At 43.4% G+C, this 139,493-nt stretch overlaps 2 protein-coding genes across 3 annotated transcripts; both read left to right on the forward strand.

The window, feature by feature from the left end:
• The first annotated feature begins 3,178 nt into the window (after window positions 1–3,178).
• On the forward strand, window positions 3,179–51,106 carry Dpy19l2 (dpy-19 like 2). The gene is made up of 22 exons (XM_042695042.1): window positions 3,179–4,061; window positions 9,200–9,224; window positions 10,509–10,596; window positions 11,519–11,656; window positions 14,615–14,735; window positions 18,933–19,026; window positions 20,810–20,867; window positions 21,806–21,897; window positions 25,586–25,685; window positions 29,350–29,427; window positions 30,103–30,189; window positions 31,426–31,485; window positions 34,578–34,658; window positions 36,815–36,916; window positions 38,509–38,580; window positions 39,362–39,408; window positions 41,256–41,280; window positions 43,889–44,008; window positions 45,125–45,299; window positions 46,217–46,316; window positions 48,152–48,277; window positions 50,956–51,106. The coding sequence occupies exons 1-22, from the start codon at window positions 3,179–3,181 to the stop codon at window positions 51,104–51,106; spliced, it is 2,823 nt and encodes a 940-aa protein (XP_042550976.1).
• A 13,968-nt stretch (window positions 51,107–65,074) lies between these two features.
• Dpy19l1 (dpy-19 like C-mannosyltransferase 1) lies at window positions 65,075–119,323 on the forward strand. Of its 2 annotated transcripts, XM_042695094.1 has the most exons (23): window positions 65,075–65,354; window positions 70,674–70,698; window positions 71,268–71,355; window positions 73,397–73,534; window positions 74,886–75,006; window positions 75,593–75,686; window positions 84,323–84,380; window positions 89,404–89,495; window positions 94,088–94,187; window positions 94,851–94,928; window positions 98,267–98,353; window positions 99,994–100,053; window positions 100,512–100,592; window positions 106,411–106,512; window positions 108,907–108,978; window positions 109,574–109,623; window positions 112,739–112,763; window positions 113,363–113,482; window positions 114,865–115,039; window positions 115,757–115,856; window positions 116,858–116,983; window positions 118,490–118,647; window positions 118,678–119,323. In XM_042695094.1, exons 1-22 carry the CDS (start codon window positions 65,075–65,077, stop codon window positions 118,644–118,646), a joined length of 2,229 nt encoding a protein of 742 aa, XP_042551028.1. In that variant the 3' UTR covers window position 118,647; window positions 118,678–119,323. The 2 variants fall into 2 exon arrangements, with proteins under 2 accessions (XP_042551028.1, XP_042551027.1); XM_042695093.1 differs by having other exon boundaries at window positions 118,490–119,323.
• The last annotated feature ends 20,170 nt before the right edge of the window (window positions 119,324–139,493 follow it).

Consider the following 139,493-nt stretch of genomic DNA (forward strand, 5'->3'; position numbering starts at 1 on the left):
TGATAAAAAGAAATGTACAGGATGAGGAGGGAAGCTTATTGCTAGAGCACTTGCCCAGTGCAAGCACCCTAGGTTTAATTTCCAAAATGTGAAAAGACTAGGAGAAATCTTTTGTTACTGTAGTTTTTGTTTTTGTTTTGATGGTACTGGGGTTTAAAGTTAGAGCTTCATATTTGGTATGTAAGCACTCTACCACTTACGCTACACTACCTGGTTCCTGGCTAGATATAGAAGCCTATTATGATGATGATGATGATGATGATGATGATGATGATGATGATGATGATGATTGTTGTTGTTAGTCCTGGGGCTTGAACTCAGAGCCTGGGCACTATTCCTGAGATCTTTTTACTCAAGGATAGTGCTCTACTACTTTGAACCGCAGCGCCACTTCTGATTTTCTGTTGGTTAACTGGAAATAAGAGTCTCATGGACTTCTTGCTGCCCAGGCTGGCTTTGAACCATGACCTTTAGATCTCAGTCTCCTGAGTAGTTAGGATTATAGGGGTGAGCTGCTAGCACCCAACTTATATACATGCCCTTTAAATCTTTGCTATGCATAGACTTGCATATTTCTATGAAGTCAAAACATTGAAATTTGGTGCAAATATGATCAGAATCAAATACAACAAAATTATTATTTGGAAATCTAAGTATTGGCCACAGTGAATATTTTAATTATTTTTAAATGAAATATGCAGTGTACTTTTTTATTTGGGCTTACATTTTGAATTTCCCTTCATTTCATATTTAGTGAACTGATTCATTACAAGAACAGTGATTTGCTTTTTCTAAAAATAAATTTTTTTAGTTCTAATTTTTTGATTTATGGGATATTATTGCCACCTGCTGGTTATATTGTTTAATTTTTTAAAATTACTGTTTACTAAAATTCAAAGGGATATATATATATAGACATATATATATATATATATATATATATATATATATATATATATATATATATATATACCCATATATATATATATATCACTGGATCCAAAATCTTCATGCTAGAAAAATTATTTGCTGAACCATTTCAATTTTAAGAAGTTAACAACAAAAAGAAATAAAAATATGTTAGATTATATAATTATGTTGTGTTGTTTTTGTCATTTCACTGTAGAATGAAATATCAGACCTTCTGGTTTAAGTCACTATTTTTAGTTAGAATATAGCTAAATGTGACTCAAATGCTGCTCTAAATAATGAAATCGAAACAAGAAAGCATCTAAAAAGACAATCACAGTTGAGGTTCTGTTCCCCTGTGAATAGAATCAAATAATCAGATGTTGGTTTCCTTCATGCACAGACCTATTCTGCTTGAGAACAGAACATAAAGTGATTTAGGCAATTGCCTCAGTTTTCTCAATTAACTCATGAACCTAGAATGGAATTATTGTTTAACAACAAAATCAGCATATAATTTTCGACAGAGTATGTAGGTGAACTAAATATAATTGTAGATACATCTAAAATATAGATATATCAGAGCCTAGTAAAATACTCCATAGAGCCGGGCACTGGTGGCTCATACCTATAATCCTAGTTACTCAAGAGGCTGAGATTTGACGATTGTGGTTTAAAGGCAGCCTGGACAGGAAAGGCTTTAAGACTCTTCTAATTAATTACTGACAAAGCTGGAATTGATCCTGTGGCTCAAGAAGTAGAGTGCTATCCTTGAGCAAAAAAGAGCCTCAGGATCAGTGCCCAAGCCCAGAGTTCGAGCCCCAGGACTGACCTCCCCCGCCAAAAAAAGTCCATAGAACATTATTGCTTAATGCATTATTCCATTCAGTTATGGTAGGTGCAACATCACTCATTTTTCAGATGAGAAAATACTTTTCAGAGCAGCTAAATAGTTAGGGGTGTACTAGCTCATCCCACTGCTTATCTTGTTATGCACAAGACTTAGAACAGCTGCTGACACACAATTACCCCTTTCGTGTTTACTCTGTGTCTGATTAAAAAGTATATATCTGCTTCCTTTTACTTTGATATCATGTCATGACTATTTCCATGTGTCATTAAATATTCATTTAAATCGATGTTGTGTCTGTGTCCATAATTATGCACTGAATGGATCTTGTAGAACTTCAGTGCTTTCTGTTGAGGTCACTGTGGATGCTTCCCTGATAAAAGTAACAGCACAGTAAATACTCATATCACAGACTGGTTTTGTTTTGTTTTTGTTTTTTTTTATGAGGTTTTTTTTTTGAATGATTAAATGACTAGATTTGTGCTTGGAAGGGCTAGACCTCAGGTAAGGACCTGACTCAACAGGAAGTCAGAAAGAAAACAGAAGGAAAAAGAAACAAGTTGTCCCCAAAGAAAAGTATAAGAGGGGCTAGGAAGGTGGCTCATTAGTACAGTGTTTGCCTCACATGCAAGAGGCCCTGGGTTCGATTCCTCAGCACCACTTAAAAAGAAAAAGCCAAAAGTGGTGCTGTGGCTCAAGTGGTAGAGCACTAGCCTTGAGCTGAAGAGCTCAGGGACAGCGCTCAGGACTAGAGTTCAAGCCCCACGACCGACCAAAAAAAAAAAAAGTATAAGAACAAAATTAAATTAGTGATATAGAATTAATTGATACAGAGTTAAAATACTGATATTAAAAATAAGCTGTTTTGTTTCTTGATTTTGTGAATTCATTAAACAGGAAAAATTTGTCACCTGGGTGTGATGGTGAAATCCTGGGACAAAGGAGCTTGAGGCAGGGGAGCTGGAGTTCAAGGCTGGTCTGGGCTACTTAAGTAGTACTCAGTCTCAAGAAGTAAGTCCAGGGTGAAAATCGGGACGGAGGGCTTCGAAGTGAGTAAGGAGGGGGTTGAGGGCCCCGAGTGACCCCGCTGGAATGACCAGAATGGAAGGTCTGTGTTTTTGGGAAACAGTCATCACACTCAGTGTGCACTTGGGAAAATGGAACTGGGCAATCACAAGTAGGGTCAGAGGGTGTTGGTGGGGTGTGGGAGGTAACCATCACTGGACTATCCTCAAAGTCGGCACGTTGACTTGAAACCCCTTTGCGCAACTAAAGATAGTAAGGACAAAAGAAGGTAGATTATTACAGTCCATCAAGAGCACGCGAGCCAACCAGGGTGTTACCTGGGGAGGGAAGGGGAGCATTTCTGAATAGAGTTACATCCTGGAAGCCAACCTAGCCTCAGCCACGGTGGTTTTGATGGGGAGCTGGGATTTCGGGGTTCCATGGGGTCTGTTGTATAGCAGCTGGGGACTCCGAAGACCCCGTCGGTGCCGGCTACTGGGCACGCCAGGGATGCCCAAGACCCCGAGGCGGCCGCCCCTCCAGATGGCTGGGTGCCATCAAGGCCCCGGAGACGCCGGATGCGCGGTGCCCAACCCTTCCGGGGCTCAGGAATTCCGGGCCGCTCGGGGCTCAGGGTCTGTAGAGCGGATGGAGCAGCGCTGGCCCCCGACGGAAGACGGCGGCGTCTCCACCCCTGCGTCTGTCGGTCTGTCCGTGGCCGCGGCGGGGGACACGCGCGGGGCGGGGCGCGCGGGAGGAGCCTCCGCTGGACCACACGCCCGTCCGGCGTTTCGCGGTCGCCGTGACAACCGGGCATCCCGCAACGGCGGCGGGAACGAGTCGTTGAGGCTGCGGAGCGAGCCAGGACCTCGGAGGGCGTCCACCCGCCGGCACCCAGACGATGCGAAAATGGTGGGGCGGACGCGGAATAAACCCAGGGGCCCGGAGCCCGCCCTCCCCGCCCGCGCCGCGCCAGCCAAGCGCCGGCGCCCGGCCACCGGGGCCGGGGAGCCCGAGCTGGAGGAGGAGCCTCAGGCGCCGGGGCCCACGCCGGGGTACCCCCCGCAGCCCCTGCTCCCGGGCGGCGGCGGCGGAAACCTGCCCGGGGGCTCCCGCGACTACTCGCCACGCAGGATCCGCCATCTGAACGCGCAAAATTACGCGAACCTGGAAGCGGTGGCCAGGTCGGTCCTGCAGGGCCGTTTCCAGTTCCTGCACAGCTTCGCGGAGCAGTTCCGCCAGAAGATGCTCCGCCTGCAGACGCGGCGCTTCTCCAGCCGGACCACCTGGGGCATAGGTGAGCCTGCCTCCCACAGCCCCGCAGCCGCAGCCCCGGGCCCCAAGGATTGGAGGGGGTGTCTTCACTCTAAAAGGAGAGTCGCTTAGATCCGGTGTGTGGATTCCTGAGAACAAAAAAAGAAAAAGGAAAAAGGAAATAAGAGGAGATGGGAGCGCTGGACACTTCTTGGCAAAGATTCAGCCTCCTAAGTTCTTGTTTAAAATAGTTTTTTTTTTTTTTTGCAGTCTGCCAGCATCAGGGCAGTTATGTATTGTAGTTTCTAAAAACAATTGGTTTGCTTTTGGACAGGCATTTTAAATACAACAAAATAAAGGGTGTGTGTGTGTGTGTGTGTGTGTGTGTGTGTGTGTGTGTGTGTCTGTGTGTCTGTGTGTCTGTGTGTGTTGGTCATGGGGCTTGAACTCAGGCTGAGCACTGTTTTATTTTGGTTTTCCCTCAAGGCTAGTGCTTTACCACTCGAGCCACTGCACCACTTGCCGCCTTTTGGAGGTTAATTGGGGATGAGTTCCACAGGCTTTCTTCCCCAGGCTGGCTCTGAAACACCATCATCAGATCTCAGCCTCCTGACTACCTAGGATTACAGGTGTGAGCCATTAGGCCCAGCAGTGGGCCTAATGTTTTTGGGCCTTTTGTTTTTGTTTTTGTTTTTAAATAGAGGGTAGGAAGTGGAGATCTCCTTTGGAAACCAGTCTGGGCAAACCCTTTTTGAGATCCCCCTTCCCTCCAAGCCTCCATACCTCAGTCAATATGGTGATCAGTCCCTGTGGTCCCAGCTGCAGGGGGGCTTAAGTTGGAGGATCCCTGTAGGAAGCCAGTCTGAGCTAACACTGGGGATTCCAGGAAAGCAAAAAAAAGGTTAGGTTGTGGCTCAAGTGGTAGAGCACCTGCCTAATGTTAGGACCTGAGTTCAAATATCAATACGGTAGATAGATAGATAGATAGATGATTTTGATAGATGATTGGTGGATGAATAGTGATGGACGATAGATATGTTGAAATCAATATCAGAGGAGTAAGGTCACCTCATGCTGATACCCACTGGCTTCTGTCTCAATGTGGAGTGCTTATCTAACAATGAAGAATATTCTTTAAGCAATACTTGATTTTTTTCTTTCCCCTCTACAAGTCTCATGTGCTGTAGCATAACTTCAATGTAGTTGCTGTTTGTGTAAAACAAATGTTTGGCTTAATCCTTGGTCAGATTGGCACTAATGTAGACAGTTGATTTGTTGTGCAAATTATTGTAGTTTCCTGTCCACCATGTGCTCACTGACTTCTGATATCTAAGGAGGATGAGTCCCCACACTTAGGAGTGTTAACCAAACTTGATGAATAATTGGATTTTCTATTTTGATTTTATCAGTTGTCTGATTATGCCAACAGATCCAGCCACCTCCACAATCAACATGGGCTTTTGAAATACAAGGCATTGTTCCAAACTCAAGCTCCAGGGCACTGCTGCCTGGCACCTGGGCGGCACCTGGGTCCGGTGTTTCCGGAGCTGGGAAGAGGAAATTAATACTGAAGGATGGGAAGTGGTATCTGAGATCAGGGAAGATGGAATTTGGATTGTTACAAGGGGCTAATATTTAGATTTGAGGGGGCTGAAGGAAAGTATCCAAGGCCTGATAGAATTCCATGATCAAAGTCATGAAAATAAGATACCATGACATTAATGCATGGTCTGGCTGAGAGGCAAGGCAGGAGAAGAAGAGGAAGTAGGTGATGGTTGAGCAGCACCCCTCTTGGAGACCCTAATTCAAAGCAGAAGCAAGGCATTTAAACCTCTTTCTGGACGGAGGCACTGATTGATCCTTTTCTTTACCTTTTTTCCCCAATGAGATGAAATTGCTTAACCTAAGATTAACCATCTTAAACAATGCAGTGGCATTTGATAAGTCTGCATTGTTGGTGTTGAATGACTAAACTTGGAGAATGGTTTGAACAAAAGGGGCTTCACCGAAATAAATTCAGCAGTGTGTGTAACCAGAAAGACTGGAGATGGGCTGAGAAAAGGAAGCAGAAAGATCAGTTGGTAAAATGCTACTAGAATCCAGACTATAGCGGAGAGGAATGGAGAGGAGAAAGGTGAGTGCTGATAGAGCCAGACTGACAGGGTTAGGTAAGATGTGAGGTCGAAGTGGGAAGAGAGGAGGAGGGAGAAAGATGAAAGGCTATAGTTTATGGACATGAGATAATCTGGGTAGAAGGGAGTGATATTTCCAAAAGATACCAATGTGAAGAGAGAGAACTTGGGAAAACCTTTTTGAACTTTGTTTTAAGAGATGAGAGAAAAAGAAAGAACAAGGTAAGCATAGAAAATGGGAATCTTCAGAAGAACAGAATTGAGAGAGCATGGTGTGGCAGGAGAGAGAGGAAAGCCATCCAAGAATCACACCCAAAACTACCAGAAGACTTAAGTGTAAGGATGGAAGGGAGAACAGTGGTTCCAGTCACTCAAGGGCCGTGGATCATTTAAAACATTTATGGGAATTTCAACAAGAAATGGGCCAAGAATCTTGTTTGTTGAATGAGAGGAGGGAGGGAGGGAATGAGAAAAGGAGGGGAAGGAGGAAAAGAAAGAGGAAAAGAGAATCGGAGAGCTTGTGGGAGGCGCTGTGAGTTTTGGGAGAATGAGAGGCAGAAGGGAAGGATCAAGTGAGGTCTTGGATTTGGGGAAGGAGGAATTAAAGCACAACTCTGAGAAGCTAAATTTGGATGAGAGAAGCAAGAACTACTACATTGAGAAATGCTGAAATGGACATAAAAAGGTGGAGAGACTGAAGCATGGCCTTTGTTTCAGCCAAGTACAAGGCTGGGTCTCCTTTACAAGTAGGACAGGAGGGACAGGAGGCAGGAGGCAGGAGGTCAGCTAGCTGTAAGGGCTGTGGAGGGTGCTCTGTGTACTAGGGATCAGGGCATAGTTAGACTTCATCATTTTCAAGGGCAGTTGTGGGGAAGGGAGGTGTGAGCCAGGCAGGAAGATCCTCCAGGATCCTTTGGAAAGGTCGATGGATTGGCAGCATATTCCTTTTCTATTCATGTTCTCTTAAAAGTTGAGCACCAGTGGCTCATGCCTGCAATCCTAGCTACCTAGGAGGCTGGGATCTGAGGATCCTGGTTCAAAGCCAGATGGGACAGGGAAGTCTGTGAGACTCTTACCTCCAATGAACCACCAGAAAACCAGAAGTGGCACTGTGGCTCAAGGTGGTAGAGTGCAAGCTTTGAGCAGAAGAGCTCAGGGACAGTATCTGGGTCCTGAGTTCAAGCTTCATGACTGACCAAAAAAAAAAAGTTCCTTTAGGGAAATTTCCCAGTATACATGATTTTTTGAGAGACTTAAGGTATAAGAATACAGGATATAAATATGGTGGAACAGGACAAGCTCTATGTCTTAAAGATAATGAAGGTTTATTGTGTGTGAGGGTGTCTTTCAAATTGAGAGAGGTGGTGAGGTTTAGTTTCAGAGTGGTTCACATGCAGCAAATGTGTATTTTTTTTCTGTAGAGAGCCAATGAGTAGATATTTTATATTGTTCAGGAAATATGCAGGCTGTTTCATCTTCTTTTCCTTTTTCCTTTTTACAACCTTTTACAAGCACAACAACCATTTTCAGCTAGTGGACATTACAGAATGCAGACTTGGAAGACTACCTTTCCCAGCTTGGTACAAAGCAGCGATTTACACAGCAGTATTTTAAGTTGGCCAACATAGTAATACAAACCACAGACTGGAGGGCAGCGTTGGGAACTTCAACATTGCAGCTTTAACTTCCTTTAGTGAATTAATTTGCATTTGTTTTGGTAGCCAAACTGAGTGATCTTCAAAGTTTTTTTTTGGGGGGGTTCCAGTCGTGGCCCTCAGCTCTTCAGCTCAAGGCTAGTACTCTACCACTTGAGCCACAGCGCCACTTCTGGCTTTTTTCTTATGTGGTGCTGAGGAATCGAACCCAGGGCCTCGAGCATGCAAGGCAAGTGCTCTACCACTGAGCCACCTTCCCAACCCCTGGTCTTCAAAGTTTTAAAGCAGTTCATGTTGCTAGCTTATCAGATAACATGCTGAGTTTTGGACAAGCATAAGGAACACCATTACAAAACATTGGTGAGAAAGCAGAACTTCAGAAACAGTTAACTAAATTGACAATAAGGAAGATATTTGGAAAATTGTCAAAATAAGCTTTTTTCATTTTTAAAAGAACATTAGAAGTTAACCCCCAAACCGATAAAAATCCAATGAACATTCCTTGCAGGAGAGCCTGGAACCTCTGTAGGAAGTGGGACTTGAAAACATGCAAGTTTCTAGTCACCAGAGGGGCTGGAACACTGAATGGAAGCTCTTCAGAAAGCCCATACCCAGAGGACCGAGGCTACTGCACCCCTCTCAGAGTGAGCGGGGACTCTGCACCCTTTAGGGGTACCTCTGTCCAGGAGCTTGCAAGGAGCTAAGGTTTGCCTAGGGCACTGCTGGAGAGATGAACTTCTGCACTTAACCATCTTCAGAGGAGATGGGGAACACAGTGCTGCACAGTGGTTCCTGTGTTGCTAGAGACTTTCCTGAAAATATATGTCACACACATATGAATAGATAATAAAAGCTATAGAGAATAATACTGAGCTATTAGAAAAAGTTTGGAAGCCCCCATTTTGTCACTCTTTTTGTTAGTGGTGGTAGTGGTTGTCATGGAACTTGAATTCAGGTCCTGGGTGCTGTCTTTGAAGCATTTTGCTCAAGGCTCTACTACTTTGAGCCACAGCACCACTTCTGGCTTTCTGCTGGTTAATTGGAGATTAGAATCTTACATCCTTTCCTGCCTGGCCTGGCTTTGAGCCATGATCCTCAGATCTCAGCCTCCTGAGTGGCTAGGGTTACAGACATGAGCGGCCAGCACCTGGCTTTCATCACTTTATTTACAAACTATCTGGGGAGGCTAGCAGCCCCTCTCTTTGCTAAGTGTGAAATTTCCCTGTAGAGGCAAGCCTGCTTCTGAATTGTTTTCCTGCATGCATGTGGACGGATGTAGCCTCCTGTGCTGTGTCTGTGGGTAATGAATGCATTTGCAATGCTGCTTCTAAAAGGTACTTTCTAACAAGGCAGCTTTTGATGACTATTTCATTCTGCTCTTTTTTTTTTTCCAGCTGCTTTTGTGGGAGTTTTGCACTGGTAAGATTGCGTTTTATTTTTAAATGTGTTTTTAAAAGTTAGATTAAAACGTTACCACTGTTGGTTTCTTAGAACTGGCTATGTGCATATTTAAATATATCACTAGCTATTTCTAGTGAATGTTGCAGTTTATTTTATCTAAAACACTTTCATTTTGTAGTGATAGTATGCTATTAGTACATAAGTATGGGGACACAGTTTTAGTAATACCACCCAAGGAAAAAGCAGGTAGAAATGAAGATAAACTCTTTGTGGGACATGCATGCTGCCACATGCCTCTAATCTCAACACTTGTCCGGCAGGAGGCTGGGCAGTAGGATCGTAAGTTGGAGACTAGCTTGGTCTACAGAGTAAGACTCAATCTCACACACACAAACAAAACGAACAAGATTCTTTTGGCAGTGGGGAGGCAGAATTAAATGCTATTGAACCTTTCATTGTGCAGTCACTGGCACTTTGTTTACAAAACTGATGACAACTTACCTATAAGAATCATGTATAAAACAATAGTGTTCCTCTGGAATATCTTCATTTCTGCCTGAGCCAGGGGGGGTTTCTTCTCTTGGGATTTGTGCCATGTTGTGTTGTAGAAGTGCCCAGTTGGCCTTTGGGTTTGTGGGGAGGTTGTTCTGTGAGCCTGCATCCACCCTTGGGTTCCTAGTTAATAGGGAGAGTGCAACTTCAAGTCCCAGATAGGATTTGTAATTCAGTTCTGTGGGAAGGCACTACATAGCCAAGGGTACCATCACTGCTGGCCAGATGCGATTCTGTTCACCAGAATCTTCCTGCTCTCCTCACTTCACCTGTGGAGTTGCAGTCCTAAAATGCAGGTCTAGGGCTCCCTTCCTGTGTATTACCCATGTGTTCATGTGTTGCTCTGCTTTGAGCTAAAGTAATTCCACTTACTATTATTTTCCAGTGCTTTTGAACAGTAATATAAGGTATTTTCCCAACTGATTCTCTTTGGTTCAAAACACAGACCAGAGCCTGCCTGTGTTCTGACCTAGAGGCCTAGGAAAACAGAGATCAACACAGAAATTTTAGGTCCACAGCTAAGTTTGAAAACGGAGTCAGGGAATCTGAGATCTGTACTGCTATGAATTCTAAATGTCCCCAAACACGGAAGTGTGTAAGCAAATTCTAACATTGCCTCAATGTTTATTACACAATTAACTTTCTCCCATTTATGGCTTTCTGACTGTGCTTATCCAAAACTTAAATTGTTTAGTTACTGTTTTTGAAACCTCCTCTTATTGTAATGTGATATTTCATTTTCCCCCCCAGGATACATCTAGTAACACTTTTTGAAAATGACCGTCATTTTTCTCACCTCTCATCTTTGGAACGGGAGATGACTTTTCGCACTGAAATGGTTAGGTTTCTTCTAATGATTTACTTTGTGATTTGACAATAGCAAGACTGTAAAGTTGAAATTGAATAAAACTGGAATGGATTTGGGGGTGGGAATTATATGTACTTCCTGTCTCTATAAACTTACGAGAATGCTACACTGGGCTAATGTAGCTTTATTTTCACCTCTAAAGCCCTTAGATGGCTTGAAGAATTAGAGGGATCAATATCTGTATGGAATTTGAACATTATTTACAGGGGCGGAATAGTCAGTGTTAGGAAATAAACCAGGTAGTTGTGGCAGTCTGGGCTTTGGTGACAGATCATCAGATTCAGACAGCTGTCAGTCATCTTTGATTTCCACTTTCTTTCCTGCTGAATTAAGAGAGCTGATCTTGCAGAGAATAGTAAAAATGACGGCAGGTCCTGCCTGGAAAGAAGTGCTGGCACAAAAAGGATTGTTCTTCATTACTAAAACTTTCTAAGCTACTTACTGTTTCCCTAAATAAGCATCCTTACATCTGAGATCTCTTTTCATTTATGCATTGCCTTGGCTTCCTAAGCTGAAAGGAGACTCCTGCAGTGGAGTTGCTTTTCCAAATGAAACAAACCTTGAGGGAATGTTCCATCAGGCCCTCGCTTCATTTAGAAGAAGCTGCTAGTGTGTTAATTCTACCAAAAATTAAAGTAGCTGCATGAAGCAGGAGAGCATGCAGATTTCAAACCTTCAGAAAAGTTCATGCAACGGTGCAGTCATCACCCGACGAACATGCTTTCCTGAAGTCACATAATGCAATAGTAAGGGGTATTTGAGAGTCTTCGTGGTGACCTGGCTCCTCACTTCTTTTTCCCCAGAAGAATATGTTCTAAAAAGAGTATAGATGTGTCCATGGTTTACTTTCATTGATATTGTATGTCTTTTTCTCTCCCACTAAATAAAAAAGGGGCTTTATTATTCCTACTTCAAGACCATTATCGACGCCCCTTCATTTTTGGAAGGGCTGTGGATGATCATGAACGACAGGCTCACGGAATACCCTCTGGTCATCAACACAGTGAAACGCTTCCACCTTTATCCAGAGGTGAGTCACATCTGCACACCACCAACTCTCTGTGCAGACTACTCTTTATTTTTTTGTCAGATAAATATAAGAAGCCTAATGATGCTGAAGGAAAAAGAAGGGGACTTTAGGCTTAATGAGTTTAGATGTTTCCTAGAGTTAAGGGCAGGGCTCAAAATGTTAAAGCCCTAGAAACCATGCCCATGCAAACTCAAAACAAACAAACAAACCCAAAACAGCGACCAAAGGTGCTAGAGAAGATGAATGGGAAATATCCGTGAGTGCCAGGAAGGACTCTGCGTGGATGGGCACCATGACCTGGGAGTCATGCCACAAAAGTAGGGCTCATTGTTCATATGCCAGACACCCATGAATATCCTCCTACACATACCCTTCACAATGATGGATTTCTTGGGAGTCCGCAAATTCTAGAAGTTAAAAAACAAACAGGCAAATAAGCAATTCATTGTGGACAATAAACATCAATGCTGTGGGAACACTGCATCTGAATCCTTGGAATCCAGCAGGTTCATTAAAAGCTGCTGTCGATTGAAAAATACTGTGCCTTTTCTGCACACTTTTTATGACTTTCTGGCAATTATCTGTTGATTTGTTTTTAACTGTTTAACGTTATGGAAACAAGTTATTGACAAATGTGGGGAGCTGTATGAGCACCAGCTCAGTCTAAGTATGAAATGTTTTCATCAAGTCATGGAGTTTCTGTGCACTCCCTAAGGCCACTCTCGCTCTTCTCCATTGAACCAGCCTGACCTTTTTTTTTTTTTTCATGCCGATCTTATGATTGTGGATTCATTTCTAAATGCTACTGTTCCATTCATCTTCATGTATGACTTATGCCACCATCACACTTTCTTGATTCTCCCAGCTTTACGTCAAAATTTAAAGGAAAGGAGTTTTAAAACTTTGTATTTCCTTCTCAAAGCTGTAAGGACTGATACCCACAGAGGAACAGCTCCTGGGGGCTTGCTTGTCAATGGCAGATGCTGCACATCGCCACATTAAGCCAACAGGGAGAAAGTAGAAGGTTGAAATGAACTGCTGAAGGCTTGGCCTGGAAACAGAGGGGACAAGTCCAGAGGAAGCTTGCCCCCTGCTGGGGGAACAGCAGCTCCATTCACTCTCCGCGTACACTCAGGCAGACCCCAAGCCGTGTTCCTCCCAGAGGAGGAAGTTGATGAGAAGGCGTTGCTGCGGGAGAAGGCAGGCAGGGAACTGGTAGAATAAAGACGCAGCCTTGTGAAGGCATCCCTGCTCCCCTCAGGATGCAGAGGCCGCCTTGAGTAGACTCACAGCAGAATACAGTTAAAAGAGGTTGGTTATGCTTTTACAGCACGTTGTGCTTGCTAGGCAAGTCCCCTGCCAGTGAACTTCTAGCTATTCCCTAGCCCAGGGTAGGAGAGTTTTGAGGAGCTGCTTCCCCAGAGGGAAAACCCTAAACCAAGAGCTAAAGTCAATACAGATGAGAGGAATTTTCAGTCCCTGGTATTATAGCAACAACAAACACCAGCTGTAACAATCCCACCAAGGACAAACCTCAAAACCAACCCAGATCCTGGATTACCACAAACCCCAGCAGTAGGGGAGAAAAAGAACGTTTTCAGAAACTGAGGAATCCAAGATGGAGCTCACTGGTGGGTCCATGTATCTTGTTGCTGCTTCTGATGGCAAGCCACAGCTTTCATGTCCCATCCTCTGGGAAAGGAGGTCCCAGGACAGCAGGCAGAAGGGTCAGAGCCCAGCCCTGTGGGGAGCCCCAAGGGCCTTGGCATTGTTTGAGTTCCAAGTCTGCCTTCTTCACGCTGCCCTTCCGGGATCTTCTGCTGCATGGTGCAATTCAAAGGGTTTCAGTAGTACGTGGAGGGGCTGGTGTTCAAATGAGTGATTTCCTATGGGATTTATTCTACAATCTGCTGGGCATTTAAGATTGTGTTGTTCACGTTTCCAGTTTTTGGTTTCTTTTTGTGTCAACTCCTATAAGATTTTAGATGTGACTGGTGATCACGTCATTTGCTTAGTATTGTCTCCGCAAAGAAGACAGTGGCTATTTTCTGTACAAACTTTCTGAGCCCGAGCTTACTCCATAGAGCTACTATTCTGTTGTTGTTGAGTTTTGTTTTTTGTTTTTTCAAATTTCTTCTCATAGTTATCTCTGTGATTCAGTATAAGTTCAAAAATCAAAAAGACAAAAAGATAAGAATTGTGAATGATCTTGTTTCTTGTAGTTTAAACTTCAGTTTATATTGACTTCCTCTGCATTTATGTTTGTAATATTCTTTATTGCCCCTCTCTTTGAACTTTTACAATTGCATTTCAGATTAGGAAGCATTTCTTAATTAGCAGGGTACCAATGGCTCACACTTGTAATTCTAGCTACTCAGAAGGCTAAGATCTAAGGACTGGAGTTCAAAGCCAGCTAGGGCAAAAAAAAGTCAGGAAGACTCTATCTATAGCTAATTAGCACAAAGCTGAGTTAGAGGCATGCCCCAAGTGGTAGAACACCAGCTACAATCAAGAAAACCAAGCAAGAGTGGCAGGCCCTACTTTGAAGATTTAGGACCAATACACACACGTACACAAAAATACACACACAACACATACATACACATACACACATATACACACTGGTACAGAGCTGTTATTCTATTTCACCCCCATTTAAAAAATAATATACCTTGTATATTTTAATGCTGTAATAAATTGGAATTCTACATGAAATGTCATTATTTCTGTACTCATCTTTTCCCATGAATTACCATTGCCTTTTAATCACTTATTTTTTGCATTTGTACCATAGGACTGATGATTGTGTGTATTCTACCAGAGAGAAATGATAGCAATTAGAGTCCAAATTTGCAAGGCCAAACACAGTTATAATAGAATTGTATCTTGGAACAGTTGCTTTTGTGAAGATGACTTACTTTCCTTCGTTATGTTGTTTTTTGTTTTTATCTTTTGTAGGTGGTCATAGCGTACTGGTACCGAATTTTCATGGGGATAATGCACTTGCTTGGGATAGAAGCCAAGACCTGCTGGAATGTCACAAGGCTGGAACCCCTCAACGAAGTGATGAGCTGTGAAGGCATGTCCCCTCCCCCCATCCTGGGAGCATGGGGACAGGGTCACCAATGTCTCCTTCGGAGTCTTATCAGCAACACTGTAAACACCTGGAAGTGACCTATGCATTGAGTGTCCTCAGGGCCAAAGGCCTTGTCCTTAGTAATTCGAGTAGAAATTGGAATATGAATGCTAGTATGCTCCAGTGCCAGGCAGTGCTGAGTGGAAGTCAGTCTTCTGTTTCAAAATAAGCACAAAGTGTTTTGGGTGACTTCAGAGTATGAATTTTGGGGAGACACTGAACAGTCAACTATATACTTCTAGGAGCTAATGGTTTTAGTGATGCATACACACCAGTAATCAGATAGACAGAGATTTTACACTCATAGACAATCAGAGACTGCATTGGAAATATGGGTTTGCCACATGTTCACAGCTTGTGAATAATTTGAATCAAACCCTTCCTGTGTATCTTCTGCATTGATGTTTTTGTCAAAAAGCCACTTTTGGAATTATTTGAGAGTTTTCCAGGACATGACACTGTCAGTTCTCTTTAAGAAGTCTGAGGCTACCGTGGAAACTCATGTTCAAAGCTCCCTCTGTCTCCTTGCTCAACCTTTGCACAATTGTTTGTGCTTTATCTCTGCAGACTCTCCATTGTCAGTACCTTCTATCTACATTATCTTTTGTGTCAGTCCTGGGACTTGAACTCAGGGCCTGGGTACTGTCCCTAGTAGCCCTCTACCACCTGAGCCACAGCTCCATTTGTGGCTTTTTAGCGGTTAATTGGAGATAAGAGTCTCATGGGCTTTCATGCTCAGGCCAGCTTTGAACTGTGATCTTCACAACTCAGCCTCTTGCATAGCTAGGATTACTGGAGTAATCTATACCTATATCAACATTTTTATACTCTTGTTTATTTTCCCTACACTTCCACTGTTTTTTTTAAATATATAAATGCAAAACCAGTGTTCAAAGAAGATGTCTGAAGAACAATTACACTTTTTTTTTTCCAAGGCAAAGGAACAAACCAAATGCCTCAGAGATTGAGAGGCATTTCTGTAATCATTCACCTAGAAAGCATAACGTTTTCTAAAATGTTGAAAATGATCACCTTCAATAGCTCTATTTAGCAGGCTTCTGGCGAGTGAACAGTTTAGTGTTTTTGGCACTGGGATACAATGAGACAGATGAGGTGTTAAGCCGTATCCTCAGAGAGTTTGTACCTGGATGAGGGTCATTAGCCATTACGTGTGATTACATGTAATAAGGATGTTAGAGGTAGCCGTAGACATATTTCAAGAAGAACCAGCATATTCAAAAGTCCTGGGGTAAGAGAAAAATGAAAAGAGTAGACTTCATGGAACAGAAAGAGAAAAAAATTGGTGGGAAATAATGTAAGGTCAGATCACAGGGGCTGGTTCAAAACGAGAGCCCCAGGGTTGACACAGTGACACATGCTGTTTAGCAGCTGTTCAGAGAGGAGATTTGTCGGGGAAGCTGGCCGGTGCCAGACAGTGAAGAGTCCTGTGATCTTAGCGAGCATGTGTGGGAAAGTTACAGAGGTATTTGGGGAAGTAGAATGTTTAAGGGAGAAGAGGGTGAGAGAGGGACAATGTAACTCAGCTTGGTGTCTAGTTTGAGGATCTGGGTCCCTTTAAATGGTCAGAAGCATGAAAGGTGCCAGGTTCGAGCCCCGACATTTCACTGTGAGTGTTTTAGTCGGAAATATGTAGGAGAGCTCCAAAGCAAACACTACCTGGGTTTAGGGATAGGAAGAAAGTTCCGGGCTGAGCAGTCGTGGATCCATCTTTATACAGAGAATAACTGTGAGCTGTGGATGCTGGAGACATAAGGAGAACACACAGATAGAAAAGGTTACAATGGCCAAGGTGGTCTTGTGTTGAAGAAGGGCACATTAGACCAGAGAAGTCATCAGAACACACAGTGGGGCTGAAGAAGCAGGCCCAAGTCACCAAGCCCAGCCTGCACATCTGGGCTCCAATCATTTGCATCCAAGGGACTTTGACAGATTACTTATTTCCTATGTTCTGTTCCTCCACCATAAAATATTTCATGCCAATTGATCTCATAAATTTTATCTGAGAATGACATGAAGTGATTACTACAAGACCCACATAGGAAGGATCATACATAGAAGCAGAATCTCATGAATGGAATCAAAAGCTGTGTATGCATACAAGCAGATCAAACAGCCAGAGCCACTCAGGTAGACAGAGGCACCGCCTTCAGAGCAAGGACCATGTGATATTCATCCAGGAGTCCTGAAAAGATAACATGAATGCAGTGGGTGTTGTCTGGGACCTCAGTAAGCAACAGTTCCAGACACTAGACAATAGTAACAGCTTCTAATCCAATGAGAAGCTCCCACAGCTCATTAGAGTGTAAAAATACTTTATTAAGAGACACATAAGTGGACCTAAATATACATGGCAGGGATCAAGGGGGTGGGTCAGCCGCTGACCCATCCCCACCTTAGTATTTGCGAGGCCTTGGGTTCAATGCCCCAGAACTGCAAAGCAAAAACAAAACAAAAATCAAACTGAAATAAAACAAAGCTCCCTCCCCCTCATACATACACACACACACACACACACACACACACCTCTAAGAAAGTTAGGGGGCTGGGAAGGTGGCTCAGTGGTAGAGCACTTGCCTTGCATGCCTGAGGCCCTGGGTTCGATTTCTCAGCGCCACATAAGCAAAAAGAAAAAAAAAATGAAAGTGGCACTTGGCTCAAGTGGTAGAGCGCTAGCCTTGAGCTGAAGAGCTGAGGGACAGAGCCCAGGCCCAGAATTCAGGCCCCACGACCGGACCAAAAAAATTTAAAAAAAGAAAGATGAAGATAGTTACAGGTATTAAAAGACAGCAGCATAGAATTCCATATATATATATATATATATATATAATGGAATATATATTTGTGTCACATATATATTTGTCACATATATATATGTCACATATATATATATATATATATATATATATATATGTCACATTTTCTTGATCCATGCATCTTCTGAGGGGCATCTGAGTTAGTTCCATATCTTAGCTATGGTAAATAATGCTACAATAAACATAGTTGTGCTGGTAGCTTTAGTATGGTCTTGTTTGTGATCATTTGGGTAAATGCCCAAAAGTGGATTGCTGAGTCATAGAGGAGCTCTATGTGGAGTCTCTTGAGGAACCTCCACACTACTTTCCAAAGTGGTTGAACAAGTTTACACTCCCACCAACAATGCAGTAAGGTTCCCTTCTGTCCACATCCCCTCCAGCATCTGTTGTTATTAGAGTTCTTGATTCTAGCCATTCTAACTGGGGTGAGGTGGAATCTCAATGTTGTTTTGATTTGCATTTCTTTTATGGATAGAGAAGCTGAGCATTTCTTCATGTGTCTATTGGCCATATTCTTATTTCCTCTTCAGAGAAGTCTCTCTTTAAGTTTTTAGTCCATTAATGACATCATCCCATTTGTAAGGAAATGGAAAGACTTGGAAAAAATCATATTAAGTGAAGTAAGCCAGGCCCAAAGAAACATAGGTCCCATGGTTTCACTTACTTGCAATAACTAATATACATCTAGGATAATCTTAGCAGATGAGCAGAATAGCCCAATAGCTACGTACATATGACTATATAAGATGATGCTAAGGGAAATGAACTCGAAGACATGGACACAAGAGGTTTTTCTTTGTTGTTGTTTTTAATATACTATGTGTTTTTTTTGTTTCTTTTGTATGTTATTCCTCCTATGTTATATCCTCTGTTATTACTGTATTTTATTTTGGTACCCTGATATTATATATACGCTTATTTGAATTAGGGAAGGGAAGGGGAACAACAGAATGGTGAGACAAAGGACAAGGGGAGAACCAATGCAACAGCGATATACACAAGACAGTATGCTGGAAACGATCTGTACAACTTGGGGGAGGGTAGGGAGGAGGGAAAATAGGAAAAAATTGAGGGAAGGGGTAACAAGGTTGACAAGAAATGTACTCATTACCTTACTTATGTAACTGAAACCCCTCTGTACATCACCTTGACAATAAAAAAGGGAAAATATTTAAACAAACAATAAGAAAGGCAGCAGCAATCAGAAAGGCAACTGTTCTTGACTCCCAGGCACTAAAATAGGCATGCCCGTGGTTTTGTAGGCATATGTTTGCTAACTACTGAATAACCTGTGTCTTTCTTAAAGGTCTGGGAGACCCTGCTTGCTTTTATGTTGGTGTGATTTTTATCTTAAATGGATTGATGATGGGACTGTTCTTCATATATGGCGCGTACCTCAGGTAAGCTCCTAATAGAGTGAGCTTGGAGAGGCTGGCTGATGCTTGTTGATCAGTTAGAGAAGACTAATGATGAATTGACTCATAGTAGTAACGTTTGTAGAACTATTTGATTATTTCTCCCCAAAGGCTTAACTAATATGATGTAGCCAGAGAACTGAGCTGCTGCTAAAAAGCAAGCCAGCAAGCAAACAAAAAACAATATCTTAAGCAGGGCACTGGTGGCTCATGCCTGTAATCCTAACTACTAAGGAGACTGAGATCTGAGGATCACGGTTCAAAGCCAGCTGGGTAACAAAGTCTGTGAGACTCTTATCTCTAATAAACCACCAGCAAATCAGAAGTGGTGCGGTGGCTCAAGTGGTAGAGTGCTAGCCTTGAGCTGAAGAGCTGAGGGACAGCGCCCAGGCCCAGAATTCAAGCCTCATGACTAACAAAAAAATCCAAAACAACAACAACAACAACAACAACAACAAAAACAGTATCTTAAGAGCAGCCCCACCACCTTTATCCTTGTAGTGATATTATTTCAAAATTAAGATTTTTTTGTAAAAACAAAGATTTTAATGAGACTACCTGTAGTTCATATGTCAAATTATATTAATATATAATATAATGTTCACATATATGAATATTTCAGTCATTTTAGGCATTCTAAATTACTGATAGACCTGTTAGACTTCTACCTTCATCTCCTAGTTACTCTAAATGCAGTTTCAAAAGACAAAATTCTTTGGGCCTGGGAAGGTGGCTCAGTGGTAGAGCGCTTGCCTTGCATGCATGAGGCCCTGGGTTCGATTCCTCAGCACCACATAAGCAAAAAGAAAAAAGCCAGAAATGGTGCTGTGGCTCAAGTGGTAGAGCGCTAGCCTTGAGCTGAAGAGCTAAGGGACAGCGCCCAAGCCCAGAGTTCAGGCCCCACGACCGGACCCCCCCAAAAAAGACAAATTCTGACTACTGTGGGTTTATTCAAAGAACGCAACACACACTCTGAAATGGCAGAGTTTAAATTCCTGTGAATAACTTACATATTTTATTTAAAAAATATATTAGATATAATGAATTATAAATGTACATAATAAAACATGCTAGATATAATATAACTGAGGTTACATTATACCCACACTGTCTGCTTGTATTTTTTGTTTTAATTGTGAAAATACTGTACAGAGGAGTTACAATTACATGGGCAAGATAATGAGTACATTTCTTATCAAGCATTGTAGCCTCTTCCTTTCCCCCTTCCCATCCCTTCCATCCTCTCCCCGCCCCCCACCCGATCCCCTCTCCCCCTGCCCACCAAAGTTGTAAAGTTCGTTTTCAACATAACGACTTGTACATCTCATTGTTGCAATGGATCCACCTGGATCCCTATTTAAACAATTTGTTTTTCCCCTTCCCCTCCACAAATTATACCCACATCAAATACAGTGAAAGCAGGGGTTATAGCGTGGCCGGGGGGGGGGGGGGGGCGGGCATACAAAGCAACAAAGAAATAATCTTATAAATGTGTTAGGAAGAATCGCATGAAAGAAAAAAAACCATTTGAATACATATCTTAGGGTTCATTTCCCTAACATCAACTTTATCTGACCTTTTCCGCTTGACTCAGACATATTCTGCTTGTATTTTTAAGACTAAAATACCAACTACATGGGAAGTATTTATTAGTATATGGCTTATGCCATGTTTTAAGTACAGAAAACTATAAATTTTAATTTCTGAGATGCTTTTGTGAAAAACTCACTGTATTTTCTGCAACTTACAATTTCTTTCTCTTCTCCAGTGGGACTCAGTTGGGTGGCATTGTTACAGTACTGTGCTACTTTTTCAACCATGGAGAGGTATGTTTTCTAGAGAATAATGTTTTAAGAAACAGGCTGTGTAGAAAGAAAGAAATATAATCAAATGGCATATAGTTACATAATACTGGTGACTTGACAATATTTTAAAGAACCTTCTGTTATTTAAAAAAAAAAAAGCCTATATTTCAGTTGTGTTGATCTAAAGCTTTAAATCACCAGAGCTTAAAAGAGATGAAAGGCTTTGTTTGGGGTCAATATAAACACAGACAGGGAAACACTGTAGTCAGGAGCCTTCTCCATAGGCTGTACCCACCTCCTTTCCTCCCGGCCTCTTGGAAGTTTCAAATTAGGAAAATGGAGGAGAGTAAGGTTGCGTTTGTTACTGGCATCCAGTCCCTGTACCATGAAGGTGAATTTCTCACTTGACATCTGTCTGCCTCTGCAACCTCAGCTTAAAAAAAAATACTTATGTGTGAAAATATTGCAATGAAACCTCTTTGCACAATAAATATATGCCAATAAAAAGAGGAAAAATAGATATACTGAATTTAGTGTGTGTGTGTGTGTATGTGTGTGTGTGTGTGTGTGTGTGTGTGCGTGTGTGTGCTGGCCCTGGGGCTTGAACTCAGGGCCTGGGTGCTGTCCCTGAGCTTTTTTTCCCTCAAGGCTAGTGCTCTACCATTTGAGCCACAGTGCCACTTGTGGCTCTTTTGTTGGTTAGTTGGAGGTAAGAGTCTCACGGAATTTGGGCTGGATCATTCTCTATTTGATGACCATGTCCCCAAACTAAGCAATCTCCAAACACAGATGCTCTGCTGGGCATCATGTTTAGAATGGGATGAGCCCAGAGCACTTGGCCCTGGCTAGTTCGTATGTTTAAGGCAATCCTATGTTAGCTGATTGGGGGAAGCTGGATAACGGGAACCCCTGGTTTTTCAAGGAGTAACATTTGTTGTGAACTGTTTTCCTAATTTCAGGCCACCCGGGTCATGTGGACGCCCCCGCTCCGGGAAAGCTTCTCTTATCCATTTCTTGTACTTCAGATGTATATTTTAACTAGAATTCTCAGGTAATTTTCAGCCATATAACAAAGCTTTGACCTACTGACTTATAACTACTAAATGTAGACTTAAAAAATGCTATTTGCAGAATAGATGAAGTGTAGAGTTAAGAAGATAGTCTAAAAGTTACTCTTATAAAAATTGATGTCCACTGAAGTGTCTAATAACAGTAATATGTTTTACAAATCAGAACGTGTATCCTTCTATTGTTTGCAGGGAGGAGAGGTTCTGAGAAACAATCACATTATTTTTCAAAGCTTAGGTACTCTGACTGATGGATTTCCCAACTTTGGTTTCGATGGAAAAAAACCACAGTTCTCCTCTGTGTGTCATGAAGGGCTCTGTGTGCAGTAAATCTAGAAATGCTGGGTTAGATACAGAATGGATGCATATATATATGTATAATATATTTGTGATTGATAGGCATTTTATACGTATTATATATATGTGCTTCTACACATCTCACGGGATTGTTTCTCTTGGACACTGTTTGGGATTGTTTTTGTATGCATTTTGGAAATTTAACAGGTCAGAGAAACAAAATGAAACAAGTGGCAGAACACTTTAAATAACTGTTTTGCAGAAATAACTCTCAAGGAATGTTTGTGAGTTCCATCACCGAGGAAAAATGACCTATATCTTCTCCACATTCCCAGGAAGCCTTATATACTTCATGTTCTAATTACTCAGTAGATTCTACCTTACATGAAGATGATTTGTGTGCACATTTCCTTCCTTCCTTCCTTCCTTCCTTCCTTCCTTCCTTCCTTCCTTCCTTCCTTCCTTCCTTCCCTTTCTTTCCTTTCCTTTCCTTCCCTCTAACTGTAAATTTGTGGATTATACATATATATATACAAACGTCTCTGCCACATTTATGTTTAAAATTCTCCCTAGACCCGATACGGTGGTGCCAACCTGCATTCCCAATAGACAGAGACAAGGGGATTGAGAGTTCAAGGCCAGCTTGGGTTATGTAGTGAGGCTGCATTTTTTTTTAAAGTACTGCCACTGGAAGCAGGAACCAAGCCACACTTGTCTCTGGAGCCTCAGAGCACGTGCATATCCTATGATGACTGAATGGAGGGGAGGAGGGCACCTAGGGCTGGTGGCTGGCGGTGAATCTCAAGGTTGCATGGGATGAAATGTCCCCCTGGGAGGACTGAGGAGTGTGACTGGGATGCCATTTGCTGTCCTCTGTATCTTAGTCAAAAGTCACTGTTTGCTGAAATATAAGATTACCACATGACTAGTGAATATTTTTGTGATATTACTAGACAATTTGAACATCTGCATTTTTGCTTCAGAAAACGTAACTACTCTTATACAGTCTTTGTCAAAAACCAAATAGAAGCTTTTCAAAAGGAGCAGTTATTGGTCCATTATTTGCACAAAAGGTTTGCATAATGTAAGTTAAAGATACTAGGTCTAACATGAAGAAATGTTCAACATCACTAGCCATAAAAGAAATGCAAATCAAAACAACATTGAGATATCACCTCACTCCAGTGAGAACGGCAAAAATCAAGAACTCTAACAACAACAGATGCTGGAGGGGATGTGGACAGAAAGGAACCTTAATTCATTGTTGGTGGGAATGTAAACTTGTTCAACCACTTTGGAAAGCAGTATGGAGGTTCCTCAAAAGACTCCACATAGAGCTCCCCTATGACCCAGCAATCCCACTTTTGGGCATTTACCCTAATGTTTACAAACAAGACCACACTAAAGCTACCAGCACAACTATGTTTATTGCAGCATTATTTACCATAGCTAAGATATGGAACCAACCCAGATGCCCCTCAGTAGATGAATGGATCAAGAAAATGTGGTATATATACACAATGGAATTCTATGCCTCCATCAGAAAGAATGACATTGCCCCATTTGTTAGGAAATGGAAAAACTTGGAAAAAATTATATTAAGTGAAGTAAGCCAGGCCCAAAGAAACGTAGGTCCCATGGTTTCCCTTATTTGTAATATCTAGTATATGTATGAGTCAAGCGGAAAAGGTCAGATAATGTGATGTCAGGAAAATGAACCCTTAGATGTGTATTTTAATGTTTTTTTCTTTCATGCATGTGTTTCTAACACATTTATAAGATTATCTCTTTGTTGCTTTGTATGTCCCTCCCCCACAGTATAACCCTTGCTTTCACTATATTTGATGTCAGTATAACTTGTGGAGGAGATGGGGAAAAACCAGTTGTTTAAGGATACAGGTGGACCTGTTGCAACAATGAGAAGTACAAGTTGTCATGTCCAAAACGAACTTTACAATGTTGGTGGGGGGGGGGGGGGGCTGGGGGGAGGGAGGAAGGAGAAGGATTGGGATTAGGGGGGGAGGGGGGAGGCTGGGAAGGGATGTGAAGGATAAACAAAGGAGGAGGCTGCAATGCTTGGTAAGAAATGTACACATTATCCTGCCCATGTAACTGTAACTCCTCTGTACAGTATGTTCACAAATAAAATTAAATTAAATTAAAAAAAAAAAAAAAAAAAGAAAAAACAAAAAAAAAAAAAAAAAAAAAAAAAAAAAAAAAAGATACTAGGTCTAATTAGGTAGCTGATAGAGAGAACACCACTCGATATTCAGACAGGAAAAGAAGTTTATTGTTTTACCGAGCTGCTGTCCCACCATGCATGGTGGAGACCACCTGGCTGAAAAGGGGCGAGCGGAGGGCTGACTTGAGTTGAAGTAGGGAAGGGATGGAGAGAAGGTGTGGCCAGGTGAGGGAAGGTGTGGCCACACTGGATGTGGATGTGACCTCAGGATCTGGGACCCTAGCTTGGCCTGATGGGAGGTATGACCTGGGCAGCCCAGGATGTGATGTGGGAGGAGAGGGAGATTACTGTCTCCAGGTGTGCCAGTTACCTAGGTGACACAGGTTCTGGGCAGAGGCTTGGCCAAGAGGAGAGAGGAGTCTGTCTTGCCTTCCCAGGGCAGACCTTACAGTTTTCATTTCTTTCTTTCTTGTCTTTTCTTTTTAAAGATACTAAACTCTCCTGTGGTGACAGGCATTGCTTACCAACAATGTTGCAGACTCTAACCTTCATCAGTAGTAACACAACTGTATTCCAGAATTGCCTTCTAATTGGTTGCTTTAGAATGTTTTCCTTAATTATTTGCCTGTTACCCTATTCTCCCTGTTTTCAGAAACATAAAAGTGGTAGGTTGGGGCTGGGAAGGTGGCTCAGTGGTAGAGTGCTTGCCTTGCATGCCTGAGGCCCTGGGTTTGATTCCTCAGCACTACATAAACAAAAAGAAAAAAGCCGGAAGTGGTGCTGTGGCTCAAGTGGTAGAGTGCTAGCCTTGAGCTGAAGAGCTGAGGGACAGCGCCCAGGCCCAGAGTTCAGGCCCCATGACCGGACCAAAAAAAAAAAAAAAGTGATAGGTGACCGAAAACTGCTGCTCTGCAGACAGGAGGAACTTTGAGGCCATAGTGCTCAAGTCTTACATTTTTAATGGCATACAGATTTACAGGGAAAGAAACTTTTGCACTGAAAATGGGTAATGCAGGTTTTTTTTTAATGGCCCAGATATCTGCAATTCTTTTCAATGAAGCCATTTTCAGAGCTCATTATATTTTCTTTGTGTTGGGTCAAAGGCCATTTTGTCCTTTTGTAAGAATTCTGCATTGCTGGGAGATGGCCCACCTTCATAGCAGAACTGGCTGGTGCCTTTTCTCTCCATGCAGGTCCTCGTTGGGTCAAGAGAAGTATTACCTCGCTCTCTGCCTGGCCAATACCGCCTTCATGCTCCCCTGGCAGTTTGCCCAGTTCATACTTTTCACACAGGTAAGATGGCTTTATGCTCAGTTAAGTAGCCGTAGGGGGGGTGTGAAAAACCTCCCAGTGGATCTGTGCATATCTCTTTTAGTTCTGTAAGTTACTCCCTCAAACATGCTCACACAGCAAGGTGTACACAGTTGTCATGCATTCCTTTTATTCTTTTTTTTTCTGTCAGTTGTGGGGCCAGAACTCTGGGTCTGGGTGCTGTTTCTCAGCTCTTCAATCAAGGCGAGCGCTCTACTAAATTGAGCCACAGCACCACTTCCAGCTTTTTCTGCTTATGTGGTGCTGAGGAATCAAACCCAGGGCCTCATGCATGCAAGGCAAGCACTGTACCACTGAGCCACATTCCCAGCCCATTCCTTTCATTCTTATGACATGTTGCTACGTAATGCTATTGTTGCTTTTGGCTGTGGTGGAATAGTGGTAGGATCTTTTGTTTGTTTGTTTTTGTTGGTCGTGGGGCTTGAACTCTGGGCCTGGGCACTGTCCCTCAGCTCTTCAGCTCAAGGCTAGTGTACTTGAGCCACAGTGCCACTTCTGGTTTTCTGAGTTGTTTATTGGAGATAAGAGTCTCATGGACGTTCCTGCCCGGGCTGGCTTTGAACCGAGATCCTCAGATCTGAGCCTCCTGAGTAGCTAGGATTACAGGCGTGAGCCACCTGCTGTTTTGGGGTTTTGATGGGGTTGGTGTTTTTAGCGTTCACATTTTTTGTGTCTTTTCCTTTTAGGTATATCTTTGGTAAGTTGTGCATAATTAGTCTTTTAGAAAAGGGTAATTATCTATTACCGCCTTTTAATTGGGTCATTCAGCCCAGTTGATGTCATGACTGATATGCAAAGCGAAACTATTGGTATTACTAGGAAATCACCATGAGTAATGATGCCAGTAATTAGCATTCTCCTACCTGGGCAGTTGTCTTCCATTCTGGTCCTTCCGCAGACCTTTCCTGTGCCATTGCAAACCTCGATGTCTTCAAGCTCTTTGCTCTGCCGATGGATTTCCAGTGGGCAGAGGGGCCTTACACAGCCTGGGTCTGATGAAATATAAGATTACCAAGTGCCTGTTGAATGCTTTGTGATGTTACTAGGCAATAGACATAAAGTCCCTTAAGTTATGCAAACTTGGAGCGCCATCTTCCTTCCAGGCTGCTTGGAGGGCATTGCAGGGTCTGCACATCGGCTACAGCCTATCTGGGCATGGGTGCACTACTCTGTGCAACAACTTCCTTCCACCAGTTCCTAGGGGGAGATGCTGGGGAATGAAGCAAGTGACAGAAAAGTTTGGCTGCTGTCCCTCTGCCCCATGCTCACCCTCCAAGGAGCTATGTGCTTCCTCCTCCTTCCCAGCAGGAGTCCTCCCACAGAACCGGATCAAATCTCACTGCTGTGTTGAGCATGGTTCCCTTCTTCACCCCGCCCCCCATTCGACCCTGAGTTTCAGGATTGCCCTGCTCTAAGCTCTGTCTGAGTACAGTTTACTCCTTTCTCTTAGAGGTTGAAGTAGTCTGACTGCCTACATTTTTTTCCTCTTCATGTCCTCATCTGAGCTTGTCTTTTCCTAAAGCCAGTGGAGATGGTCCACCAGGACACAGGAAAGACACAGGAAGGTGTCTGCAATTTGCCCTCCCTCCTTAGATATTTCCTTCTCTCCCTTTATCCCCTTCCCTTCTCTCCCTCCTTCTCTCCCTCCCGCCCTCCAAGATCCAGACTTGAACTTGGTATCTGATGCTTTCGCTTATTGGCTACTACTTGACCAACTGAGCCACACATCCACATCTAACCTCCTCTCCTGACGTTTCTTTACTATGCTTTTGTTTTTGTTTTGAGACACGTTCTCTTTAAATAGCCCAGGTTGGCTTTGCCCTCAAAACTCTTTGCCTCAGTTTCCCAGTGCTGGGACTTACAGGCACACTTCCTGGTTCTTATTCTCTTTAAACCTCACAAATCACATCATTATTTTTATTTTTTGTCAGTTGTGGGGCCTGAGCTCTGGGCCTGGGCACTGTTCCTGTGCTCTTCAGCTCAAAGTGAGAGCTCTACCACGGGAGCCACAGCGCCACTTCTGGTTTTCTAGTGGTTGATTGGCGATAAGAGTCTTACGGCTTTTCCTGCCCGGGCTGGCTTTGAACTGTGATCCTCAGATCTCAGCCTCGTGACTAGCTAGGATTATAGGCTTGAGCTATCCTTGCCCGCCACATCTTTATTCTTTAAGACAGGAAACTTGGTTAGGTTTCACATGTTTCTTCTTCCGTTAATTTTTGTATCCTTCCTGGGTCTGTTTCCACATGGGATTTTATGTCCAGAGAATGCCCACCACCTATTAGCGTTTTCCTTTTGCGTAGAACTGATGGTGACAGGGGCTGGGAAGATGGCTCAGTGGTAGAGCGCTTGCCTTGCATGCCTGAGGCCCTGGGTTCAATTCCTCAGCACCACATAAGTAAAATGAAAGTAAAATGAAAAAAGTTGGGGGGCTGGGAAGGTGGCTCAGTGGTAGAGCGCTTGCCTTGCAATGCATGAGGCCCTGGGTTCGATTCCCCAGCACCACATAAGCAAAAAGAAAAAAGCCGGAAGTGGTGCTGTGGCTCAAGTGGTAGAGTGCTAGCCTTGAGCTGAAGAGCTGAGGGACAGTGCCCAGGCCCAGAGTTCAGGCCCCAAGACCGGACCCCCCCCCCCCCAAAAAAAAAAAAGAACTGATGGTGACAGTTTTGCTTGTTTTTTACTTGAGTCCTTCATCTTTGAAAGATACGCTCTCTAGGCGTGTAATTCAAGGTTAGATGAAATTCGCATTTGTTTATCTTGGTGTTGTGCAAATGTCGACCCACTATCCTCTCCCCCCTCTCTCATGAGAGGTTCATTAAACATGTCATCATTATTATTTTGAAGACATTTTTTCCCTACCTTCCCACACCTTCCATCCTCATCCCCCACTGAGCACCTTCAACATATCTTGCATCCATTTTATTTGTTACAATCACTTAACCAATATTGATTTCTTATTTCAATTCATGCTGTGTGGTGCAGGCTTATGTGTTTTGACAAATACACAGAGGAATGAACCCACCACCGTTGTCCTGTTCAGAACAGTTCTTTTGGAATCCCACCGTGTGATACAGAATATTGTCTATGACCCACAGTCGCAGCCTGTGAACTTGTGTGTTTTTTGTTTGTTTTGATAAACTGTGACGGAATTGTCAGAGGACAGTTCAGCTTGGCAACAATGAAGTTCCTCTGTCTTTCCAGTTCTTTTGTTGAATCTTCAATTGTCTGGTCACAGTTTGCTCGTCCCTTCCCTTTTGAAGCCATTATGGTCCTTCCAGTCCTTGATGACTGAATGTGTCAAGACAACTGCTTGCCTTCCGGGCCTCTCAGCCTCCTGCCCACCACAGGTAGCTGCCTCAAGGGGAGCTGGCAGTTCTGGGAGAGAAGGAAATCAGATGTCAAGTCCATCCCCGGGTCTGTCTTCCTCAGCTCTATTCATCTTATTAACAATTTCAGACAGCTGTGTTTTTCTGTATTAAATATTTCCTAGAACCTAGAGCGTTCTCAGTGGGACAACTGGTTCAAATTCCTCTCGTTAGAGATATAATCAGGATCATAATATAAAATGGCATACAAGTTTAAAAAATATTTTTCCACATTTTCACTTGCACATTTCTTTAAATTTCAGATAGCCTCATTATTTCCCATGTATGTGGTCGGATACATTGAGCCAAGCAAATTCCAGAAGATCATTTATGTGAACATGGTAACATTTAAAAAAAATTATAAGTGACATGTTAGAATAAATTCTCAGAGTCTGTCAAACACAACTAACTATTTTCCGGGGCACTTTCTGGGATGGTAGCAATGACATGGTTGTGACAGTGTTTAGAAAGGAAAGTGGACACATACAATTTGCACGTTATACTTTCAATGGCACTGCCGGTGTATTGTACTCCTTAAAGCCTTAATGTTTTTTTTTTATTTCTGTATCCTATTATTGTCACTGGTTTTGAAACTGCCTTTCTCCCTTACTGTCAGAGATTTTTTTAAAAACACTTTTGCATGAGTGTGACACTATGCAACTAAAATTTTATAGTGTTGCTTCTTTTTTGGGTTTTAGTCAAAGTGAAGTTCGGCAAGCTCATATTTGTAACTAAGTCCTTCTCATGTTATTCCATCATTGAAACTACAGAAATAACAGAGTTCGAGAAAAATCTTCCTTTATATTTTTGCAAGTTAACAGATGGGGAGGGAAGGGCGAATTCTACTCTGTGGAATAAATGATCTTGAACTTTAATACCTGGCAGTGAGTTAGAGTTCTATGATGTACATTTGTCTTCTCTGCACACCTGTGTGTTGAGATACAGCTTCATTCTCCTTGCATGTACTGTATGGGCACGTCACAATTACTGAGCATGTTTTATATTTCCTTTCTCAGGTTTCAGTTGTCCTCTGCTTCATTTTGATGTTTGGAAATCCAATGTACTTAACTTCTTATTATTCCTCATCTCTGCTGATGACATGGGTGAGTGCGTGTTGAACTCAGGAAGTGTCCCTTGTAAACCTGTCCAGTAGCAGGTTTATCTGCCTGATGGAAGTGTAGAAGCATAAATAGGAACCTTCTTCTGGTTATCGTTTGTGTGAAACCCTTCCCCAAACACGGCTTTCTCTCTGCCTTGCCACTGAAAAATAGCATAATATAGTTCAACATTTTTAAGGTAGTATCGTAGTTAATATTTTAAAAAATAATCACGAGGAAATTCGACTTACCTGAAAAAAAAAAAGCGTACTATAATCATGACTTATTTTCTAGTAAACCACTCTTGTGGGCTATTTAGCACATCCTGGTGACACAACTATTGTCCCAAACAATATTGTCAAATCCCTTTCCAGACTCTGGTCCTTTCTTTTAATGTATTCCCCCTGTGGGTGCTTCGTCTCTCAAGTTTGGATTTGATCTTTGGGAAATGAGCAAATGCTTATAAAATAAAATAGAGGGCAGGCCTGGGCAATCCAGATCTTGATCAAAACATGCGACGTTGCCAAAGGATTGATTTCCTGGCACCTGGGACTGAATGGTCTCTGGTTGCCATTTCCAAAGTGCATTTCCAAGCTGCTTCCAGCAGTGCTAGAATAACGAAAGCAAGTACAGCACTTCTGTACCTTCCTCTCACCAATGACCCTCACCTGGCCAGGTTACTCACCTTAGTCAAGTGGGGACTGAGCCAGGCTGAGAACTGCTTCTCACACCCTAGATTCTGCACTAGATCCCCGTGGTGAGAGGTGCTGCCACCTGCTGGCCACCAGTGGAATCACTAGGTGCTACTCAGGTTATGGCGTGGTTGTTTCCTCCTCTTCCTTTTTAATCTAACAATGATAACCCTTTTCACCTTCCCTCTCACACACAACAAAAACCTCACACATGTTCGTCTCCATGCTGCGTTCTTTTCCATGCCGTGTCACTTTCAGAGTGACAAGGTGGGACCCCCACATTCTCTGCCTCCTCAGAGAAGTTATCTGGGTAACATGCCCAGTGTGACTCGGAAAGTACTGAATGAAGTAAGAGGTGAGGTTTTCATGCACCACGCATTTAGCTCTCACTTCCAAGAAACTCACCATGGCCCAAATTTGACAAGTTCACCAATGAAGGATGAAAATGGCTGGAGTTTATATGGAAGGGTATGGCGCTGTAATTTTTATCATACGTTGATTTCATATGTCATAATATGTGTTAATTTTGTTTTTTAAAAATGTATTTCAGGCAATTATACTAAAGAGAAGCAAAATTCAAAGGATGGGAGTGTCTGAACTCAACTTTTGGGTGAGGTTCAGTGTATTTAACACAATACTTTATTAACAAGTGTTAATTAAAACATTTCCATGCACGCACATAATGTACCTAGATGGTACACACCCCTCCTCTGTCTTATCTCCTTCCCTTCCCTTCCCTCTCCCACATCCTTAGTGGTCCTCATACTTTCATGTCCTTTTCCCTCTAAATTCCATAACTATGAGAGAACAGTGATTCTTGTCTTTAGAAGACTTTCTTCTTCATTTGTTTTGTTTTGATCTCTCCTCTCCTCCCCTCCTCTTCCCTCCCCTCTCCTCCTCTTTTTTCTTTCTTTTTTCTTTTTTCCTTCCTTCCTTCCTTCCTTCCTTTCTTTCTTTCTTTCCTTCTTTCTTTCTTTCTCTTTTTCTGTATTTTTTCTCTCCCTTTCTTTCTGTACCATGGTGTTGAAATCAAGACCTCACACACACTAGGCAAGTCCCCTACCACTTGTGTCATCCCCCAAGTTCTTTTGCTTTTAGATTTTTGGAAAGAGTCTCACATCCTCCTTCTATGGGAGCCTCCAGATTAGCTGAGATCACAGACCTCCACCATCAGGCCCCAAAGCTTTTGTTTGATGATTGCTCTTCTGAATGGTATGAGACAGAATCTCAGTGTGGTTTTGAACTGCATGTCCCTGATGGCTAAAGATGGTGAACATTTTTTTCATGTGTTTATTTTCTGTTTTTGCTTCTTCTTTTGAGAACTATCCATTTAGTTCATTTGCTCATTCATCAAGTGGATTGTTGATTCTTTTGGTGTTTGAGTTTTGGGGGTTCTTTATATAGTCTAGAAATTATCCCTCTGTTGGATGTATATTAGGTGCAGATTTATTTCCCAGTTCTGCAGCACCATTTGTTGAAGAGGCTGCCTTATATTCCAGTGCATATTTTTGTCTCTCTTGGCAAGAATCAGACAGCTGTAGCTGCCTGGGCTTGTTTCTGGTGTTTAATTCTATCCCACTGGTCTACAAGTCAGTGTCTGTGTCAGTACCGTTTTGCCTTTTCTTTGCTCTTTCTGGAGATGCATCCAGCATTGTGCCTCAGGATTGCTTTGGCTTTTGGGGTTTTCATAATGTACACACTGGCAGCCACCAAGGCCATCTGTTCATGGACGTCTATGCAGTGGCCCCAGTGGGGATGGATGGATCGTCAGGCTCACTGACATTAGGGCAGCCAAGATAATCTCTCTGCTTCACAACTCTGGTGTTCCCACCCTCCAACGAATGACAAGAGGATGGAGAAGTAGCTTCTTCCATGGACAGCCAAGGTGAGGACCGAGAAGAAGCCATCAGGTAAATTCAACTGACCAGAATGGCGTGACGCTGATCCTGAAGACTAAATTGTCATCGTCACAACCATACTGAAAAGAAGGCTAGGATTGCTCCACCAAACAATGAGGGGACCCTCTGCTGGACTAGAACCCATAGCCTCTACTCCAATACCCAGAATGAACCGGGCTCAGTAGAAAACCACTGGTCACAATAAGAGTGAGGAAAATAAGTTAAACAAGGAAAGGTGATTGACGGATGTCAGCAGTGAGATGAATAAAATGGTGGTATTTTTTGAAGACTACAGTCTTTTCACTAATTCCTTAAATCATATATAATTTATGGAATATGATGTGATAATTCAAGACATGCATACAGTGTTATCAGGGTAGTTAGCATTGTTTGATTAGCGTGTACTTGTATGAATTTCTGGGGTAGAATGAACTTTCAGTATGTGTATATAGTATATGCCGAGCAAATCCAGATAATCAACATTTTTATCTCCGTACTACCTTGTGCTTTATTCAGGTTTTGTTTCTGCACAAGAGATCTCTTCTGCTTTCTGAGCTTCTCCCTCTCCCTCTCTCTTCCTCTCTATATGTCTGTATGTCTCTCTTTCTCTCTCTCTCTCCAGTCAGAGATTATCTTTTGACATTGTTTGCATCTCACTTTTGCTTCTCACTGCCCCTGCTGGATGCCTAACTTCCCCTTGCAGCCTCCTCTGCCATTTACTAGGTCTTGGCCAGGGGGCACTATTCTGTCTCTCCTCCATCTTTTCTTTCTAGGAAGAATGCTTTCCTGAGCTTCATGTCTTTTATCCACGCCATTTTTAACTCAAGGTGCTGGAAAGTCCATTCCCAGTCACCCAAGGCTTCAGAGAAAGTTCAGTGTTGAGTCAATCACTCCCTTCTCTTTGTGCTGTGGAGGTCTCCCCTCATTCTCCAGAAAGGCTTAGATGAGGAACTTGCTCTCCGACGCTGTTGTTGTTTTCTACTTGCAGCAACTGTGAAGTTCATAGTTGTCTGTCTTCTGCTTCTGCTAGTCTAGTCGGGTGACATGTGTGGGGCTTTGAGTTTAGATGGCTGCCATTTTCCCAAGGCTTTCCAGGAGTCTATGTGTGCTTAAGGCAAGGGGAGTCAAAACATGAACAACCACAAACACATGAGCACCTCCTTGTCAGTTTTAGTGCGTAATTCTCTTTTAGGAAAGAGAAAATTCTCTTTTGTAAAGAAGAGTTTTGGAAATGGAGGTATGACTCAAGTGGTAGAGCCATGAGCTTACATGACAGTGCCCAGGCTCAGAGTTCAAGCCCTAGTACTAGCCCATGCACAAGTGCGTGAGCGCATGCATGTGCACACGTGTGGGCACACACGCTCACACACACATATACTCACACACATACACACACACACACACACATATACTCGCACACATACACACGACAAAATTTTCAAATTATTTTTCTATTCTTAAAGAGGGACTCATGAATTGTCTTTCTACAAAAGTAGTAGAAGTTTTAATGTTGTAAATAAACATATAATCCCTATCCATTGCAGATTGAAAAGAAATAACTTTCTACAATGTCCTTTGGACTCTATAATATATAGGCTCTCCTGTTACGCATTTTATAGCAGTGTCATCAATTTCACTTATTTCCTGAACAACAGAACTTTCTACAGCAGCATCCTTTCCTCTGAGCCCAGCATCCATACTTAACACCGCTTGTAGGAGTAAACTCTATATCATGTTATGTACCACTGAACATTTTAGTTGTTTACTGTCATTTTTAACTCTGGGCTTCCATTTTGTTTTCTAGCTTGTTCAAGGCGGCTGTTGGTGGTGTGGAACCATCATTCTGAAATTTCTGACATCTAAAGTCTTTGGTGTCTCAGACCATGTAAGTTCTTCCCAGTTACACAAAAAGCTGCCAAAAGCATGGATTAAAAATCTCAAAAATGCTCATCTCTTCATTCAACAGAGGTTTCCATTTCTTTGTTGTTCCTGTCCACTTGGTTACAAGCATGGGCCAATGCATTCAGCTTGCCCTCTATAGAGACAGAATCTTAGGGACTTTTCTGCCTAAAGTCTCAATCCTCCTATTCTCAGCCTCCTAATTAGCTAAGATTATAAATTGGAGACACTAGTGTCTGGCTAGAGGCTTCCATTTCTTCAAGGTCCCAAGCTAGTTAGTGATCATGATAAAACCTGAAGTGATGTTTTCACCTCTAGAATGAAAAGTGTCCATGAACGCTTGATATTTGAGGGGAAGAAAATATTATTCCTAGTGCTTTCTTTAGTACTTAATGTTTCAAGTAAATTACAGTCATTTGTTTCAATGATAATTTCTCAATTTATTGTGGATATTAACATATTAGCACTTCATACTCAGCTTTCAAATAAAAACACTTAAACATCTCAATATCATTCTATTTACTTATAATTGTAGACTAAAATTAAGGTGTGATTTGATATTTGGAAGACTTACTATATAAGAAGAAAATATTAGAAGTCTCTGTTCTCACTTCCTAGAAAACATGTGGCTTTTCTGTTTGTTTTATGCTAATGTCTTATATAGTGGCTGTGGGCAAGGCCGAACTTCTTACTTAATTAACTAGCTAGGGATGAAAAGCACTGCATGAATTTACATTTGGTTCTAGCATTTTATGTTGAAATATAGGCATTTGTGAGTATATTGTACAATAATGTAGTAAGAAGTTTACTAAATAGTGCCATCCAATCACAGCTTTGTCTAATACAGAAACTGTCAACTTTATCACAGGATTATAGGATGCCCTCAGCAACATCAAGCGGTGGCCTTTCCAACAAAAATGTAGGGTACTGATGGCTCACACCTGTAATCCTAGATACTCAGGAGGCTGAGATCTGAGGATTGCCATTCAAAACCAGCCAGGCAGGAAAAAGTCCATGGAGCTCTTATCTCCAATTAGCCACCAGAAAAATAGAAGTGACACTGTGGCTCAAAGTGGTAGAGTACAAGCCTTGGGTGAAAAACCTCAGGGACAACACCCAGGCCTTGAGCTCAAGCCCCATGATGGACAATTTTTTTTTAATGTAGGCAGGTTCACTTCAATGTCAGCTCCCATTTGCTATTTATTGCTAGCTAAGAGTGACTAGTGGCTTGTTGTGCTGAGTGTATTCATTGTTATTCTCTAGTATGCTGGATCCATTTTTCTTCCTTTCTTTTTATTCTTACCTTTTACTTTTGTAGACTATTTTATGAGAAACTATTTTTCAGATCTTCTAAGTTATTTATTTGTCCACGGAGTTGGTCTGTGATTTTGTGATTTTTCTTCCTGAATTGGTCAATATTGTCACCCAACTCTTTACAAACTTAAAATAATAGTTTACTTGCCAAGTATCTTGGTGGGGGGGCGGGCGTGGAGGGAGCCTAGCTCTCTGAAAATACAATGGAAATAATTATCTCCCTGACAGCAGGCAGTAAGAAAATAGAAGTAGAAAAATGGAATGTCCACTTTGAGTGTGGCTGGTGGTGTGAATTTTTCAGGCCATGGAGATAAATAAGGGAAGGTGGATTATTGTGTGCCATTGTGTCCTTAAATGTGTGTCTGAGACGTGGCCAGAAGAAAGACAGTCAGCACAGGAGTCTTGGTGGACCTGATGATATGGGGAAAGTTTGTGTATGATTTGCAGTGTGTGATGGGAGGTGAGACAGAATGGGCTGGCTTCCAGGAGGAGAATGATCCAGTGATGAAATCTCATGATGAAATACCAGTCATTTCACTCCAGCCAGTGTCTACTCTGGTTTTATCATTTTCTCTGCTTAGTTTTCCAGCCTACTTTTGCTGTTTTTTTTCTTTTGGTGTGTCCCTTCGTTTTTTTTTTTTTTGTTTGTTTGTTTGTTTGTTTTATGTCAGCTCAGAGAAAATCTGGTTCGCTGCATGTTGGTTTGCTTTTGAGACGTGTCTGTGTAACTTTGGGTTGACCTGCTGTGTTTTTTACTCTGACAGCAAATTAGTTCTCATTGATCACAGTCATAGCTGCAACCTGAATTTTTTCTTCCTTTACATCCAGATTCGCCTGAGCGACCTGATAGCTGCCAGAATCTTAAGGTACACAGACTTTGACACCTTGATCTACACCTGCGCTCCTGAGTTTGACTTCATGGAACGGGCGGTATGGATGTTTGTGTTCTTTGGTGTGATTTTTCCTTCCTCTTCTGCAGCTGTGATGAGGTTGTGCGCCTTCCTTTTACTTTAAACATGAACCCTTTTGTTTTTAAACAGAAATACCAAACTTGTTTCTTATTTCATTTATTTTTATTTTATTTTATTTTTATTTATTTATTTATTTATTTTTGGGTCTGGTCGTGGGGCCTGAATTCTGGGCCTGGGCACTGTCCCTCAGCTCTTCAGCTCAAGGCTAGTGCTCTACCACTGGAGCCACAGCGCCACTTCCGGCTTTTTTCTTTTTGCTTATGTGGTGCTGAGGAATCGAACCCAGGGCCTCATGCATGCAAGGCAAGTGCTCTACCACTGAGCCACCTTCCCAGCCCCTTATTTCATTTTTTAAAAAATCATAACATGCTTGCTTCCTTTCCATACTTTATCGGCAAAATCAGTAACTATTAGCCCCTGAGGTTCCTACCTTAAACTATCCCAGCTGGTGGTTAAAGCAAACAACATGAAACAGAAAACATGGCTGGCACGCTGGACAACAACCCAGACACTCACTGCAGGACAGAACAGCTGTGTGCAATCCTTCAGGCCTCGTTCAAGAAAAGCAAAATCCAAATTCTTAGTTCAATTTTAAAGACATTCAGTCTTATTGCATTGAATAGGTTTCTCAGGGTATTACCAAGCAAGGTATATTGGTACTGAGTCCTAGTGAATACATGGAGCTTGACTTTCGTCATCCTTTAAAAAATGCTCAAGTCGTGAGGGAGGGTCTTGCCCTCCCTTAGGAAGGATCATGAGGTGGAGAACAGGAAGGTAATTTGTTTGTTTGCAGAGGAATTGAAACAAAGCTTCAAAGATTTGCCTCAGAACACCCGGAGACCAATGACTCATAGCACTCTCCATCCAGGGCTCCTATCTCTATCTAAGACTTAGACTGTCCTTCATAGAAAATGAGAAAGTGGTCAGTGGCCCAGGCCTACTCAGACACTAATGTAATAGTGAAAGTTTGCCTGTTCTTATTCATCCATCCCACCATTCAGTCATTCTGTCCTTTATTTGTTTGGAAAGTATACTTGACCAGAAATTACCTGTCACTGAAAATGGTTTGTTCTTGCTATTTAAGGGACGTATAATTTATTGACATAGCAAATCTCTCCCGGCCCCAGTAGTTGATGTGAAGATTCTTTATCTGATAGTACTGATTACATAGTGGTACTTTCACTTATTACTCTGGCTCACTTCCTTCCTCCCTGGCCCTGCTTTTACTCATGAATAGAATGCAGTGTTTCAACACAGAAAATGACCATGTGGAGCTCACTGGTTAGTAGAAACGATACATGTTAAAATGATGTAGTATTATAAAACTAAAGACAGAGTTAAAAATAATGGACACAGCTAACTTTAGGCTTTCTAGTTTTTATTATTGAATTTTAAAAGTTCATTTTGTAATTTTAAAAAATATTTAGATTGTGGAAATTAAGGAATCCATAGTCTGCTAAGAATATCAAAGTGGTGCTCACCAGGGATGGCTTGTACTCATGCAGTGCACAGATCAGTAATGGCTCTTGTGAATAACTTGCTGTATTTCAGACTCCCCTGAGGTACACGAAGACATTACTGCTCCCAATTATTTTGGTGGTTACCTACTTTATCTTAAAAAAGGTATTTAAATTGTTATCAGTTGCTTTGGGGATTAAGATAAAGATTGTAACATTTTCTGATTGCTCAGCATTCCTTTTTATTTTTAGGATGAAGAGTTTATCTGAAAAATTTCATCTAGTCTACCTTTATCATCTAGTATTATCCTTGTTCTAAAGAAAGGACCGTTATTAAAAGAGCTTGTGTTTACTATTTCAAAGGATTTAGTCAGTCATCCACTAGATAGGAAGAGGGAAATTCACTTTGAGGTTTTCTAGACAAATAAAACGTGTACACTTCTGTCTTGGACAATTCTGGGGGACCCACATGTGCAAACACCAAGCAACCACCCAAAAAACAAGAATTCCGATTGTGGCAGTTGAGAGGACAGGCAGAAGAGCAGAGGGTCAACATTAGCAATTTCCAATATGAAACACAGTCAAAGAGGCCTTGATCTATTTAGCTTAGATGGGGAATTTGTACAGCTATTAAAATTTCTTTCTACACAACCACTTGTTTTTACAGAAGAAAAAAAACAGTATCAAGCAATGATCTTTAACATTTTAGTGTCATATTTTCTTGGTCTGAGAGTTGTTTTCCTAACAGTATATTTAAGTTGGCTTACCTAGAGAAAGACAGAAGGAAGGGAGGGAGGGAGGGAGAGAAGAAGGGAGGGAGGGAGGGAGACCTCATGCTAACATTTAAAAAGTGCCTGTCTAATGTGAGGTGTTTGTATTACATTAATAAGATCATTTAAAATAGCAGCATTCCTTAAAAATGCTTCATGCTTTAATTCTGTTTGCAGACTATCCGTGACGTTTTGTGGGTTTTATCAACAAACAGTTACCAAAGGTAATTATACTACATAGTTTTAAAAATATATCACTAATCATTCAATGACCTACGGAAATATTAAATTTTCAAATGAGTGTACATTGAACTTCAATATTGTGATTACAATAGAAGATAGGAACCCAATTTAGATGTTTCTTTTTTAAAACAAGACTATTTTTCACATGTATCCTTTATGTATTTAAACTTTTAGAGACCCTCACATTTGTGAAATAGCTCAAAGTTTGGCTGATAAAATAAGATGGTTCAGTGGGGTGTGACAGCTTGGTGCTAGCCATAGTAGGCCTGGCACCTACAAACCCAGCATCTGGGAAGCCAGATGTCTTCATGGGATACTGGGAAGGGAGCTCCAGCTCCACATACTATAGTTCTTGAATTCAAACGAGGATGGATGAGGCTCATTTAAGTAACATTAGGAATCGCTACAAATTAAAATCAGTAGATGTATTTTATTTTTATTTTGGCCATGCTATTTTTTTTAAAAAAAACTTTCAGAAAAGATATTATTTGTTTTTCTGAATACTCATAACATTTTTTCTACATTCATTGTTCAGAACTATTTGTTGCCTTCCATTCTTTTTACCCATTTCAGTAAGATGATTAGAATCAAAGCGTAAACTTTCCCCATCAGAATATAGCCTGGCGCAGAGGTAAGTCACCACAGGCCTCAGGAAGTAAGCAATGTAGCAAAAATCTCCTCCCCCTTCCCGTGAAAGCATCCTCTCAAATCCCACTTTATATTTGTAGACAGGACATTTGATTTTACAACAGTTTCTGATTTAAAGAAAAATTATGAAGATCCTGAGCCTTGTACTTAGGGCTTATATTTTTGAGGCTGTGTGACGGCCAGAAAAGCTAATTAGGACATAAGAACATTCGTGGAAATCAACTCCCTGGAATAAAAGGGGTAATAGATTACCCTAAATTGGTCTTGTCAGATCGGGGCCAGGAGAGGTGTTGGTGCGTTGAGGGTATGGAGAGGGGACTGAGTGGGGGTGCATGGCATCTGAAGGTATGTGAGAGAGTGAATTCTTCCCTCAGGGGCATGGATGTGAACACGTGTGTGTGAGCATGTGTGAGAGCGTGTGTGCGTGCGTGCATGTGTGTGTGTGTGTGTGTGTGTGTGTGTGTGTGTGTGTTGGGAAGAGGAGTGCTTTCAACCACAAGGAGAATAGGCATTTGCCGCAATCATTGAGAGAAAACAGTCCCAGAAGTTGGGGTTGCTTGTAGCCTCCCCGGTATCTGCTGGACAAGGAGCTGATGTTTGTGTCCTTGTGTGTGGTCAGTGGAGAGAACAAGGAGAGAAAGATGATTTTCTTATTATGCCTCACCATGTTACGTTTGCTTGACCATTGTAAACGATCATCTTAGTATTCCCTGTTTACGATCATGGATGACCACCATGCCCTAAACTCTACTAGTATCTGTGGATGCTTCCACTAAGGTGAGCGTTTGTCCCGGGAGCCAGTGCTGTGTAGGGGAGTGAGCCTCCTCCAGTGCTGCGGTCTTTTCACACTGATGGAGTTTCTACTTCACAGAATATGTGCAGTGGGGCTGTGGGTCACGAGGCGTGAGCATGAGGTGTGAACTCAGTTGAATGTGGACAGATCGTCGGAAGGAGAGGCTGTTGTTAACATAACGATATGTATTTTCATTTACCTTCAATATGATCCCTGTCAATTTTGTCTTTTAAACGACTACCACTTTTAGTGGCGCTGTCTGCTCCTAAAGTAGTTTAGTAAGAATCACATTTCGACAATCTTAAGAACAGATCAATGAAGCTACATGTGTGCAGACATGTCACAGTGGACATTCAGTAAGGAGAGAATATTTGTGTTTTATTCCAGAAAACAGCTCCTGGAACATGGTGAGGTAAAGTCTCCTCTTACTCTCTTGTAGACTTGATTGTTAAATCTGAATCCTGAATCCAGTTCATATCCATTGTGCTTGGATTGTCCAGCACTGTGGGAGGGGTCATTTTGCTCATCCATCTCCCTACCTTGGGCTCCTACCATTGAGCAGTAATGAGCTCAATGAAAGCCAATTTGGAAAGTGCAGAGACTTTACCATTTGGAAATAACCCATTCACTTTTTCATTTCATGTTTTTTAAAAATATATATTTTGTTGTAAAAATACTGTACAGAGGAGTTACAGTTACCTGAGTAAGGTAATGAGTAAATTTCCTATCGAGCATTGTTACCTCCACCTTTGTTTCCCCCCTACCATCCCTTCCCTCTCCTCTTCACCTCTTCCTCCCTCCCCATCCCCCAAAGTTGTAAAGTTCATTTTCAACATAGTGTCTTGTACATCTTATTGTTACAATAGGTCAACCTGTATCCTTGTTTCAGTCATTTCCTGTTTTCTTACTTCATTTTTCCCTATGCCCCATTCATGATAACATGTGACATTTTTATGTATTTTACAGAGCCAGTATTGTGTATGTATAGTTTTTATATTGGAAAACTTCCCCTGCTACTAAACAATCTCTTAACTTGCAAATTCAATGATCCCATGCTTGTGGAAAGCAGTGATTTGTTATTTCTTCCTTGTGTTGGTCACTATGTTTTGCCATTAAAAAATATACAACAACAAAGGACAGCCACCCATTTTGTCATATCATTGCCAAATGACTCCATGTTCTAGACCATATATATGGTAGATATATGCACACAACAGAGAGAAGCCAGGGATAGGAACAGAATAAGTGGGAACAGCCCACACTGAGCAAAAGGAAAGAAATGTAAACATCACCTGATGTGGAAAAATAACTTGTAATGTCAAAGCTCATAGAATTCACAAACTGTATAGACATGATAATGACAATTTGCCTTGTGAAAGTTAAAATGTGTTTGTGACTCTAACTATCACTATTCCACAATACTGTGAAATACGTGAAATTCATGTAATCACCTAATCTCAATTAAAGGAAAAAAGAGAGAGAAGGGATGGGTTAAGAGAGATGGGAGACAATGTTGCCAGACACTTTGTACTCATATACTGTTTTGTAAAATGGGAACTTCTTTGTACAACTACTTAAAGATAATTAAAAAAGAAAAAATATATATAACAGTCACACACACAAAATATACATTAGTAATTCTGACACACAGTTAGATATTAAATTCCTTATGTTTTGATTATTTTCTTAGTTAAATTCCTAGACTGGAAGCTGAAATGAATTGGCTTTTTGCTAGGCCCTGGGTAAATATTTGAAAATTTCAGAAACATATCAATTTATTATTTTTGTTTTTGTTTTATCTCATCCTAGTGTTCAGCATTAACTTAATATTTGTCAAATTCATAAATGAAAATAATTATCTTTAACATTTGGCTAGATTGACCATTAGTAATTTAGAGCATTAAAAGAATCTGGCTGCCATGAACTTGTGGTTGCTTTGTTTCCCCACATCCACTGTCCATTTCCCCAAGAAGTTGATAGCATAAATATGTCAGTTGGAAGTTTTGTCAGAAACCTTTGCTCAGGAGAACCCCTACCCTGGTCAAAACAGGTTATCCTACTAGTTAATGCATGTATTTTCTTTATTTTACTACTTAAAAAATAATCTAGCTCATGGGAGTGATGGCACATGCCTGTCATTCTAGCTAGTGAAGGAAGCATGGAATAAGAGGATCGCAGTTCCAGTACAGGCCCACGCAAAAAACAAGACCCTATGTCAAAATGGCTAGTGCAAAAAAATTAGTGGGGATCTGAGTCAAGTGGGCAGAGCACCTGTCTAGGAAGCATAAACCCTAGGTCCATAAAAAATAGCAAACAAAAACCCTGGTTTAGCTGGGTGCCAGTGGCTCACACCTGTAATCCTAGCTACTCAGGAGGCTGAGATCTGAGCATCACAGTTCAAAGCCAGCCCAGGCAGGAAAGTGCGTGAGACTCTTATCTCTGATAAACCACCAGAAAACCAGAAGTGATGCTGTGGTAGTAGAGCGCTCTCCTTGAGCTGAAGAGCGCAGGTACAGCGCCTAAGCCCAGAGTTCAAGCCCCACAATGGATCAAAAAAACCCAAAACGCTGGTTTAGGTGCCATTGTGGTTTCTGTTGTTGGCTGAACACACACTTGTGAGGCTTTATGTATTTTCTTGGTCCCTGTGCCTCCTCTCACTCTGTATAAACCCTTGATCAAAGGCCTCTTTCAATGAAGACCTCATTTCCCACCTGCTCCAGGCACACCCTTCGCGAGATTTTTGAGCCCTTCACTCCCATCCACTGTATTCTCTGCCATGGACTGTGAGTCTGTCTGTCCTCACTAAATACAGTCACAGGCAGGCTTCCCCACAGCAGAAACCACTCAAGTGTTGGCCCTGAAGCACCCAGAACAGAATAAAATAAACTCTGTGTGAGTGAACAAATGAGCGATCTTAGACTTAGGTGAGAAGATTTCAGTCTGATGAATAAGAAGAGTTCTGATGCGCCGTGTGTGTGTTTACTGCGTGGGAAGTGACGGCTCTGCCCTGTTGTTTGCAGCTGGTTTTTCACACCTTGCAGCTGTTGGCATTCACAGCCCTGGCCGTTCTCATCATGAGGCTGAAGCTCTTCTTGACGCCCCACATGTGTGTGATGGCCTCCCTGATCTGTTCCAAAAGGGTAAGGCACCCTTGCATGGGCCTACCCCACAGTGTCAGCCGGGGCGGGTCCCAACCAAACATAAGAACACAGCCACCTCAGGTTACCGATTCTAAATAATTTCCAGGTGTGTTAATGACTCCCCCTAAAGTGAAGAGAGTGACTTCTGGTGGCTGGAAATGTTAGCCTGGATTGCCACCACCATGTCTGGGACAGGCAGTGATGAGGCTGGCCTCTTCTTTGCTAGCATAGGATGCACAAACAGAGCCTCCTGTCAGCACAGGGTTCCTGTACAGAGCCCCCAGAGCACCCTAAGCCTGCCCCCCACTGAGTGGGATGGCTGCAGTTAACAAAGCTAGTAGGGCTCTGCGTGGCTCAGAGGATCCCTGAGATCAATTGTGGGCTCCCTTCAGCATCTTCAATGCAAAACATCCAGATAAGTCAGTGAGAATTTTGCCACTTTTAGAAAAACCTTAGTGACGATCCATGATTGGAGTTTTGGCTGAAAAACATTCTAAGACCCTGTTTTCCTGAGAGGAATATACGTGTCAAGATGGATTTAAGATGCTCATAAAATGCAGTCAATGTTTTGTGATTTGGTTCAAAATTGTAATTTTGCTAATTTTAACCCATGGTTGGAAATCAGTACTGGAAGATCAAATATTCTGTTCTTAATTATCTCTGTCTCTCTCTGTCTCTGTCTCTTTGTCTCTGTCTCTGTCTCTGTCTCTCTCTCTCTCTCTCTCTCTTCCCTGAGCTTTTTTAGCTTAAGCCTAATGCTCTACCACTTCTGGCTTTTTGGTGTGTAATTGGAGATAACAGTCACCAACTTTCCTGCCCAGGCTGGCTTTGAACCACAATCCTCCAATCTCCGTCACCTAAGTAGTTAGGCTTACAGGGGTGAGCTGCCAGCACCCCATTTGGCCTTAATTCTTAATTGAGAGGAGAGCAAGATCCTGGCACCAGCAGTTTCAACACATGTATTGTTTTGAAGCAAAGGGCAATGATAATTTGGTGTATTTGTGAATCAGTACTGAAGGGTCATCCACTTTGACAGACTGTAAGGGTGGGAATTCCCTCTGGCCCTATAGCAATCTTCATGTAAGAATGATAAATAAATGGTTTTTTTCATTTCAGCTCTTTGGCTGGATTTTTTACAGAGTTAATTTTGAGAACATTGTCTTTGGCATTCTAACTGTCATGTCGTTACAAGGCTGCACAAACCTCCATAACCAGTGGAGCATAATAGGAGAATTCACAAATTTGCCCCAGGAAGAACTTATACAATGGATCAAATACAACACCAGGCCAGGTAGGTTAGCTGTGGAGCTCTGTAGAGCTGGCTTTGCACACACAGCTAGCATTCCATACATTTGTGAGTGTGTGTGTGCCTGCATGTGTATGTGAATATGAGTGTTTGTGTATGTGTGTTTGTGTGTGCATGTGAGTATATGTGTATTTGTATGTATGGGTGTGTATGTGTGCATACATACACTCACCAACTTATTGACAGTAGTTTGTTGTTGTTGTTGTGGCTTGAATTCAGGGCCTTGCACTTTCTCCTCTGGTATTCTACCACTTAAGCCATGCTTCCATTCCAGCAGTTAGTTGGCTAATTGGAGATGGTGTCTTGCAGAATTTTCTGCCAGGGCTGGCTTCAAACTCTAGTCCACCTTTCTAAGTAGCTTGGATTCCAGATCTGAGCCGCTGGCACTCAGCATCAGCATTTTGACTTTACAGTGGTGTAGAAGCAACAGACATTCGTGGGAGCTGTGCTTCCAATTTTGAATTGTGATCCTTTGCCAGGAACCTGTGATGGCTCTTCTGAGATTCGTGGCAGCGGTGGGCACTTCAGTTCCTGGCCAAGCCCCACCCCCACCCACCCCCATCTCAGAATAGTGGGCTGCCAGGGTGACTTAGTTACCAGGGCAGGATGGTTGGAGGCCACGTTCAGGTCTGAATAATGCACCCATGTTTATGATCAGCTTTATTGAGATGATTAAACTGATTATAATCTCCACAATGACATAAACAGTCACCTTCCAAGAGACAAACCAGCACCTGCAACAGGCCGAAAGACCACATGCTTACTTCCAGTTACTCCTGTAGTGTAAATGTTATTATTTCAATGGGCCTCATCTGCCCTAATTTGAATTCAAGCTTGGTGGGTGGGAGGAGCTGAGGCTTTCTTTTCATCATCTTAAGAGGACATGGACCCTTGTTTTCCAGATGCTGTGTTTGCAGGTGCCATGCCCACAATGGCCAGCATCAAGCTGTCCACACTTCACCCCATTGTGAACCACCCTCACTACGAGGACGCAGACCTGAGGTGGGCAGGGGAGGGTGTGGTGGTCCCATACCAGGATGCAGACTGGGGGTGGGCAGGTGTGTGTGTGTGGCAGCCTCACCCACTCATTACTCACCACTGCTTCCTAGGGATGGGGCATTGGTACACCCAAACACATGCAAGCATGCCACATTCCAATCCTCATAGCCAATCACCCATAAGTGACGATGTGTCCCTGTCTCCTCTGAAGCAGGATTAATAAACCTCTAAAAACTGAAAATACCAAAAGCTAGTTTCTTCAATGAAAAGCATTTCATACATGTATATATATGTATATATATGCAATATACATACAATATACAATATATGCAATATATATGTATGTATATTGCATATATATACATATATATATGCAAGGCAAGCGCTCTACCACTGAGCCACCTTCCCAGCCCCTATATATGCTTATATCTACATGAGTATCTATATGCATGCACCATGTATGCATGGTGTGTGTATGAGAGAGCCACTACTCTTAAAGAACATGAATTTTCCATATTGCATGCTTTTATGAAAACCAGTGTTGTTGTTGTTTGTTTGTTTTTGTTGGTTGTGGGGCCTGAACTCTGGGCCTGGGCGCTGTCCCTCAGCTCTTCAGCTCAAGGTTAGTGCCCTACCACTTGAGCCATAGCGCCACTTCTGGCCTTTTCTGCTTAAGTGGTGCTGAGGAATTAAACCCAGGGCCGCATGCATGGGAGGCAAGCACTCTACCACTGAGCCAACTTCCCAGCCTTTCAGTGGTGTTTTATTAGCTGATTGTGCGCACTGTCAGCCATAGAAGCCTACAAGTTTGCTTTCCCTACATGTCTGGCTTTATAAATTATTTTGATCCATCTAGTGTCAAGATAATCATTTCTTATTAATGGACTTTTGTCCTGTTGTTAGAAACAAAATTTAAAAGTATCTAAAATTTTGGATCTAGTTGAGTGATTGGCATGCCATATACTTACAATCTTAACAATTTTAATGCACAAATGGTAATATGCTCAAAAATTAAAAAAAAAATCCAACATAGAATTCCAAGCTATCTGTTACACCATATTTTGGTGAGCATCCTTGTTTCTCAAGAAGCTATAAGGTACTTTTTCTATTCATTTTATTTGATAGCCTTGGCCTTTGAACTTAGGGCCTGGATGCAGTCCCTGAGCGTCTTTTGCTCAAGGCTTAATACTCTATCACTTGAGCCAGAGCACCACTTCCAGTTTTTTTCTGAGTAGTTATATTGGAGATAAGAGTTTCATGGCCTTTCCTGCCCTGGCTGGCTTTGAACTGCTATCCTCAGATCTCAGCCTCCTAAATAGCTAGGATTATAGGCATGAGCCACCGGCCCTGGGCTTTTTTATTTTTTTTAAACTTCAACAGTCCCTTAGACACCCACTGTCTATATATAATTTGCTTATATATATATATATGCTTATATATATTGGGTTGTTTTGGATCACCTGTTTTGTGAGGTAGGTAGGTGAAGTTACCTTCTGAAATCTATGCTTTCGCTACACTCAACCTCTACAACTATCCTGGGAGCAGATTCATTGTTTGGTGTGATATGTGGAACAAATTCCATATCCTGTGCTGTTCTGCTCCCCAATACACTTCCAGACAAGCCAGAAGTGAAAAACGTAAACTACTGTAGGTCTCAGTGCACTCAAAATACAAGTAGGAATGAGGAAACTACTATCTCACAAGTAATTTATGTTATTTTGGGATCATATATGTTGATAGTCCAGCGAGGGTTGAAATCTGAGCTTGGTAGCAAATTTTATGCATTCAATTTTTCATTACTTTTAAAGTCTGTTTACAATTGTTGTTTATATTTAAAGGGCTCGAACAAAAACAGTTTATTCTGCATATAGTCGAAAGTCTGCCAAAGAAGTGAGAGATAAATTGTCAGAATTGCATGTGAACTATTATGTGTTAGAAGAAGCATGGTGTGTTGTGCGAACTAAGTGAGTAATCATTCTCTACCATGGGAAATGGAATACTGGAAAACCACGTGTTTCTCTTTATTATAGTAGTTCTAGTCCTTAAGACTTTCTATTTTAGAGAAAAAATATATGAAAATTTTACCCTGGTATTTCTGTTAAAATCATTTAAACCAAGTAAAGATGTATCATCATGAAAGTAGGTGTAATTTCAAAACAGTGTGACATCTATTAGTATTTTGACTTCTGATTTAAGGTCTTTTCATTAATTTTTTTTCACGAACTCATAAAAACCTGTCCATGTACAGAGATAGTGACTCACACCTGTAATTTTAGCTACTAAGGAGATTGTTAGGCCTAAGAGTTTGTGAGACTCCTCAACAGAAAAGTTGGGCACAATGTTAAGGGCCTGCTGACCCAGACTCAGTCAAAATATAAATGGGAGGATGAATGTCCAGGCCAGCCCGGGAGCTAGGGGATGCAAGATATCATCTCCAAAATAACGAGAGTTGAAAGGACTGAAGATGTGGCTTAAATGGTAGAGCATCTGAGTAGCAAGCATGAGATGCAGAGTTCAAACCTTAGTACTGGAAAAAAAAAAAGTTAACAGGGTCACATGACACTTTGGTACTTGTGTACATGGAGAAATGTTTAAGTCAGAGACAACTGCAGATTTGGTTCCCTGGTGCAAGAGCCACGAGAAATTGAAAAGCAGAATTAAAAAGAACACATTGCAGAACCACTGCAGTGTATTACCTACAGTTCAGGCAAAAATGACGAGATGTGCAAAATATACTAGCCCAGTATTACTAATGCTGTGAAGAGAGAGGGAGTTTGTAGACACTGACTTGAGCAGGTCCAGGTCTGGATGTTGGGTTTAGCAGCCAAAGATTATAAATAAACATACCCACGGGAATAAGAAGAACATTGCTATAATGTTCCAAGAACTAAGGGACAAGGCCATGGTGAGCAGTAAAGACATGGAGTTCCAGCAGAGAAAGAGAATCAATTGGAATAATTGAAATAAAAGGAATAATTGAAATGAAAATTCTTTAAATATGCAGACAACCAATTATAGGTGAAAACGGGGAAAATAAGTGAATTTAAAGGTAGATTAAAACAGCAACAACAACAACACAGCCTATTCAAAGAAAAAAGGTGAAAAGGGCTGAAGAAAAATTGCAATGATTCTAGGACCAGCCTTAAGTCATCCAGTACACCAAAACTTCTAATACTATAAGGAATTGAAAGAAAAGAAAAGAAAAATGGAAGTGTGGGTCAGATACGTCTCAAGGTTGCTAAAAGCTATTGGTGAATGATCCACTAAAGTGGAATGGATGTGCCCAGAGAGAAAGAGTAACAAACACCACAATCAAAGTGGTGAGAGGAAAGATAAAGTGGAAAGGTGGAAATAGCAAAGAGTCCTGAATTGCACCTGGCTACTCACTGGCGGTATTGGAAATCCACAGACTTTGGAATGCTGAGTGTATGTGGGGGGGGGGGGGGGAGACCCAAACTGAGCTGGAGGCATGGTCCAGGTGGTAGAGCACCCACCTTTCCCTGAGTCCAGCTTGTGTACGGTGTTTTGGAGAGTGGAGGAGGCAAGCAGAGCACTGAGAGCTGTGCTGGACCTGGAGAACTGAATAACCTGACCTTTATTGCATTATATCTCAGTGAAGATGGAACAATTAGAACCCATTTTTTGGTGACTCTCTGCTAGGCAGTGTCTCCTTTGGCCCAATTGGGGAGACACCCAAAAGAAGAAAGCAGGCAAGCAAGCAAGCTTGGCATGAGAATCTGCTTTTGCTCCATCAGACTATATATTTTTATGCTAATTCAAGGCAATTTATACTCAGAAATAGGGTATCCATCAGGAATTCAATGAGCTTTGCTTTTAATTCATCTCCTTCAACTACAAATATGTTTTATATTTAGATGGCAACAGTGCTTGGGAAATACATTTATTTGTATTTCATCTTGAGAGCAAACTTTCAGTGAATGCATATTAACTCTTAATGATGAGGACAAGGCACTTCCTTTGGCTAAGTGGGGTATGAAAATACTGCGAACACAATTTCATTTCATTTTTACATCTACATATGAACTTGATTCTTGAAATGATGCTTTAAAATTTTTTATTTATTAAATAAACGAGTCCCTGGAAATTTAGAAGTCAGCTTATAAATTATGTATATGAATGTGTCTTTTAATTTTGTTTTTGAGTTAGCATACATAAATAATACAAAGAGATTTTATTGTGATTTTCCATGTGTGCTTGCAGTGTACTTTGAACAAATTTACCCTTCTCACCATCTTCTTTCCAAGTAGTGTTTAGTGGGTCTTCAATACACACACATATAATTTATATATGTAAATGTACATAGATGCACGAGTGTATACACATATATGCATATGTATAATGTATATATAATAATATACATATACATATATTTGAATGGTGTGTATGTGTGCCAGTCCTAGGACTAGCTAGAGCCAGTGGTAGGCTATATCTCTACCACTTGAGCCATAGTTCCACTTCCAACTTTGTGGTTAATTGGAGATGCGTCTCACAGACCTTTTTTGCCCAGGCTGGCTTCAGACCTCAGCCTTCTCAGTAGCTAGGATTATGGGCATGAGCCACTGATACCTAGCTCTGAATGTGCTTTATTTAAATGAACATATCTCTGTCCGCTTGCGTTCAGGCCTGGGTGTAGCATGCTTGAGATCTGGGATGTGGAGGACCCGTCCAACGCAGCCAAGCCTCCCTTGTGCAGCCTCCTGCTGAAGGACTCCAGGCCCTACTTCACCACTGTGTTCCAGAACAGCATGTACAGAGTGCTGAAGGTCAACTGAAGGACAGCTGGGCTGCCCTGGCTCTGGGGTGTGAAGAAGTGGGTCAACAGCTAGCATTTTGGCCTTATTTTCATGACTAGAAATCACAAGCTTTAATAAGAGACATTTAAGAGAATATAATAAAATGATTTAAAGTTGTTCTGATTACATTAAACATGGTAAGCTCACTTCATTGTTTGGCACTAAAGGTCAGTCTTATGAAGCTTGTTGTACAAGTAATCATTTCATGCTGCAAAACAAATGTGCCTTTTAAAAGTTTTAACGAGACCTGTATGGGAAAGAACAATGGAATTGAACAAATCAGGGGAATATAATTCCTTTCAATCCAACTCAGTGAATTGCTGTAGTTTTTCTCTAGTTCAGAGAAGCCCTTTGGTCCCCATAAACAGAAGAATGCAGAATGTGAATGCTCTAAGACGGATCCTTATTACAAACCCTCTATCTCTGTCTACCAGGAGTCTGATCAAGAAGTTATCCTTACCAGCTTACCCCACCTCCCCACCTTGCCCCCCAGAAAGCTCTTCAATAGCTTTTAATAATTTCTTGAAGTGTTTTTTAAAAAAAAAAAAAAACGACTAACTTGCTTTGTAATGCTTTGAATCTCTTGAAATTTGTCTACCCAACCAGATAATTTTCCCAACCTAAGCTCCACAAGAATGAATCTGTCTTTAGAATCCTGTGGTTTGGTGTCCCTTGACTTTCCAGGTAGAATGAAATTTCTAGGGTCTCTAACCAAAATTTGAAGTTAAACATAATCAGAAAAGAAAATCTAGTTACATGAATCCAAGAAGAATTTTGGGGTCCAGAGCTATAATTTATTCATCATGATGGTCTGTGGCTCTCTTAACACAATCTTTATTCCCACTCCCATTTTTTTTTTTTGTAAGATGTTTTCAAGTCTTGCTTTATTTTTAGTTTTTCATGAGGAAGGTCATTTTTAGAAACTGCCTCTTCCAATAAAACCAACCCATCGACAACATTTTGAAAAATTGGTAAATAGTTGTCTTAAAGATGGAATTGCTAACTGTCAAGTAACATTCTGTTTGTATGCCTGACAAATAGTAAATAGGACAGATGTGTAATATTTGATTGTGTTTCTACTCTTAAGTTAGTCATTTTGGGATCTTTTTACTTACACATTCCTGATTCTTGGCCCTTTTCATTTGTTAAAACAAAATGACTTAATTCCATAAGTTGGTTTATACACAGTAGTTAGATAATCATATACAGAAAAAAAATTGTTTTTCAGCTTGTATAGCTGTAAAATACTTTAACTCAGGACACAAAACGGCAAAGAAAGCATGTCATATTCTATTTATTTTTTTTAGCATTTTCAATTATTTATTTTGCTGTAAGTGTAAAGCAGAAAACAACAAACACCTAAAATTTGTGAAAATGAAAGCAATACATTCTGGATGATGTATTTATAGGGAATATTTTAATATCCATAGCAAAATTCAACGAAGAGACAAACTATGACTACTGAAATGTGCCGTACTCACATGTTTTTATGTGCATTTTTGCTATTTTCCTGTACTGTGTATATTAAATAATTTTAAAACTACTTGAAGAACCTGCCGTTTTCTGTCTTCTCTCACTCTGCCAAGCATCCATGTTGCCATTGAAAGAACTCTGATGTGAAGGCAGAAATCCTGAATTGCTGGACTTAGGAGCCAGCTTTGATTTTTCCTAGCTCTTGAATGCCGTTCTGCAGTCTGGCAGAGGAGGCCCTGCCCTGTGATGGAGAGAGCAGAGGCCACTTTCCAGTTGTGGGGAGGACACCTTCTGCGCGTGTTTGACCACGGAGCTTTGAGGGCTTTATGCCTATGAGCCTTGACTCTCCCTATCCATGCCTAGTGCTTGTGGGGCTTGGGGATCGGTGATCAGGTGATCGGTGATCTCAACAAATTCTAGTTCCTTCCCCTTCGCCCTCTCTGGTCCACTAAACAGCCCTGGAGTAGTACCGCACCCCACAATGAGGTCGGCTAATCTTGGGGTTCTGTGTAGCTGTGTTTATCTGGTGTCACAAACTGGAATACTAGACATCAGCTTTCTTTTATCTAAATTAAGCAATTACTTTCTTTTACTGAATGGACATTATTATTATTTTTATCCTTTTGAAGGATGAAGACCATGCCTGAATTCAGTGGCATCTTTACCCCCATGCAAGGAAGCATTTCCCCCTGATTTCCCATAACCCCGATGTGCCTGTCACTGTGAAACCATGGGCAGAGGTTGCAGGCCAGGAGGCAGTGATCACCCCTCGGCTGTGGGTAGAGGATGCGTGGCTGCAGTCAATACTATGTGTGCTCTCTCGCACAGCCAGTGGACACAACACCCCTCCCCGCCCTGAGTGAGGCAAGTTTTATGGCCCACACCATGGTTTGAACTCAGGACCTTCTCTGCCTTACTTGGCTGGTACTCTACCACTTAAGCCAGGCCAGCAGCCTGGGTTTTTGCTGACTCTTTTAGAAATGAAGTCTTCTAGACTCTTCTGCCTGGGCTGGCTTGGAGGCAGCTTGGTCTGTTCCACAGCCTGGATACCATGTCAAGCATTTGTCCACATTGTATTTGCAGTCAAGGTACCAGATCTGCCTCACAGTCCAAATGCTCTCCTCACTCAGCTCTGCCTCCCTTTCCCCACCCCCTCTGAGCATTTCACAGCTGTCACCTATCCTAGCCTGTCCCCAACAGGATATGTCTGTCCTTCCTCATGGCTCCAGGTTTAGCGTACTGGGGTGGAAAAATATCCACTGAGAGCAGCAAAGGCTGAGCTCAAACCTTCGAGGCACAGAACAGCCCAGAACCCAACATACCACATTCTCCCTACTACCCCAGCCAGTGCAGCTACTTTTAAGTATCTCCCAGCTGTATTCTAACCACTTTATGATACAGTGATCATAGCCTAGATTATCCCTCCAATTTAACTTAATGATTTGCTGCGCTGTAATTTAAATCAGAGAGGGGGGAAAAATAGGTAATGGTGCAGTTCTTCCTGTGTGTTCTTAGTGCCATCTGCTGGTTTTGGTACATTACAACACGTCATGAAATTCCCTGCAGGAATACCAGGGTGCTGGCTTGCAAGTGCTTTAATACAAATACTTGAATAGAAACTTCACGCTTCAGGGGACTGTAGTGGACTCAGTGGGTTACAGTACCATTCGTGGCTCTTCTGCCCCTCACCCTGCATCTCTACCCTTTCCTCAGGCTACCACCCTGCTCCAGTCCCCTGGGAAGGTCCTGACTCTTCCTCAGGATTGCAAACACTCCCACTGTCACTGTTGCCCCCTGAGAACCAAGGAAAAATCCCCTTTGCCTTGGTTGTTTTCCAGGTAGAGTTTTAATGTCAAGAGGCATGCCTGTACCATGATCTTCCTCCTTCCCCTTCTTCCTGCTTCTCTTCTTCCTCCTCCTCCTCCTCCTCTTCCTCCTCCTCCTCCTCCTCCTCCTCCTTTTCCTCCTCCTTCTCTTCATTTTCCTGGACCCCTTCCTCTTCTTTATCTCTGTTCTTCTTCCTTCTCCTCATCATCCTCTTCTTCCTACTCCCCTTTTTCTTCTTCCTCTTTGTCATCTTCCCTTTCTTTTTTTTGCCCCTTTCTTCTTCCTCGCCTTCACCTTCTCCTCCCTCTTTTTTTCTGTGCAGAAATGGCTTGAATAAAAGAAAAGACAAAATTATAAATTTAACTAATTCTTTAAGTGAGTCTGATTTCATGGCATGCAAAAATAAGCTAGCTCATATATCTATATATCTATAGTCATCTATCTATAGCTACATTAGTGAAAAAGATATTTAATAGAAACAATAAGTATCAGTTGCTTTAATTCATGAAACATGAAAATGATCATTTAACTCATGTGCAGCACTGGCAAAGCTTGGCAGGTATCTGTGTAGTACATCCCTTCAACATGGCCCTGGAGCTCTGCACCCCTGAGCTCATTATTACGAGTACAAATGACTTCTTAAACAATTCTCTGCTTTCTTACCATTCTCTTTGGAAGAAGCAGGTGAAAGTTTAGAATTTTAACAAGGCTTGTTTATACCTTAGGACAGAAGGGAAATAGGCGCCCAGAACACACATTTTCCTGCCCCTTGGAGACCAGCTGAATGGGAGTCCTGGGCTAGGGTGTAATTTATGGGAACAGAGCTATAATCTGCAGGCTTTGCAACACTGCCTGTGCTGAGTTCCAAACACAGCCATCAAACTCATTAGAGAAGAACTGGCAAGCAAGCCAAAGCAGGCAGCTGGCTTGGTGCTACCTCTGGATGCCAAAGCCACCTGTAACCAGCATGGTGTCCTGGTCTTGTTGAGCCAAGAGCCAAGACCTGGAAGCCTGCTATGGTGAGGCACAGTGGGGAGGTACTGATGCCTCAGGGAATGGTGCCAGGGCAGGAAACCCAGGCTGGCAAACCTTGTGCCTCTGAGGTAGACTTTGGGAATCTTGGGATAATTAGCACATTTTAAAGTCCAGGTCGATCCTCTGAAATGTAATCAGAAGCACATGTTGCTGTTTGAAAATGGAAGTTCTCGCCTATCATTCCTTCTCTTTAGTGAAATCTCAGAACACATATTTTAGGTGGGAATAGAATTGGGGAAAAGCACATGAGAATCAAGAAAGGATTACAGACATAATGTCTAGGCATGTCAATATTATGTAATCTTTTTAAATCTATAATGCTCATATACATTGAATACAAACAATTTAAGGCTTAGTGTCTGTGGACCAGGGCTACACTAGGACTCTATGAAAAAAATTATTCATATGAATGGAAAAAGCAAATAACTGGGGATGGATTGGTGGAAGATTGAAGGCAGGAAGGAATTGGTGGTGAAAATCTAGCAATTACAGCTAATCCTTCTCAAACGAAATCCAAGTTACATAGCACCTCATTCTAATCAGAGTATCACAGTTGACTTTTTGAGCTGAGAACACTTGTTTACTTCATTCCTTCACAGACCCCTGAGTGATGATCAAAGTCACAACAGCAGCTCACCCGGAAAGTCCAAAGTACCAAAATGCCCCAGTGGAAGTACCAGGATGATTTGGGAAAAGCTGGGCCTGTCATTTGTGCTCACAGAGGCTGATCTGACTCAGAGTTTAGTTGCTTCCTGACAAGTGTCCTGTGACCTTGGCCATTTGTCTGTGACCTTGGCCATCAGCCAGGGCCCTCAAGCTTCTCTCTACAACAGAACTGCAATCCCAGCATGCATTTGCTTGATCCCTTGCTCCTTGATTCGGCCCATTTGTCCAGAAAGACTGTAAGATGGGAGATCTGATGATGTCTCCTTTTCAGTGTGCTCCTCTGGCCTTCTCTAGCATAGGTATTGATTTGTCACACTGGCAGGCACTAGTACCTTGGTGTCACAACCCCAGGGTGTTGCGTTGAGCTGTCATTGGTGGTGAACGCCCTTTGATTCCAACATTAGAATTCCAAATCTTGCTAAGGGTAGCTTTAGCAGTGAAGCAACTAAAAGCCAATGCCCATGAAATGCCACCCTCTGTTGCCTGAGCGCATTTGTGCACAGTAGGTTGGGTTCCCACAGCTTCTATTTTCAAAGAACCAGTTTTGGGCTTTAAAGGGAAATACATTTGGGGGTGTCTGTTAAGAACTTCCCACCTCATCAGAGAATGTCAAGAGCAAGGTTGAGCGGTCCTTCTAGGTCAACCTCTCTGGAGCCCTGTGACCTTGAACGAGGTCCTTAACCTTTCTGTGTCCTTCCTCTTATACATTGGGAGCAATGAATTCTGCACTGTTGGTAATGCAGTATAAGACTAGTTTTGTAGGACATGTTATTTGCAGGGTTGGTGCTGCCTGCCCCTTTCTCTGTTTGCTCTGGAGTTTTGTTTTGTTTTTTGTTTTTCAAATTGGACTTCTTGTCTTTGGGCTCAGAGAATAAATGTATCATTAACTGTGCTGAATGCCACTCTTACATAATCACATGGGCTGCCGAAGCCTGCATTTCTTTTGTCTGCATATACTTTAAATTCTTTGGGGCTCTTCTTTGGCTGGATCCTTAAATATGTCTTGAGCTCCAGTAACTCTGGGAAAAATGGGAGAAAACACAAGCGCTTTGCTCCAAAATTTTACGTAATGCTCTTCCCTGGCTCTCTGACCTGAACCTTGATTTCCTTTGCCCTTCTACATGCAATATTTGCAGGCTGTTTCTGACTAGCAGGAGAGGGGAGGTTCATTGCTTAGATCCCCCAAGCTGTAGCCAATTTGAGCCTGAACAGAAGGGAGGAGCTAGAGTCCAGAAGGTTTGAAGTTCAAGACTGCTTTCCAACCAGTACTACATGTATCCTGGGTCCTGCGGGCTAAATTAGCATTTATAACCTAGTCCAAGGATGGGAAGCTATAAAAAGGAGGTTCAAATAGAGACTGCAACCAGGGACAAAGCCCCGGCTCTTGATTGTGAAGGCCTCTGCTGAGTGCTCACTTGTGATGTCCTGACATCTAGTCAGGAGGCTGCACACACTTACACAAGGTTGTGTGTTGTCCAAAAGTGTGTGCTGGAAGCTGGGTCTCAGAGTAGGGATGTCAAGAAGTAGTGGAATCTTTAAGCCTTGGGGCCTGCTAAGTAAGAGGAGATGGGTCACAGGGGGTGGTGTCCTAGGGGGAAAAACTCACAATGTCATTTCTCATCTCCAAAATGTGTTTGCCCTCTCCCTATGTCTTCTCTCCACTGTCCAGGCAGCTCCTGTTAGCTGGGGCTCTTGGTTCTTCTCAACTCTCCATAGCCTTTCGTCCTCAACAATCTTATCCAACTCAATGGTTTCTGAGGTGCGTGCATTTATCAGAAATCATCACCAAAGGAGTTCAGTACACCTGAAGTTGCAACGAGGTAAAATAACGTCTTGAACATTTGTGTTTCACTGGCTGAGCAGCAGTTTCATTTCCTGATGTCTTCATCTCTCTCTGCATGCCTTCTGCTGGAAAAGTTGTTTTTGTTTGTTTTGTTTTGGTTTTGTGTCAGTCCTGGGGCTTTAAGACTCAGGGCCTGGGTATTGTCCCTGAGTGCTTTTTGTTTTTTCCTCTCAAGACCAGTATTCTACCACTTGAGCCACAACTTTTTAGTGGTTAATCAGAGAGAAGAGTTTCATGGATTTTCCTGCCCAGGCTGATTTTGAACTGCAATCCTCAGATCTCAGTCTCCTGAGTACCTAGAATTATAGGCGAAGGCCACCAGCACCTGGCTTGGCTGGAAAAGGTTTAAGGATGCTCAACCATTGCTCTGATTGGCCAGGATGGCTCTCAAGGCCTTCATTTCTCCTCTCTGTGCTCTGTGTTCCTGTGTTGCATCAGATAAATCGCAGCAAATTCTTCAAACAGTCTACCTCCCATGAAGAAAATAATGCAGCTTAAAGTCTGAGACCAATACTGAAGAGATTGCTTGTGTCCCGTAGGCCACTTCCCAGAGCCCCTGTTGTGTTTATTCTATCATGGACAATGAGCAAAGCAGAGCTTAGATCTCTATGGAACTTTCAGCGTCAGGATAAGCTGCCAGAGGAATCACAGATTAGTCAGTGTCAGCCAACAAGATTATTTTCAGTCCACCTGTGACTAAATCTGATTGTGCTAACCATTTGGACCAATGATTGTTTAGTGGAGTTAATATGTTTAGGTTAAAACAGAGGCCCAACTTGATTCCCTGACTTTCACACTGAATATGTGAGAATTAAGAGAAATAGAGTCAAGGAGCCCACTGGCCCTAAAGTATCATTAAAACCATCATAATACTTGACCCAGCTGCCACCATCCAACATGTCCCCATTCATTCTTAAAACATGGGAAAGAGGCCCATAGATTATGCTGTTCTATTAATGCCACCGTTTTCCTCCTTTGTCCACTCTACCAAAGAAGCAAACCCTTTGCATCTGTTCCCGAATCCTATCACTGACTTAGTGACAATGGGAGCTGCATCTCAGTTCCTTTCCAGACTCTCCAGACTGGATGGACTCAGTACAGGGGTACAGGGAGCACCCTGCTAACTGCTAGGAATCGAATACGATGCAATGTCTCACAGACAAGGTGGAGGAGAGTGTGATTTCACTGAGCTTTGTTCCACAGCTCATGTGGAGCAGCCTCGACACCTGCAGTCACAATGCTGGTCATCTGAGCCCCAAATTCAGCAGCTGGACCAAGCCAGTGAGTTATCTCCCCAAAAGCCGCATGCTCCTTCACCATGATCTGTTACCATGGACAAGACATGCAACTGCATGGAGCCACCCATTCCAGCCCCAGGACATTGGCGTCTGGGGCCATCTTGGGATGGTGATGTATCATCTCCTGACTTTCCCCTCCATTTAGTTAACTGAGAATAAGACCAGATTCCTGATAAGAGGTTAGGTGAATTGACTGCCTGCTTGGTAAGCAAAAGAAGTAAATCTGAACTTCTTAGTTTTTATACCTGCAAGATCATTCTGAAATTATTGAATTCTAAAAGGTACAGTGAATACTTTGAAAGATTAGACTTAAACCAAGCCCAATACAGACTGTGCATTAGAGTTCTGCCAAATGAGAGATGATTCACTTACGTATTCAACAAATGTGTCATATGTATTGTGTTAAGTCAGCTTAGTATGATTATTAAAAAATACCTGAGATAACGAGCTTCATAAAAGCAAAGGTTTATTCAGGCTCAGTTCTTGTGATTGCTTTTAGACCTGGAGTGAGATGGCATCATGGCAGGTGCACGTGGAGGAACCAAACTTCCCTCATCTCCTCCTAGGAAGTCACTTCCTTGACTGTCAGAAATAGGTCACTGAAGGTGGGTGGACAGGAAGAAAGCATTCAAAGAGACCAGGTAGGTGATGCTGCTGAAGGTCATGGTGGATTATTGCATGAGGATGGAAGGAGAAGACAGAACTACTGGATTCTATGATCGATTGAATGTGGGGAGTAAGAGAGAAGAAATAGTGAGTTCTGGATTAAGCCTCAATCCTCAGGTCTCAGCCTCCTGAGTGACCATGGATAGAGGCTTAAAGTGAGGTAACTCTCTGAGCTTCTCAAGAACATTATTGGTGCATGAATAGTTTAAATTAGGAGGCTAGCTACAAGAAAGACCAAAGATAAAATTTGAAGAACAGTCAAGTAGTAATTTACATGTCTTCTAGACAGTCTAAAGGAATACATTGTAAGGACACAATGACAAGTTAATGCTGGTTCTGTGTTGCCTTTGTCCCAATTTTAGGTTTCTGGGAAGTGTGTAGCAAATGCTGAGCCAAGACCCCAACACAATCTAGAACCCAGCCTTGGAATATGTCTCCAAATCAGAGATCCAGTGACTGGCTCAAGGGAACAAGAAGTAAAAGTCACATCTCACATGTGTCTGCTGCTCTGAGGGCAGGAGAACAAGCTAGAGGAAAAAGGGAGCATTTGAAATAAAAAATGGAGCCCCGAGCCCCAGAATGCCAGTAGAATCATCCATCGTGGTTTTCCTCTGACCAAAATTTCTATTTTTGTGGTCTGAATGTTTTCCTGATTCCTATTCTTTCATATTGCTATGTGTTAGGTTTCAGAATTTATTTAGCTTACTCTGATTTTTCCTTTCCTTTCCTTCCTTCCTTTCTCTTTCATGCCACAGCTGAGCTTGAACTTAGGACCTCACCCTTTTGCTTAGCTTTTTTTTTTCCTCACTGGCACTCTACCTCTTGAGCCACATTTCCAGTTGCAGATTAATTGGGCATAAGAGCCTTGAGGACTTTTCTTCCCTGGTGGACCTTGAACCATGATCCTCTCATCCTTAGCCTCCCAGGTAGCTAGGATTACAAGTGTAAGCCACTGGTGCCTGGCTTGAGTCATTGTTTCTTCTGTCCTTGGAATCTGTCTCCGCCAATGTAGTCATAATGTCCCATTAGAAATTATCTTTGTGGTTTATTTGGAAATCCCTGAATGAAAAGTATCTGGAAGATGGAGGGTTGATTGAAGGGTTGATGGAGGGAAGATTGAAGGGTTGATCCCCACCCTGTTTTCCCAGGTACATGCAGACATCAGGCAAGCCACCAAAGACACATGCAGACTGCCTGATGCAGGCAGGATACTCTACTTATGCCTGGCTGTAAGCATTCCATTGTGGGCCCAACTGAAAAGCCCCCCACCTCCCTAGACCTAAAGGCTTTTTCATTAACCTCTGCCTACTTGCTCAAAGCTCATAAAACCCCATTCCTGAGTCCAGGTCTTGGCACAGTCTCCAAGCTAGAGGGAAGACTGTGCCACTGGCTGGTATGTCTCAGTCCTCACTGGTGGCAGATCGAGTCCAGCCTGTTTCCTTCCTTTCTCCTCCATTTTCCTAACAAGTATAATGCTTAAATTTATTATAACCTTGGATCAACTCATGAGCTTTTCAAAATGCAGTTTTGAGCTTGATTTTTTTTTTAACATCCACCACTATGTGGCAGACACTGTCCTGAGAATACACATAGCTGAACTGCATCTTCTGCTCTCTTAGATTCCATAAAGATAAAATGAAATCAGGTATGTGAGCTGCCAGGACTCTCCTACTTCCATTCTCCCTGTGTGTGGAGGGGCGAGGAGGGAACCTGTGTCCAGGGCTCTTCTCTCTGGGCTTGATGACATGTGGTGGACATTATTTTGTAAAGCACCTGGGGGATGCAGGGAACCTTAGTGAGGGGCCAAAGGCTTAGACTGTTGAGAAGCTGGGAGCCCGGGAGTCCTCAGATCATAGTTCTGCTTTGATTTTTACCTGCCCTCAGTGATCCTTAGCTGCCTTGGTCTCATAGCCCATCACGGGTCATTAGCTGCAGGCTCCACACACAGCACTTCCTGTCCTCACCTCTGTCTATCTGTCTGTCTATCTTTTTAGTGGTATTAAGTTATCTAGGCTCTCTACTCCTTACCACACTCCAGCCCTTTTGCCTTGGTTAACTTTTAGAGAGTCTCACCTGTCTGAGCTGGTCTAGACTCTATCCACACTTTCCACATGACTGGGACGACAGGTTTGTACCATTGCATTCAAGGGCAGGAGAACATTTTATGCCCCAGCCAGCTTAGTACTGTTATCTGCCTCTTCCTTCAATCTCAGCATTCCATTAACTGGGAAGACAAGTGTATGAACACCCTGTTGTCCAGATATTGCTTGAGATGGGGGTCTCAGGTGCTTTTTTTGTTTGCCTAGGTTGGTGTGGAATGGCCATTTTTTTCTCCCCTTCCTAAATAGCTAGGATTATAGGCGGGAGCCAACAGTGCCACTTCCCTTCCCCACTTCCTTGCGGTCATTCACTGCTGAATACTTCCTGAGAAATTCCTTACTTCCATTCAGACAATTACTTTTTCTGGCGCTATTACTTTAATGAATGTTACATACATTGTCTTAGTTATGTTTCACAAACTTGTGTGAGAAAGACGATTCTATTATTCTTAATTTTAGGGATGAGGAAATTGAGATTCAAAATTTAGTATACCTCAGCCACAGAGCAGGGTTAGTATGGATCAATGCTAGGTTTAGAACTTGGGCCTAAAATGATCACTTCTCTTTCTCTTTCATTTTTATTTAGGTTGTGTCTTGCTAGGTAGGGCTGACCTCAAACTCATGATCTTCTTTCCTCAGCTTCCAGAGTACTGAGATTACAAGCATGTATCACCAAAGCATCTCTTAAAAGTTATGTCTTGATAGCTGGGTGCTGGTGGCTCATGCCTGTAATCCTGCCTACTCAGAGGCTGAGATATGAGGCGCTAGGTTCAGAGCCAGACCTGGGCTTATCTCCAATTAACCATCAAAAAAGCCGGAAGTGGAGCTGTGACTCAAGCAGTAGAGCTCTAGCCTTAAGCAAAACCAAAACTCAGGGACATCACCTAGGCCCTGAATTTAAGCCCCAGGCCTGGCTGGCACACACACACACACACACACACACAATCATTCTGTTACTTCTTCTTCATTTTTTTTTTTTTTTTTGTCAGTCCCTGGGCTTGAACTCAGGTTCTGGGCACTGTCCCTGAGTTTCTTTTGTTCAAGGTTAGCACTCTACCACTTGAGCCACAATGCCACTTCTGGCTTTTTCTGTGCATGTTGTACTGAGGAATTGAACCCAGGGCTTCACGCATCCTATCCTAGCACTCTACCACTAAGCCACATTCCCAGCCAGTTATTTCCATTATCTCTACAAGACCTTGAATATTAACCTGACAGGTGATGAATTCAGCATTAATCTCAGAGGGTTAATAGAATGTATCTCATACCCTTCATCAGAGGTTTAAGCCTTCTGCATGGCTTTTCCAATCATTCTTTTAAAAAGTGTTCAAGCTGGGTGCCTGTGGTTCACACCTGTAATTCTTGCCAGCCTGGTCACAAAAGTCTGTGAGAGTCTTATCTTTAATTAACCAGCAAAAGGTAGAGGTGTGGGTCAAGTGGTAGAACACCAAGCTGTGGCCAAAACGCCAAGCTAGAGCTCTAGGCTCTAAATTCTAGCCCCGTACTTGTGTGTATGCACTGCGTCCAGTAATAGTAGGCACCTAAACATCCAAATTCACGAAACTGACAAAGCACCAGGAATTTTTTTTTAATGAGTATGGAAAGTCTTTCCTCTAACCAAGGAATACATTGCTTTAAAAGAAGCCTCAATCAACGAAGGCTGGGATTAGCGAAGAAGTCACTAGGCAAAGAACTAGGGGGAAGCAAGCCACAGTCCCAGAGAAGCGTTTGGGATCCCATGGAGGTCAGCTGAGATCTTGGCTTTCAAAACGGAGACAACTTTTTGGGACAGGAAATGAACCTTTCAGTGGTGTTGTAAGCCACCAGGCTCCAGGGCTTTCTGTAAATAATGCCTGGTGACTAGGACCAGGTTAGCTGGAAATGGGGGCTGTCGTGGGCTTCATTTCCTCCTGCACTGTGCGGTGTGAGGGGAAAATCCCGCATCCTAGGGTGAACCTTCCCTGTGTTCTAAGCAAGGCCTGGCCAGTGACACCATCGGAATGTGCCTGCTGGGGAACCTGGCTGCCCTGTCCCCGGTCCACAGCCAAGGGAGCGGCGGCGCGGGGCTGAGCTTGTCCCGGGTGAGAACTTGGATGGGAGCAGCGCGGTGGTGATCACGCCTGCGATCCTAGCTACTCAGGAGGCTGGTATTTGAGGACTGGGGTTCGAAGCCAGCCCGGGCAGCACAGTCCATGAGACCTCACCTCCAATTAACCACCAAAACGCCGCAAGTGGAGCTGTGGCGTTAAGCAAAAGAGCTGAGGGACAGGGCCGAGTTCGAGCCCAAGGAGCAGCGCGCGCACGCGCACGCGAGGGCGCGCACACACAACTCGGATCGGTGCCCCGGGCAGGGACAGCGATCCCCTTTTCACCCGGTCACTCGCTCAGGGCGGGCGGCCCAGGCTGGGGCCGCTACTTCGCCCCAAGCTGGAGGAGGGAGGAGAGGGGAGGGAGGTGAACAAGAGGAGAGGGGAGGGAGGAAGAGGAAGGATGAAGGCAAGAGGGGGTTTGCGGAGTTGGGCCCCGCCCGCGCCCGAAGCCCGCGCGTGCGCGGTGGCCGCCTAAAGCGCGCGCCGGGCGGGGAGGGGAGAAAGGCGGGGGGCGGTGGTGGGAGGGAGAGGGCGTGGCCTCATCACTCGCAGGCGGGGGTAGGAGGAAGGGGCGTGGCCTCTGCGCTCGCAGGGTGGAGGGAGGAGGAAGGGGCGGGACCTCGCCGCTCGCAGGCAGGGGAGGAGGAAGGGACCCGGCCTGGCCGTTCGCAGGGTGGAGGAAGGAGGAAGGGGCGGGGCCTCGCCGCTCGCAGGGCGCCCCGCCCCCGCCCCCCGGCGTTCCGCGGTCGCCCTGACAACCGGAGCGGCGGCAACGGCGGCTGGCGCGCGGGAGTCCGGCGCCGCCTCCCGGCCGCCCCGCCGAGCCGGCAGCCTCCGCCCGGCCTCGGCGATCTCCCCGCCCCCGGCCCGCGCGGAGGGACGGCCCAGCTCTCGGCGGCTCGCGGGTCGCCGTCCGGGCGCGCGCAGCCAGAGGGCGCGACTATGCCAAGATGGTCCTGCAGGCACGGAGCAGGCACCGGGAGGCCGCCAAGCCGCCCCAGGCGCCGCCGCCGCCGCTGAGGGGGGCTCCGGACGCCGGGGAGCCGGGGCCGGGGCGCGCGCCGCCGTCCCCCGGGCGCAGGGGCGCGGCGGGCCGGAGGGGGCCCCGCGCGGAGCCCGGCGCGCCGCCCGCGGGGGGCGGCCTCGGGGGGCGCCTGGCGGCCGGGCTGCGCGGGGCGCTGGGCCTGCGGCGCGCGGGGCGCGGCCGGACCTGGAGCACGCTCGTGCTGGGTGAGCAGCGCCGCGGGACGGGGCTCGGGGCCCGCGCACGCCGTCCGCCCCCTTGCCTCCCCTGCCCTCCCTCCCTTAGCCTCCCCCCCTCCCGTCCGTCCCGGTCCCCGTCCCAGTCCCCCGCCACTTCGCGCCCCGTCCGACTTTCTTCCCGGGACGTCCCCAGCTCCGTCTCCCTCCCCCCCCCCCCAACCCGCCTCGTTTCCGCTCTCCGGTTCCCCTCTCCGCCGCTGGCTGCCTAGGCTTGGGGGAAAGAATGGTCCTGAGTCCACCGGTGCTCGGTCCGGCCGCGCCGAGCCGCCGCTGACCGCCCGCCGCGCCGGCCGGGTCCGGCCGCCGGCCACACGGCCCCGCCGAGCCGCCCAGCTCACCGCCGGGCCGCGCGCAGGGCGCCGGCTGCGCGGCCCCGGTCCTCCAAAGTTGCCAAACTTGTCAAGTCCCGGGGCTGCTGCCCTTGGCCCAACCACCGCCGCCGGTGGCGCCTGGAGATCGCCCTGGACCAGTCACTTTCCGGGTTCTGCCGGGCTCGGGACGTCCTCGCCACCTTCTCCTCTCTCTTCTCCCTCCCTCTCCCCCCACACGCCACTCCCCCCACATGGCCGGCCTGGGGTGTGCGACACCGAAAGTTGTAGCCAGGGTACTTAGGACCGACTTCTGGCTTCCTTTGTTAGCTGACCGCGTCCCAGCGTGGGGAGTTGTGGCCGTTTGGGTGAGTGGCCTAGTTGTGCTAAGTCCACCCCAACCACGCGCCCGCCCTGCCTCGCGCGGAGATTGCCTTGAGGGGCTTTGGTCCCGGAACGAGTTCATTTGTAACGGGTCCTTCCTTCTCCATCTTTCGGACATCCCCCCGGCGGACTTGAAGTTCCCTTAGGCCCCGAGTTCAGGCAGGCACAGCGCCGGCGGCCAGCTAGGGAGGGAGGTCGCGGCCCCTGCTGGAAGCCGCTGGACTCCAAAGGCCGGGAACTGGTGCCCTCAGGCTGGGTCCTAGTGCCTCCGGGACTGGGGGGATTGCCCCGGGAAAGGGGGGGGCTTTCCTTCTGTAGAAAAACGGAGTCGATTTACGCTTCCTGGGCCCCCTCCAGCGGCGAGCCGGCAGACCCACCGTTTGCTGCTTGAGTTCTCTGGGAGGCAGCACAAGACCAGGGATGAGGCCCAGCGGAGAAGGCTCGGCCTCGGAGCCATGCAGGGTGGTTTATATCTCAGGCTTCTTCCTTCCTTTCCTCCTAGCGTGGCCCGGTGGTCCTTTGCACTGACGAGTTTTAGTTGCCATTATAAAAGCAAAGGTGTAATCCTGATTTGAGATCTCAGCCCAGAGTGGCTACTGTGACTAGTGACTGTGCTTTAGATTGCTTCCCTGAGTGACAGTACCGGTCCAAGAATAACAATAGGGTGTCCGTTACCTTTTTGGCGTATTTTTCTTGTAACTGCATTTCCTTTGAATTTGCTTCTGTCAGTGGACACACATGTGGATTTAGCCATGTCCATACCGAGGTAGGATTCTGTGGCAGGTGGCACTTGGCTTGCTTGTCTCTTCTTTGGTATAGTGGTGAGAGTGGTCATCAGATGTAAGGAGGGTGGATGAACTTTCAGCCATGAGCTGGAGAATTCCTGCCCTAGCTGACCATCTATGGTGAGGACACAGGATATCTCACAACTGGTCCTAGGTGCTTGTTCATCCCTGGGCCTGTCCCCCTGTAGGACCTGTTCCTTCCCCACCCCGTGCTTTTCAGAGCATCCAAGGAGACAAGGCTTTTTCCCTTTTTCCCCTGTGGGAGTGAGGGCGAGGTGAGAGGTGAGCCAATACAGCATCCTGCCTCCTGGGTGGAGTGCTAAAGTGTATGTATGTGTGTGTTTGAATTTAATTAAGCCTGCTAGGTAGGTATTCTACTACTTAAGTACCGCCTCAGTCCTTTTTGCTTTCAGTAGTTTTTAAATAGGGTTTTACTATTTCCTGGGCTGGCCTGGACCATGACAGGCACACACCAGCACACACAGCTTTGTATTGATTGAGAAGGAATCTTTCAAATTTAATTTTTAAATTTAGATTGCTCAAGTTGGTCTGGAACTATAGGCCTTCTGATATCAGTCTCTGGAGTAGGTAGGATTTTAGGCATGAGCCACTGCACCTGACTAGAAGCAGTTATTTCCAAGTGTTACACACTGTCTGAAGTTCTTTTCCACATGTGCTGGTCACTGGTAAATCACTTACCAAGGTGACCCTTTCCACTGCTGGGCAGTGAGAAGCATTGTTATAAAGGCTATTCTTACACTCGGACATTATTTAAGGGGAACATTTACAAAGAGAGTTTCTTGAACTGCCTATTTTTAGACATTCCAACACAGGTACTCCCTGTGGTCTGCCAGAGGTGGCAGTGGTGTAGAAAGAGCATGGACAGTTTCTCAAACTTTGTGACTACCGCCCACAGTAAACAGTACAGCCTCTCCTGCTTTAGTACCTGGGCATCTGTGTCCTCACCTGTGTGTCTGTGTTCCAGCAGGCAGCACATTTAATAAGGGGCTCTTTGCAGAAGTGTGAGCAGGTGTGAGGAACCCCCAAGTGATATGGAAGCACCCCAGGATTTGCTGCCATGCCCTTGTCTGCACTGCAGAGAAGGCATGTATGGGAGCAAGGTCATCCAAGAACTGCCTCAGATCAGTCTTCTGAGTAACCAGGATTACAGGCATGAGCCGCTAGTACTGGCTTGGATGAATGTATGTGTACTGTATGTGTTCATGCCTCTTAAATGTTAGTGACGTTGACATTTCATAGAGACTACAAACCCATGTATTTGTTTGCCAGTGGCTGGGCTCACTCCAGCATGCGTATAGGGAGTGGGGATAGTTTTCCTGTGTCTCGGTACTAGTGGAAAGGTCTTTGATGCCACGGAGCTTTCCTGAGCAGGGTTCAGATGAATGGCTCACGTTCTCCAGTACCCTGGGTGAGGGTTGAGATCAAAGGTAAGGTCTCTTGGCATTATCAGTCTGTTAGGTTGGGAGTTCTAGATCTAAAATCTTTCAGTAGTCAAAAGTCCTGGTGATATGAAGGCAACCTGTAACATTGGGAGGGGCCCTGGAGGGATGATGCCTGAGCACCGTGTGGGAGCATTCGCTTCCTCCATTGCTTATGGCTAACCTGTCAGTCTTTGTTTTGTCTTTGCATAAGTGATTTTTGTGTGTGTTGGTGTTGGGGCTTGAATTCAGAGCCTGGATGATGTACCTTAGGTACTTTGCTCAAAGCTGGCACTCTACCACTTGAGCTACAGCTCCATTTCCAGCTTTTTGCTGGTTAATTGTAGAGAAGAGTCTCACAGACTTTCCTGCCCAGGCTGGCTTTGAACGGTGACCCTCAGATTTCAGCTTCTGGAGTGTCTAGGATTACGGTTGTGCAATACCAGCAGCCAGCCAGAAATAATTTTTGAAAACTACAGATTCTGAATTTTAAAAATTGGGTTGGCTGATTTCTTGGCAATGGTATAAAAAGAATAAAAGAGTAACTAAATGTCACATTTTTCTTAATCATTTAAATTAAACAATAAGCAAGGGAGGTTTGCAGTTGGGAGGGACGTCTTAGTCCTGAGATTGGAGTGGTTTATGAGGACATGAGCATGTTAGTGCATGCATGTATATCTTTTTCCCTCCATTGAGTGGACATAGCTTCCACACTTTCCAGGCATGTATTATTTTGGTTGTATATTTATCTGACTATTTGTTTTTAAAGCACAGACATTGCTTTCTTTTCCCAGTGAGGAGACATTACTTTATGAAAGTTATTGATGTGTGATACTCTTTGATTTAGAGTCATTTGTGTTCACAGTAAATAAGGCTGAGACTTAAAAGAATTAGAATTTATTGCTTTTAAAGCATGTTGGGTAATTGTATTGTGGCCTACTTTAATACTTGTACATAAATTTTTACATTTTTCTTACTCCTTACCTTCCTCTCTGGAAGCCTGGTTGTAGTCTATATGGGGTGCAGGCTCCTGTGCTCTGCCACTTTCCTGTTCACTTTGTCCTTGATGTGTGGCAATTTCTGAGGCATCTCCCTGTGCATCTGTGGGCTCTTTGGTGAACTGTAGTTAACAGTTATGCTTGATCTCAGACAGGAAGTGGGACTCTTTCCACACGTGACCTCGTCTGACAAGAGAGAAAGGGCCTCAATCTTCCTCCACAGGAGTCCTAGGTCATTGCTGCTTAGAACCAGAAAATGCTGTTAGAAGATGTTAGCACCATGAGAATGAAGAGTTTCTCATTTTTCTCTTAACTGTTGTAAAGTACTATTTTGCTCAATGACAGATTTTTGCAGGAGATTCCCATTCAGTGAAGTAAACCAGTTTCATGTAGACTTGTGAATTCTAAGTAATCCTGCTTCTTGGTTTGAAGCCTAAGATCTTTGTTAGGAAACTGAGTTCATTCCTCCCTCACCCTCCTGCTGATTACCAATTCTGGTGGGGTTGGGGGTGGGGCCAGGGGGTGACCCCTTCCCTGTGTCCCAGGTCTGCCTGTCAATCTGCCCCTGGGCTCTGTCTCTGGGGACCTGGGGTCCAGGCTGGGCCAGGCTGGGGATCCCAGTGGAGCACTGTCGTAAAGAGCACCAATGTTGTTGTAACTAGAAGCCTGTAGTCAGGTGCAGCTTGTGCTCGAGGAAACTTAACTGTGTACTCAGTAGTGCAGTGTTCCATGGGATGGATGGTGAGATCAGTGATTTTTTTTTTTATTGTAAAAATTTAAGTAAAAAGTAGTATTTTCTTTCTACTTCTAGTCCTGTGGCATAAGCCACCAAATGATTTTTACTTGGTGTTGCTTCCAGTCTTCCCCTTCTAATGGCTCCTGTATGGTGTTTGGCAAATAAGAAGTCACTGATATTTTGTTGAGTGAGTATGAAGTTGCTGCTCCGTGTCTGCCCCGCCTGTGCTAGGTACTTGTTTCTAAACCCAGTGTCCTGTCGGTGGCTCACGCCTGTAATCCTAGCTATTCAGGAGACAGATCTGAGGATTGCGGTGCAAAGCCAGCCTGGGCTGGGAAAGTTCGTAAGACTCGTATCTCCAATTAACCACCAGAAAACCAGAGGTGGCACTGTGGCTCAAGTGGTAGAGCGTTAGCCTTGAGCTGAAGAGCTGAGGGACAGCCCCCAGGCCCAGAATTAAAGCCCCATGACTGACAAACCAAAACCAAAACCAAAAGAACAAAACACCCAGTGTCCTCCCAGGCTGTCACTTCAGCCCAGTGCTCCACTTTGGCATGCTTGTCTGTGGAGAGGCCTCTGTAAGGTGGGCATATTTCTTGATGCAGAATACTAACTTAAATTTCTGTTTTCTTACAGCTGCCTTTGCAGCCGTGTTGCACTGGTGAGATGATTTTTAAAAAAATGTATTTTGTTTATGTGTTTAAAATTTCCCATAGCTCTTACCCATCTGTTTGAAGAATGAGTGTGTATGACATGTAACATAATTGTCTGGAAAAGTAGTTTAATTGATATATCAGGGTCAGAATGATATAATTTTTTAATAAAAAAGATATTCATTATTAAAGAGGCTATATTTGATACTCTTAATTTGCTTAACATTAATATAGTATACATGTTGAGAGGAAGATTAATTTTTTTAATCTTCTGGATAGACATGAATTTCATTAAACAGGCATTTCTGAAATGGTAACTCAATGACATTTACAATTTAATTTATATTTTATTATATCCACTCACTCTATCATTGCTCTGGTGCATTTTAATTTTAAAATTGGAATGTGTTTTCTTCTGAAGAGAAGTTTTAGTAGGAATGCTAAGACATAATGGGTGGAGAGCATACAGATACCCTTGTGTTTTACTTCTGTTGCAAAGTTATCTGCCCATTTCTACATTTACTTTTGCTTTTAAAGTTGCATTCATAAGTTGATTTGCTATTGTGATTTTTTCCAGGTGTCATATAACACACCTCTTTGAAAATGACCGTCATTTTTCTCACCTCTCAACACTGGAACGGGAGATGGCTTTTCGCACTGAAATGGTTAGTTTTCATGTGGTATTTAATTGTAGCATGAAGGGATTTTTTTCTTTCTTTCTGTTTTTGAGGAGAGTCTTGCTGTATAGCTGAGGCTGGCCTCCAAATCGGTACTCTCCAGAAGGGTGGAACCATACATGTGTATCAACATATCCAGCAGGGGAATCCAAGATGTTTAAAGGCTTTGTCATGGACATTTTCACAGGGTTTTTCCAAAGTAAAAGGAGTAGACAATTCTCCTCTACCTTCTTTCAGCTGAACACTGACAACCACACTCTTCCTCAGCCCTGTGGTCATCACATGTTGAAGGAAATCGGGATGTTACAAGACAGACTTTGGTTCACCACAATACCATTGTCATACTTACAACCACCAGTATATATCTCAATATTATCAGATACAAATCAGTGTTTAAGTGACCTGATTGCCACATCAAAAAGTTGATGTGTCAAATCAGGATCTGGTATCATCATGCTGCATTAACTTGACATATCGCTTAACTTGTTTAGTCTGAAAATACCTGTTCTGCCATTTATTCATGAAGAATCTAGTGATTTGTGTCTTCTACAATTAGCCAGAGTAATTCACATTGTTTATTATGTTCTTCTGCCTTGAAAACTGATGGATTCAGTTCCCGATAGCTGCAGATTTTACTTCCTTAGCAGGAACACTTGCACTTTTGGTGGTGGCATTGCCAGGAGCCACTGTCCTGCTTTCGGAAAGGTTGGTTTGAGCCATGGCTTTAGGAATAGTTTTGTCAGTCCTCCTTGGAGTCCAACCATCTAGGCTAGCTGCCTTGGCAGGATTGCCAGACGGTGATTATGTGTTCTGTTACTTTTTCTGCACTTATTGACTAATTCTATAAAGAACTCCCCTAGTAATTGTTTAGTTTTTCTCCAAGGCACACTTCTTATGGAAAGACAGGAAATACTTCTTTCTTTTCATTTGCCACTTGTCAGAAAAATGACCAGATCCTCTGGCATCTTGTAGTCAGAACCACTGGAATTGCTTCTGTTGTTACTCCCTGGTAATTGAATGGCTTTTCCATCCTGTTGTAGTGGCACAAGTTCCCTGGTTGGTACTGCCTTGGGTGCTAGCTCACTAATATTCCTGCAGTCACCTTGCTTTCCAGCCCTGTGGAATGCATCCTTTCCAGACCCTGCACAGTCAGTATCCCAGGACCCTTAACATCCTTCAGAGCATATCTGTGGGTTAATTTAGGCCCCATGATTTAGTTGCTCCACAGTCTAAGTTATCGCTGCTGGACTGGCCATTGTGCCTAGTCCTCTTTAGTGAACAGAATTAGGTAAATTGTTTTTCAGAGAAAATGAATCCTCTGTTTATACAGTAAGCCCACCTTAGTATTAGACTTTTGCCCTTGTCACTTTTTAGGCAGGAGGGAGAGCGTTGGGCAGGGTATTCAGTGGCCCTGGTAGCCCTTGCCACATAGCACATCAAACTCAACTAGAGCTGACCCACAGCTGATCTGCCGTGATGGAAAGTGATCTGAACAATTACATTGGGAATGAAATGTGTGCAGGCCAGTGTATAGCCTTCTTGACACTGAAGAGTGTTGTATGTAAATCTGGAGGAAAAATGACAGAGGCCATTTTGGGTTAAGAGGGAGCAGCTTTTGGCTTGGGACATGTTCCTGATAACTGGAACATCTTAGCTCCATAATAAATCACTTTGTTATGAGGTAGGTTTTCCTTACACATTAGTGTGGATTATATAATTTTCTTAGATGAAATACATGACACTGAGTTTTATATATGTACATATTTGAGTGTTGAAACTGTTTTTGAAGCTCTTTTGCATTTAATTATTTCAGTTAAAATGAGGCTATTCTCAAATACATATTTTTTTGCAACATAAGAATTTATCAGTGATCACAGCCTATGAAATTAACTGTAGCTATTACTTGCTTGAGTGCCTTGGGTTTTTTTTTATTTTAATTTTTTTAATTTTTACAGTGTCTGTAAATATTTCTTCATCTAAAAACCTAACCGTACATAGCTGTGTTGTAACTGGAGTGGCCTTGTTTCAGGGCCTGTATTACTCCTACTTCAAGACCATCGTGGAGGCGCCCTCCTTTCTGAATGGGGTTTGGATGGTTATGAATGACAGACTCACTGAGTTCCCCCTTGTCATTAACACGTTGAAAAGGTTCAACCTTTACCCTGAGGTAGGCCACTTTGCCAGTGGTGATTTTTTTCTGTCACTTTTTATAAACTTCTTTGTATATTAAATGCTGAGTCTGAGTCTACATTGTAATTCAACCATCCTTCCCTCCTTCCCTACTTTTCCTCCCTCCCTCCCTTCCTCCCTTCCTTCCCTCCCCCCCCCCCCCCCCCCCCGTTCTCTTTCTCATTTTTTTTCCCAAAGAAAATTGTGTCTGGGAGGAATATGGAAGGTCACTGTGATTGTGGGAATTTCAGGGGACTGTGTGGGAATCATGATTGTGGTGGTGGTGAGTGGTGGCAGGGCTGGACTGGGTGTACAGCTTGGAGGGGAAATGGCCCTCCTAGGAAGTCAGGGAGGAACATGGAGAGAGCAGTCACTTTTTGGCTTTTTGATTCCTGCCCTGACTTTGTTTTTACACATCCTAAACATTCTCCAGGGCCTTGATGAAATGGGTAGCTAGGCAGTGGCCCTGTGACTTACTTCTTCTCTGTCCCCTTCATGGCCTGCTATGGCACTGCAGTCCTCTGGCTGTGCCTATCTGGGCCTCTGCTTGGCGCTGCCCCTGTGGGCCCTCATTCATTTCCCACCCAGGAAGTGGAGTCCCCCTTCTATGTTCCCTAGGCCAAATGGATAACCAGGATGTACACCTTCTCATGAAAGTATCATGCTGAGTACTTTTTGTGAGCATATCCAAAGTGACTTTATATGTGGAACAGGAGGTGTGTAGTTTTCTATAGTCTTCTGTTTTTGAAGGCTATTTATAATATCATTTGGGTGCTGGTGGCCTAGGAGTCTGAGATCTAAGAATTGAGGCTCAAAACCAGCCCTGAGCAAACAAAACTGAGTACTTACCTCCAATTAACCAGCAAAAAACCAGAACTGGACCTACAGCTTAAGTGGTAGATCACCAGCAAAAAAGCCTAGCAAGAATGTTAGTTCAAGCCCCAGTACCAGGGTGCATATGCACACATGTACACACATACACACAGTTTCTAACCCTCTTCCTGTGCCATCTCTGTGTCACTGCATCATTCTTTTTTTTTCTGGGTCCGGTCGTGGGGCCTGAACTCTGGGCCTGGGCGCTGTCCCTCAGCTCTTCAGCTCAAGGCTAGCGCTCTACCACTTGAGTCACAGCGCCACTTCCGGCTTTTTTTCTTTTTGCTTGTATGGTGCTGAGGAATCGAACCAGGGCCTCAGGCATGTAAGGCAAGCGCTCTACCACTGAGCCACCTTCCCAGCCCACACTGCATCATTCTTAATGTTTGCACTGATCTGCCATTGCTCTGTAGTCCACCTTTTATGGAAATTGTGCTAGGTTCTACCTTATAGTATCTTTGTTTTCTTATAAATAGGTCATCTTGGCCAGCTGGTACCGAATTTATACCAAAGTCATGGATTTGATTGGTATTCAAACTAAGATCTGTTGGACAGTCACCCGAGGAGAAGGCCTGAGTCCCATCGAGAGCTGTGAAGGTAATATCCTCAGTCCTATGCTGTAGCATATCTCACTCTGCTTCAGTGATATGAACAACATTGTATTATGCTTATAGTTTTGGCAAGTCAGAAATCTGGGCAGCTACAAGGCTCATTTGTCTCTGTGATTTGAAGGCCTCTTCCAGGAAGATCTGCCTCGCTGGGCAGAGGGGGCTGAACCAGAGGCCACTTTACTCATTTTGTCCCTGAGGTTGAACTCAGATAGGACTGTCAGTTGGTGCAGCTCATGAGGCTTTTCCTTGGGTATTGGGTTTTGAGTAACTATCAGGCTGTGCAAATATGGATGAGGACTGTGCTGGGTGTGGCTAATGCCTTTCACAGAAGGCTCTTGGTTTTGCTTCTGCTTTGTGCTGTTGCTTTATAAGTAGACTCAGAACAGGCCTAGACTCCATGCAGCTACCCTCCTCTCCTCAGCTCTCTGCACAGTGTCCTGCCTTCATATGCCAACCAAGGCAGCCATTTGATTTATCTAACAACCATTTTCCAACTAGATTCCGTTTAATATGAATTGCTAGACACATAAAGACATTTGTGGCTAGAACATATGTTTTGTTTATTTTTAAAGGATTGGGAGATCCTGCTTGCTTTTATGTTGCTGTAATTTTTATTTTAAATGGACTAATGATGGCCTTATTCTTCATATATGGCACATATTTAAGGTAAGCATATTTTAGTACATATTTATGATATACCATAATAATAGAAACAGTTCATACTTAATAGCCATTAATAATTTAATGTTCTATTTTACAACACTAATCCTCAAATATCTACTTGTAGTTATAAAATTATTTTGCATTTGCCTAATTTTTAACCCACTTAAGATGGTTTTAGAGGCTTAAATATAGCATATGGTGAGGTTATTTATATAAGTTTTAGCTGTTTGTTGGTATGTGGGCATAACCATTATGCATTATTTTCATGAAGACATAAGGGAAAACCACTTATTGCCAAATGATATTAATGGTATTAATGGTTCTTATCTTTCTAACATCAAGGAAGTCTATTCTATATTAGTACTTATGTGACCTATTTACTTTACTGTTCAGCATTCCTAACACTGAAATGGACATCTTAAAGGCCTTATGTTTTTTTGTTGACAATTTATCACACTGCCTTTGTTGTACTTCCTGATGCCTGGTAGTTCAGATGTAAGGGCATCTGGATTTGGTTTTCAAGTTGGGATAAGGTGAAAGTTTGAATTTGCCCTTCCCCCATATCTTCTGTGTCATGGCACACAAGTTTCTCAAGAATCTGTTGTTGGTAGCTCAGAGTTGTGATACATAGCAGTTACTCTGTAAATGCTTCTCACCTAAGGAAGTGATCCAAGTAAAATACATCTTCATGTAGATTTAAAGATACTTTGATGCCAATATTTCTGACTTGAGTATAAGAAAGCTCTTTTAATTATTAAATTGAGAGAATAAAGTGAAAATGCCAACTTTGAAAGGTGATGTGGAAAGGTCTCTTTATGCAACTAGACACATAGAAGCACCTATTTACCCTCTGGAGAAGGCCAGACCTGCCTTGGGGGACAAGTTCTTTTGTTGAGGACTGCCATTGTTTGGGAGATTAGATTTCAAGTAACTGAAATTAAATCATGAAATAAAGTATCACTGCGAGACTGCTAACCTAGTTATGCTACTTTTTAACTGAAAGAATCTCTAAATACTTACCAAGTAATCCACACTGAGTCTAGGACTGGTATGGGGAACTTTGGCTTGCTGTCAGTATTGTCTATGTGTGCGTAATTGTGTAATCTCATTTCTTACTGTAGTTGTTGTGCTAAAAGAAGTATGCAATTAGGTCAGGTACACATGGTATTCATATATGGAAATAGTAGTGAAAGTTTTTTGTAGAATTAGTGTGTGCTAATAGACAGTTTTGAAATCTACTGTTTGAATGGCAAGAGGGAGCATGTAGGTCTTTATTACTGGCTGTCCAGACTCTGCTCCCTGCATCAGGGCCACTGGGCACAGCTGGCTTTAACTGGCAGCTGCTGCTATGGCCCCTTCTTGCTGCCTGCATCATAGCATGTGTCTTTATTTTCCCTACTCTACCTTTGTAGTTGGTGGGCTTTTTCTGAACCCCAAATAATCTCTAGCCCTATCCAAAGGCGGCTCTGATGAAAGTGGAAAAGCAGATTCAGTTTCTCCTAATGTAGCTCCTGTTGTACAAAATACACAAGACATCAATGACCACAGGTCATTGACAGGGGAATTCTCTCCACCGCAGCCTGCTACTCTATCTGCACTGGATACTAGTTGTGTCCCCTCAAGTCCATCCTGACACTACCCACCTGGAGATGGTGTTAGATGCCCCAAGTGGAGGGCTCAGACTCACAAGACTCCCCCAGTGCCAGTCCCAAGCCCCAAGTGGCCAGCCCTGTGCGTCAGACTCCCTGTGGCTATAATGAGAGTCCCCAAGACCTCCTTTTGGGGTTTATCAGGCTGCTCACAAACCTCCATGAAACCTGCTTATGTCCACCAATTTATTTTATGATGTGACAAACGATGCAGGTCAGAGAGATGTGGGAGAGGCCTGAGGTTGGTGTGGAGCAGCCCTTCCCTCTTCCATTGAACTGCTTCCAGAAACCTCTCTGTGGGTGTTCTCTCCATAGGTATCGATTCATCCATCACTGGCCATTGATGAACCATTTAGCCATGAGCCCCTCTTCCCTCCCTGGAGATGATGAAAAGTCCCAACCTTGTAACTGCTTCATCTTTCCTGTGACCAGTCCCCAGCCTGAAGTCACCTTGGGGCTGCCAGCCACCAACCAGCTCATTAGAGTATAAAAGACTTGTCACTTTGGAGATGACACAGTATCACAGCACCTTCCCAGCACTCCCAGCAGAGCGTGGACGTGTGGGATATTGTGGGGTGCGTTTTCCAGAAGCTCTGCCTCTTCCCTTGGTCTCTGGGGGCAGAGTGGGCAGTGGTGCTAGTATGCAGCTCCTGGTGCGTGTATTATTCCTGCTTAGAGTTTCAGGCAAATAGACCTGGGAGAGAGGTGCCAGGTCAGGAATGTGAACTGTGAAGAGCATGACTGTGCATCAGCATTCCTCTGCCTCTGTGCCTGCCAGGCCTCACTTCTGCACAGGCTGTCCCCAGTGAGCCTGCAGGTGGGCCTGGACCTCATGTAGGGCTTTAATCAGGAGCTCAACACCTTAGGACATCCATTGGCAATCATAAGTCAGTCCAGTTAGTGGGAATGTGGTGTGGACAGTAGAAGTACCAGCCACAGCAGGACAGCCTCAGGCTCTGACTTCTCCACTGTGCATCTGGCTTTGAGAAGGAGCTTTGAGAGGGAACGTAAGGCTCCTGGTTTATGTGAGCAGTCAGCATGTGGGGGCTGAGGTAAGATGAAGGGGAGAATGTGGCCCAGGCTTCCTCACATGGGGACCTTAGCTGTGATAACTACATGGTGTGTACCGTCTGTCTGAGATGGCATCCACTGCCTATGATAACATGAACTTTCTGTCTGCAGTGGTGCGCACTGTCACTGTCTGCGGTAGTGTGCATTGTCTGTGATAGTTTTGCACTGTCTGCAGTGATGTATACTGCCTGTCTACGATGGCATGCACTATGATGGTGTCCATTGTCTATGTGCAATAGTGTGCACTATCTGCAATGGTGTGCACATCTGTCTGATGTTATACACTCTGATGGCATGCACATCTGTGCAATGACATGCATGCAAGTCTGTCTGCAGTGATTTGCACTGTCTGTAGTGGTGTGCATGTTTGTCTGCAATGGCAGGCACTTATGTCCTTGATGGTGTACACTGTCTGAGATGGCATGGACAGCTTTCTGTGATGGTGTTCATGTTTGTGATGGCATGCACATCTGTCTGGTGTGCACTGTCTACGATAGCATGAATGTCTATGATGGCATACACATCTGTCTGTGATGTTGTGCACTGTCTGTGATGGTGCACATATCTTTGATGGCATGCACATCTGTCTGTGGTGTGCACTGTGCGATGGCATGAATGTCTATGATAGCATACACATCTGTCTGCAGTGGTGTGTATGTCTGTGATGGGGTGCATGTCAGATGGCATGCACATCTGTCTGTGACAGTGTGCACTGTCTGCAATGGCATGCATATTCATGATGGCATGTACATCTGTCTGTGATGGTGTGCACTGTCTGCAATGGTATGCATGTCTGATGTCAGACAGATGTGCACTGTGCAATGGCATGTACATCTGTGCAATGGAGTGTATGTCTGGCATGCACATCTGTCTGATGGCATGCATGTCTGATGGTATGTACATCTCTCTGATGGCATGCATGTCTGGTATGCACATCTGTTTGCAATGGTGTGTATATATGAGGGCGTGCACATGTGTCTGAGATGGCATGTACTATCTGTGATGGTGGGCACTGCCTGCAATGGCGTACATGTCTGTGTGCAAAGGTGTATACATCTATACTCTTGATGTCTTCCTTCATGTATCAATCAACTTCCATTGCTGTGACAAAATACCTGAGAGAAGCAACTTGCAAGGATGAAGGACTTTAAGTCTTTGCCTCACAGATTCAGACAGGTAGGGTTGCTGGCTTTGCCTCTTCAGGCCTGTGGCTGGACAGAAAAATCTGGAGGAGATTTTGGTGGAGCGAAGCTGCTCCTCATGGTGGTCAGGTCTACAGCCAGTACTCCCAGGGCACACCCTCAACAACTTGACTTCCTTCTACCAGTACCCAACACCTCTTTCAGCACCACTCTCTGGTGGGCAAACTGTGGGCAGCACAGGACTTTGGGGATGTTAGAATCCAGACCCTGACAGCATCCCACTGGCTTTCCTTCACTGCCACTTTGTCTTGCTTAGTCCTCTTTCTTGGTGTACTTTCTTACTTTAGATTATTTCTAGTAATTTTTGAGAGCGGTTAACAAGAGATATGTACTTATATAGCTTTGTTTATTTGAAAATGTTTTCATTTTGTCTTGATCTTTGGTTATAGGGATGAATTATGGATTCTAGACAGAAACCGTTGCCTGAGTAAAGAAATTGCTTTTTTTCTAGCTGTGGTTTCTAACTTCTAGGTCAGATCTTTCTTGGTTAATTAACATTCCTAGGCTGTGATGATTGAGACCAAAGAAGAGAAAATAAGTTGTAACGAAATGTTGTATAGGGTAATAATGGGCTCAGAGTGGGAGATTAAAGGAGAATTGTTGCGAAGCTGTCAGTAGGGAAGGAGGGAGAAGGTCTATGTGAATTTAGGAGACACCATCTTGTGCGAATGGTTGCCAAACGGCTGGAAGAATGTCTGCCTTTAGAAAGTATTTTTTTGAAGTGAATGGATAAAATACTTTATCATGAACTTGTGTACATTTCTTGCTGCTTGTCCTGGTGGCCACTCTGCTTTTGCCCCCTTTTTTGAACAAACATTTACTCTTGCCTGTCTCTACTCAGTTCTCTCTTGCTTTATGGCATCTGTTCAGAAAGCCTGGCCATCTGCAGCTGTACTAGTCTGCAGAAGGTGCTTTTTTTTCCACATGTGGACCGAGCCAGCCCTAAGATGATGTCTTCATCTTCTGCCGTCTGTGCTTCTCTTACGAGCGTTGGTCACAGGAGGCTTACAGTGGCTCCTTCACAATAGACAGTATTTAACATTGGTCTTATTTCTGGCTGTGTTACTGAAGGGCCTGAAAGTTGGATATGTCCATCCGCCCCCTTTTCATTTGGCTAAATGCTCTTTTTCTCTGTCCCCCGTCATCTTAGCCAAGGCACCCATGAAGGCACTCTGCGTCTCAGGCTTAGCTGTGAAACAGAAAAGAACCACTTTCATTATCAAGTGCTCACTTGATAATACGAGGTGTCCAACCTTTTTTAAAAAATATATTTTTATTGTGAAAATACTGTACAGAGGGGTTACAATTACATGGGTAAGATAATGAGCACATTTCCTATCAAGCATTGTAGCCTCCTGCTTTGTTTCCCCTTCCCATCCCTTCATATCCTCCCCCACTTCCATCCCCCCCCCCCACCAAAGTTGTAAAGTTCGTTTTTCGACATAAGGGGTGTCCAACCTTTTTAAAGAAAAAATTTAATTTAAAGAAAAGTCAAGCACTTACTGTTTATATGGGCTGAATTTTTGACTAACAACATGCTTTAAATAGACTGAATTGTACCATCTCCAACTTTTCCAGCTATGTGTTTTCCTGAATGTTCTATTAACTTGGCCTGTTAGCATATCTTTAATCAAACCCATTTGGTCTAACAGTTGCATATGAATATTTAAAAGATAAGTATTTCTGTTTAGTATGCATAAATTGATGGAAGATACTGGTTGAAAATATTGATATATTTTTTTTTTCTCCAAGACCTGCTCCTTGTTCTGTCTTTGGTATTTAGCGAAGGACAGGAGCACTCAGGCTGTGTTCTGTCCTGACGCTGAAGTACATGTAGACACTATTACTTCTTCAGAGCACCTCTGGAGCTGGCTTTGCTTGTGTCGGGGGGACACCCCAGCTTTGTCTCACCAGGCTCCCCTCGGCTCCCCCACCCCACCTGGTGGGGGAACCCTTTTGCACACTGTAGCCATGTCATTGTCCTTGTTTCTGTAGCAGCACAGCTGTGCACAGAGTTGGGGTGAGAGGAAGGACAGTGAAAAGGGGCTGCATGGAGGGACAGCAAGGCTGGATTGTGAGAAGCATTTTGGACACTTTGCCATGGGTAGCTTTGAGTCTGAGGAATGGGCAGCCAGTGCAGTGTGTGTGAATAGTGGTAGTGTGGTTGGATTCTTTTATTTTTCATGGTGTTGAGCATGCTGTATAGTAGGGGTGGCCTAGAGAAAGGCGAGGCCTTGCAGAGGCTGTTGCAGGCCTCCAAGTGGAGTGGGGGAGGAGGGCACTTAGCCTCCCATGGAGGAAGCAGACTCTAGGAAGGTCTGAGATGATTCCAGTGGGGACAGGGAGTGTTTGGACTGGAGCCATGCAGCAGTTAGTCCTTAGCCTCCCTAGAACCCAGCAGCATGGAGGCTTGGTAGAGCAGCAGTTCCCTGACCTTTGCTGCAGAGAGCATAGGTGACATCAGGGGAGTTTGACAGCAGTGTTCTGAAATAGTGTTTGGTGTCTGCTGCAGACTGAGGATCATGGCAGCTGCCATGAATTGGAAAGTTCACGATCTAGTAGGCTAAAGCTCCTTAGTACTGGTGGGTGGTGGGATAGGTGTTTATTTGTTGCTGGTAACAGACTGGAGAGGATCTAATGGAGAACTATTTCCACCCTTCTTGATTCTCATTTCCTATCCATATCTCTATTTTTTTGTCCCCTTCCTGGAGTGCACTAATGATTCCATTTCATGGCTTCAGTGACCCCTCCCCATCAGCAAATCCCTTCTCTTCTGTAGAAGGAATGTTTTGATTATATGTATTGATTAGGAATAATTATTACTAATTAGAGAAATAATAAGATTCAGAGAGCTGTGAACAGCATACTCTCCTTGAAGCTGGGCACCCTTGGCTTAGGCCTATAATCCTACTTACTTAAGAGACTGAGATCTGAAGATCATGGTTCAAAGCCAGCCTGGGCAGACAAATTAGAGATTTTATCTCCAATTATTTATCCCAAAACTAGAAGTAGATCTGTGGCTCAAGTGGTAGAACACTAGCCTTGAGAAAAAAGTTCAAGGATAGTAACCAGGTCCTTAGTGTAAGCCCCAGGAGTAGTATGCATGCACATGCACGCACACACACGTGTGCATGCATGGGTGTGCATGAGCGCATGCACACACACATGTTCCATAGGTTTATAGAGAAAGATTTGGAAGGATAGACATATGGAGAGACACCACTGTCTCTTATGGGTACCCAGGATTGGAGAGGGCAAGAAGCAAGAAATCATGATTCAGAGGAAATTTTGTACTTTTTGTTTTGGCAGAAAAAATTTCAAACTATTAAATTTTGTTTTTTTAGCAACATTTAACTGTATTTTAACCCTTCTAATGTTGAGTCAGTGTGCTGCAGCTTTTCTATTGATGCAGATGTTGGGAGCCTGTCCCCGGAGCCTGCTATCCACACTGCTTCCTTTCTGCCTCTTTATCTGCTCTCTTCTTCTATGTTCTGCACTCGTCACTATTCCTTTGCTATTCCTCTGTTACCCATTCAGGCTGATAATGGGCAGAATGAAATTAGGCACTCCTACAGTTAGAGACCCAATTAATCTCAGTCAGTCCCTTACCCTCGAGAGGCTCAGAAACCCTCTTGTCCTTCTATATGCCTCCTTCTAGGTCAGGTGTGTGCCAGACCCTAGGCCTGCAGGCCTTTACTGCTGTCTCTTTCTCATAACAGCAGATGGCTGTGCTGCTTGCTCTGTAGGGGAAGTGGAAACTCCACAAATTCCCATGCAGTCTGGGGCTGCTGGGGGTCCCAGCCCTGCCTGTCTCCTGCAGGTTGGGAGAGGGGACATGTGCTGACCACATTCATGCATCTCCAAGAGTAAGAGTCAAGGCCTGTGATGGCCTCTCCCTCATTCCCTCTTAGCTCTGACCTCTGCTGGATAGAAAGAAGGGTTTGAACAGAATAATAAAAAAGCAGCATGAGCTAAACTGAGCCAGAAGATCTCAAGGGTGAAGATGAGGGAAGTGATGGTTTGGCCTTAATTCCTCTACCCAAGCTGGTAAGGGGCAGGAGCAAATGGTGGATTCTGCTGTGGTGGGTTCTTAGCCATAGTGGCCAGCCTGGTTGTCACTTGGATATTTGTAACCAACTGAGGTTGTAGAATTTTACCTGTACACCAGTATATGCTGGTGTGTGTATGTGCTGTTCCTGGAAAACTGCAGAAATAGAGCCCAGGGACAGGTGGGAGTAGTGGAACAAGTCTAATGTGCTTGTATGATTGTGTGTTTCTGAGAGAAGACAGTGTTGGCTTCCCACTCTTCCTAGTGTCTATCTTATGGAGCCCTTGTCTCTGCTTTCTCCATCCTTTCCTAATAGCAACAGGTATCCCAGGAAAAGAATTTGTGTAAAGTGGTAGAACACAGATAAATGCGTGGCACTAAAGAAAAAAGAGAAAGAAACAGCCGGTGTGTGATGTGCAGTAATGTGACTGGAGAATCCTCCATTCCTTCAGTCTGTTGTGCAGTAAAAGATGATTGGTAAAGGATGAAATGTGTTTGTCTAGTGATACTTTGAAGGAAGGAAACTGTTGTGTAAATCAGCACAGGAAGTTGTAGCATGGCAGAACTGGTTGTTGCTAGTAGAAACTGCGATCATGTGCATTTATTTTACTTTTAAGGACTGACCCTTCATCTCTGTTACTGAGTTACTTTTCTTTTCCTCTTTTCCAGTGGCAGCCGGTTAGGAGGCCTGGTTACTGTGTTGTGCTTCTTTTTCAATCATGGAGAGGTAGGTAGTGAACAAAATTGCCTTCAGAATCACCCCTGGATGATTTCTTCTTTAAACTTAATTTCTCTCTACTTGCTAAGAAAGCACTCTACCACTTGAGCCTGCCTCCAGCCCCCATTTGCTTTTATTACTTTCAGGGTAGGGTTTGCTTTGTGCTGACTGTTTGGACTGTGATCCTCCTGATGTGCTTCCCCATGCCTCTAGGGGTGACAGGCTTGTACCAGTGTCCCAGTACCCTTTCCCTGTAGCTGGAACAACAGCTGTGTGCCATCATGCTCAGCCACTGGTTGAAATGGAGTCTTAAATTCCATACCCAGCCTGCCTTCTGCTGCAGTCCTCTGATCTCTGCCTCCCAAGTATCTAAGATTACAGGCCTGAGCCACCACACCCATTCTTACTCTTTTGATCCAAAGTTTAAATTATGGTGTTCACTTTAATTTCATTTTAATGTGTTATGTTATGTGGGATTTAGTTCTCACTGATCCGAAGAAATAGTGTTTAAAGGGACTTTCACATAGTTCCAGAACCATGAAAGCTCATGTTTCAGGCATAACATACCTTTTCAGTGTATCCTGTTATCCTTTCAATTTACCTTTGTCCTGTGGCTTTCTAGAGAGAACAGCATTGTGATGTGTGTAGCCCTGCTTCCGGCTGCCTGGCTGGATCCTGCCTTTGCTGAAGTACCATGTGTGAGAGCACTGTCTTTTGCTCTCAGCATAGTTTCCTGTGTGTAAATGGGTATCTCACAGGACCCTATGAGATGACTTTAGATACAACTAAATTCCTGCATGCAGTGTGCCTAGAACAGTGTTTGGAGCAAGATAAGTAACTAGAATTGTTAGCTTGACTTATTATTCTTATTTGTTATAGATATTACTAATAGTTTAGTTCAAGTTAAATTCTAACCTAAATGCAAAGTGCCAATGAATTTCTTCTGAATTGATCATAGTTGGCAATAAATGTCTAGTAACATCTCTCTTGTGACTTTTTCAGGAGGAAAAGGAAAAAGTCACTTTGTATAAAGTGACTCATGTTCTTCATTGAGAGTCTTTAATGTTTGGTTTTGTACATGTTACAAATCTCTTAGTGAATAATCACACACAAATTTCATTTGGCATAACTGATAGACTGTTTTAGTCTGTAAGTTACTAGTGGATCCTCGCACATGCACTTGGAATTTAGAGTCACAGGAATGTAAGCTCTGGCCTGGTAGATGACACTGCCTCACAGTGTTGGCAACAGCACAACTGTTTATTGGTGCAGTGAGCCAAGGAAAGTCTGTGGATGCACATTGTGTGGTGCACATCAGAACATTCTGTAGCACAGACTGTGAGCACGACTGAGGAAATGGGAAGTAGCTGTGGAATAATGGAAGAAGGGAACATTGTATGTTAGCAGTAAGATGTTGGAGGAAGGCGATGTTTGGCCATTTTGGAGCCAAGAGAGTTAGAAAGACCACTCACTGTCATGCACAAAGGCCCACTGTGTTACTCCCCCGTTCTCTGGGGCTGCTTATAATTTCTTAGATTTTTGACGCTCATTTATATGAGCACCATTTCTTTTCATTTTCTGACAGTGGGATTCAGATGATTCTGTTGTTGTTTTCGGCCGATTTTCTTTTCATAGTTTTCAGGTGGTTTATTTAAACACAATATTCATTACTTTCTTAGGAAAAGGTAACTAAATGTTACAATGTTACAGTGACAATTTTAGTCTTATTGAAATAGCCAAATTACTGTATTTATATGTATTGAGCTTCAGAAGGTGGAACACTGGCATTTTTGTGTAAGGACATGCATTAGCGTAAGAGCATCGTCAGTTTGGGGTAAGATACTAGTGACAACTCATAATTGAAAGTTTGTAGATTTTCGCATATGCTTTGTCTTTCAGATGAGATTTTTCAGACCCTATTTCTTTTGAATTGTGAATCTGTGGCCTAAACAATACGGCATTTGGAAGAGGAGCAGGCACTCATGCCCTCTGTTCCTGTGGCTAGTGGCAAATGTTGCGCTCTGTACTCTACATTTCTGTTGCTTATCAATTGGTACTGTGTGAGTGAAATATTTATGTGCCCCAGATTGTGACTACCTATTTTTAAGTTCTATATTGACCGCTTTTCCCTATATTGTATCTAAGATAATATGTAATATAGTTTTCAAATTTTCCTTTTCCCTTCCACATGGTTTTGCAAGAGAAAGCTTTGGCCTTGACGAAGGTACTGTGAAAATGTAGCATAGATAGACAAAATCAAATTATTTAAAACAAAAATAGAAGGACTTCAAATCTGAAACTTGAAAATGCAGTAGTGGGCTATTAGTTGTCATAGTAATGTCATAGTGGTACTTTGGTTGTCATAGCAATGGTCAGTCATACTGAGTCACATGTTAGTAATAGAAATCTACAGGTGTCCTCATGGACTGAGACTCCATTAGAAGTTCTTGTTAAGATGGAAGTTGATGGTTTTTGCTGCCTTTTCTTTGTTATCAGATCTCCTCCTTTCCTTGCTGTAACATCAGATGTTGAAGCATGGATAGTGCTGCAGGACTTGCACTGTGCTGATGGACAAATGTCTATTGAGTACATAGAAAACTGAGGAAGGGGGAAGTGTAACAGGAAGGGGAGGAGAAAGAGGACGGGAAGGAAGGGAGGAAAGAAGGCTTTCTCTATTTCTTTTTCCTCCAGTATTTTACTGAAAGAAATTTAAAATGTACCAAATCGTAGGTGTGCTTTGTTGTTTACCAGCTTTAACATTTTGCCACACTTGGTTGTTTTCTGTCTCATACACCTGTGCACATGCTCTTGTACTTTGGACTTGGTGACATCCCTTGTATTGCTCAGTAGGTTGCTGAGATCCAAGGACATCAACCAACCTGCAACATCTCAGCATTTAACACTAGCTGTTAGACAGTATCTTCATATAGTCTGTATTCTAATTTCCAGTTATCCCAGTAAGTTCCTTTTTGGTTTTGTTTTGGGTCAAGTTATCACTTTATCCTGAACATTGTAAAGACAGCATAGACATTTTTGAGGGGTCCAGGCCTGTTGTTTACTACAGGTCCTTCTCTGTAGCCATTCTCATCCTCCAGACGGGGTCAGCGGGTCTGACCTCTCCTGTGACTGGTTCTGCTGCTTGGGGCCTTGCATAAATGGAATCATTCTTTCTCTTGACATTGTTTTATGAGTGCTCATTTCAGGGTTACCTCCACTAGCAAAGTACAACCACATGGGTTTCTTTTATATCCTCGTCAGCATTTATTTGGCAGTCAAATGTGGCAGTGTCTGCTCATGGTCTCACTTTGATTTCTCCTGATGATGTAGGCCACTTTTGGTGTTTTTTTTTTTTTTTTTTTTTTTTGGGTCATGGGGCCTGAACTCTGTGCCTGGGCACTGTACCTCAGCTCTTCAGCTCAAGGCTAGCGCTCTACCACTTGAGCCACCACGCCACTTCTGGCTTTTTTCTTTTTGCTTATGTGGTGCTGAGGAATTGAACCCAGGGCCTCAGGCATGCAAGGCAAATGTTCTACCACTGGGCCACCTTCCCAGCCCCTATAAGCCACTTTTGTATTGCTTATCTGCTTTACATTTTAATGGTGGGAAGTGCCTACTGACATCCTTGCCCATTGCCCATTGAAGAGAATTCAAAATCTTTGGTCCATGGGGCTCTGATTTGTGCAGTTCTGTGCTGGGTATCTTTTGCGAAGGTCTTTGTATGGCTGTAGCTGCCTTCTTGGGTTTTATTTTGCTTGTTTGTTGTTTGTTTGATGGACAGAAGCTTTTATCAGTGTTTAGTCCTTTTTGAGTCCTGATTTAAAAATCTGCCAACCACAAAACATAACGATCATCTCTTAAGTTCTCCTCTAGAAGTTTAATTGGCCTAGCTTTTGTGTGTCTGTCTGTGATCTGTCTAGACTTTTGTGTTTAGTCTGAAGTCAACTCAAGAGTCACCTTCACTTTCCCAGTATGGGTGTCCAGTTAACCCAATACCATTTCTTGAAAAGTCAGTGGTAGTTTGGTTATAGATAGGATGATGGTATATGTCTTGACTTTGTGTCTGGCCTCTCAGTTCTGGGTTTGTCTATATAAGTCTGTATCATACTTTCTTGAATGTCATAGCTTCCTAAGTTTGATGTCTTATACTGTGAGTCTCCAGTCTTCTTTAGCATCATCAGAGCTGTTCCAGGTCCTTTGTGCTTCCATAAGTGTAGAATCAGCTGTCTCTACTGCTTTGTCCTGCTGGGATTTTAAATGTGATTGCTTTGAATCCCTAAGTCAGCTTAAGGAAAATTGACATCCTCAATCTATCAAATCAACTCTTCTAATCCCTTACACATAGATATAGCTCTTCATTTGTTTCAGGCTACTTCAGTTCTTCTCAGAAATGCTTTGTGTACTTTCATGCCTTCGTTAGAGTAATTCTAATAGACCTTGTTTGTTCATTCTTGATTCCTTTGATATATTCCTTCAACCTTTCAGTGCTTTCTTTGTGGCACAGTGTGTCCCAAAGTTGCCTTGTACTTTCTTGTCTCCAGGTACTGACCCAGTTGTTTTCCAAGCCATGGGTCCTATTAATGGGAAATGGTATTTAGAGACCCCAGCCTGGGCAATAACTTCCAATTCCTTAGACATGAATCATTTCTGTGTTCTGGAATCTTTGACTAGTTATGCTGAAATAGATTGTGGATTGTTATAACCTGTCCTGCTGCTGGCAGTCGTTGCAAAGGAAATGGCTTGTTTGTTACACAGGAGATACCTGCACTCCCATGCTCACTGCAGCACAGTTTGTACTGGGTGTGGCTCATGGAGGAGTCTATGGGCAGAGCTTGGTCCTGTGAGCCTTCTTCAGCCATGTTCTTGCTTCCCCTTTTCCGTGTTTTGCTGGTGGTAGAAAGTCCAGTAATGTGGTTTTGATACCCACCGGTGTGGGGAAAGCCCCCCTCGTTGTGCTTACAAGCAGCAGCTTGCACTTGCACTTCTCACTCAGCAGACACTGCAAGTGCATCACACTCTCAATGTTCCTTTTCAGTGCACCCGGGTCATGTGGACGCCCCCTCTCCGCGAAAGCTTCTCCTACCCATTCCTGGTTCTCCAGATGTTGCTTGTGACTCATATTCTCAGGTAACTGGGACCTGGGGTGTTAGGTTATGTTTTGCCTGAAGTAGATTCAACTACAATTTCTTGTTTAGGTTATATAAAGGAAAGGGTGGTGAGTCTGATCATGGTGTCTGCAAGCATATGTGGCTATGACAGAATGAAACCCTCATGTACAACTCAAAGATGCTAATAAAAACTAAAATTTAAATGTCAGCATAATAAGTTAAGATGATCTTGTATACTGTGTTAGTAAAGTTATTTTACAAGTACAGCCTAAAACCACTTAGTAGAAAAAAGGTCTGTGCCTGCCCTTGGGCCTCCTTCCTCAGTATCCATGGTGACTACGGAAGGAGATTAAGTTGACTTTAGTTCCACATCTCTACTTTCCCAAGTCTTTCTGTTACCATTGCCGCCTCTTACAGACAATGGATGGAAGGTGTGCTAGACTTGAATCTTTTAAGATATAGTTTTATGGAGCAGATGTTCCAGAGCCATTATACTCAGGTGCAGTCACAGGTAATTTACCTTTCTATATTTGTTTAGCATCCCTGAGACGCAAAGCAGGGATAGAATTCTTGCTGGAAACTCAGGGCTGGGTTAGACCTTGGGCAGTTGGCCTTTAGCTAGACTCAAACATAGAGGGGCTCAGAACAGTTCCCCTTCCTACTGACAAGTACTGAATTTGATATGTTACCTTAGTACAGAGGGTAAAATAAAACAAAATTGAGCCCTTGAGAAAAATAGAGCATGGGGTAGGGAGAGCATGGGAAGGGATGGGAAGGGGAAACAAAGGAGGAGGCTACAATGCTTGATAAGAAATGTACTCATTATCTTGCCCATGTAATTGTAATCCCTCTGTACGGTATTTTCACAATAAAAATAAAAAAAATAAAAAAGAATAAAGTACTGCTCTAAACAAAAAAAAAAAAAAAGAAAAGAAAAGAAAAATAGAGCAATGCATGTTAAAAATTGGAAGCTTACCTTGTCCTGAGGCCATGATGTAGTGTGCTGAATTTGGAAGAACTGTTGAGGTCTGTTATGCAATGCAAGCCATGTCCCTCTCTCAGAGGACCTTAGCCCTGCATGGCTCAGTCTCCCGAGTCATGAGCCCTACCTTTCTGAGGACCTCAGCCCTACGTGGCTCAGTCAGATCTTTACACAACCTTTCACAGGTGGCATGGGTGGTAGCTTTTGCATTGAGAGGTTTTAAAGTCCTTCCAACTCCAGCCCTATTGCTGTCCATACATCCTCTATTCTAAGACTCCAAGCTCCTCTTCCATCTTCCCATAAGGTGAGCCTCTGAATCACCTTTGGTTCTGCCCTTTGGTGTTGGAGCTCCTTGAGAGATAGTTTCTTTTTGGACATTGCTTCCAGAAATGTTGTACCAAAAAGGCCTGTAGCCCGGTGCCAGTGGCTCATACCTGTAATCCTAGCTACTCAGGTCGCTGAGATCTGAGGATCACAGTTCAAAGCCAGTCTGGGCAGGAAAGTCTGTGAGACACTTATCTCCAATAAACCACCAGAAAACCGGAAGTGGTGCTGTGGCTAAGATGGTAGAGTGTTAGCTTTGAGCTGAAGAGCAGAGGGACAGCACCTAGGCCAAGAGGTCAAGCCCCATGACTGACAAAAAAAAAGCCTGGATTCACCTGCAGACACTGCTTTTCTGCATCTTTGCTTTCCAGCTCAGCTTTTTTCTCCAGTGTGGTGTAGCTACTAAACTGTTTCTCTTTTCCCTCTGCTCCCTGAGAGTAAACTTTTAATTTTCCTCTCACTGTTTCTCTGATCTGACCTGGGAGCTGTGGGGATTGCTGCTCTAGTTGCTGAGCTCTGCCTCCTTTAACCCACATGGACTGCTGGAAGGCTGTTAGCTGAACTTACTTCCATGTAGTTCTGTAAGTCAGAGGTATTACCAGGCTCTCTTCCTGGGGAGAGAACCTCTCCTTTCTCAGCTTCCAGCCGCCGCTTGCATTTCTTGGCTCATGTGTCCTTCCATCAGGACAGCCAGTGATGGTCATCCTGTCAGTCCACTGTCTCCCCTGCTGTTCCTCCTCCACTTTGCATCTTTGTGACTATCTTGATTGCTCCCAGCGACAGTCTGGAGTCTCTCTTCTTTAGGCAGGATGTCCTTAGTGACATCAACCCCATCTGCACCACACTTTCCTGTGCCTCGCCACATAGTGCACTTAGCAGTTCAACTGCCTAGCTGGGAGAGATATCTTTGGGAGCCATTGTTCTCCACACAACGAGTGCTCAGTCTCAGACCTCTAGGTTTTCTGTTGGTCTCCTTCCAGCTGCCTCTGGTGCTGGTTCCCTCAGCCTCCTAGGTCATTGTCACAGCTGCACCCGCCTACTCGCCTTGTTCTTGGCTGAAAAGTTTCATTGTCTTTACTCTCTCTAGGGTTTTCTCACCATTGCTGGATCTAATCCTTCTCTTGATTCCTTACCACATTCACAATCACCTTACCACTTCTTGCAGGTACTGCAAGGTTGTATTCCTTTTGGCAAGCTCCCTTCTTGCCAGGATGGCTACTGCTGTGGTCACTGTCCTTGGTCCTTAGGCATGGGGATGGTTTCCATTTTGTTGAAAGTGACAGCTGTGCTCCCAAGCTCAGTCTGTATAGCTGGGCAGCCACCTCTGTCTTTTTAGGACTTATACAGACTTCCTGCCTTTCCGCTAGGGTGTCACAGCCTCTCCTGGGGTCCTCACCATCAGCTTCTGGCTCCTTTGCTTTGTGTGTGTGTGTGTGGGGGGGCGTGTTGTGGGGCTTGAACTCTAGGCCTGGGTGCTGTCCCTCAGCTCTTCTGCTCAAGGCAGGTGCTCTACCACTTGAGCCACAGCGTCACTCCCTGTTTTCTGGTGGTTTATTGGAGATAAGAGTCTCATAGACTTCCTACCTGGGCTGGCTTTGAACCGTGTTCCTCAGATCTCAGCCTCCTGAATAATTAGGATTACAGGCATGAGCCACTGGTGCCCAGCTACTTCTGGCTCCTTTGGAAGAGCAACCATTTCTTTGTTCAGGGTTTCCTGTGGTGATCACCTTATAATTTTAAAGGAAGCAGAGATGAGTGGCTCAGGTCAGCCAAAGCACAGTCACTGGAGAGTGAAATGCTGAGAAAACAGTTAGTTGTGAAAACAGAAGGACCGTCCCATCCTAACTTTATAAATAAGACCGCCACTTATCCTAACCATTTGTAAATAAGGTTAGCAGTACATTTTGTTTAAAAAGTTTGCTTTGTGCATTATTGAATTCTACGTATTTTTAAAGATTCAATTTAATATGAGCCCTGAATTGTCTGATAACATAGCCTTCGTTTTCTTGTTCTTGGAACTATACATGTTCTCTGTCTATGACTGTGGTCATGGTGTGCATGTTCCTTGCCTGTGACTTGGGTCATGGTATATGTGTTCCTTGTCTGTCTGTGTCTTGGGTTGCAGTGTGTATGTTCCTTGGCTGTGACTTGGGTCATGGTATGCTTGTTCCTTTCCTGTCTGTGTCTTGGATTGTAGTGTGTATGTTTCTTGTCTGTGACTTAGACCGTGGTATGTGTATTCCTTGCCTCTCTTGTGTCTTAGGTTGAGGTGTGTGTGTGTATCTTGTCTGTTGCTTGAGTCATGGTATGTGTATTCCTGGTCTGTGTCTTGGGTTGAGGTGTGTGTGTGTATCTTTTCTGTTGCTTGAGTCATGGTATGTATGTTCCTAGTCTGTCTGTTTCTTGGGTCACAGTGTGTATGTTTCTTGTCTGTGACTTGGGTCACGGTGTGTATGTTCTTTGTCTGTCTGTTTCTTGGGTCACAGTGTATATATTTCTTGACTGTGGGTCATGATGTTCCCTGTCTGTGTCTTGGGTCATATTGTTTTGTTCCTTGTCTATGTCTTGTTCATGGCCTGTGACTCGGGAACGTACATGGTGTGCGTGTTCCCTGTCTTGTGTCATGTTGTGTGTGCTCCTTGTCTGTATCTTGTTTATAGTGTGTATGTTCCTTGTCTGTGACTTGGGACATACCTGGTGTGTATGTTCCCTGTCTTGTGTCTTGGGTCATGGTGTGTGTGTTCCCTGTCTTGTGTCACGTTGTGTGTGTTCCTTGTCTGTATCTTGTTTATGGTGTGTATGTTCCTTGTCTGTGACTTGGGACATACATGGTGTGTATGTTCCCTGTCTTGTGTCTTGGGTCAAGGTGTGTATGTTCTTTGTCTATCTTTGTCTTGAGTCACAGCATACTGTCACAGCATCACAGTGTCCTGTATGTGGCAGGTGTGGTGGTGCTCACCTTTAATTCAGCACCCAGGAGCTTTGGGAGTTTGAGACCAGCATGGGCTGGCTACATAGCGAAACCCTGTCATGACAACAATGACAACCAAACAAAGGGCTCACTGGATTATAACTTAAAATTACTCATTGGCTAACCTGGCCAGGCTTCCAGTTATACAGAAATAATGGATATTTACTTCACATAGAAAATTGAGATTGAGTGTCAGGAGGTATAATTCTGACCCACTGGTTCCTTTTATGTTCAGGGAGTTAGAACCACATCGTGTAAGACTCGTAATTTGCAGTTTGGAGCATGTTAGGCCATATTGTGGTTAAGTTTACTGATAGTTATTTTATCTTTCAAGGGCTACGAAGCTTTACCGAGGAAGCCTGATTGCGCTCTGCATATCCAATGTGTTCTTCATGCTTCCATGGCAGTTTGCTCAGTTTGTACTTCTTACTCAGGTACCATGTTTATGCTCTTACATTGACTTAGCACAGTGGTTTTGATGATGTGAACTCAGTTGTATAATATTGTCACAGAAATAGTATATGTAGAATTACAAAACTTTTGCTTAATGCTTTTAAGAGAAGTTAGAGCAGCAAATGTGTGAGATTCATTATTAATGAATATTACTTATTTACTAGGAGCAGGTATTGAACTCAGATTTTAATTTCTTTGCTATTTATTGTTAATAGGCTTGGAGGATATGGAGGGCTGCAACTTTTAAATAAATGTTTCTCTTAAGTAAACTGTATTTCTTTTATGGATTTCTTTGTGTTTAGTCCTTGAGGTAAAAACCCTTAGGTCCAACTCTCTCTTGTAGTATTCCAGTTAATGGAATGATAGCTATGTGTCTGTTGATGTCAACCAAACAACACTAGTGGAGCCTGGTGCGGTGGCCAGCACACAGGAACGAGTGTATTTTCACAGTCACATAGAGCCTAGTGCATATGGGAGGAGGAAGTCAGCCAGGATTTGTTACCTTTGTGTACATTTGTCAGATAAAAGGAAAACTAAAGCTTGCTTTCTGTGTAAGTCATTCCAGTAAAGATAATCTTTATTCTTACAGATACTTGTTTAGTATGTGATTTTTATTTTTAACATACTTTCTCTTTAAATTTCAGATTGCATCCTTATTTGCAGTGCATGTTGTGGGGTACATTGATGTAGTTAAACTACGGAAGATCATTTATATACACATGGTAATTCTTTTATCTTTTGCTTTCCGCTTGATCTGATTTTAAGCTCCCAATCAAACTAGCTGTATAGAATTACAGTTAGTTTCACAGTGGATAAGTGTCATTTCAGCACTGTATGCTGTCAGTTGACTTTGTTTTATAGGTCCCACAGAATATTTTAGTTTGGTCTTTTTATCTGATTGAGGCTGTGCCCCCTTTTGAGTTTTTGGTTAGACATTCATAAAAGTGAAGCACAATGTGCTGGGTTTTGCATCTGTGGCCATCTGCTCACATGAAGTGAAGGATTGCTCACAGGCATCTCCTGCCCACATGTGGGACCCACAGGGACTAGAACCAGAGACCAGCAGTCATGTGGCTGAGCTGTAGTAGAGCTGGGAGCAGGCAAGACAAGCCTAGCGATCAGTGTCTGCACAGTGTCAGTCACATAGCAATGAAGATGGCAAGGACTAAAGAAAGAAGAAGAAACAAGTCTAGTAGGGCCTGTCAGGAGCCCACATGAGGGTAGAAGACTGAGGTGGAAGGTGGGAGTGGGCAGAGTAGGGGGACAGGGAACTAGCTACTGGAGATTACAGAGGAGTGTGTGTGTGGGTTTGCTGGAACGGCCTTGTGGGCTGGTTGGTTGATGTTGATGAATGTTTGTCTCTTAGAAACACTTGTTTTCTTTCTGTCATTAACTCTTTAATATAAATTAGGTGGTTTCTTTTCCTAGTAATCTTAGTGCTATTATAATATGCCATTATTAGTTGTTTTTATTTACTTTTTTTTTTTTTAGATTTTTTTTTTTTTTTTTTTTGCCAGTCTTGAGGCTTGAACTCAGGGCACTGTCCCTGAGCTGCTTTTGCTTAAGGCTAGCACTCTACCACTTGCGCCACAGTGCCATTTCTGACTTTTTCAGTTTATGTGGTACTGAGGAATTGAACTCAGGGCTTCATGCATGCTAGGTAAACACTCTACCACTAAGCCACATTCCCAGCCCCATTATTAGTTTTTATTCTCCGGTAGTTGATTGATGTAAAAGCACATTTAAGTGTAGAGAGATTATGAACAAACTCATGTATCATCCACCCAGGACATGCTGTTTTAGTTGTTTGTTGGGTTTTTTGTTTTGTTTTGAATCTCTTAAGAATGGGATTGCATTCTTGATGTCTTTCTTAGCATGTTTGTAATTTGTGGATAGAAAAGTCATTGGCATTTGTATTTGATTTTGTATCCTGCTATTTTGCTGAAAGTGTTGAGATCTAGAGGTGTGGAATCTAAGATCTTTTATATATAGCATCATATTATCTGCAAATAGTGAAAATTTGACTTCTTCCTTTCCTACTTGTATCCCTTCTATTTTTTCTCTTGCCTTATTGCCCTGGGTAAGAATTCAAACACAATGTACAGTGATATTGGAGAGTAGGGACCCCTATCCTCTTCTTGACAGTAGAGGAGTTGCTTTCAGTTTTCCTTATCCATTGTAATGTCAGCTTGGTTTATTCTAACAGCTTTTGTTATGTTGAGGTATGATCCTTCTGTTTCTGCTTTCTCTAGAGCTTTTATTATGATAGAATGTTGAATTTTGTCAAGGGCTTTACCTTTCTCTGTTGAAATGACCATGTGGTTTTTATACTTGATTATTGTACTATATTACCTGTATTGATTTGTGTGCATTGAACCCTCCTCTTGCATTCCTAAAATGAAACCAGTTTAATCATGCAGTATGCTTTTTTTTTTTTTTTTTTTGGGTCTGGTCGTGGGGCCCGAACTCTGGGCCTGGGCACTGTCCCTCAGCTCTTCAGCTCAAGGCTAGTGCTCTACCACTTGAGCCGCAGCACCACTTCCGGCTTTTTTCTTTTTGCTTATGTGGTGCTGAGGAATCGAACCCAGGGCCTCAGGCATGCAAGGCAAGCGCTCTACCACTGAGCCAACTTCCCAACCCCTTGTAAGGCTTTTATTGAAGATTTTGCATCTCTTTATCACGGAGTTAGGTGCAGAGTTTTCTCTTTTTTTTTTTTTTGTTATGTCATCTGATTTTGGTGTAAGTGTAGTACTGACTTCATCAAATGAATTTGGTAGAGTTCCTTCTTCTATTTTATGGAATAGAAGTAGTAATAGTAACAGAAACAATAAGAGAAATAATATTCTCTAAAATAAGCATAAGAAAATTGCACAATTGGTCTGAAGAGAACTTTATACTTACTATGATATGTGAGAAGATTTTTTAAAAAAAGAGCAATGTATGGTGCCTTTAAGACAAATACTACTCTAAGTGTATATTATTAAAAAAACTAATCTTAATAAAAATGTAGTCTTCAAAACTAAAGCTAATTCTAAAATTCACATTGGAATATATCCATACACACACATATATATGTAAATAAAATATGAAACTTCCAGATAATATGGATTATTTTTAAAGGTTTATAAATAATCTTGAATAGCTAAAGGAAATGACAATTTTGACTAACATAAGATTATAGAAAATAATTGTGATACAAAAATACTTCAAAGGCTAAAAAATGATCTGGAAAAAATCCTTTAGTATGTTTAATGGATAAATATGTATGTCCTATGGTATATAACAGTAACTTTTAAGAAAAACAAAGCCCAACAGAAAATTGTACAGTACTCAAAAACAGCTCACACACACAAATAAACAACATACACAACAGATATAAAATCTTGCTGTTTTTCATCCACCATTAAAAGCACCAGAGTATATAAATCAGCAGGAACTCTCCTGCCCTGGTTGTGGGGAATCAATTGATAGGGAGCCATCTGTTAACACTCTTTAAAATTTGAAATGTGTGTCTCTTTGGTCCATCAACTCCACTCGGGCGGTTTACCTGCAGTGTGCCACTTGGTGGTGTGGACATTAGATGTGAGAGGATGAGACAGTGTGGAGGTGAGGTGGAGAGCTCTGGGTGCTAGTGGTCCTCAGAGACAGGGGATTGTGTCACCCTTGCAGTGCAGTGCTCCTCTCCATCCTTTAATAGAATGAGTTAGGCTGGTTTGGTGATATGCAAGTGTGCCTTCAAATAAAACATGAGCTAGTATTTCTTTAGTTTGGTGCCTGAAAAGATGCACAGGATACTGTAGATGGGCTCTGTCTCCGTCCAGCCCTAGGGAGGGAAGCCATGGGTTCTGTCTTCATCCATCTCTAGAGAGGGAAGTTATGGACTGTGTCTCCATCTGTCTTTAGGGAGGGAAGTGATGAATGGAGAGTAGATTCTCTTCATTGTGTATCCCCTTTCAAATGATTTGAGTTGTGGCCCTCATGTATCTATGCCCTTTTCACAATGAACGTCACTGCTTTTGTTTTATATGCACTAAATTACACTTTTCTCGGATTTTTCCAGATTTCTCTTGCACTTTGTTTTGTTTTGATGTTTGGGAACTCAATGCTATTAACGTCTTATTATGCTTCCTCCTTGGTAATCATTTGGGTAAGTAAATGGTCCTAAGAACATGGTGGGTTTTTTTGATATGTTGATCACTGGCTTGGGATTTGTTAGTGGGTTCAGCAAGAACCATTTCTAGCACATCTCTCTGTGTGATGGAGCTCGTTTTCATTCCAGGGCACCATTGGCAGTTGAGACCAGAAAGCAGGGTACTTGTCTTCAGTGGCCCTAGCCTGTGCTTTCTCTTCCCTCAGCTTCCCCCTCTTCTGTGTTTTGGTCTCAGGGAGGTTTGTTTAGAAACGTTTTTATTCTGCTTCCCTTTTCCTTTTCTCTCTTAAGTTTCAGTCTAACTATAGCAGTCTGAAGGAAGTTAGACCTGCAGCAATGGTTATGCTGATTTTCAGGGGATTCTACTACCCCATTTCTTTGCAAATTAAGGTTAGGCCTTAGCCTTAGGTGGCTTTCACTTTCACACTGGCTACCACACTGTCCTGCTGTGAATGTCTTCTGCTTGTTGAGTTATCATTTCAGTTACTCAGAACATTTTGGAGTTGTGATTTTTAGAACCATTAATAAATTTGGAGCATCTTACTTAATTCTCATTTGACAACTAGTAATTAATGCCTATTTCCTGAAAATACGCCTCTTCCCAACCTGGGCCACAACCCTCTGTAGGTATTCAAGTCTAGTATATTTGGCTACAGTAGTCAGCAGTAGCATGTGGGAGGAGGTGTGACTACATGTACACACATAGTGCATGTGACAATGTTCTTAGTGCTGTACTCTGCACTACACTGATGAGCCTGCTGTGCACTCAGGATACCATATATAACTGTGTTTGTACACAGGGAAGCCATTGAATACTGCATGTAAATAAAAGCTAATTATAACTGTGTTTGTACACAGGGAAGCCATTGAATACTGCATGTAAATAAAAGCTAATCTAAGTGCATTTATCAGGAAATGTCACTGAGTTCAGTTGAGCACCTGTAGGCACATCTAATCTTGGTAGTTTGCTAGGTGTTTCTCACTGTAGTATGATTTCAGTGTAATGAAGTGTATGTACACATACTTCGGATATGTGTATGCCAGCAATGATAGAAGGCAGTATGCTCAGGCATGCATGCTTGCATTTGCATTTGATCACTTGAAACTTGAATGATGAATGATACTGTATTTTATGTTCTTCAGTCTTCTGAAAACTTCCAGTGTCAAGTTTTGATCCCTAACTATTTCGACTAAGTTTATCCCCCTGTCATATAGTTTGGGAGCCCATGTACCTGGGAAAGACTGGATATTACAGAGAAGTGCTTAGATCCATTGAAATATGATTTGTAGTTTATCCTTAGTAATGACCTATGTTAGGAACTTACAAATGGAAATTCTTGGTTCAAAGATAGACTAGATTTGTGTCTACTTGGGTAATGAACTTACATTTGGTGATTCTTGATTCATATGTAGACCAGGTCTCTGATGCCCAGGGTTATGAAATTATAAATCGTGATTCTCCTTTTCACTTTGCAAAGTCACTAACTGACCTAGTGTACTTGGGATAAAAAAGGCAAGTGTTCAAAATAAGCATGGTAATGAAGTGTAGAGACTCAGTAGTGTGCTTAATTTTAGATTCCTGCAAGTCTAATTGTTTGGAATAATTGTAAGTATTAACTTTTATGTTCTCTATTCAGGGAGTACTGGCAGTAAAACCATACCTTCTGAAAATGAATGTGTCTGAACTTAGTTTATGGGTAAGAACCAACCTATTAAAATGTTCTAATGCAGACATCACTTTAGAATTCATTGTTGGGTTTATGTTTTATTCCTGAGGAAGTGACCTAGGTATATAGTACAGGGGATCCAGGTTTATCACATGCTGGGGGTTCAGTTTAATGTGTGTAGAGGAGTGAGTGATCTGAGGCTGGGTCAAGGGTGTCCACTTCCTGTATTGTGATACCACCCTTCTGCTGGGAGGAGCCACACGTGAGCCTTTGTGGAAGGAGCATGCCACTGCAAGTCCTGTTGAGAACCTATTTTTAATTAGAACCCTTCATTCAGGAGCAGCGTTATTTTAAATTAAGGCAGATCTTTAGTAAGATTCTCTTGGAGATAGAAGTATACTTGGTGTGAAGTTAGAACATTTATCTCCTTTCTTTAGGCACTTGAAGCAATGACATTAGTTTTGTTTTGTCTTCTTTATCTTTTATAGATCATCCAAGGATGTTTCTGGCTATTTGGGACCATTGTCCTCAAGTATTTGACATCTAGAGTTTTTGGCATCACAGATGATGTAAGTACAAACTTGCCTAAGTGTAGCAGGCTTCCGAAAGACCCAGGAGGCAAAGGCTAACTTATTTGGATTATTAGTGTAGCACTATTTAAACCAGACTCTAAAATGACATCTGTTCAGCTTTAATATAAAGAAACAAATGTGGTTATGTTATAATTCTTAGTCATTTCTTGGTAGAATTCCTCTTTGTTTATTGATCCTTCTATATCACAAAGAGATAAAAAATTTGAAACAAGAAAACTAGAGCTTTCCACCCATATTTTATGATCCTGCTTCCCGCTTCTGGCTTCTCTCAATCCCTTTAGTCGCAGATGAAGGCCCCTGCTTCAGAGCACTCTGACACCTGCTTCTCTGGCTTAGCACTTGGGACAGGTTCATTTATAGTCATCATGGCTAAATTTGTCCAAGTTAGGCTTTGTAAGAGCAGTGTTTTGTTTGTTTTGTTGTTAGGCCAAGAAAGAGAATAAACTGAGATTTCTGTTTTATAACTGTTAAGCATTCTTTCTGTGCATAATAGCTTTGCCCTTTTTGGTTTTGTTGGTGATATGGTGTTTGACTCCGGGCCTCATGCCTTCTAGGCAGTGCTCTACTGCTTCATGCCTCCAATCTCTTGTTGCACTGTTTTTTAATACTCTTTTAGGTTCTAGCTTTTAGCCTGGCTTTCTGGGTATCATTTCACATGGCTTGTAACTTATCATGTAGGCCAGTGATTGGTCAGTGTTCATTTCCACCTCCTTGTGACGTCTGTGGCAGCCTGCTGGTTTCTGTCCACTGACTGGGGTTGCCCCTCCAGCTCTGGCAGAAACAAGTGGTCACCTGCCATCCTTCTAAACAAGTGGTCACCTGCCATCCTTCTGCTTCCCTGCTGACTGCATGGCTATTAAGGGGAACGCCCCTGACCAGGTGTTTTTACACTGTCACAAATCAGCCTGTTCCAGAATCACACTGCTCCCTAATCCCAGCATGAGCCAAGCTGAGTTGTCTGAGCCATGGTGGACAGAGCTACCCATGCAGGAAATGACTCAGCTTCTACTCAGACTCCATCCAATGCCTTGTTTTTTCTGCTTGCTTCCTAGAACCTGAAATGGCCATTTGTGACATTTCTGTCTTGTTCTGTAGTTGGTGTGGGGTGGGGAATCCACCCTCAGTCTGGAAGCCCACAGTCAGGCATGGTTGGTGGCTGCACAGTGTTGTCCTCCTGGCTATGAGTTCTGGTCAGTGTTGGGGACTCAGATTCTTACAGGGAGATGCCTGCACACACGGCTGTCTTCTTGGAGTGATTTTGTCTGGTTTGGTTTCAAGAGTAATGTTAAGGAATTGCTTAATCTCCATTTTCAGAGAATGTGTGTAGAATTGGTCTCTCTCTTGAAATGTTAGAGATGTACTGCTAAAGCCCCTAGGGCCAGGAGTTTTCTTGGTGAGTAGATTTTGGTGGAAAATTGAACTTCCTTAGGAAATGGACCAATTCATCTACAGTGAACTTGGGTGGTTTGTGTCTTTGGAAGAACTTGCCCATTTCATATATGCTTATATATACCATGCTTTTGTTTGTTTATTTATTTTTAATTATATTGTCAAGGTGATGTACAGAGGGGTTACATAAGGTTATATAAAGGGTTACATAAGGTAATGAGTACATTTCTTATCAAACATTGTTACCCCCTCCTTTGTTTTTCTCCCACTTTCCCTCTCCGCCAATATCTTCCCCCCAAGCTATAAAGTTCATTTCCAATATGTTGTCTTGTGAGTATTGCTGTTGCATTGGTTTTCCTTTTGTCCTTTGTCTCACAGTTTTGTTGTTTCCCCTAACCTTCCCTAATTCAGATAAACGTATATACAATACACAGGGTACCATAATCAAGTACAGTGACAACAAGGGATAAGCCATAGGGGGGAAAAATGCAAGAAAAGAAATAACTTCACTAGAACATTACAGACAACACCACCAAAGAAAAACCTATTGTTTCCATATCTTGGTGTTCATTTCACTTAGCATCATCTTATATCATCATTTGTACATAGTTATTGACATATTGTGATCCTCTTCTAGGATTACCTTAGACATATACTAATTATTACAAATAAGGGAAACCATGGAGCCTATGTTTCTTTGGTCTGGCTTACTTCACTTAATACGATTTTTTTCCAAGTCTGTCTATTTCCTTACAAATGGGGTAATATCATTCCTTCTGATGAATGCATAGAATTCCATTCTGTTTCTATACCACATTTTCTTGATCCATTCATCTACTGAAGGATATCTGGATTGGTTCCATATCTTAGCTATGGTAAATAGTGCTCCAATGAATATAGTTATGCTGGTAGCTTTAGTATGGCCTTGTTTGTGGTCTTTTGGGTTAATGCCCAGAAGTGGGATTGCTGGGTGATAGGGGAGCTCTATGTGTAGACTTTTAAGGAACCTCCATACTGCTTTCCAGAATGGCTGAACAAGGTTACATTTCCACCAAGAGTTTAGTAGCATTCCCTTTTGGTTACATCCCCACCAGCATTGGTTGCTATTAGATTTCTTGATAATGGCCATTCTAACTGGGGTGAGGTGGAATCTCAGTGTTGTTTTGATTTGTATTTCTTTTATGGCCAGAGATGATGAGCATTTCTTCATGTGTCTATTGGCCATTCTTATTTCCTCTTCAGAGAAGTCTCTCTTTAAGTCTTTATCCCACTTATTAATGCAGTGGTTGCTTCTTTGAGGATTAGTTTTGGCAAAGTAGCAGGGTATAAAATTAACCCTTAAAAATCAATAGCTGTTCTGTATGCCAATAACAAGAAGAGCACAGCTGAAATCGGGAAACCAACTCCTTTTGTAATAGCCCCACAAAAGTTAAAATACCTAGGCATTCACTAAAGAATTGAAGGACCTCTATGATGAAAAGTTAAAAACCTGAAAAAGGAAATTAAAGCAGAACTAAGGAAGTGGAAAAATCTCCCATACTCTTGCACTGGGAGGATTAACATTGTGAAAATGGCAATACTGCCAAAGACTATCTACAAATTCAGTGCACTACCCACCAATATCCCAACATCATTCTTTTTCTTTTTTGGTTAATCCCTCAGCTCTTTAGGTCAAGGCAAGCACTCTACCACTTGAGCCATAGCACCACTTCCAGCTTCCTGGTGGTTAATTGGGGATAAGAGTCTCATGGGCTGTCCTGCCTGTGCTGGCTTTGAACCATGACCTCAGATCTCAGCCTCCTGAGATTATAGGCATAAGCCACCAGTGCCGGGCTGCAACATTATTCTTTAATGAAATAGAGAAAGCAATCCAAAAATTCATATGGAATAATAAAAGACCTCAAATAGCAAAAACAATCCTTAGCAGAAAGAACAGTGCTGGAGGAATATCAATGCCAAACTTCAAACTCTTTATTATAAAGTGCTGGTAATAAAAATAGCTTGGTACTGGCACAAAAACAGGCCTAAGGACCAATAGAATAGAGCTGAAGACCCAGAAATTAACCCCACACACCTATGTCCACCTAATCTTCAATAAGGGAGCCAAAAAAATAAGAGTGGAAGAATGACAGTCTCTTCAACAAATGGTGCTGACAGAATTAGTTAAACACCTTTAGAAAACTAAAGTTAGATCCCTGCACCAGAATCAACTTCAAATGGATTAAAGTTCTTGAGGTAAAAGTAGACACCCTGAAAACATTACAGGAAAGAATAGGAGAAACACTAGGGTTCCTTGGCAAAAGTTGAAACTTTCTTAATAAAGACCCAGAGACACAACAAATCAAAGGAAGGTTGCACAAATGGGATTGCATGAAACTGCAGAGCTTCTGCATGGCACAGGACATAGCTAGCAAGATAAATAAAAAACCCACGGACTGGGAGGTCTTCACTGGCCATATAACAGACAAGGACTTCATATCTAAAATATACATAGAACTCAAAAAGAAATTAGATCCCCCATAACCATGCTTTTAAAAGAGTTATTACCGGATGTAGTTAGCCAAAATTCCTATGGAAACTTTTGTACATATGGGAAATGGTCTTCTGTGTTCTTGGCTATGAAAGTTAAATTTTCACTTTTCTGACTTGAAAGATACTGTAGTATGTATCTGTCATGTGCAACATGATGTTTTGAAGCAGCAGCATGAGGGGGAGGATTGAGTTAGCAGTGGGCAGTGTGTCAGCTCACATTGTTAGTGTGTGTGTGTGTCATGATGGGAGGGCTGAGCTGGTAGCAGGTAAGTCTGTCACATTGTTAGCGTGTGTTTGTGGGGGGAGTCATTGCCTGCACACTGCATTTCCTATGTGTGGTGCATCATCCCTGAAACTCATGTGAATTTTATCTTTTTTTTTATTCTGTGGAGCAGTGTTTAAATTTCCCAATGAGCAGTGTCTGCTCATCAGTTTAGTTCCTTTTCTGTGGTTATTGGTCAGCACGCTTGTTTGTGTGGCCTGCCTGGCTGTTCATGGCACCATTATCTCTTTCATGCATTGTTTGCATTTGGTTTTATGAAACACTAAAAATATAGCTTACATTTCTTTGTTTCAGATTGACCTGTTTTATTTTCTTTTATTCTTGTTATCAACTTTTCTACTTTTAAGGTGATTTTTTTGTAGACCATATAAGGTTGGACTTTTTTCTCCTTAAGCCAGTTTGAGCATCTATCTTGTGATGAGTTAATTTAAGCTCTTTACAAAGATGGTAGTGTCATTGTGCTGACATTTTCCTTCCCTGTATTTGGGGTGGCTTCCTTCTAGCTTTGGGTCTCTGTTTTCTTCCTATTGGTTCCTAGATGCATCATCTTCTAGTTCTTCCCCCAAAGAAGAAGTGCTTTGCAGTGCATTGTCACTGTCAGCTCCCCTTGCACCCAGGACCTTTTATTCTACATGGTTATGGTGTGTTAGTCTTAGAAAGTCCTCTTTTTTCTCTAGTCTTTGGTTTTGGATAGGGCTCTACTTGGCTTTGAATTCAGGGCTTCGTGCCTGTCAGGCAGGTGTTCTACCAACATGAACCACACTGCGAGCCCTTTTTGCTTTGGTTACTTTCAGATAGGAGCTTATGTTTTTCCCTGAGGTGGCCTCAGCCCCCTATCCTCCTACCTGTGTCTCCCATACAGCTTGGAACACAAACATATGATCATTCTGGGCTTATTTGTCGAGATGGGCTCTCACTAACTTTTGGCTAGGATTGTCATGGAACTGTGATTCTCATGATCTCTACTTTCCAAGTAGCTGATATTACAGGCATGAGCCATTATACCTGGCCTAGTTGTCACTTTTTTAGATCATAATGTACTGGGAAGTTCACTGTAAAATAAAAGGAATTCTAGTTTCCTCATCTTGTTTTTGAGGGGGAGGTAATGTGGCAGTGTCTGAGAGTGCTTGCTGACATACAAACCTTGGAGGAGAGTGGATGTCAATCAGAAGGCAGCTGAGTGTCCTCTGCGCTTGGATTCTGCTTCTTCAAGCAGGCTTCCCAGTCGATTTGTGGAATCCATTATGAGCCTGCCCTTTCTTTACCCCATAGTCTGCATTGCTACATGGCTGAGTGAGGTCTGTGAGGTCACAGCCCATGCCTCCTTGACTGGGGGTGGGGGGGGAGAAGGAAACCCTGGAGAACTGAGCACCTTTGGTGCTGGTGAGAGCCTAGGTAGGGGCTTGGGTCCCCTACCTAGTAAAGGTCAGGTGGGAGGTGGGCGGGCAACTTGTTCTTCAGCACAACAGCCCAGGTTGGAAACAATGAACTCAGTGCAGGAAAATGACTCCTAGAGACAATGAAGCCTAAAATACCCTGTTATAATATTTGCCTTAATGTCATTAATAACCTTATTTTATTTTTTACTAGGCTCATATTGGCAACCTGTTAACATCAAAGTTCTTCAGTTACAAGGACTTTGACACCTTATTGTACACCTGTGCGGCAGAGTTCGACTTCATGGAGAAGGAGGTGAGGTGTCACTTCCAGTCTCCTTCCGGGCTTCCACCAGTTTCATTACACAAAGGTGTCTGGTTATTTCCGGTTCTGCACGCACTCTTATCTCAGTTGAAGGGAAAAGAGAAAGAAAATCTGTCAGCTTAAAAATGATGTTCCTGTTTACATTAGTGGGCCTTGAAGAATGTGGCCTTTTCATCTGGCAAGTTGGAAATATGCATTGAGCGCAGCCTCCACATTCTGCCTGGGTGAGCACAGAGGCTTTCAGTTGCCTCTACTCAAAGGCAGCATTAATGCATCAGGCCCTAGCTCTTAGGTTTCCTCTCATTTTATGGTTGTTTAAATGACCTCATTGCTTATAAATATTATCCTGCACACAATTTCATTCCGACATTTCTCTTTCTAATGCTTTATTCAGATGTTTAGGAGGAAGCCAGAGAGCAGGATAGAGCGTGTGGAGACAGAAGCCTGTAGTGTGAATTAATGGTCTTGAACAAGTGTGTTATTGCTACTAGTTTTTTGGTAGAATGCTACAGACAAGTTGTGAAGACAAAATTTGCTAACACATAGGGAAGGACTTATATATACATATACATATATATATATAATTTTTTATTTTTATTTATTTTTTCTTGGTCATGGAGCTTGAACTCAGGGCTTGGGCGCTATTCCTCAGCTCTTCAGCTCAAGGTGAGCACTCTACCACTTGAGCCATGGCGCTACTTCCAGTTTTCTAGTGCTTTATCAGAGATAAGAGTCTCACAGACTTCCCTGCCCGGGCTGGCTTTGAACCGTGATCCTCAGATCTCAGCCTCCTGAGTAGCTAGGATTATAGGTGTTAGCCACCAGCACCTAGCCGACTTTTATATTTTAAGTAAAGTATTATTTTGTAGCACTGAGTTGGTTTGGTTCAAAAACATACATATGTTTGCCATTTGTGTGATTTGTTATATTTTATCATCTAGGGCACAGTTTCCTTCAAGGAATGTGTCTCCCAGCAGTACTTCCGTGGTGCACGCATTCCTACAGCCTGCCCTGCTCTCACTTCAGCCTGGCATCAGCATTCTGGTCCTGGGCATCTTAAAGCATGCTGCTCCCTCCTGGCCTGTGCCCTTTGTTATGGTGTCCATGGTTTATCACAGGATGGCTGGTCAGAGGCAGCATGGGGAGAGTTTAGAGGAAGAGTTACGTTGGACATGAGGTGTCTGCTCACAGGAGGGTACACTCCATCAGGGGGTCTGTGAACATCAGAGAGAGGGGGTATGTCCTTGAGGACTTTAAGCAGGCTGTTGAGGGTTTGTTTGTAACTTCTATAGTGAAAGAAATTATTTATCAGGGCCTGACATGACTTCATTTCTGGCTCTGTCTCCATGGGTATCTGAACTCCAGGACAGTGCAGGGACAGTTGAACAGTTCAGGGTTGCCAGTTCAGGGCAGGTGCCCTTTCTGGCACATCCATTCAGTGGGGAGAAGGGTAGACCTAGTGTGATTTTCCCTCACACCTGGTAGGGCTCTTACTATGTATGATGCTGAGCAAAACAGTACTGCCTGACTTTCCTAACTAACATGCAGGTATGGTATAAGAGTGCCGAGGGGTAGGAGATAATCAAAACACACAGAGAGGATTGCAATGTTGTAAGGGCTCTGTTATTAACACCATTAACTAAATATTCCTGTAATTTTTTCTGCTACTAATGAAAATGAGAAAGTGTCTTCCTGTACCCTTCATAAACATCGGTCATTGAATTTGAGTGCGTATGTGTGAGTGCACAGAAATGTGTATTATAGATAGTACAAGAAATGCACAGAGTAGCCAGGCACTCACACCTGTAATCCTAGCTATTCAGGAGGCTGAGATCTGAGGATTGAGGTTCAAAGCCAGCCTGGGCAGGAAAGTCCATGAGACTCTTATCTCCAATTAACCACCAGATAAACAGAAAAAGCCAGAAGTGGCGCTGTGGCTCAAGTGTTAGAGTGCTAGCCTTGAGCTGAAGAGCTCAGGGACAGTGTGTATAGGCCCAGAGTTCAAGAGAACCATGATCTACAAAAACCAGAAATGCACAGAGTATACAAGAAAGCCTTCACAGAGCTCCACCCACATTGGGTGAGGGAAGAGTTACCTCTGGTTATTTTTTCACCTGACAGTGGAATCTGTTTTCAGTATTTTCAACTCAACGTTTTGTTCCCGTGGCAATGCCCATATTCCCTTTGTTTCAGTTTTCTGTGTAAGTCAGTTTGTGGGCTAGACCCTTGAGAAATGCTCATATTCTGTACTTACACATTTTTAGGAACTCAACTTGATAAGCAATGTTCATATTCTGTACTTGAACATTTTTAGAAGCAGAAGAGTACATTCTTTGGAATGAGCTCTTGTTTTGTTACTCTTGCTCTAATATCTCTGAATTTCAGACTCCGCTGAGGTATACGAAGACGTTATTGTTGCCAGTTGTCCTTGTGATATTCATTGCGATTGTCAGAAAGGTGAGCTTATCACTCAATACCCAATTTAGGATTAAGAATTGTCTTGTTTTTATTTAATAGTTAAGAACATACTTGGGTAGATGAAGAACTGTTAGTGTCTTGTGTTGATTTATTGAAACACATTGTATATTTTTGCAATGGTAACCTTGGATGAACATTTATAAACTCACAACTATAAGAGGATCATATTAACTTTGGATAGTCATGTGTCCTGGAGGATGTGGTCAGATGCCAAATTGACTCAACATAGAGTTACTTATGTAAATCATTACTGAATTGCTTTTTTATATAATAGTTTTATATGATAGTTCCCTAAAATATGTAATATTTGTCTATAAATGATTTCTACAGCTTTCTATAACTTCTAAATTAGTGTTATTATTGATCAAAGAAAATAAAATTAAGATGATCCATGTATTGGTGAACTCAATGACATGTTTAGGCCTTCTATACATGAAATTCACAGGTGTTACTCAGTCTAGAGAGACTCCGGTCTGTGAAGAAGAGCAGGTCTTTAGAACTTGCTTCTATTAAAATTCTGATTTTTTTCCCCCTTAAAACAGCTTTTCTAAAGTCTTTGAAAATTTATTTTCAGATCATTATTGATATGTGGGGTGTGGTAGGCAAGGAGCAGTCACACACAAGGTAAGCACAACTGGAGAATGTTGCCACTCCTTCCAAGTCAGTAGTTGGAATGTGGTAGCCTCATACTCAGCCCTTTCCCCTCCGCAGTGTAGTTGTAGTGCCCTCCTCACACCTGAAGCATTGGAGCTGATAGGCAGGGAAAAAGGAAAAGGGTGCTGGTGGGCAATGCCAGGGTTTTCCTCATTTGAGGTGAGATGGGTTTCTAAAGAGCTGCAGAAGTGACAATTCTAGTGTGCAGGTGCAGCTTTGGAAGGCAAAGGGGACTATTCACAGAAACAAAACTGTCCTATAAGGGTGACTACATCTCTACTCCACATAAAACCACCCTTGTTAGGAGTGACTATAGTTCTTCTTCATATAGAACTGTCCTGTACGGGGTGACTACAGCTCTTCTTCACGTAGAACTGCCTGTATTAGGTGACTACAGTTCTTCATCTAGAACTGTCTTGTATGGGGTGACTCATCTCTTCTTCACATAGAAATGTCCTGTATGGGGTGACTACAGTTCTTCTCCATGTAGAACTGCCCTGTTTGGCGTGACTACAGCTCTTCATCATGTAAAACCCTCCTGCATGGGCAAACTACAGCTCTTCTTCACATAGAGCTGTCCCATCAGAGATGACTACAGCTCATAAAACTTTTCCATGGAGCTTTATAGAATTTTCATGCAGGTAGATTGGGGCTCCATTGGAAGGGGAGTGACATGTGGACTTCATTTTGCATAAAAACTGAAGTTGTGCCGTGATGGAGTGGAGATAGATTTTACATATTCAAATGATTTAGTTTTTAAGTATCCAAATGAAATAGTACTGTAACTTTCACTCAGACCTAGGAGAAATCAGGTTGAAGGAGCATTATATAGTAGAAAATGGATCACTTCTGAAATAAGCCTGAAACAGTCCTGGCTAATGTAGGATGACCAGTCGTTCTTGGCCTCCCCACCATGGCTGCAAACACTGATGACAAGTGGTCAGAATGTCATGGTGGAATGTACCAAGCAAGTGTATGTATTACATAGTAGGTGCTCAAGAAACTGGACCTGGTAGTTTTTACTTGGCGTGAAAGAAAAGGAGATCATTTTACCATTATAGCTGCTCTGAATATTTACTATGTTCACTATTGTATCAGTATGTTGAAGCCAGATTATCAGATCAGATTACATGCAGCCCAGATTAGGGAGCACAGGAGGCCCGTGGTCTAGTCACAGTCTAGGTCTTAGAGTATTATCAGTGCTTACAGGTGTGTGTTGTCTCTGTCAGACTTCTCCTTTGAACTCCAGGTTTGTACATGTGATTTTAACAGTCTGGGTGTTGAGAGAGAATCTTTTTTTTTTTTTTGAAACAACATCACACCTCTTGCTGTGTTCCCTTTCCAAGATGCTTCCACACCTCTCCTATCTCTTGGTACCTCTGTTCTCCCAGGCACAACTCAGAAATCAGTCTGAGCCTCATTTTCACCCTGGTCTGAATTTCTCACCATCTCTAGACCACCTGTAAACCCTGGCCTTGTCACCTGTAGAATTCTTCTGTCCTTGGCACCACAGTACCCACCTCCATGCTGGTCCCTGGTGCTGCCATCTCCACTGCCCTCCTCACTACTACTGTCTCTGCCCTCAAACATCTGCCCAGGTCCATCCTCTACAGCAGCAATGGGAACCTCTGAACTGGACAGTTGCTCTAATCAGTTTTCTACATAACTTTACAGTAAACCAGACCCTCACCTGTCTCTAGGCCCTGAGTCCCTCTGGCATCTCCTCCTTTCACACCATCGCTCACTAGATCTCCATTACATGGAGCTTTGGCATTCTCTCTCCTCTCTGATGGAAATGCTCTTCCTGCAGGGGCTCCGGGGTGCCCTGGTCAGCTCCACCAGGCCCCACTCAGAGGTCACTGGGTGAGGCTGATTAGTGTGTACTTTTCTAACACTCACACCTTTATATCTTGCACCTGTTACTGCTCTTCGCAGCACTCATTACCATGAGTTCTCTACAGAACACATGGCTTTTGCCTTTGTATTATTTGGCTTCTATGCAAGCTCTTTGAGGTTGAAGATGCTTTTCTATCTTGTTGCTCCTCAAAATTGAGTGGATGGATGGATGGATGATGGATGGGTGGATAGATATTGGATGGACAGATGATGGATGGATGGATAGGTGACAGATGGATAGGGAGGTGGGTGAGTAGATGGACGGATGAACAGATGATGGATAAATGAATGGGTAGGTAGGTGGATGGATGGATGGATGGGTGGGTGGGTTCCAAAGGATTCATTTTAGTTGAGAGGGATGGTAACAAAACCACAGATGTGAATGTTTTCTGTGAGGAAAGAAACCCAACTCAGTGGCAGAGGAGGGGGAACCAAGGAGAGGATACTAGTTGTGGGGAGCCAGAAGTTTCTCCAGTGTTAGGAGGGTTCATTCAGTGTAGGAGAGCAGGAGGAGGTGGAAGGGTCATGATCAAGCAGGAAGAGTTGTTGTCAGGGATGAGAAATGGGACCAGCCATGAGAGACTGTGTGGTATGATACAAAGAGGACCATCCAGGCTTTAATGTAAGGGATGGTGTGACTGCCTAGACAAGAGTGGGTGGTGAAGGCAACCTGGCACTAAGCATGCATCCTCTGACAAGTGAGAGGTGCTGGCAGAGGTCAGGGCGGCCTGCGGTGGCTATTTATACATGCCACAGCTAGTATTGAGCCTCCTGGAGGGAGAGGGTGAATGGCACACATTGTCACCACTGCAGCTGGGGGAGGGGAAAAAGGGGGGGAGGCGGGGGGGGGGGGAGGGGGGACTGAGGCCCCACCAGGGGGATGCAGGTATATGGAAGCAGGCCAAGGGGGTCTTCTTGCTCCATCTTGCTAAATACTACCCATGGTGAATCTGGGACACCATGGCATGCACAATGGACATAGTAAATTGCCAGGTCATCAAATATTCAGGATATAATGAACCCTTGTCATGTTTAAAATAAACTGACTTAAATGCTTTTGTAACATCAGTTTCATTATAACAGTTTGTTGTCTTGATTTACATAATGGGGCTTTGGGGAATTTTCAAGGTAAAAATGCAAAGAACTGATATGCTAGGTAGTGATTACATGTTTGTTTTTTCCATTTCAGGAAACACCTTCTTGATCATGGCGAGGTAAAGACAACATTACTAACCTTCACTTGTTTTAGGGCCTTTCTAGTTGCAAGATTCATGACAGTTGTCATTCATTGCCATAAGATAGCCCAGTATGTATTTATGAGAATACTGTCTGCAGATTCACTGAGCTTTCATTGGTCAAACAGTGAAGTGGGGTGAAAGCTCTTCGTTCTGGTAGAGAGCCCAGGCAGGTGATTCTGGGTGGTGAAGGCCCAGCCTGGCCTGTCTGTCCTCCTCCTGGAGGCCCAACCTGACTGCTTCTAGAGACCTCACCTGGCTGTCCTGGCAGATCAGGCCTGAGTGAGGTCTGGGGCAGCACTCATTTCTTTGATCTCTTTCCTGCCTCAGTCTGATGGGAACATCGTGGGAAATGGAAAAGTGGGTTCCACTAAGGGCTGGCTTGACTGAGCAGACTGGAAGAGGTACTGCTCAAATGGTACAGTTTGAAACTAAACTTTAAAAGTTTAAAAACTTTAGAAATTTCAGAAATCAAAGAAGCATTCATTTTTGTTACTAAAAAACCTTTCCAGTATCTTTAGCAGTATATTCTTAAATTTCACAAATGGGAGCAAATCATCTTTTTTTTTCTTTTTCAGCTGGTTTATCATGCATTGCAACTGTTGGCATATACTGTCCTTGGCATCCTGATTATGAGGCTGAAGCTCTTCCTGACACCACACATGTGTGTGATGGCATCTTTGATCTGCTCCCGCCAGGTGACATGATGGTGGGGGTGGAGTCAGAGCCGCTGGGTTGGTTCAGCCAGCCCTGATGCTGAGTGGTTGTCATGGCTACATTTCTTCTTCATGCCTTTATGCTTGTCCTTCCTAAAGGATATTGAACAAAGCTGACCACTGTCTGTCCTTTCAACTTTTAAAATAGCCCTCAACATATAACAAACACGAAATCAGTACAGCTGAGTTCACTGGTGACCATGTAGGAGCTGAGAGAAACAGAACATTGCTGTGAAATAATTTTTAATACTAATATCACAAAGAATTTTAACAATTGATTTCCAGTTATGCTTAAAAGTTATATGTTGTGGTTCATTACTAGGCTTACAAGTTTGGGATGTACATTCACTGGGTGTACGTTCACTGGATGTACACTTACTAGGTGTACATGCACTGGGTAGACGTTCACCAAGTATACTTTCACTGAGTGTGCAGTCACTGGGTATCCTTTCATTGACTGCGCTTTGACCAAGTGTACATTTCACTGAGTTTAATCCAGCTGTGCTTGTGTACTGCTTGGTTTCCTTGATAACTGCCACCTTCCCTCTCATCCATCAACCAACCAGGAGGAGCACAAGCAGCATCCCCTAGCTTCAGCTGGTGTTTACTGAACACCAGCACCGGACTCGAGAATGGAGAGTGGAGTGGTGAATGGAAAAGTTACAAAGCCAAAGTGTATTATGCCTTTAAGAAGCTTGAAATCAGCTCTGTGTGAGGAGGGAAGGGAGCAGAGTGCTGTGGCTGAGTGGAGCCAGCTCCAGTCACAGGGTTTCTGTCAAATGGTGGACCTCCCTGAGACAGCATTACCATTCCATTGCTGCTTTCCAGGCTGGCCCAGGGAAGGTGGCCAGAGGACACCAAAATGTTTCCTCTTCAGTCTTGTACTACGGCCGGAAGATGACAGTATTATCCAAGGGTGGACCAGGGCTGTCTGCTCTGCACAAAGTCCAGAGCTCTGAGTGACCTGGTCTCCAGTGTGTGGGCTAGGCTTCCTTGCTCCTGTTGTTTTGGACTTCTATGTATTGTGCTGGGGGTAAAACTCATGGCATTGCACAGGCAAGGCAAGGCCCTTTTCTGAATCCCTGGCCTGCTTTGAACTTCTTAGTGATTTGCAACAAGGGCCTTGTATTTGTATTGCTGCCCTGGCTTTTTCTTGGGTCTTGAATACAAGCAGGAGTTACAAGAGGAACTCAGGTCCACCCCACATGCTGATGTTGGCCTCCCTTTGGTCCAGGTCATAGTTCCCAGAACCTCTGCTGAGGGTACGCACCACGTCTGGGGCACTGGCCTAGCCTAGCCCTGATCTAGGGGAGTGAGGGGAAGGGTCTGTTGTGCTAATGGTTGTCATGTGTTCCCAATTTCAGCTGTTTGGGTGGCTCTTCTACAAAGTGCATCCAGGCGCTGTGGTTTTTGCTGTGTTAGCTGCCATGTCCATTCAAGGTTCAGCAAATCTGCAAACCCAGTGGAACATTGTGGGAGAGTTTAGCAACTTGCCCCAAGAAGAACTTATCGAGTGGATCAGATACAATACCAAACCAGGTAAAATAGATCAGACAGTCCCAGACAAGGTAGAGTAGATCACACATGGCATCACACATGGCACCAAACCAGGTAAAAAGTCATCTCTGACTGAGATTCCCCACACTCACCCTCATGTTAAAATGAAAGGAAATACCCATTCTGTTTAAATGGATTGTGGGAAATGTACATATTTTCTCACTAACTTATTTTGCTGTTTTCCATAAATTTGAATTTTAGAAAATGTATCTAAATTTATAACACTTTAACATTAAGTTTGTTATGCTTTTTTATGAATTCTTAATCTTAGTACTTCACATCTCTTGAGTTGTGGATTGTGATCTTTTATTCATGTGTGGAAAGGAGACTTGTCATCTGAGGACTGAGGGCATCTTGATTGAATATAAAGTCATATTTCAGAGTTCCTCTGTGCTGTGGAACTTTGCTAGTCAATTTGATAGCTACACACACACACACACACACACACACACACATTTGATAGCTACACACACACACACACACACACACACACACACACACACACACACACACACGAAAAACCTTAGAAGTGGGAGGCTGGACTCTGTTTCCCATGGAAAATAGCTGAGCCAGGCTTGAGTGTTGACCTCTCATCTGTCAGTGTGTGGCTTCACTCTGCGTCCACTGTGAAGTCACCAGGCTGGGTAAAGAGACCGGGATGAGGGGTGCGCAGTGTCCCGAGACCTCTTCTCATTGCAGACGCAGTGTTTGCGGGCGCCATGCCCACCATGGCTAGCGTGAAGCTGTCTGCACTGCGGCCCGTTGTGAATCACCCACACTATGAGGACGCAGGCTTGAGGTGGGTGCGCGGGCTGTCCTAGCTGAGTTTTGCGAACCCAGCAAGTACAGGAAGCAGCCACACAGCCAAGGAGGCAGGGCTGAGCTGAGGGGCGGGGGCTGGGCTTCATGGGCTGGCCCCAAGGGCTGAGTGCTGACTGGAACCCAGCTGTTAGGGCTCCACAGGCAGCAACACTTTGACTTTTAGAGGTATCTTTGTTTCCAGGTAGAAATAAAGTCAGTCCTGCAGCCCAGAGACCCATTAACACTCAGTTGTGAATAATTTTTTCTGGCCCACTGCTTTTCTGGAATTTTGAGGTGTACATTGAAATGTTATCCTCTTCAAAGAGGGTTCATCTGGTTCATCAATGTGTCCTCCTAAAATGACCTGAGGTGTTTTTTGTTGTTTTTTAGGGGGACTTGCTTTTTTTTTTTTTTTAATACCTTTTTAGAAGTAATAGATTTCATGTTGATGTATACCTAGGATGGGTGAAGTTATTCATTTCCTGAATGATTAAGCAGAGTACATTATTTTGCCTAACAGTGGGATGTATACTTTATAAATGAAAAACTTTTTCATTAAAAAATCAATTTCTACAAACTAATTTCCAGAACAATTTTATAGGATGTTTTGTTTTTCTTAACTCTAGAAATCAGACGGAGGATCATGTGATGCTGAGTTTTATTCACATTGGGTCCTAGGGCTATGGCCTCTTGAGAATAGTCTGGGGCTGGGTTTGTTGTAGCCCCTTACGTGAGATGGGGTGGTAAAGATCTTGAAAACAAAAGCAAGAGAACAGACCAAGAAACTGAGTTTGGAGACAGAAGCCTGGGTGTCTGGGACCTGCAGTGCGCGTGTAGGGCCCTGACCTCACCCTCTCTTGCAGGCCCACCCTCCCATGAGATCCCTGACCCTGGTCTTCTGTCAGTCTTCCTCTTAGTCTAGTCTGTGCTTCTCCAAAATATTGCTGACTGTATTCCTTTAACCTTCAACATTTTCACTCTCTTGTTTTTCCTTTAAAGAGCCAGAACAAAAATAGTCTACTCAATGTACAGTCGAAAAGCTGCTGAAGAGGTAAAGCGGGAGTTGATAAAATTAAAAGTGAATTATTACATTCTAGAAGAATCATGGTGTGTCAGAAGATCCAAGTGAGTAATGTTTAACATTAATTCTTTATAATCAGGGGACGCAGAAAGTTCAAGACATAGCAGACTGCTGGTATTGTTTCCATGACATACAGACACACATTTGTGCATGCATATACACACATAAATACAAAACATATACATGTCACACACATACACATGTAACATGTACATGCACACATGTGTGCACACACATACACCACATTTTGCTAAGTGTGAATGAAAAGCTTTACAGATAATTAGATTGGAATCTTCTTTTCTAACATCACATACCTGGTTTATCATAATGATTTGCATGGATATCCTGCCTTAAAAGGATTATATTAGCATTAATTAATAAATTCACAATTGTTCTTACGTGCCTTGGATGTTTTTCAAAAGCTTTACTTCAGTTAGCTTCATTCTCTGAGCTTAGAGCAGAGTGCTTACAGCTCTAATGGTGGCATGAGGATGCCATAAGAAAGCAGCCGTCAGCTGGTATTTGTATTAGAGACACTCAGCTTCTGACCAAGCTTCCCACCAAATTGGGATTTTCTTTATGCCTCAGCCATGGGGTGTGGTGGGGGCAGCTCTTAGTTCTTCTTCTTCCTTTGAGCTGTTGTATTCTGGGAAACTTAAGGTAGTTTCCTCTATGTCTTACTACGCCCTCTGGCCTTTTGGTGTTGTAATGCTTTCGCCTTGACAAGGCTGAGGAAATGAAAGATGAAAACCCAGCCAGGTGCTAGTGGCTCATGCCTGTAATCCTAGCTACTCAGACAAGGATGAGATGTCAGGATCACAATTCAAAGCCAGCCTGGGCAGACAAACCTGAGAGACTCTTGTCTCCAATTAACCACCAAAAATCCAGAAGTGGAGCTGTCTTAAGCCTTGAGCAGAAATCTCAGGGACAGTGTCCAGGCCCTGAGTTCAAGTCTCAAGACCAGCAAAAAAGAAAAAAAAAGAAGAAGATGAAAACTCCAACTCTACCATGTTAGTATTTTTGCTGGTGGTGTCCTTGGTGATAAGAAACATACACTGAACCCTTTCCCAGGACCCTTGTGGGAAGAACTCCTTGGAAGACAGAGTAAAAGTTGTGGTACTTGAACACAGTGGCAGCACTGCATAGGCAAGTTTAACTTAAACGGGGTTATAGACTTAAGAAATGTTTGTAATTGTGTTTGTTTTGAGATGCCTGTCCATGAAGGAATGGTCAAAAATACATGGGAGACTTTATAACTATTAAAAAGAATAATGAAAAAAGGGCCACATTCCCAAAATAGTGCAGCAACTTCCATTTCTTCTTACATTTTCAGGTCTGTATTTCTGTACTTTTGTAGTGATTGATTACTTTTAAAAACATTATGTTATTAAAAACAGCCTATTCTGCAGACCTGTTTCTGTCTTCATAGGCCACTTCCCACTGTCTCAGGATTCTTAACTGCACTGATTTAGGCAGGCAGGATGGGATCAGGAGAAGCACGTGTGTTGCCTCAAGATGCATGTGGTTTTAACCTGGGCACTCATTCCTAGGCCTGGTTGCAGCATGCCTGAAATCTGGGATGTGGAAGACCCTGGGAATGCCGGGAAGACGCCGCTGTGCAGTGTCCTGGTGAAGGAATCCAGGCCCTACTTCACCACAGTGTTTCAGAATAGTGTTTACAAAGTCCTGGAAGTTGTCAAGGAGTGATGCCAGCCCAGCCCAGCCCAGCCTAGCCCAGCCCACCTAGCCGCACAGAGCAAAGCCGGGATGCTGCTAAGTCATGTGTTCCTTTGACTCAGAACCCCCCAGAATTCATGTTTTTCACAGAGAACACATTTCATCTGGTCAACCTGATTGTCATCTGACTAAAAAGATGACTTAGATTGCCTCAGCTGGTTCTCTCTCAGTGTAGCCTTTAAGACTTGCTATGCAAATGACCTATGCGTGGACTTGGCCTAATGTTTGTGCGGGACCAGGCACAGATGCAGACACTGCGTGGGAGCTGCTTCTGCAGCACGTGACCATGGCTTCCTTGCTCTGGCCTTTGAACATTCCCATAATTCTTGACACTGGGTTCAGGTGATGGGGAGGGGGCAAGTGCCATGTGGAATTTCCTGCTTCTCTCCCTCCCTTCCTCTGGTCTTTGCTCTATGCCACCCTTGGAATGAAGCTTTCCTGCCTGTGACCAACCCAGCTCTTGGCCCTGGTGGGCAGGACCAACTCATTGGACTTCCAGCCACAGGGCCTTATGGTCACAACCCCACCCTCACCCCACATTTTTTTTGTCAAATAAGTGCTATTTACCCATTAAGATGCTTACAAGTACTTATTCTTGGTTAAAAAAAAAGAAAAACAGTAAATGTGTATTTTTCTCATTTTTAGTATTCAAATGTTTATATTTTAATACCTTTAAACCACTTTAAATTTTTTTCATGTTTAACTACAGTTTTAAGAAACTATTTTGAACAACCTCAAATATAATGCATCTAGAAACTAATGTATATTTGAGTAGACATAATTTACAGTAGACTGTAGCGTCTGGTAATTTTTCTTTTACTATTAAGATAATAGAACGTGACTAATTTTTCTGCCAAAAATAAATGAAAAATTGTATTTGTTTTTCCATTTTATTTTCCAGACTGTCTGTCTTTAATAAGACAAAGCCTTAAGCCTTTTGGTATAATTTTGGTTCATAAAAACATTATTTTCTTATGAGGAACTAGTATATCGAATCTTCCCCCTTTATTTTTTCTCTTTTTATTTTGGAAAATTTCCAAACTTGTTTTGAATTCCTTGTTTGGATTTTTGTTTCTTAAAAGTTAGTTTGTATCAAGTGAGAGTCCTCAAACTGATGAAGGTTCATGATTCTGAGAATGGTTTCCAGGTTTAAGTCCTAAGCAAACCACAACCATTGCTGACTTCACATCAATTCTAGTGTTTTTGTCAGCCATAGGCAGACTCACCTCAGTGAGACCCGAGTCCTCACTCCTGAGAACCGAGTCCTCACTCCTGGGCCCACAGCAGCACTGTTCTCTCTCTGCCTTCTTGTGATGGCCACGGCCCAGCCTTGCTGCCTGCTCGGAGATGCAGCACGTGCCGTTGAACAGTGAGGCTGTGGGATGCACTGTCCATGCCTCCCCTACTCCAGAGCTATCCCCTTCCCGGGACACCCTCCTCCCCTCTCCATTCTGTGTTTCATGGCTCGTGGTTGCTCCTTTGCATCTGTTGACTGTTTTGTTTCTGTGGCTTTTATCAGATTCAGGGTTCAGAGACACAGCTGAGGGGTTGTGGATTAGGAGCAGCCTTTGAGCAGTCATGTGGAAATCCAGAAAACTGTGGAGTCACCATGCGGGGGGGGGGGGGGGGGGTACGAGGGAAGGTATGAGCTGTGTCCCCTGCGCTTCAAATGGACACTGAATACCTAGCACAGGATTTCTCCCATAGTACTTTTGCCATTACCCCGTGTTCTCATCCTCTGGCATCAGCCTGGAGTACTCTGATACTCAGCCTGGAGTACTCTTATACTCAGCCTGGAGTACTCTGATACACAGCCTAGCGTACTCTGTTACTCAGCCTGGAGTACTCTGATACACAGCCTGGAATACTCTGGCAGCAGGTGCTGTGGTACAGATACCTGGATGACAACACAGTAGTAACAGGTTCTATGTACCTGACCAAGCAGTATTAAAGCTCAGTGTTTTACATATTTTAGCATTTACAGTATTTTTGCTTTAGAGGAGGGGAGTAAGGATGGTGAGGAGACTGCTGACTTCGCTATTCTGCATCTTCAAAGCGAAGCTCTCTACAGTGAGACAAGTCTAAAACCGTGGCCCTGACACTATGGCTCTCCTGACGGCAGGATGGAGGGATGTGGGGGGAATAGAAGAGTGTATTTTTATGGATTTTATGCCACTTGTTTACATGTACTATATATGTTAAATAAAAAAAGATCATGAAAAACACGGGGAATGTGTCTGTCCTGGTGTGGTGCTCAGAAAGGCTGCTTTGGCAGAGCCCATGGGGCTGTGGTCCTGACTTGGGGAAGGCCTGATGACATTCAGGAAGGTGTGGTGACATTTGGGAAGGTGCAGTGATACCTAGGAAGGTACAGTAGCATCCGGGAAGGTGCAGTGAATGCAGGCCCCTGCCCAGAACAAGCACTCCCGCTACCCAGTGGTGGCCAGAAGTCGTAGATTATCCAAACTTGTGGTATCTATGGCAAGTCTCACATGATTTTTTTTCTTCTTCTGCGAAGGACAGATGTATTGGGGATAATGATGGGGGCTGAAAATTTGTTTTACCTTCAATTAACCACAGGCAGTTTGATATCATTTCCTGAATCAAGGTCTGTGTTCTTGCCAGCTTTTGCAGGACTCTGGAGGAAAGGCAGCTTTAGCTTTAACTCAAAAACAGTGGGACCCTGATTCTAACATCTCTGGGGTTGGGATGTTCTAATACAATTCTCTTATGGGCATCAGAGTTACCTGGAAATTGCTGGCCCTGCCTCAAAACTTTCTGGGTCCATTGTTTAAGGCAAGAACCCCAGAATTTGTGTTTCTTACCAGTTTTCATGTGGTACCTGTGCTGTTCTTGCTGCTTGAGATTGGTATATCTAGGATCGTCAGGCTGGAAGGCCATTCACCAGGCTGCCGAGATCTGGAGCTTATTTTCCTAGTCATTTCTCCAGTCCTAGGGGGACATTCCTTTAACCCGAATTGTACCGCACAAAGAACAGATAAGGTCATTATACCCATAGCCTGTAGGAATTATGAGTGGATCATTTAAATATTTTAAAGCTGTAAACTGGACCTTGTTTCTTTTTCAATTCAGAGATGGGAAGAGAGTAAAAATCCTATGAAATAGACTTTCCATTGTAACATGGCTTTGTCTAGGAGAAAACAATTCAGTGGTGTGTGAGGATTTTTTAAAATGTAGTTGCCACCTTATTATTTTGGTTTTGCCCCCAGAAATCTTCCGTCTTCTCCCTGTATTTTAGATCAGCTAAGGGCCACTACCAGGTCACAGAGGCCCACTGTCCCCACCTCCCCTTCTCTCCCTGCCCCACAGCTGCAAGTTCCCAACTGAAATCAGCAAGACTGCTCTCAGTGCAGAGGAGCTGATTCTAAACTTCGTTGCACCCAAACTGGTCTGTGAGAAAGCATATTGGGTGGTGGGGGGTAGGGGACAGGAAATTGTGCAGACTTCTTTCCCATTTCTTCTCGGAAGAGGAATCCAGGAATCCTTAAAAGATGTAAAAGTCAAAAACACTTTTTTTCTCTTAAGGGTTTGAGCCATTGTAAAGTAATGGAGAGGTAAAGAGCTTAGGATAGCTCTGTTGATACTAGCATGGTTTTCAAAGTAAATATTTTCTATGTTTACTTATCTCTAACCCCAAACTAACGATTACATACATATGTCAGGATGACTTTATAATAAATGGCAATGATGTTGGTACTCTGGTTATGAAGGCAGGCTCTTTAGAATGCAATGAAATACCATTTCATTGATTTTTAAGTTACCTCAGTTCACTTTTCTTTTGCTGTATGCAAATTTAATAACTTTAGGGGGGAAAGTTTAATTGAACAAAATTAAGCACATTTAGTTGTGCTGCTTGTTCTCACAGCTTTAATCCTTATCCATTTATTAAAGATAGAAACAAATATAAGAAATGACCATTACTGAGTTGATATGACATCATACTGTGGTGACTAATTGGAAAAGAAAAAGAGAAAGAGAAAGGATGTATAGGCCAGTTCCTGAGCCCTGGAGTGGCCCAGTTCAGCCTTTTGTGCCCAGGATCTAGATGGTATGACATTGTCAAGCTGTGTGGCCAGGTCTTCACTCCTGGTTTCTGTGTGTGGACTAGATGTTGGCCTCTGAGCCTCCCCTTGCCCAGAGAGATGCCCTCTGGAACAGTAGCTTGAGTTACATTCCACCCCCCTGAGACAATGAATTGAGCTTTTTCTACATTAGACTTCTGTGTAGAATTATTCTCAACCTTACCTGTCCATTGGGATCACTTGGGAAGCTTCAGGCAATACTGTAGACTTTCTCACCCCAGAAGGGTGTGGCCTGAGATCTGGAAGTCTTTGAATCCCAGGTGATGCTACTAGCCAGCTGTCCCAAGTATCCATTCAGTCCGGGACGGAATGTGGGAGTTGCTAAGTCAACAGTCTCATGAGTACTGAAGGGTTGTTGGTTTTACCTTATATCTATCACTGGAGCATCTGACAGGAGTTGATCGGTCAAGGAAGGATTCTGGGTTCAGTTACAGCTGTCTGCCCATGGCATGGAGCAGGGAGGATTGATAGTGGATACCACTTGTGACACCTGATTAGGGTGTCAATGAGAAATTGGAAGATTGATATCTCTAGGGGGAAATTTTACTGCAAAAGGTCACCCTGACAAGTTAATGTGTATGGAAAATGAAACCTTTGAAGTTGCTTTTGTTTCTCAAAATCTACTTTGAAGTGTAGTTCAAATGTGACCTCCTCTGTGAAACGTTCCTGACTCCTTGTCCCTCCATTGAATGGACTGCTCTCCATGTGCTCTGGTTCTGCCACCCCAACATTGCATATATTAAGCAACACGGCCTTCCCCTGGAAGATTGTCCTCTTACAGATGAGACACATTGTTTTTGTTCTGAGTCTGGTATTGCTTCACACAGTTGCTGGCAAGTCTTAACGACTTAGTGATTTTTTGTCCTATGAGGTGGTAAATGCCAGATGGCATAAAAGTGCTTATAAAACCCAAAGAAGTAGAAGTTTATATATTCTAGCGTGGAGAAGAAATAATGAGAAGACAGAACATTTTCAGATGAGATTAACATCACAGCAGAAAAATACTCTTGGCCAACAGCTAGGCAAAAATTAATCTCCTGAGCAAGATAGCTTGGAAAGTAGGGGGCAAGGGCAGGTGTACCAGCCTCTAGATCAGTGAGAATGAACCAGGGCTTCATTGTCCTAGTTTGGGTGCTACTGCCCAGGATAATGAGGCAGACTGGGCAGCAGGAAGCCCAAGGAAAGTAGGGAGGAGGCTTTCCAGAGAGTTGAGAATAGACTGGTGTGGTGGTGTTAGAAACAGATAAGAGAGCTGGGTCTAGGGGCTCTGGATAGAGGGTGAGAAATGCCAGTCTTCTATGACTGGCAGGAAGGTTGTAAGAAGTATCATACACAAAATGTGTGTGTGTGTGTGTGTGTGTGTGTGTGTGTGTGTGTGTGTGTGGTGTGTGTGTGTATGTGTGTGTGTGTGTGTGTGTGTGGTGTGTGTGTGTGTGTGTATGTGTGTGTGTGTGTGTGTGCGTGTGTGTGGTGTGTGTGTGTGTGTGTGTGTGTGTGGTGTGTGTGTGTGTGTGAGATGCTAGGTCCTTTACATCTTGTGAGAGCAGCCGAGTAGGCAGCTGTGACAGCCCCACACCCCCAGGCACGGGGTGATGAGAGTCCGTGGGAGCATCTTGCCCACACAAGGGCATGTTGGTGTTTTTAGGTCTGTGGCTTCTTCGGTTCCCTTGCGTTTTGATGATAATGCACTGAATTTATTTCTGATCCCAGATCTCTTGACGTTCACTTTGCATATATGAAAACCATTATGATGGCCCTTGTTATCACTGGAAGATCCCCTTGGGAGCTGAAAGAGTCAATCTGAACTAAATTTGCTGCTCAGAACCAGCTTCCTGAAGTGGGGAAGCTTTGTCCTTCTTAGTCTGTGGGCAAAGCACTTTCTCTCTCTTTTTTTTTTAAATTTATTTTTAGGGGAACAACTGACTTATTGATTTTCCCCCACCCTCCCTCTCATTGCCAGCTATCTGACCCTGACTTTGAGGAATTGTGCCCTGAGGGGAAGAGAATAACATTCTCTACTCTGGGCACATCACGTGACATCATCTGTTTGTTGCCATTTAGGTTCCTTTTCTTGGTCCAAAGGTGAGAAAAGGGAGGCTGCCTTCACAAAGGCTGGCATATGGTGGGAAGTGCAGAAGCCAAGATAATTCTGGTTATCTCCTAGGAGACGATCACAGACCAAGGACCATGCAGGGAACTTTGTAGGATTGTGAACGTTTGGTCACTCACTTCCTCTTGATGTGTATTTGCACGTTGTCCCGTGAATCATGTCACAAGGAGCAGAAGCAGGCCTTGCTCTCTCTAGGAGGGAAATCATAGGTTTAAAGGACTAAATGCATAGACTGCCTGGCTGGGGAAGAATCTGGACAGGCAGGCACAGGAATATGGCCTAGAGTAGAGCTTGGAACAGTGTATGGAAGCTGTGATCATCCACGATGGTCACAATGTGCTCTAGGAAGTGGATCTGAAGCACTCAGGAGGGTCTGACCCAGACTTTAAAACTCCCAAGATAAGAAACCAGAGGAGACTGGAAATTACAACAGGAGAAGTGCTGTGTACTTCCAGGTCAGAGTTCAAGACCTTTTTGGACTGACAAGTCTTAAGAGTTTTGTGTCATAGCTCTTCCTGAAGTGACGGCAATGTTCTCTGTCCTTCCCCAGTAATGGGGTCGCTATCCACAGTGGTTATCAAATGCTTGAAATGAGAGCTGAATTTGAACAGAAGAACTGCATTTTAGATCTTATTATTTTATTATTTATTATTCAATTCATTTCACCCAATGTTTAAAGAGTAGCTTGACCACCATATAGACCAGTGTAGCTGTGAGCATCTGATGGCTCAGAACTGCAAGAGCTGGTGTCTCTTGAGTAGATCTACCAAGAGAGGGTGGATGGTTCTGAGACACAAATTCCGAGAGAGGTGTGAGGACATCTCTGCTCTCTTCTGCAATGTGAAGGCTTGGCCCAAATTAGCTGAGAAGGAAGTCATTGCTTCCTCATTCTTCCCACTTCAACCTTGGAATTTACTGGACTTGGGATTGGCCACGTCTCAAACTTATCTGTCAGGTGTCAAGGGTTACCTGCCCAGAAACTAGACGCTATCCCATCTTCCTCCCAGATGGTCAAGTGAGTTCCTTGCTCTCAGCACCTGTGGTGCTACCTCTTGGACTTGGCTGTTTGCCTGACTAGCTCGACCTGGCAAAAATAGGTGCTTGCTAAGTGTTTCATTGGGGTCAGCAGAGCCACGTCACAGTGCACTCCATTCTTGCTGTATGACCTCAGGCATCTCAATTGACCTTTGCACTGTTTTGGGGAAGATCCTTCATGACATAACTGGTAGGATTTCACTTCTTTGTCCTGACTTAACATGAATATAAGTCACAATCCCTGCCAGCAAAGAGCCCTAGAAGGAAATATGACTTCTATCACCAGTGGATTGGTTAAGCGCACATGTTTTAAAATGGGCTAGAGCCGGGACTACAGTCTGGCTTGGTCATTGTCTGGCAAAGACAGAATGGCCCTGGACAACACAGTTAGCTTTCTGAAACATGGTATAATAATGAGCTTGCATAGCCCAGGTGTGAAGTTTCAGTGAGACCTTACTTTTGTCGCTAAGTTACCACTAACTCTCAGTGGTTCTTCTTTGGTTTGATATAAAAATAAAAAAGGTCTAGACAACTGGATATATGTGTCATCTGGCTGGCTTCAAGCAACACCAGTGTCTTCTCTCCAGTGACAGTCACCTCCCCCCACTTCCTGAATTGAGCAGATACCTTTAAACCTTACAAACATCTCCAGAGGGTTGTCAACTTCCACCAAGAGAGGGGGCTGGGGCACAGGACGGTCCTTGTGCTGCCATTCCTGTCATGGACATTTCTCTCTGACCAACTTTCCTTCCTCAGCCGCTGCTCCCTGTTCTTTGCCAGCCTGTCCCTCCCTGAGCTCTTTCCATCAGCCCCTCCCCCATCATGCCTCCATTCTCTAGGTCAAATCCTAAATTCTCTTCATTATGCAGGACAAGTTATTTCCTCCCAGTGGTTGTCTTTTCCTGGGGGTCTTCGTATTTATAACCAAATGTGTGCTTCCGGTGGTTTGTCTCAACCAGAAGATTGGGCTTTTTATTAAGTTGAAATTTCTGGCCATCAAGAATAAATAACAAGCTTTTTTTTTTTGTAATAACATCTTCCTACGTCATCTTTTCTTTATGACAATACCCAGCCTAGATGAGCAAATCAAGGCTGGGTAGGTCTGATTACAAACCATTTGTAACACTGAAAACCTCAGAGGCTTTGTTTCTCTGCATTTCCTCCCAGGTGCTTTGCCAACCTACTCAGAAGCATTTCTTGCTGTTTCTCTTTGCTTTTCATTGAAAAATAGAAATAATTTATCCAGACTCACAGAAAATTGGGTGCAAGTAGGGCGCGAGGGAGCAGAGGGAAAGGAAATGAATCCTTTGTCAAAATGGTTTTGGTTCCATTTCTGCCCCTTTCACTCAGCCTTTGCTTAAAGAGAGCCTGGCAGGCAGGTGGTGGGGGGTCTCTGCTCAGCACAGCATCTGGGCTGTCATTCCCAGCAGAGCCAGTGCTGCCTTCTGAGCCAGGCAGGCAGGTGACTAAGTGATGACAGAAGAATGGCTGCCAGTTCCTCCTAGTAGCTTTACCACCCCTGAGAAGGTGCTACATTGTCACTGTTAGCTTGTCCCTCCGGGGCCTTAGGATGGAATATTTGATCCCTGTCTGGATGGCCAGCCATGCTCTGAGCCACAGAGTTACTCGGTTTTAGCCACCACACAAAACCAAACTTGAGTCCTCCTTAGCCATCATGATGTGAGTAGTTTTCCAGTGCCAGGTGACTCACAGGCCCAAAGCAACAGAGCCAATGGCACATAGACTGAAATTTTGGAAACTGCATGACTAAATACAATTTTCTTCTTTTCAAGCTGTTTTATCTCAGTTATTTGTTGAGCTAGCAGAAAGCTGACCAACACAAAAGGTTAACACAGCTTTCTGGATAAGAAGAGGCTGGCAGGAAAAAAAACGCTGGACTACTTATTATAGAGACTTAATTTGCTCTTGAGCAAATTATTTTATCTCTTGACGTTAGTGTCCTCACTTGTAAAGTGAGGATACTGAAATGGCATTAAAAGATCCAAAGATCTTGAAGTCAATAAGTTGAGGAAATGCCTGGATCAGTCACTTAAGATAGAATATAATGACCATCTTAGAAATCTTAATATGCTAATATGCATCATGGACTTCTAGGACTAGGATAATATGCAAGTTTTCATAAGCAACTAATTGTCTTCTATAAAACACCATACAACCCACTTAATGGGAACAAATAATTATTTCCATTTGACTTCACGTTCAAGAAGGTGAGAAGTTGTTAGAACATCTGTTTCTGGGGAATAATCAAGAAATATGAGGAGATATGGGTAGACATTAACTTGGTGGATCTTAGCTTATACCACCGACTGTCAAGAAGCATCGTTACCACAGGCAAAGGAAGAGCAACTAAAGATTTAGATAATAAGAAAAACATTTGATCTACTGGTGTGTGTTGTTACTTTACAGCCTTCTCCATTCCTTTGTGTAGATACAAAGTTCCCTTCCAGGTATCCTTTTCATTCTCGCTATAGGGATTCCTTTAATAGTTTCTCTTTGTGTGACTGAAAGGTCTCATTTTGGCTTTGTTTGGGGGATATATTGTACTAGGTATAGAACTTTAGGCTTCCAGTATTTTCAGTTTTTGAGGACTCAGAAGATGTTGCTCCACTTTCATTGTTTCTAAGAAGTTTGTTGTCATTCTTACCTTTGTACCTTTGGGTGTAAAATGTCGCTGTTCTAGGTGCTTGTAGGGTTTTCCTTTTATTGTTGTGTTTAGCCCTTTGACTGTGATGTGTCTTGGTGTAATTTATTTCATGTTTATTACACTTGGGCTTCATCAAGTGGCTTTGAGCTGTGAGTTTAGTGTTTTCATCAAATTTAGGAACATTTCAAACCTTATTCTTCAAATATATTCTCTGCCCGCCTTTCTCCCTTTGTAGACTACAATTGCATAATTATGAGGCTTGTAACTTTCTTACACCTTACTGTGCCTCCTTTTTATTTGAGGAGAAGGGGTTTTTCATTAGTTCCTATGTTTCATTTTGGATGTTTCTATTACTGTGTCTTTAAGTTTACTAATCTTTTCCATTAAAGTATCAGACTCACTGTGGATGATCTCTATTGAATCTTTCATCTCAAAAGTTATTGTTTTCATTGTCTGTAGTTCAGTTTGGTCTTTAAAAAATACCTTCCTTGTCCATATTTACCTTGTGAACATATTGGAATAGAGTTGCAATAAATGCTTTCATGTTCTTTTCTGTTTGTTGTACTACTTTGTCAGTTTCTACATGTTGACAATTCTTATAATTATGAATCATATTTTCCTGCTTTTTCACACATCTAGTGATCTTTGGTTAGATGTTAGACATTGTGAATTTTTGTTTAGCTTTATATTCCCATAAATATCCTTGAACTTGGTTCTGGGATGCAGTTACTTTGAAAGTTCACTCCTTTGAGTCTTGCTTTATGATTGTTTTGTGGGGGGAGTGGTTAGAATAGCATCAATGAGGATATTTGCTCTCTTCATGTGAGGTACGGCTTTCTCCAGTACTCTGACAGTGTGCCCTTGCCAGGCTCACTGGTAAGAGTAGGTACTACTCACTGTGCTTTGTGCACTGGGCGCTTTTCTCCGAACCTTCCAGATGGTTCTCTCCCATATCAGGTGGTTTTCTTATACCCATGGGTTCATCAATGCCCTGCTGAAGGAACCTGTGCAGACAGCCTTTATGCAGGACTTTTCACCTTGGAATTCTGTGAGCAGTTTCATCTGTCGTCATCTCTCCAGATCCCTAGTTGTATTTCCTCCCTTCAGAGATCTCACCAGGCTCTATCTAGGTCTTTTTCATGATGTATCCATAACCCCCTGAAGGTGATAGCATGAGGAGAGTGCTAGGCGTCACCTCAGGAGTTAAATAATTGCAGAAAAAAATAAGTTGATATAACTAATTTTTAACTATAATTTTTCTCCTAAATGTACAAATCCTTGCAGTGTTAGAGCCAGGGATATTGTAGTGTTTTTGTGCATGGAGTCTTTAACAAAGTGGGCAGGTAACACTGTTTGTGGATAGTTATTTATTACAAATTCCTCCTGGAGCATGGGACAGGAAATAAATTACAACCCTCAGCAAAAATGGTGATTTATTGACTTAATGCTCTTTGGGGAAGTCCAAGGACTTGGGCCCGGCACACCTATCAATCAGTTTGAATGACAGTTCTAAACTCACACATCTTATGACTTATAGTTCAAGAAAAAAGGGAATCATCTGCTCTCTAACAGAAGTAATCAAGGTGTTGACACTTCCAGTGTTGTTATTACTATTTCTAGCAAAACAAATGATTTGTTATCCTACGTGTTGAGTTTGGGTTAGGTCTTGCTCTTCTGCTCTTCTACATGCTCCAAACCCAACCATTTCCATATAACTGGCTTGCTGCTAGCACACATGCAGTGGGAAGGGGCACAAGGTAGTGCACCTATGAAGTAAGAGCGAGCTATACCAGGTGACCCTGTGAGATATCTACTTAAAAGATCCAGGGCTCTTGGAAAACACACTTGAACAAAATAAATAACAAAAATAAGTTGGTTGTGGTGGCACACTGTGACTCTAATCACAGAACCTGCGAGGCTAAGCCAAGGAAATCACAAATTCAAAGATAGCCTGGACTAAATGGAGACACCCTGCCAGGAAATAAATAGACAAATAAATAAGTACAATTAAAAAATAAATTACAGTTCAAGATTCTAAGATCAAAATAGTACTGGGAGAATTTAAGCATATTATGAAATTTCATATAACACATAACCCATTGGTTCCTTTCTTGAGAATCATACAGTTTTATTGCTTTTAATTTTCAAAGTAATTCATGCTTATAAAAACTGGGGGGGGGGTTAATTAAGATACCTTGTATATCTATGTGGAAATGTCAAAATGAAACCCTTCCTTGTAAAACTGATGGATGTTACTTTTAAAATGGAGAGAAATTGGGACATAGGGTAACATTTCACGACTGTGGTAGATCCCAATAGTATTTCAGTGTTTTGCACAAATTGTTTTTTTTAAGTGATTGATTTGAATTAAAATAGGGCCTATCTGCTCATTCTCTGTCCTTCATGCTTATAGATGAAGTTCAATACTGTTGAATACCAAATCTTGGCATTTATACTTCCAATAGCATGGAACATATTTTTCAATTAACTATGGCATGTGTGCACTTTCAAAGGCCCCTTTCCTCTAATTACTCTCCAGTTACACCATGCATTATGCTTTATTAAATAATATGCACATAATTAAGGTCCAGTCACTACTACTGTACCCTGCTGCTTCAGAATTCTGCGGTAATATGTATTTTATCTTGATACACTTCAGAGGGGTCTTAAAGATCTTCAAAGGAGGTATAGGTTGCCTGGAACTCATGGTTAATTTGTGCTAATTGTGCTTTTCCATTCTTGCATTTACTAGTCATTTACTCCATTTTCAACAACCTTTTACTGAATTCTGCTGTGTTCCAGCTACTTCCAATGCAGCAGAGAAATGACTGAACCAAACAAAGCAGGTTCCTTTCCTCTCAGAATTTGGCTCAGAATTTAATGGGAGATGGGGGAAGGGAGGTCGATGAAATAACTAAAAACTAACTGTGACAAATGCTATCAAGGAAACAGAACATTAAAATCTAGAAGATAGAGAGCAGCCAAGCTTCTCAGCTTTGAACCTTCTGTCTCTTGCCTGTACAAGGTGGTCCCTTATTGGCTCTTTATAATATGACTTTGTCCAGTGACCTTGCCTGATGGTCCCAGTGTTGCTGGTGCTGCAGGTCCCACTCCATTTCCTGGACACATATACTGTAACAAGGTTTGGAGGGGTGGAAAAGCAGTACTGTGTTTGAATTCAGGGCTTTTGTGTTTGTGAGGCAAGTGCTCACCCCTAGAGTCATATTCCTACTCTGTTTGGCTTTTCTTAAAGTTATTCTTCAGCCAGGTGTTGGTCGCTCACACCTATAACCTTAGCTACATAGGAAGCCAAGGTTTGAAGCCAAGATTCAAAACCAGCCCACGCAGGAAATTCTGCGAGATTCTTACCTCCAATCAAAGGCTGTAAGTGGAGGTATTGCTCAAGAGGTAGAGCATCAGCCTTGAGCAAAAAAGCTCAGGGACAGTGCCCAAGCCCTGAGCTCAAGCCCTCCAATCTGCACACAGACACACACAGACACACACAGACACACACACACACACACACACACACACACACACACACACACACACACACACACACAGAGTCATTTTTCTAGTTGAGTCCTCCCTCAAGTTGGACCCGGAATGCAATCTTCCAGCTCTGCTCTCTGTATCTGGAACCACAAGCATGCTACAAGCCTGGCTTGTTTTTGAGATAGAGTCTTGCTAACATTTGTCCTGGCTGGTCTTCCCAAGTTGCTGGGAATAGAGGCATGACCCACCATACCCATCTGGAAGCTCACAGATTTTTGACCTGTTGATGACAGGGAGTCTGTGATTGGCTCCAGGCATGACACAGTGACACAGTGTCACCTAATGCAGGCTTCGGTGGTGTCTTTGCAGCGCGGAGTGTGCAGGAGGGTCTGGTAGGAGGAGACAGGAGGACAGGTTGGGGAACTTGGATGCCTGTGGGAGAGGGTAATGTGATTGTTGTCCAGGTTTCTGTCACAGAATGGCTGTGAGAGCAAACGGGAGCTAGCAAATGACTCCCAGGTGCCCAGCCTTGAAGAATTTGGGCCGAGCCAGTCAATGCAGCCTAAGGGTGGTTGGTGGTGGAGCAGCAGCTCCCATTCAATCAATATATTGATTTTTTTTTTCCCAGAGAAAAGTCAGAAATAATTTCTTCCTCTGGGATTCATTAGAGTCTTACAAGAAAAGTACTGAGACTTCTCACCAGTGCTCTCCCATCCAAGGGCACGTTTGAGAGGCTTACTTCACAATTCTCTCGCCCAGAGTCATGCAACAGTGTTCCACAGGCTGAAACTAGCTTGTGGACCAACGAACAAGTTCATGGACCCTGCATCTTCAAACAAGGAAATTCCCCCACAACCATTTCTGATTTGCATCTCTCTTGGAAAAAGAGAGAATATCTACTAATAGTTGGATAGGACAATTGACTCAAATTGACCGCTGACCCTCTTCTTTCAAAGGCTTCAGTGCCCCTAATTGACCACAAGCCTCCCTCCTCCTTCCTCCCCTCGTGCCATCCCAGCTCAGACCATGAAGGCTTCAGTGGCTGCTCCTGCACTCTCATGTCCCACCCAAGAGGGCCCTCTGTCCCTCCCATGCCACTTGGTCCTGGGTGCTCTGGGTGAGGGGAAGGGTGTGTGTGTGAGTCAGGAGGAGGATGACATGAGGACTCTCCCGTCCTCCCCCTCCCCTCTTTATCTGGAAGTATACCTTCAGTGGCAGAGGCCATCTGTGTGGCAGCCTTGGACCCTGGCCAGGTTCATGAATTTCATGAACATGTCTGTACTTTCAGAAATCAGTGTAAAAAATGTTACTTAATGCTCCAGAGACCTCACTGGAATCAAATATGCAAGGATCCGTCTCTCTGCCAGTCAGGGAGGAAGAAGGAAAATGTCTCTCCTCGAATGTCTTGTGATCTGTGCCTAAGACACCACAGCTTCCTGAGCAAGGTTATTATTTAACCTCCCTTGACAACTGGAGAAACTGAGGCACATTGAGTGAGGACATTTCCTGTCCAGCTTGTAAGGGGTTAGGGGAATGCTGGAGTACAGGTGTGTTGTTCATAACTCCCACCCCCAACTGACCCCACTTTAAACCAGGACGTGTGAGGTACCCACCCAAAGGGATCCTGTGCCCTGTGTCCTGGGTGGCGGAGCAGGTGGCAGAAATAAGGGCTTGTGTCACTGAAATGCTGTCAGGTTCTGCGTTCTGCACTCTGGCTCAGGGCAGTTGTGAGATGAGGCAGAGATCAGCTTGGTAGAGAAGGCCTGTCTCCCCCGCACTGGGCTTTGTTGATCACCCCGGGAGAGCCCCCAATGTTGGCAGCTTCAATCCTGCACCTCTGTGGTTGGATCTGCTGTGGCCCCAGGCCCCATGTACTATGAGGCCTTGGTCCTCAGCTTCATGTGAGTGGGAGGTGGCAGAAATGGAAGGTGGGGCCTAGAGAGGTCTTCTGGTCATTGAGGACATGACTTGAAGGGGACAGTGCCTCCCGCCTTCCTCTTTTGTCTCATGCCTGGGCCATGGGCTGAGTCCCGCTCTATAATTTGCTTGGGCCTCATCACAGGCCAAAGCTATGGAGTCAGGCAGTCACAGCCTGGCAGTTTTGTGAACCAAAATAAAGCTTCTGTCTGAGTAAGCTGGCTAGCCTGAAGCACTGGTTCCAGTGACGAGAAGCTGACATCCCTCCCCCTCACTATTTGAGGCCATCTTGATGGCAGGACAGGTATCTATGGAGGGCACTGTGGGTTCTGGACACCGTACCTGTGTGATAGTCTTCACGCTGTTACCCTGCAGGCTCTGAACTTCTGGTTCATGAGGAGAAGATGGAGACACACCGGTAGCAAGTACTCAAGTCTGACTCACACAAATCCTCTGCTCCTCCCATGCCAGGATGAACCACAGCTCATGCCTGGCTGGGTGCTGGCACTGAGGGAGTATGGCTCCTCTCCTTAACTCTGATTAAAGCAAAATGAAATATTTACGTAGTCCAGTGAAGTGAGATTCATTTACAGAAGGTGGCCACACCATTCACAAGTCAGAATGAAGAGTGTGGTATGACTGTTGCATGGCTACATGGACGATGCTCTCTCCAGGACCTAAGAAGAAACAGCCTGACTCTCAGGGAGGCATTTCAGCCCTGGAAGGTGCTGTACTGTGTTAGGCTAGGCTGCTCTGCAATCCCAAATGTGGCATCATCTACTGCCTTGCACTCATGGAAAGATAGATTCATAACGAAAATAGTATATATTCTCTATAGAAAATCTTGGGAACTGATGAAGGAAATAAGAAAACCCTATCTTCCACCCAGACGTGTGTGTGTGTGTGTGTGTGTGTGTGTGTTTGTGTGTGTGTGTGTGTGTGTGTGCATGCATGCATGCATGTGTTTGTATGTTACATGTTTACATGCTCCATGTATAAAGATCAAATCATGCCATTTGGTCTATGCTACAAATAGATGAGAATGTATATTTACAAAGTTGGAGTTGTACTATTTCTAAATGTTGATGTTTAGCTACTTTGTGTTTAATCATTCAGAATAACCACCTAGCATTATTTCTGGATAAATCAGTTCATTCCAAGTTCGGCTATGTTTCATAATCACCTGGGGAGTCCAAACATCCCCGGGGACTTCCTTGCATACAACCACAGCAGAAACCTTGGGTTAGGGGTTTGCATTCTTACAGGCCTCCCTGGTGGTTCAGGCCCAACCTGTCCTGCCGTGATCCACATGTCACACTCAGAGCCACCGGTGTTTCCATGTCAGCTAAACCATGAGATGGCACCAGGCACAGCGCCTCCTCCTGGTTAAAGAGTTCTCCAGGCTTTCTCCTTGGATGTAGATAATTGAATTGGCTCCTGGAGCTGCCATGGCCAGGGAGTGGTGGGGAGGAGGAAGGGAGAAAGAAAGAAGAAAGACCCAGGGGACAAACAAGATCCTACTTCTTATTACCCAACATGACCCTGCGTGCATGGTCTGATTTTGATAATTTTTTATAAGATTTAGCATCTCCCTCCCACCTCAGATTTTGACCTTCTATTTAATGCCATGACAAATAATATCTATATTTCCTTAATCCTCTCTAATTCTTTCCCAGTAGCTGCACCTTGCTGCCTACTCTGGTCCTGAGGTGGGAAAGGCTCACTGCCCCTGCCTTACCTGTGCCCTTGGGGTGCCAGTTCTAAGCCCACTGCCAAGGCTTTGGAATTATCACAATCCGCTCCCCCCACCCCCAGCATTTCCTATCATGATTCTAGCAGAACCTCTATCTCCTCCCCAATCTGCCCATCCTGCCCCACGCCTGCCCTCTAGCCAGCTGGCTTCCCTTATGTGGTGTCCCTGAAGTTCTGGGTTTGGGGAAGTGGGGCGGCCCTTATCAGAGCCTTGATCTCTCATGGTGCTCTTGGCAGATCTTCTGAGGCTGTGTCTGATGCCTGCCTCTCTTGCTGCCTCACTGCACCCCAAAGAGGAGAGTGATTATTGTTCCAGTCCCTGGGCCTGGCTAGAAGGCCTTTGCCAGTCCTCCTTCACCTGTTCCCAAGGCTGCAAGAATGAGAGGTGGCCATATCCCTTGGCATCAGGCTTGGAGGCAGGGGTCATTATCTGTCCTTTTGTGTGCTTCCTACCCCAATAGTCCACTCAGGTATCCAAGGCCCACTGATTGTCTTGACAGTCCTTCTCTGGCTCCGCTCCACAAGGACTGTGGCTCACCAGTGCTCAGGCCTTCAAGTTCCACTCAAGAGTAGGTTCCTCTGGCCAGCAGACTGACTGCCATTTTGAGTCTCATCCTGTGAGTCACATATTAAACATAGATACTTCACAGCTCCTTCAGGACCTGAACACTGGAGCCCCCTGGCCACAAACTGGGGCCATCTGGCCTGAGTAACTGGGGCTGTTAGTGGCTCTGCATATCAGCATCAGCCCTCACTCTCCCAGGCCCGAGTGACTCTGGTCAGTCGTGTCACCCACCTCTGGAACAACGGCCCCCAAATGGAGCCTCTGCAATACCAAGTTCTTTCTGTTCTAGCCTTGCTTAATGGCATGCCTATTGGTCTCAAACCCGTGAGCAAGGAGATGCCCGCAGATATCATATTTCTGGTGAGGGCATCCCCCTAACCCTCCCCACACAGTCCCCACCACTACTGTGTCCTGAAGATCAGAAGCCTCAAACTCATGGTTTTGTAGTCCCCACTGGTGTACAGAGACCTTGGGAGCAGTAGTTTCTTCCCCCTCCCTCAGGGGTGGCATGGATAGGCATTGTGGTGGTATTCTTGTTGGCAGGAAACAAGAAAACAACTTCTTTCTGAACTAAGAAGGATTGCTGATGTCCAAGTGCTGAGCGAGGTCCTTTTGGAAACTCCACTCCTTCCATTTCATTGTTCTATCACCCGATGAGGGGAGAAAGCATTTTCCTGCCCACCAGGAAAATGAGACACAGAAAGGCAAAGGGCAGTGCTCAGATCACCTCACTAGCAGTGGGGGGGGGAGGGTGCGGGTGTGTGAAGGCATTGACCTTTGACCTCCTGACCTCCTGAAGTCCAGGTGCAGTATGGGGTAGGGGCATGTCTTCCTGTCCTCTTTCTTATCTGCTCCCTCAGACTCAGCATAGCGTAGTGTGGTCCTTCCCTGAAGTGTCCGTGGTTCACCACCGCCGCCACCTGTCCCACCTCTCCTTTCCCCTTCCATCTTCCGTCCCCCACAGACCCCCAACGAAGCTTGTTACAAACTTCCTCCTTTCCTGGACGAGAGATGGCCAAAGCTGCTTGGCCAGGGACCCCATGGGACTTCTGAGGAAGGTGGGAGGGGCTGTGCGGGGCTGTGAGAAGAGCAGGAATGACAATGGGGCTCTAGTGCCCAAACAGTGCCTGGCCTTTTGTCCCTTCATCATTTCCTGGTCCCCATGGCTTGTTCTTGTCATTGAAATCCTGTATGAAAAGGCCATTGTGCTGTCTTCACAAACAGAAAGGGGCCTGTCAGTCCCTGGCAGACAGGAGCTTTGCCTTGCCCTGGGACATTGTCCATTGCCATTGTCCCCTGGTCCTCCTTCTCTGATAGTAACAGTCAGGTGACAGGAAGAGCCTGAGTAGGGGCAGCTGAAGGCCCAGAGACCAGCACGCTGGCTGTGCACAAGAGCTTGATCCAGACGTACTCTTTGCAAAATGTTTCTTCCTAGAACTGACCTTCTGAAATGTTGAGGTGTGCAGGGATCTCCTGGGTGTTTGCTGAAGTTCTGGGTTGGATTCAACCTGAGGTTCTTCATTTCTAACACACTGTCTAGGGCAGGCCATGTGGCTAGGATGCAGCACCTGGTACAGTATAGTGATTTTGACCTTTAGTTGCTTGTTCATGAAATTAGAACCTGAATTACATTGTGAAGATGAGAGAGAGAGAGAGAGAGAGAGAGCGCATTCACTTAGCTCTCCATCCAATAAACGTGCACAGAGGGTGCACCATTATTTAGGAGACGTAGAAGTGAGCTATGACTGGGCCAGGCACTATATTGTGTGCTTTGGGAGATGAGTGGTAGGTAAGTGATGGAAAACCATGATAAGGGATGGTAAGCGTTGCTAAGAGGTGGTAAACCATGGAAAGCAATAGTAAGCCATGATTAGCAATGGTAAGCCCTGGTAAGTGATAGCAATCTATGGCAGAGTTTTAGCTCTGCAAAGGGGCCAGAGGACAGCATGGACTGGGGAGAAGTGGGGTGAACTCTACCTTGGGCCTGAGTCTGTTTTGCACAGGAAGTGATGTCTGAGTTAATATTTTATGGGGTTTGAACTAAGGACCTTGAACTTACAAGGCTGATGATCTACCACTTGAGACTCACATCTGGGCTTCCAGTTTTAGGCTATTAGGTGAGGGCCACTGTGTCCACCTCTTCAGGCCTCATGAACTTTTCAGCCCAGGCTGTCCTTGAACCATGGTCTTCCTAATCTCAGCCTCTCAAGTAGACTGACTGAACTTTTGAAACCAAGTACTGAGGTGGCAGAAGGGGACGAGATTCTGAGCAGCTCAGTGGCCTAAGTGTTCTGGATGACATCAGGGTGGCCTTGTTAGATTGTAAGCGAAGCCATGTAAGTTGGTGCTTAGTGATCTGTACACACACACACACACACACACACACACACACACACACACACACACACACACACCCTAATGTCTTCTGATTTCCATGGTGTGAATCTGGCCACCACAGTGGATTCTAAGCTGCCAGCAATGTCCCCTGGGTGTGGCACTAACATGAGATCTGGCTGGTTGGTCTCTGGGAGCTGGCTTCTGCCAGCTGACTGCAAGGTACAGAAAGCTTTGAAGACAGTGGCTATGAAAACAGGGATCATGACTTTGCCCCTAGAATGTAACTCCCCAAGGTGAATGGCTTCTGTCCTTCTGTGCACTGGTATTTCAGTGGCTTTCAAAGTCATGTGCTGCAGAGGGGAACACAATATGTATTTGTTGAATGGCAGAATAAGTAGAAATATTAGACTTGACTTTCCAGATTATCAAGAGCTCTGGGATGTTTCTAAAAATGAGGAGTGTCATGAAGAATTGTTTTGGAGCTGCAGAGATGGTTCTAGAAGCAGTAGGGTAGAGAGGTGAGAGGTGAGGAGATGGCAATGATCCGTAATGATTTTGGAGCTAAGACTGGGAGCCTGGGGTTGGACAAGAGTCAGATGTTAAGTAGGCTCTGAGGTCATTGCATTTGCATTTTAGAATGAGCATTTGGAAGCCATCAATGGCTGGGTCTGTGTTTTTGCCCTGTGAATTATTTTGTTGTGTCCACTGAATGACTGTGTTGTCTAATAATGCTTTGGTGACTTTCTGCCTGCAACTGGTAATGGTGACCCCTTCCTTCCTCACAGCCTTGTCTGCTTCTGCACCAGGAATCTTATCTTGGAGGATGGAGAGATGGACT

Source organism: Dipodomys spectabilis, unplaced genomic scaffold (assembly GCF_019054845.1).
Source record: "Dipodomys spectabilis isolate Male_0828 unplaced genomic scaffold, ASM1905484v1 ptg000178l, whole genome shotgun sequence".
NCBI classification, from domain to species: Eukaryota; Metazoa; Chordata; class Mammalia; order Rodentia; family Heteromyidae; genus Dipodomys; species Dipodomys spectabilis.

Bases quoted from the DNA above. Each gene is read 5' to 3' on its own strand.
- Dpy19l2 (XM_042695042.1), top strand. From the start codon at position 3,179: ATGGGGAGCTGGGATTTCGGGGTTCCATGGGGTCTGTTGTATAGCAGC. The intron at 31,486-34,577 runs GTGAGGTTCAGT...TTTGTTTTCTAG, and splicing joins TGTCTGAACTCAACTTTTGG to CTTGTTCAAGGCGGCTGTTG. The intron at 41,281-43,888 runs GTAAAGTCTCCT...TGTTGTTTGCAG, and splicing joins AGCTCCTGGAACATGGTGAG to CTGGTTTTTCACACCTTGCA.
- Dpy19l1 (XM_042695093.1), top strand. From the start codon at position 65,075: ATGGTCCTGCAGGCACGGAGCAGGCACCGGGAGGCCGCCAAGCCGCCC. The intron at 70,699-71,267 runs GTGAGATGATTT...GATTTTTTCCAG, and splicing joins TTTGCAGCCGTGTTGCACTG to GTGTCATATAACACACCTCT. The intron at 84,381-89,403 runs GTAGGTAGTGAA...GTTCCTTTTCAG, and splicing joins TCTTTTTCAATCATGGAGAG to TGCACCCGGGTCATGTGGAC.